General features: G+C 36.2%; 6 protein-coding genes and 3 long non-coding RNA genes across 17 annotated transcripts in view; 4 read left to right on the forward strand and 5 right to left on the reverse strand.

Annotated features, from left to right (window-relative positions):
• Positions 1-20,780, forward strand: part of LOC125660928 (ralA-binding protein 1-like) — a 44,816-nt gene extending 24,036 nt beyond the window's left edge. For all 3 annotated transcript variants that reach the window (XM_048892748.2, XM_048892749.2, XM_048892750.2), the window contains 8 exons: positions 4,574-4,692; positions 5,600-5,730; positions 7,229-7,430; positions 7,900-8,619; positions 10,765-11,134; positions 13,013-13,102; positions 15,342-15,544; positions 19,920-20,780. In XM_048892748.2, the coding sequence (XP_048748705.1) occupies positions 4,574-4,692; positions 5,600-5,730; positions 7,229-7,430; positions 7,900-8,619; positions 10,765-11,134; positions 13,013-13,102; positions 15,342-15,544; positions 19,920-20,051 (1,967 nt within the window). In that variant the 3' untranslated portion in view covers positions 20,052-20,780. The remainder of the gene's footprint in view (positions 1-4,573; positions 4,693-5,599; positions 5,731-7,228; positions 7,431-7,899; positions 8,620-10,764; positions 11,135-13,012; positions 13,103-15,341; positions 15,545-19,919) is intronic.
• Positions 20,781-22,186: 1,406 nt separating this feature from the next.
• On the reverse strand, positions 22,187-43,175 carry LOC125660939 (uncharacterized). Its single transcript, XM_056147959.1, has 7 exons — positions 42,767-43,175; positions 39,915-40,316; positions 39,654-39,787; positions 39,013-39,238; positions 25,156-25,289; positions 24,507-24,729; positions 22,187-22,732 (listed from the first exon to the last, which is right to left on the reverse strand). Exons 1-7 carry the CDS (start codon positions 42,855-42,857, stop codon positions 22,308-22,310), a joined length of 1,635 nt encoding a protein of 544 aa, XP_056003934.1. The 5' UTR covers positions 42,858-43,175; the 3' UTR covers positions 22,187-22,307.
• On the reverse strand, positions 25,679-29,566 carry LOC125660941 (uncharacterized). The gene is made up of 2 exons (XM_056147957.1): positions 29,479-29,566; positions 25,679-25,969 (listed from the first exon to the last, which is right to left on the reverse strand). Exons 1-2 carry the CDS (start codon positions 29,525-29,527, stop codon positions 25,683-25,685), a joined length of 336 nt encoding a protein of 111 aa, XP_056003932.1. The 5' UTR covers positions 29,528-29,566; the 3' UTR covers positions 25,679-25,682.
• On the forward strand, positions 29,681-34,219 carry LOC125660970 (uncharacterized). Of its 2 annotated transcripts, XR_008798165.1 has the most exons (4): positions 29,681-30,145; positions 32,121-32,321; positions 32,589-33,269; positions 33,443-34,219. It is a non-coding gene; the product is annotated as an uncharacterized LOC125660970 (long non-coding RNA). The 2 variants fall into 2 exon arrangements; XR_007364589.2 differs by lacking the exon at positions 33,443-34,219 and having other exon boundaries at positions 29,704-30,145; positions 32,121-32,326; positions 32,589-32,701.
• Positions 43,176-52,120: 8,945 nt separating the features above from the next.
• On the reverse strand, positions 52,121-69,123 carry LOC125660931 (uncharacterized). The gene is made up of 12 exons (XM_048892757.2): positions 68,978-69,123; positions 63,870-64,247; positions 61,804-62,013; positions 61,069-61,461; positions 60,264-60,296; positions 58,781-58,894; positions 58,495-58,647; positions 57,702-58,001; positions 54,825-55,052; positions 54,390-54,632; positions 53,786-53,872; positions 52,121-52,195 (listed from the first exon to the last, which is right to left on the reverse strand). The coding sequence occupies exons 1-11, from the start codon at positions 69,012-69,014 to the stop codon at positions 53,790-53,792; spliced, it is 2,172 nt and encodes a 723-aa protein (XP_048748714.2). The 5' UTR covers positions 69,015-69,123; the 3' UTR covers positions 52,121-52,195; positions 53,786-53,789.
• Positions 69,124-80,044: 10,921 nt separating this feature from the next.
• On the reverse strand, positions 80,045-92,788 carry LOC125660947 (uncharacterized). Of its 6 annotated transcripts, none has more exons than XR_008798153.1 (7): positions 92,580-92,783; positions 88,456-88,513; positions 88,254-88,302; positions 85,917-86,204; positions 83,155-83,224; positions 82,525-82,861; positions 80,045-80,166 (listed from the first exon to the last, which is right to left on the reverse strand). XR_008798153.1 is itself a non-coding variant. In XM_056147952.1 (7 exons), exons 2-7 carry the CDS (start codon positions 88,471-88,473, stop codon positions 80,125-80,127), a joined length of 534 nt encoding a protein of 177 aa, XP_056003927.1. In that variant the 5' UTR covers positions 88,474-88,513; positions 92,500-92,758; the 3' UTR covers positions 80,045-80,124. The 6 variants fall into 6 exon arrangements, 3 of the variants coding, with proteins under 3 accessions (XP_056003927.1, XP_048748754.2, XP_056003926.1); XM_056147952.1 differs by having other exon boundaries at positions 82,795-82,861; positions 92,500-92,758; XR_008798155.1 differs by lacking the exon at positions 88,254-88,302 and having other exon boundaries at positions 82,795-82,861; positions 92,580-92,754.
• Positions 91,197-96,987, forward strand: LOC130049827 (uncharacterized). The gene is made up of 3 exons (XR_008798173.1): positions 91,197-91,575; positions 95,393-95,537; positions 96,841-96,987. It is a non-coding gene; the product is annotated as an uncharacterized LOC130049827 (long non-coding RNA).
• Positions 96,988-117,237: 20,250 nt separating this feature from the next.
• LOC125660966 (uncharacterized) lies at positions 117,238-118,384 on the reverse strand. Its single transcript, XR_007364585.2, has 2 exons — positions 118,204-118,384; positions 117,238-117,366 (listed from the first exon to the last, which is right to left on the reverse strand). It is a non-coding gene; the product is annotated as an uncharacterized LOC125660966 (long non-coding RNA).
• A 167-nt stretch (positions 118,385-118,551) lies between these two features.
• LOC125660938 (uncharacterized) lies at positions 118,552-121,173 on the forward strand. Its single transcript, XM_048892773.2, has 2 exons — positions 118,552-118,743; positions 119,244-121,173. Exon 2 carries the CDS (start codon positions 119,273-119,275, stop codon positions 120,878-120,880), a length of 1,608 nt encoding a protein of 535 aa, XP_048748730.2. The 5' UTR covers positions 118,552-118,743; positions 119,244-119,272; the 3' UTR covers positions 120,881-121,173.
• The last annotated feature ends 723 nt before the right edge of the window (positions 121,174-121,896 follow it).

Here is a 121,896-nt window from a genome sequence, read left to right on the forward strand (position 1 = left end):
CAATGTCTCCCTGCAAAAATCCAGGGAATTTATTTTGGTTTGATGTTATTCCCTCGCAATTCATCGTGGAGGGGGTTGGGGGTATTGTATTGGGAGTGTTTGTGTGTGGGTGAGTATGTGTGTCTGTAACACTTGTAGACATTCTTAAACTACAGGCCACAGTTTTGTGTGATGGATTTGGTACTTCATTATGAGGGTATATGCCCCGCCTTGCGGGCCTCATGTTTTTAGAAGGGTCTCAGGGCCATCTGCAGTGTTTCTGTGGTCATAGTGTTTGTATAATGGTTGTATCGCTATGGCTAGATGACACACAGTCTACACCACCCCCTCTTTCTCTCTTTTACTCTCAGTCATTGGCTCAATGAATAATTTCTTTTATGAATATACAGTTATCATAAATTAATAATATAAATCATTTCAATAAGTTACAAGTTTTAGAAATTAATGGGCAAATTATTGTTTGATTTTTGATTGTGTAATTTATAATACATGCATAAAGAAGGGGAAATTACAATTATATCATAATTTAATCAAAATTGTGTTGTTCATGCAGGGGGCTTTTTAAAAACAATTGAATTACGAGAAAATACAGTCCCTGAAATGTTCTACTTTATCATTTTTCCGTTCGCTCACCGTGCGTTCACCAATCGTTCAGCGTGCGTTCACCGTTCATTCAGCGTGCGTTCACCGTGCGCTCTCCGTTCACAGTTTTGCGTTCAGTGTGCGCTCACTGTTCGTTCAGCGTTCACAAAGTGTTCAGTGTGCGCTCACCGTTCACAAAGCGTTCAGCGTGCGCTCACCGTTCGTTCATCGTTCAGTCTTTTCATTGTCATTCGGAACACCAAAGTGAAGGGACCAATCTTGATAGCAAGGCGAAAATGAAAATTGAAAGTGTGCGTAAGAGTGGAAGGAGACTTTCTTACTATATCAAAAATTTAATTTTGAAGTACAAAATGTCAGGATTATCCAAGATGAATGCCGAAAGGTTCATTTGAGCTTTTGTTAAAAATAATTCTAAATGAGACATGAATATAAGACCTTGTCATTATGAATTTAACCCAAGTACAAAAAATAAGGCAGTTTCAGGTAACGATAACCTCTTCTCCTGTGTTCACGATTTAGCATAAATTTACAAGTTCGGGCACACATTATTATAATTATTTTGCATTGCTTGACACGAGTTTTAAACAAGTCACCCCCCTCCCCCTACTTTGAAAAATAAAAACAAAGAAACGATGCTACATAATGTGCATTTTACCGTATGTACGTGTCAGAATGTCAAATTGATATAGCTATTTTTATGCCTATATTTATAAAAGACATTGTGAATGCAAGGTGAAGATATTGTGAATATATTAAACTGATACTTACCACTACTACTCTTGTCAAATTTGAAACTTTTGTAACATTTGTCTTTAATGGAAAGATATAATTGTTACAGGCTTTCAAGCGGGCCCTTATTTTCCTTATTTTTCTACAACAGCCCTTATTTTCCTTATTTGAGCTTTAGAATCCTAAAAAAGCCCTAATTTTTTGTTGAAATTCCTACATTTTCAAATTTTGAAAGTTTCAATAAATTTGACATAAAGTAAGTGTTGGAATTTATTAAATTCAGTCTTAGTATACTTTCAGAAAATAAATATGTTGATTAAATGTACATCTCAGAAGACATCTTGATGGTTATCAGCTATATTCAGCATTGATTGTGAGCCATGGGAGTCCACCTGAATTATATCATGGTTTGTGCTGAATGCCGAATATGGCTGTTGATGACCAGTGGTATGATCTTCTGAGTGGGTAATTAGTTTTTGTATTATTGTTCTTGCAAATGGTGAGTAAAACATTTTTTCTTTCCTATTGATTTGTAAATTTAACCCTTATTTTTGTCTAAAAAGCCCTTAAAAATCCTAAAAAAGACCCTTATTTTTGGATAATTTTGCCCTAAAAATGGCCTTTATTATTTGCAAAATATCACTTGAAAGCCTTTGTTTATCTGGTACATTTCTGCATTAGCCTTTAAACATTCTACGGGTAGTTCAGTATAATAAATAGTTTTATCTACATCAAATATATACAAATATTGCACGATCTAACAGCAATCTATGGTCACATCAATAATCAAAATAGAAAGTTTTGTACTGATTATTTCCTCGGGTCGATGTAGCTGCGACAAATGTAAGTAGGAATATTCAATACTGTTAGGAGTGTTGAGGTGTTGACACAGGGTATACCGTCCATTGTTTGTGTACTGCATCTATATTGACTCCTTTTGGAGGGGGGGGGGGGTGTTTGTTAATTACAGGTATCCCAAATGATCCAGCTCATAAAGTTTGAAGCCATACATGAACACCTGTAAATTCTGGATGTCACTACACATGTAGACTATAGTGTTTTCCTTTTCACATGCATTGTTTATATATTATACCCATGCATTAAATGTATCTATACATGTTATAGTATACACAATGTACATACGAAAATTGCTTTTGTTTGTGTATGACTGTTGCGTGTATTAATGTACAATTTGCGATAATTTCTTGAAATATATACATGTATACTTTAAGTTAGTACTTGTACAAAAATATATTACATTGAATATATCCAGAACTGTAAAATATGCTGTATCACGATTCCAGTTTATTAATTTTTTTATTAATTGATGAAATATACATGTACATGTATTTTATTACTTGATTATGAAATAAGTAAAATCACAGGAGAAAATCCGAAACATTCCGAGTAAATAGACCATTTTGCGTTCAGTGTGCGCTCAACGTTCGCTCACCGTTCACTGTTTGCTCTGCGTTCGTTCACCGCTCGCTCTGCGTTCGTTCACCGTTCGCTCACCGTGCGTTCACAGATCACTCACCCTACAAGTGGGAAAGAAGAACGTTTCAGGGACTGTAGCAGTTGTGAACAGGTCAATGCTATCAAAATTGTATAATACAGGGCTTCCTGAAGATCTAAATAATGCCTGTAGGTACTGGATGTTATTGTTATCAAAACACCTCTCTAGGGTAGCTCTAGACCACAGTGTCTGCAGATGTCACTCCACCTGAGATCTATTGTTAAATGTTTGATTGAGAGACGGCTAACAATTTGGGGGTGTTAACTTAAAGTTGGGTCTTTAATTGTGGGGCAAAGGTATATGCATTAAACTGCATGATTGTGGGGCATAAGTATGCGAGTTAAATTGTGTGATTGTGGGGCACAGGTATGTGAGTTAAAGTGTGTGATTGTGGGGCACAGGTATGTGAGTTAAAGTGTGTGATTGTGGGGCATAAGTATGCGAGTTAAATTGTGTGATTGTGGGGCACAGGTATGTGAGTTAAAGTGTGTGATTGTGGGGCATAAGTATGCGAGTTAAATTGTGTGATTGTGGGGCACAGGTATGTGAGTTAAAGTGTGTGATTGTGGGGCATAAGTATGCGAGTTAAATTGTGTGATTGTGGGGCACAGGTATGTGAGTTAAAGTGTGTGATTGTGAGACACAGATATGTGAGTTAAAGTGTGTGGTTGTGAGACACAGATATGTGAGTTAAAGTGTGTGATTGTGGGGCAAAAGTATATGAGTTAAAGTGTTTGATTGTGGGGCAAAAGTATGTGAGTTAAAGTGTGTGGTTGTGGGGCACAGGTATGTGAGTTAAAGTGTGTGGTTGTGGGGCACAGGTATGTGACTTAAAGTGTGTGGTTGTGGGGCACAGGTATGTGAGTTAAAGTGTGTGGTTGTGAGACACAGATATGTGAGTTAAAGTGTGTGGTTGTGGGGCACAGGTATGTGAGTTAAAGTGTGTGATTGTGAGACACAGATATGTGAGTTAAAGTGTGTGGTTGTGGGGCAAAAGTATATGAGTTAAAGTGTTTGATTGTGGGGCAAAAGTATATGAGTTAAAGTGTTTGATTGTGGGGCAAAAGTATGTGACTTAAAGTGTGTGGTTGTGGGGCATAGGTATGAGAGTTAAAGTGTGTGGTTGTGGGGCAAAAGTATATGAGTTAAAGTGTTTGATTGTGGGGCAAAAGTATGTGAGTTTAAGTGTGTGGTTGTGGGGCACAGGTATGTGAGTTAAAGTGTGTGGTTGTGGGGCACAGGTATGTGACTTAAAGTGTGTGGTTGTGGGGCACAGGTATGTGAGTTAAAGTGTGTGGTTGTGGGGCACAGGTATGAGAGTTAAAGTGTGTGATTGTGGGGCAAAAGTATATGAGTTAAAGTGTTTGATTGTGGGGCAAAAGTATGTGAGTTTAAGTGTGTGGTTGTGGGGCACAGGTATGTGAGTTAAAGTGTGTGATTGTGGGGCACAGGTATGTGAGTTAAAGTGTGTGATTGTGGGGCACAGGTATGTGAGTTAAAGTGTGTGGTTGTGGGGCACAGGTGTGTGAGTTAAAGTGTGTGGTTGTGAGGCACAGGTATGTGAGTTAAGGTGTGTGATTGTGAGGAAAGGGGTTAAGCATCCATGGGACCTGATTTTAGTACATTAACCACCCATGCAGTATCTAAACAATCTCTGATGCTGTATGCCAGGGAAATGTATGACAATTTTTCTGAGTATTTAGACACAGTAATTTTCTTTTTCAGTGGTGCGGGGAGAGATTGCCAGGTGTGAAGCTTTCCGTCGACTAATTAATGAACTTCCTAGCTGTAACAGACAGCTGTTGTCGTGGATGATTGTACACATGACCCACGTCATTCAGAGGGTACACAAGGGCTACAGTCCTCCAGAGACTGATTGTTTTGTTATGATTACATTGATGAAAAGTCCAAAGAATTGGACATTCAAAAGTTTACTCTTTTTCTGATAAACAAATGACAGTGCATTATCATAGTCCTATTTCTTTAATCCTTTTGTACTTCAGGAGTGAATCCAAAGTTGGAACCAAAATAAAAAAAACAACTATTTGCCTCTCAGTGGTAGAATGATTGACACTGTTTATTTTTGCCTACAGCACAACGTGTATCTAACATGTATTTCATAGTCATCAGCAAACAAAATCACCCACAATTCCCTAAATCAAAATCAGGAAGTTATCTACTCTCCATAACTCAGACACAGAAAGTTAAAAGCCCCACCATATTGTTAGAATTTGACCATAGTCAATATGGAGGAAGGTTATGTGAGATAAATTTGATGTGGATGAAAAGTGGAGGATATGTGCAACAATATTTTAAAATGGAAAAGTAACTTTCAAATTCTCTTTATTTAGTAAAAAACTGCAGTTTTAGTTGAAAGTAATATTTAAAAATTTGAAGCCCATGCTGGACTCGAACCCACGATCTACAGTTCAGCAGTCGACACGCTAACCTACATGTACTTGGCTATACAGGCAGGCATTTAATTCGAAAAGGAATAGACAAATATTGCTGATGATTTATATGTTCATCCAGGTTTTAGAAGGGAGTCAGCCATTACGACGATGTAATACATCTCCTTAAAATGAAACATTTGTGAAATTTTTTTTTCATTTCTATAAAATCCAGTGGCAAAGGGAGTAATTCGTAGTCAAAATCAGCGACCTAGTTCCAGTAATTAAATTATTTAACTAATCATTAATTCTAAAAGTGCGGTATTTTTTGAGTATATTCTTTTTTTTTTTAATTTCGCAGGAGAAGGAGAACAAAATGAGCCTGCAGAATGTGTCCATTGTGTTGAGTCCCACCATGCAGATCTCGCATCGAGTTCTCAACGTGTTGTTCCAGACCTCCAGCAAGCTATTCTCAGATGTAGAAATCAAAAAGTGAGTTCTTCATACCTCTAGCTAGTGATGAAACGATTGTCGACTAGCTAGTGATGAAACGATTGTCAATGAAAAAGTGAGTTCTTCATACCTCTAGCTAGTGAATGATGAAACGATTGTCGACGAAAAAGTGAGTTCTTCATACCTCTAGCTTGTAATGAAACGATTGTCGACTAGCTAGTGATGAAACGATTGTCAATGAAAAAGTGAGTTCTTCATACCTCTAGCTAGTGATGAAACGATTGTCGACAAAAAAGTGAGTTCTTCATACCTCTAGCTTGTAATGAAACGATTGTCGACTAGCTAGTGATGAAACGATTGTCAATGAAAAAGTGAGTTCTTCATACCTCTAGCTAGTGATGACACAATTGTCGACGAAAAAGTGAGTTCTTCATACCTCTAGCTAGTGATGAAACGATTGTCGACGAAAAAGTGAGTTCTTCATACCTCTAGCTTGTAATGAAACGATTGTCGACTAGCTAGTGATGAAACGATTGTCGATGAAAAAGTGAGTTCTTCATACCTCTAGCTAGTGATGAAACGATTGTCGATGAAAAAGTGAGTTTTTCATACCTCTAGCTAGTGATGAAACGATTGTCGACGAAAAAGTGAGTTCTTCATACCTCTAGCTAGTGATGAAACGATTGTCGACTAGCTAGTGATGAAACGATTGTCAATGAAAAAGTGAGTCCTTCATACCTCTAGCTAGTGAGGAAACGATTGTTGCTGACAATCAATTGTCGATCGTTTATGGCTCTTCGATTCCGATTATCGATTCTATTTTTCATAATCGGTTGTCGCTTGTACACTAATTAATATCTAATCCGAGATTCATCTGACTGTTAATCCCGCTTTTATATTGAGACATGTGCATGGGATCCGCATTGAAAAGTGGGAATTCAGTGACACCAGGTAGTGTGTATGCTGCACATATCCATAAAACTAAATAGAATAACCCCAAAAATATTAATCATTTATTAACTACATGTAAATACCGATTATATCGATCATTGATCGAAACAGTTCTTCCGATTATAACCGATTATCAATTATGAAAGTTTACCAATTTTTCAACACTACCTCTAGCAAATTATTCTCTGATGTAGAGAACTTAAAAGTGATTTCTTTCATACCTCTAGCAAATTATTTTCTAATGTAGAAATCAAAAATTGAGGTCTTTCACACCTACAGCAAATTATTCTCTGATGTTGCACTATCTTAAACTCACGATACCAATATGACATCTTACCATGACAATTTGTCTTTGAACACAAGTTGTCATGAAGATTTCTCTTTGAACACAAGTTGTCATGACGATTTCTCTTTGAACACAAGTTGTCATGACGATTTCTCTTTGAACACAAGTTGTCATGACGATTTCTCTTTGAACACAAGTTGTCATGACGATTTCTCTTTCACCTCTGGTTTTCATGGTCATTTTTCTTTGCCATCTCTTATCACCACTTCATAAGTTACTATGGAAACCTCTCTTTGACAGATACAAACCTCCCATTAAGCCCACCACCTCTCGCTGGTCACTAGAACTCCCAGAATCCCTTGCTCAGATGCAGGAAGAGCTACAGAAGCAGGAATCCTTGCTGAATGCACTCCACGCTGAGATCAATGCAGGCTCAACAGACCAAGACAAAGAAGAGCAGCTGTGGGAGGTGCAACGCATCGTTACTCAACTCAAACGAAAGGTACTGAAGCATGACTGTTGTAACTCAAACAGAAGGCACTGAAGCGTGACTGTTGTATCTCAAACAGAAGGTACTGAAGTGTGAATGTTGTAACTCAAACAGAAGGTACTGAAGTGTGACTGTTGTAACTCAAGCGGAAGTACTGAAGCGTGACTGTTGTAACTCAAACGGAAGGTACTGAAGCGTGACTGTTGCAACTGAAACAGAAGACATTGAAGTATGAATGATGTTTGCATGCTTGTACAAAATTATGACAAAACTCAAGTTGATGGTGAGGAAGTGAGAATGTCGTGTGTGTGTGTACATAATTCTATATTGAGGAAGTGTGAATGTCGTGTGTGTGTGTGCACGTATACAAAATTCTGTATTCAAGGAAATTTTCACCTTATGTTATTTTTTCATCTTGAAACAAATTAAAATCAATTTTTGTTAATCAAAACTTAACTAGCCTTAACATTCTGTATTTTAGATAAAACAAATTCAGAAAGGAACCGCGGAAAGAAAAATGAAAGAAGAATCGAGACCCCCTACTGTCACAGAAGATGAGGAACTCAAACTTGATCTACAGGTGCCAGTCAAACAACAAGCCCCACCTCCACCAGACCAAACTCTTTCCACACAGGAAGAAGCTCCACCCACAGAGCAACATGTTCCACCCACAGAGGAACAAGCTCCACCCACAGAGCAACATGTTCCGCCCACAAAAGAACAAGCTCCACCCACAGAACAACATGTTCCACCTACACAGGAACAAGCTTCAGATGTGGAACTGCTATCCACACAGGAACAAGCTCATCCTTCATCAAAGAAGGATATGTCTAGTTCTCGGCAACTTTCTCCCCACGATCTAGCCAATCAGGAGGAGGATAACAAACAGTCAGCTGATATTTATCCAGGAGCCAATCAGGAACAAGAAAAAGACTCAACTGAAACAGTCATGTCCAGTCAGAACGATACAACACTCTCCAGCTCACAACCAGAGGAGAAATTTGTTGAAGAGGTAAAAGAAGCAGGTGATGATCCAATGACTGAGACCACTAGAGTCTCAGAGGCTGATGTCAGAGATAAGACTGAAATCAAACACGATGTTGTTAATGATGAAGAATCCAAAGAGCAAACAGAGAAAGATAAAATGAAGAATGACGATGTCCTAGAGAGGAATGGGGAAATTGAGAATACAAAGGAAAAGGTGAGAGTAATGAGTGCTAACAGTCACAGAAATTCTCTCAGTCACAGAAATTCTCTCAGACAGTCCCAGGAATTCTCTCAAACAGTCACTGAAATTCTCTCAAACAGTCACACAAATTCTCTCAGTCACAAAAATTCTCTCAAACAGTCACACAAATTCTCTCAAACAGTCACAGAAATCTTCTCAGTCACAAAAATTCTCTTAAACAGTCACAGAAATTCTCTCAAACAGTCACAGAAATTCTCTCTCAATGAGTCACAGAAATTCTCTCAAACAGTCACAGAAATTCTCTCAAACAGTCATAGAAATTCTTGTCAGTCACAGAAATTCTCTCAAACAGTCACACAAATTATCTCAAACAGTCATAGGAATTCTCTCAGTCACAGAAATTCTCTCAAACAGTCACAGAAATTCTCTCAAACAGTCATAGAAATTCTGTCAGTCACAGAAATTCTCTCAAACAGTCACACAAATTATCTCAAACAGTCATAAGAATTCTCTCAGTCACAGAAATTCTCTCAAACAGTCACAGAAATTCTCTCAGTCACAGAAATTCTCTCAAACAGTCACATAAATTCTCCCAAACAGTCACAGAAATTCTCTCAAACAGTCACAGAAATTCTCTCAGTCACATAAATTCTCTCAAACAGTCACATAAATTCTCCCAAACAGTCACAGAAATTCTCTCAAACAGTCACAGAAATTCTCTCAGTCATAGAAATCTTCTCAGTCACAGATATTCTTTTAGGCACAGAAATTCTCTCAAACAGTCACAGAAATTCTCTCAGTCATAGAAACCTTCTCAGTCACAGAAATTCTCTCAAACAGTCACACAAATTCTCTCAAACAGTCACACAAATTCTCTCAGTCACACAAATTCTCTCAAACAGTCACAGAAATCTTCTCAGTCACAGAAATTCTCTCAAACAGTCACGCAAATTCTCTCAGTCACAGATATCATTTAAACAAGAAATGTGTCTTAAAAGTTCAACTGAGTTATGAATAGATTGATTGATTGTATTGTGTAAAACTTATACGGTACCAATTTTGATGCACCATATGCGCATTTCGACAAATAATGTCTCTTCAGTGATGCTCAACCGAAATGTTTGAAATCAGAAATAAATATGAAGTTTTAGATCTAAATATAGCCAAAAACAGCATGCCAAACAAGTGGAGCCAAATTCATCCAAGGATAAGAGCTATGCATGAGGGAGATAATCCTTAATTTTGAAATGAATTTCTAAATTTTATAACAGCAATTAAATATACATCCGTATTTTCAAGCTAGTATCAAAGTACTTAGCTACTGGGCTGTAGAGACCTTCGGGGACTAACAGTCCACCAGCAGAGGCCTCGACCCAGGGGTCATAATGTAAAACTTATACGGTACCAATTTTGATGCACCAGATGCGCATTTCGACAAATAATGTCTCTTCAGTGATGCTCAACCGAAATGTTTGAAATCCGAAATAACTATGAAGTTTTTAGATCTAAATATAGCCAAAAACAGCATGCCAAACAAGTGGAGCCAAATTTGTCCAAGGATGAGAGCTATGCATGAGGGAGATAATCCTTAATTTTGAAATGAATTTCTAAATTTTATAACAGCAATTAAATATAAATCCGTATTTTCAAGCTAGTAACGAAGTACTTAGCTACTGGGCTATAGAGACCCTCGGGGACTAACAGTCCACCAGCAGAGGCCTCGACCCAGGGGTCATATCTTGTTTAACGTCTCGCTTGAGAATTTTTCACTCATGGAGACATCACCAAGACTGGTGAAGGGCTTAAATTTAGACTTATCCTCGGCACTTACGGTCATTGAGCAGTGAGGGTTCTTTAGCGTGTCACACCTACTGTGACACGGGACATTCGTTTTTAAGGTTATATTTAAGGACCCGTGACATTCACACCTGATGCCGAGCGTTTGACGATGGAACTGTCACTGTCTGTTTTAACGACTTAGGTCTGTCGTTGCCAGGATTTGAACCCCGGCCTTCTGCATGCACCGGGGTGAATGCTCTAACATCTAGACCACCGGAGTTGTGAAGAGATGCTAGCAGACTGTTCATGAAAGGTATGTTCGAGTCCACATGGAGTCTTGTCCTCCACACAAGTAAACTTTTCCATTATTTTACACAGGTACAAGATGAGAAGGTCTGGAAAAAAAAGAATACCAGAGATCTAGGATCTGATCAACCGAATGAGGTGGACCCAGTAGTTTTATCGGTGAAGGAACAGGATGAGTCTTCTGATGACCAGTTTGAAAACACCGCAGAGGAAATTCTAGAGGCAGAAAGGGGCGTGACGCACACTTGGACAGATGAGAGTGAGACTTGTGTAACGGATCAGGAGGAAGGAAGGTCACAGGTAAAGAGAGGTCAACAGAGGTCAGGTGATGAGGGGTCGAAGGAGGATGACGATGAGGCGGCTGTGAAGAAAGACGAACAGACTCCAGATGAAACAGACGGAGAACACATACTGAGCCAAATGTCTGAACTGGAAGAAAGCGGTACAGTCAAAAGATTAGATAGGATTTGTTGAATTCTTGTGAGACCAGTGTATGAATATTCTGTTGTGTTGTTTAGCTGATATGGGCTGAAAACTCAAGTGAGCTTTTCTGATTTATTTTTGTCTGGTGTCCGTCTTTCTGTTCGTAAACTTTTGATAAATTAATGGAATTCATAAATGCATACAAATCGTTTTCAAGAAGAAAATCAGATTTGGCTTTTTCGACTTCTTAAGAACCCAAACTTGTTGCAAAGAATTCAAGTTTGCTCAATTGAAATGTCTCACCATCTTTAAATTAATTAGTAAAAATGATGTGGCATTGTTTAAAGATCTTCTCAAGAACCACTAAGCCAATTTCAAGCAAACTTGACACAAATTATCCTTGTGTGTGACCAAAGTATGGATATTCTGTTAGATGTTTACTCAGGAAATGCAAAGTTTAGATTGTTTCCCAGTGGAAATTTTTAGGATTTCAATTGTTTCTCATTGGACTGTTCGGAATTTTATTGTTTTCTTGTTTCGTTTTTTGCTCACCTGAGCTAAAAGTTCAAGTGAGCTTTCTGATCACCCATATTCCGGCGTCCGTCCGTCCGTCCGTCTGTCCGTCTGTAAACTTTTAACATTTTTGACTTCTTCTCAGAAACCACTGGGCCAATTTCAACCAAAGTTTGCACAAAGCATCCTTAGGTAAAGGGAATTCTAAATAGTTAAAATAAAGGGCCATACCGCCTTCCAAGGGGAGATAATCAAGAAAAGGTAAAAATAGAGTAGGGTCATTAAAAATCTTCTTCTCAAAAACCACTGGGCCAGAAAAGATGAAATTTATAGATAAGCTTTATTATGTAGTGCAGATTCTAAATTGTTAAAATCATGGCCCCCGGGAATTGGATGGGACCACAATAGGGGATCAAAGTTTTACATACAAATATATAGGAAAAATCTTTAAAAACCTTCTTCTCAAGAACCACTGAGCCAGAAAAGCTGAGATTTATATGAAAGCTTCCTGATATAGTGCAGATTCTAAATTGTTAAAATCATGGCCCCCGGGGGTCGAATGGGGCCACAATAGTGGATCAAAGTTTTACATACAAATATATAGGAAAAATCTTTAAAAATCTTCTCAAGAACCACTGAGCCAGAAAAGCTGAGATTTATATGAAAACTTTCTGATATAGTGCAGATTCTAAATTGTTAAAATCATGGCCCCCGGGGGTCAGATGGGGACACAATAGGGGATCAAAGTTTTACATACAAATATGTAGAGAAAATCTTTAAAAATCTTCTTCTCAAGAACCACTTAGCCAGAAAAGCTGATATTTACATGAAAGCTTTCTGACATAATGCAGATGCAAGTTTGTTGATATCCTAGCCCCCAGGGGTTGGATGAGGCCACAATAGGGGATCAAAGTTTTACATACAAATATATAGGGACAATCTTTAAAAATCTTCTTCTCAAGAACCACTTAGCCAGAAAAGCTGATATTTACATGAAAGCTTCCTGATATAGTGCAGATTCAAGTTTGTTAAAATCATGGTCCCTGGGGATTGGATGGGGCCACAGTAGGGGATCAAAGTTTTACATACAAATATATAGAGAAAATCTTTAAAAATCTTCTCAAGAACCATTGGGCCAAAGAAGTTCACATTTACATGAAAGCTTTCTGACATAGCTTCAAGTTTCAAGTTTGCAAAAACCATGGCCTCCAGGGGTAGGTTGGGGCCATAATAGGGACTACGGTTTTACGTGCAAATATATATGGAATGTCTTCTGATATGTACCAAAGTGACTCAGGTGAGCGATGTGGCCCATGGGCCTCTTGTCTTGTGTTCACGTTGGAAGATTTGGAATTTGAATTTTTTGAATTGTTTACCCTTGCAGACCAGGAGTTTGTGTACGATGATGAGATGATGCAGCTTTTGGATGAAGAACAGGCTCTTATACTAGAGGAGGAGGAGCTTTTAGCTATAGGTAATGATTATTCATAAATGTGAGGATGAGATTCTAGCTACAGGTAATGAATATTCACAAATGTGAGGGGAAGCTTTTAGCTGTAGGTATTGACTATTCATAAATGTTAGGGGCATGTAGCTATGAATGAATATTCCTAAATGTGAGAGGTTTCTAGCTCTAGGTAATGAATATTCATAAAATTTTGTGAGTAGGAGCTTCTAGCTATAAGTAATGAATATTCATAAATGTGTGGAGTTTCTAGCTATAGTCAATATGAATATTCATTTATGTATAAAAATGGAAAAGGAACAAAGGATGATATGTATTCTATCACAAAAATCAGAGGAATGCAATATTATTAGTTACACAGTTAGTTTGTGACCTGATATGGAAAAATACATGGTTGAGCCCGATATGGGTTTTCTTTTCACACTGGTCACTAACTAACTGTAATAAATTTATCACGCTGAAGACCTCTAACTGTATATGTGGAGGTCTATATCACAACTTATCGCTTCGCCAATTTTATCACGGCAGCAAGTCGAACCCGACAATAAATTACTCGCTCAATACAGATTGTTCTCGCATGATACGTTTTTTTTTTCATGGTGTCATGTGACCAATTAGATTTCAACAATTTTGCCTGAGGCGTGATAAGCCTTCATACGTAATATTAACTGCTCGTGAGGAAATTGATACACATCTCACTTACATGTCGTGTTTTGCTATTATTACAAACATAAAGTCAATAACTGATAGTTCAATACGCAACTTCCAAGTTGCCCAATAGTTCTTTCCCTTAGTGGAACTCTTACGCACTGTGAGACGCAAAACATACTCCCGTTCACACGCGGTGGGTACAAATGCTTATCGCTGCCTTCATATATTGCCTAAAGACCGACAATTAGACATCATGCAACCACCCAACCTGCAGGGATACACAATATTAGTAAGTTTATTAGTATATGATAATAGAATAGCTCAAGCAAAAATCGATTATCACCATTTTTCTTTGATTAAAATATCACTCGTGCAGAAGAGGAAATAGATAATTTCATATTTAATTTAATGGCCTAATTCAATCAAATATTATTCATGATATGGTCAGTTTAATGTATACCAATGGCTGATATAAACAAAATTGACACTTTCATTACTTTTATCCGTATTTTCATTGCTAGACTTTTGTATATGTATACATCTTGTACCCACCCAAGCGTTCAACAGAACACTGAACGTACCTCTATCACAGAAGAGCTGATATCTCGGAAGTTGCGTATTTCATGATCATAAGAATTAATCAAATAGATATTGCAAAAGAAATCTATAAATGACCGAAAATCATTTGTTATTCAATGTGAATCAATCGTCTGCATTCAGGGATCAATTCAAAGTATGTGTAACCATGTCGATACAGAGTCTGACAAGTTTTCTTGGACTCTGCATTCAAAGCAGCTGTTAAAATCCATTACATCAAACTAACTATTTGAATTATTCTAAGAAATAGATCTCGTATTCCCCAACCATCTCATTTATTTTTTGTCAGCAAAAAAACATGTAGGCCTAATTCGTTTCAGAAGCTGCCATGACATCATGGTAACCTAATCCATGGCTGTATGGGAAAACGATCAGCTGTATATGTCTGAGACATTGTAGAATAGAAATAAAGTCCCTGATGATGTAGGAAAATGATCGGCCGTATATGTCTGAGGCGTAGAATAGAATTAAAATCCCTGTTTTCATGGATGATGCAGGATAGCCTCCCCTGTCTCATTTCTTGACCCCGGAGGTTATCCTGCATCAGACATGATAACGTAATCGTTATTTCTTTACTGAAGAAGGAATTGCTTAAACGTATTAATACATATAGATATCTGAGATGTAAATCGGCGTTATTGGTCGTGACTAACAAACGAAGAGAGTGATGCCCTAGTCTGGCCTGGGGCTCCTCCTTCCTGTCTCATGTCTAAACTTCAATTTTCATTTTTATGCCCCCAGAATTGAAGATTCAGAAGCATATAGTGTTTGACCTGCCTGTCCTGTCTGTCTGTCTGTGGCAAAAGACTTTAACCTTGGTCATATTTTTTACGCCACTAAGAGGTAGAGCTTTCATATTTGGTATGTGTATTTGTGGCAAGACCTTCCCATTGACACCAACATTTTTGACCTTGTGACCTTAACATTGACCTTTGACCTAGTTATACTTTGTTGTAAACTGTGGGTGTCAGTGTTTTACAGCCTTTGTTGTTGGTTACAGAAAGAGAACTCAGAAAGAAGATTGAGACAGAGCGTCACGAGGCTGAGAGATTGAATCAAGAAATCGATGAGCTCAAATACCTCCGACAGGACTCAGATTTAGAGGAGTACAGCTCGGAGTCAGAGAGCAGCTACGAAAGTGAGGATGAGGGTGACCTTCAGGAAATCCTGAAGCAGCTTATAGCTCGTAATGAGGAAGAAGAGGTAAAAATTAGATAGCTTATATCTCATAACATGGAACAAGGGGTAAAAATTAGATAGCTTATAGCTCGTAATGAGGAACAAGAGGTAAAAATTAGATAGCTTATATCTCATAACATGGAACAAGGGGTAAAAATTAGATAGCTTATAGCTCGTAATGAGGAACAAGAGGTAAAAATTAGATAGCTTATATCTCATAACATGGAACAAGGGGTAAAAATTAGATAGCTTGTAACGAGGAACAAGACGTAATCATTAGATATCTTATAGCTCGTAATGAGGAACAAGAGGCAATAATTGAATAGCTCTATACTCATAACGAGGAACAACAGGTAAAAGATTAAAAAAACAAACAAACAGCAACAAATCAAAACAGTTATAGCTTTAGAAAGAAGAGGTTTGTGTGACTGGATTTTATGATATTGTTTAAGTGTTTGATTAGTTTGTGTGACTGGATTTTATGATATTGTTTAAGTGTTGGATTAGTGACTGGATTTTATGATATTGTTTAAGTGTTGGATTAGTGACTGGATTTTATGATATTGTTTAAGTATTTGATTAGTGACTGGATTTTATGATATTGTTTAAGTGTTGGATTAGTTTGTGTGACTGGATTTTATGATATTGTTTAAGTGTTGGATTAGTGACTGGATTTTATGATATTGTTTAAGTATTTGATTAGTGACTGGATTTTATGATATTGTTTAAGTGTTTAATTAGTGACTGGATTTTATGATATTGTTTAAGTATTTGATTAGTGACTAGATTTTATGATATTGTTTAAGTGTTGGATTAGTGACTGGATTTTATGATATTGTTTAAGTGTTGGATTAGTGACTGGATTTTATGATATTGTTTAAGTGTTTGATTAGTTTGTGTGACTGGATTTTATGATATTGTTTAAGTGTTTGATTAGTGACTAGATTTTATGATATTGTTTAAGTGTTGGATTAGTGACTGGATTTTATGATATTGTTTAAGTGTTGGATTAGTGACTGGATTTTATGATATTGTTTAAGTGTTTGATTAGTTTGTGTGACTGGATTTTATGATATTGTTTAAGTGTTTGATTAGTGACTAGATTTTATGATATTGTTTAAGTGTTGGATTAGTTTGTGTGACTGGATTTTATGATATTGTTTAAGTGTTGGATTAGTGACTGGATTTTATGATATTGTTTTAAGTGTTGGATTAGTGACTAGATTTTATGATATTGTTTAAGTGTTGGATTAGTGACTGGATTTTATGATATTGTTTAAGTGTCTAATTAGTGACCGGATTTTATGATATTGTTTAAGTGTTGGATTAGTGACTGGATTTTATGATATTGTTTAAGTATTTGATTAGTGACTGGATTTTATGATATTGTTTAAGTGTTGGATTAGTGACTGGATTTTATGATATTGTTTAAGTGTTTGATTAGTGACTAGATTTTATGATATTGTTTAAGTGTTGGATTAGTTTGTGTGACTGGATTTTATGATATTGTTTAAGTGTTGGATTAGTGACTGGATTTTATGATATTGTTTAAGTATTTGATTAGTGACTGGATTTTATGATATTGTTTAAGTGTTTAATTAGTGACTGGATTTTATGATATTGTTTAAGTGTTTAATTAGTGACCGGATTTTATGATATTGTTTAAGTGTTGGATTAGTGACTGGATTTTATGATATTGTTTAAGTGTTGGATTAGTGACTGGATTTTATGATATTGTTTAAGTGTTTGATTAGTTTGTGTGACTGGATTTTATGATATTGTTTAAGTGTTGGATTAGTGACTAGATTTTATGATATTGTTTAAGTGTTGGATTAGTTTGTGTGACTGGATTTTATGATATTGTTTAAGTGTTGGATTAGTGACTGGATTTTATGATATTGTTTTAAGTGTTTGATTAGTGACTAGATTTTATGATATTGTTTAAGTGTTGGATTAGTGACTGGATTTTATGATATTGTTTTAAGTGTTTGATTAGTGACTAGATTTTATGATATTGTTTAAGTATTTGATTAGTGACTGGATTTTATGATATTGTTTAAGTGTTTGATTAGTTTGTGTGACTGGATTTTATGATATTGTTTAAGTGTTGGATTAGTGACTGGATTTTATGATATTGTTTAAGTATTTGATTAGTGACTGGATTTTATGATATTGATTAAGTGTTTAATTAGTGACTGGATTTTATGATATTGTTTAAGTGTTTAATTAGTGACCGGATTTTATGATATTGTTTAAGTGTTTAATTAGTGACTGGATTTTATGATATTGTTTAAGTGTTTGATTAGTGACTGGATTTTATGATATTGTTTAAGTATTTGATTAGTGACTGGATTTTGTGACATTGTTTAAGTGTTTGATTTGTGACTGGATTTTATGATATTGTTTAAATGTTGGATTAGTGACTGGATTTTATGATATTGTTTAAGTGTTGTATTAGTGACTGGATTTTATGATATTGTTTAAGTGTTTGATTAGTGACTGGATTTTATGATATTGTTTAAGTGTTGGATTAGTGACTGGATTTTATGATATTGTTTAAGTATTTGATTAGTGACTGGATTTTATGATATTGTTTAAGTGTTGGATTAGTGACTGGATTTTATGACATTGTTTAAGTGTTTGATTAGTGACTAGATTTTATGATATTGTTTAAGTGTTGGATTAGTTTGTGTGACTGGATTTTATGATATTGTTTAAGTGTTGGATTAGTTTGTGTGACTGGATTTTATGATATTGTTTAAGGAAAGTCCGTGCTTTTACGTATCCGGTTTTAAATTTTAAACACTGACTAGAAAGTTCCAGTTGTAACTTCTTTGTCTGATGTTTGTAGTTTACGAGAACTGTACGAGTCAAATTTAGCATTCAAATGTGAATCTTAGATATATTTACCATGAATTATTCTAGTGTCAAGTCCTCACTAGCTCCAATGGTACAAAGCAATGTAATATCTACACTGATCTCTAAAAGGCTCATAGCTTGCAATCTAAGCCTGAACAAATTAAAAATCATACATAGGCGTGACCCTCACAGTGGAATTCAAACTGTTTTAGTGAGTTTGTGTTTGGTTCAAAGAAACCCAGAATTATAAATCCTCAGAAAATTATCAGTAAAGTTGTTGAATATTTGAACTCTTCTTCACAAGTATTTTCAAGAAACAAAATTATTTGTACATGAGCTGTAGTTGCTAGAATCTACACATATGTTACACTATATTTATTTTTTCTATAAGTATGAGATAGCATGTAGGTATTTTTATGTATGATATGATTGATAGCCAAAAAAAAAAAAAAAAAAGAATAACACACACACCAAAAAAAATTGTGAGAAAAAGGAAGGGGTGGGGGTGCCCCCCCCCCCCCCCCCCCCCCCTTGTGCTCTAATTGTCTGGTAGGACAAAATTTTCAGTATGTTTTACATATATATATATATATTGTCATATTCTGTTAATCTTGATTTTAAGACTGTATTTCCTGTTACAATTTACTATTTTCAAAGTGTGCAAAGAATAATTGTAAAACTTAAATTTAAAAATGGGGGTTTACGTATTCAAGAGACCATTTTGCAAAATATCTCTGGTCAACTATGGTAAAATATGTTTTTTTGTTAACCTTAGATATAATTCTAAATATTTTTAAAGAAAAACTGGCATGTAAACAATTTAGATTTTGAGAATTTTTCAAAACTGCGATATTCTGTGATATTTTTCTGAAGGATGTGAGCAGATTAAACAGCAATTGTGTATGTTTTCAATTGAATATCTTTAAACATTCTCTCGGTAAATGAATAGATATTGGTTTTTATATAGCATAGCTTAATATGATGTACTTTGGTGCATATTTATAATAAAACATGAGATCATGCATTCTTGTGTTAAAATTTGGCTTTTGCATTTGGGGATATATGTGCTCTGTAGCACATAGTATAAAAATAAACCCGCAAAGGTATGTCTAATATGGGTTTTTTAGTTAGTTTATGAGTTGTTAAAGTTATTTAAATGAAAAAAAAATTTGATTGACAGAAATTTCTAATAGTATTTACCTACCTTAAGTGTTGGATTAGTGACTGGATTTTATGATATTGTTTAAGTATTTGATTAGTGACTGGATTTTATGATATTGTTTAAGTGTTTGATTAGTTTGTGTGACTAGATTTTATGATATTGTTTAAGTGTTGGATTAGTGACTGGATTTTATGATATTGTCTAGCTGTTTGATTATTCTGTTTGACTGGGTTTTAGGAAGTTCATTGTTGGATAATCGGTGGACTAATACGATTTGTTTTCCATCGTATCCATATCCAACTTGTCGGGTATCCAGGAGTGGTATGTTTGACTTTCGTTATATTGCGATTTCTTACAAACCTTGACTCTTATTTTCAGAGAAAGAATGCGGAGCTCTGCAGTAAGATCCATGAAGAAAGAATGATTTGTCTGGATGTCAAAGTGCAGATCCGGATGATACAACAGAGACAACTGGAGAATTCCTTAAGCATACACGCTATACTAGGATAGACAACACAAAATAACAACATACCAGGATAGACAACACAAAATAACAACATACAGGTCATACCAGGATAAATACTGAAAATACCACGTTATAACAACATCACAACATTACAACAACACAACATTACAACAACACAACATTACAACATTACAACAACACAACATTACAACAACACAACATTACAATGTACCGGCCATATTAGGAGAAAAAATTCAAGATATCAGAGGATTCGAGATATTGAGGGTGAAATACTTAAAGAATAATTGGATGGGACTTCCGATTCAGTTCCATGGTATTTGAGATAACGAATTTCCACTGTATCAAATACAACAGACAATTCAAAGAGTAACAAGAACAACGTCTGATGTTATGTATCTCCTATTACACCAGTCCACAAGTTATCTAAATATGTATTTATCTCGTAGTAGACAGTATTTTTTCTTGATTTGTTTACTCCTAAGTGAATTTAAAATTTGTATCTATGAACTGATTACCAGTCGAAATGGTAGCGGCCAATTTCCTCTCTGTGCAGGAGAAAGTGTTAAACTTAAGGACAAAGCAGAGAAAGTGTTAAACTTAAGGACAAAGCAGAGAAAGTGTTAAACTTAAGGACAAAGCCTGTGCTCATGTTCCTGTCACTTCACCAACGGTTTTAAGACCGTGATTTAAACTTGTATCTATATATAGCGATACTCATGTTGTGCAATAAATCATTATTGTATTGAATCACATTGCAGTCTTCTCTGAAATGTTTTATATTTTCGTTCTTCCCTAAATTCAAAACCGGAATCAATGAAAACCATGTCCAGGTAAGAGAGAATGGTTTTTTTTTTTCTTACGTTCCCCCTTTGCAAGGAAATTTTCAATCATGTAGAGACATCACCTAGTTGAAGTACAAGGTCACAAATGTTGATCTGTTGATGGCACTGGAGACTATAGGAGTTCCAACAAACAAAGTAAACATTCATCTGTTGAGGTCAACATGCAAGTGAAAAAAAATCTTGCAGGGATACAAACATAGGGCGGGTGTGACCGGTCAACAGGAGATGCTTCTTCTTCTAGGCACCTCAGTCCACCTACAACAGGGGATGCTTCTTCTTCTAGGCACCTCAGCCTACCTACAACAGGGGATGCTTCTTCTTCTAGGCACCTCAGTCCACCTACAACAGGGGATGCTTCTTCTTCTAGGCACCTCAGCCCACCTGGTATGACGAGGGGTCCTTGTTGCCTTCTCTTCATTTTGTATCTTTATACAGTGTATTAGATTGATCAATGTTCATTATCTTCACTTGTTCATGAGATTGATCACTGTTCATTATCTTCACTTGTACATGAGATGATCACTGTTCATTATCTTCACGTGTACATGAGATGATCACTGTTCATTATCTTCACATGTAGATGAGATTGATCACTGTTCATTATCTACACTTGTACATGAGATTGATCACTGTTCATTATCTACATGTGTACATGAGATTGTTCAATGTTCATTATCTTCACTTGTACATGAGATTGATCACTGTTCATTATCTTCACGTGTATATGAGATTGATCACTGTCATATTCACGTGTACATGAGATTGATCACTGTTCATTATCTTCACGTGTACATGAGATTGATCACTGTTCATTATCTACACGTGTACATGAAATTGATCACTGTTCATTATCTTCACGTGTACATGAGATTGATCACTGTTCATTATCTTCACGTGTACATGAGATTGATCACTGTTCATTATCTTCACGTGTACATGAGATTGATCACTGTCATCTTCACTTGTTCATTCAACCAATTTACTACCGTTAAACCACGCCCAACATCACGTTTGTACTATTATAATAGTATATGTACTAAATCACGTTTGTACAATAGTATAAATAATGTGTCCTAATCTTAGCGGGATTCGAATTGTAGCAGCTTTGGTGATGACAAAAGCGCTAATCGATGGTTACACTAAAGTAGGAAAATCGCCCGCAAAGATTTGACTGAAACTCAACCGCCGGACAAAGTACAGGTGAATGTAGGTTTCCTAGCGATAATTCTTCTGTCGGACAAAACAAAAAGCAAAAATATACAGACAGCAGCAGGACAAAAGAATCAGATCGTTAGATAAGAAATTACAACAAGATGGTAATTGATTTGTATTTTATTCCATATGAAGTGGAAATAAAGACCTGACTAACAATGTGCACCGGTTATCGGATGACTAACAATGTGTACCGGTTATCGGATGACTAACAATGTGCACCGGTTATCGGATGATCCATCCCGAGAATGTGGATGCCCCGTGTTCATCACTGATTACCCTCCCGGTCACGTGACCAATAGTGGAGGCCCTGAGGAATACCATATCATCTTTATTGACATGCGCAATAACGTTTCCGCTTATTGACCCATCAGAATCGGCGGAAGAGCGACTTGATCCGATTTTATCGTTATTGACCATTAGGTGAAACTCTGCGGCATGCGATCGTGTCACCCATATGAAGCCGTACACGCCATCTAGCGGCGCCGTGAAGACACCATCACGTCCGTTGTCTCCGGAATTCGTGATCACTTTGCTGAAGATGAGAGTCTGGTGGTCATGTTGAAGGGGAGTAGTGGATGCCATCCTGGCGTAAAATGCGACGGGTTGATGCGGGGGCGGTGTGGAGGACGTGACTGCTGCAGGAGAAACTGAAAATAGCACAAACCGATAGAAAGGAAAATATCGTATTGACAAATCACAACTCCGTGTATAAAAAGGAAAATATCGTATTTAAATATCACGAACTGATGTATAAAAAAGAAAATATTTTATTGACATAGCATGAACCAATGTGTAAAACGGAAAATATCTTATTGACATAGCACAAACCGATGTGTAAAACGGAAAATATCTTATTGGCATAGCATGAACCGATGTATAAAACGGAAAATATCTTATTGACATAGCACAAACCCATGTATAAAAAGGAAAATATCTTATTTAATTATCACAAACCGATGTATAAAACGGAAAATATCGTATAACATAGCACAAACCCATGTATCTAGTGGAACATATCTAATTTACATAGTATCAACTAATGTACAAAAAGAAAAATAACTTATTTAAATATCTTATCAATCTTAAAAATAAATTATCATTAAGAATTCCTACCGTGTTAAGACACGGACGTGAAACTTATTACGTCACAGAATTTCTTAATTTGGAAAATAAATGGAAATCTTTTGGATTTGCTAAGCTGTCTCCCATGGAAAGAATGAACTGTTTCGATATGAAACTACTTTATAAATCAACTGAACTGAAGTAAGTTTACAAGGTAAATTTATGTCCACATTTTAATTTTGTGTACAGTTGGACGGATGAAAGGTGAAGTTAACGAACATAGATCAATCTGATAATCTCTATAAGCAATACAAAATAGAAAGGATGTGAGATAATTATATTTGTGGATTATCGTGTAAATGTAGGTAGTGAATGTGTCCATACTGAAATAAACAGACGACTTCATCAATGCAATCTGCCTCTGGAATCTTTCTGAGCTCGGGGGAAATATGAATATTCACCATCATTAACCCTTGACATATAACAGGGAAATATCTTATTCACACAATATCAAACAGTGAATAAATACCGCGGGGATACGGGCTACAAGAGACAGTATCCCCCAGAGGGACTTTACACAATTATCAACCAACCAACGATGAATAAGAGGTTGGTTGGTTGTATATTGTTTAACGAACCTCTCGAGAATGTTTCACTCTTATGGAGACGTTTCATTGTCGGCAAAAGGCTGCAACATTTAGGCCTATGTTCGACGCTTATGACCGTTGGGCGGGGGGGGGGGGTGTCTTTATTGTGCCACACCTAGTGTGACCCACGGGACGTCGGTTTTTGCGGTCTTGTCCGAAGGACCACTCCATTTTGTCGCCTCTTACGACAAGCAAGTGGTACAGAGGACCTATTCTTCTGCGTATAGTCAGTTTTTTAAATCGAGGCAAGCTACTAACAACCACATTGATTGTACAGGGGTTTCAACAGTCTCATTTGAAGTCAGCATTTCACAAATTCTATGGTCGTTATAACGATTTAGTTCGGCAATACAACATATCATTGGTTCAAATGATGTCTAACGTGTTTCATACCGATTGCTGCACCGTTCTTGGCACACTGATTTTGACTACGGATAACTTCGTTTACCTGATCACGATATAGGGCTCACGGCTGGTGTGATCGGTCGACAGGGGATGCTTACTTCTCCTAGACACCAGATCCCGCCTCTGGTGTGTCCAGGGGTCCATGTTTGCCCAACTATCTAATTGTATTACTGATAGGAGTTATGAAATTGATCACTGTTCGTTATCTTCACCTTTCATTCTAACCCGGAGATATCTTATTTACACAATATCAAACCGCGAATAAAAGGAAAAAATGCTTTTACAGATCAGAGAGCAATCACCCTACCTGTGATATTGAGGTACTGTTTGGCTGTTCCCGTCTCGCACAGACCGGAATTACCAGACTCGCACAGGAACTCTGTGTAGGTGTCGCTGTTAGTCAGAGTGTAGGTGATGGTACTGGAACGAGTGTATTGACATCCGGAGAGAGAAGCTTCGGAGTGGATAGGGGTCTGAGGTAGCCCCGTGAAGGTGAAAGCACTTGCCGTCTTGGCACACCATCGAATTGTCTGAAAATTAGGGATTTTTTTAAAGAAAATGTTCATGAGTAAATGTACCCTTTTCATGAAAATATTTGACATGGATGTTTGCAATACTTTAACCCAGAATGAAAAGGTGAGGATAACAGATAGTGATCAATCTCATAACTCCTATAAGGAATACAAAATTAGTTGGGCAAACACGGACCCCTGGATATACCAGAGGTGGGGTCAGGTGCCTGGAAGGAGTAAGCATCCCTTGTCAACCGGCTATCAATTTGAATTGAGTTGCCACATTCCAGTTCTGGTTTATCCAGGGTCCGTGTTTTCCATCCTTTTTTAATTTTGTATTCTTTATAGGACTCATTAGATTGATTACTGCTCGTTACCTTCAAATTTCATTCATTCACGAATAAAAACACAATTGGTCTGATAGTGGAATATTTGAACACCTACAGATCTTGGGTCGCTCCCGGTCTGTCCCGTACAGGTCAACTGAACAGCGGTTCCCACTGAAAACTGTCTCTGTGCAGTATCAGAAAACTCTCCGACTATTCGGACTCGGGGCGTCTCAATCAAAGAGGGCTGGGCTGAAATCAGTTAAATTACTGTAGATCAATTTCATTTCACGAGGTCTAATGTTCGCGTGGATACCATGGTGTGTTTATCCACGAGAAATAACTTTCGCGAATCATTTTACTTATTTCAGTCTTCTAGGTGTAAGTCTTTATTCGTGAGAACTAAATTTTCGCAAATGGCTAGTCTTGCGAATTTTTGCGTAATTATTTGTCTCGCGAATTAGATGTGGCATGCCACATACTTAGTCCTTCGTCTTTGTTAAGAGTATAGACAAGTTTTACATACCTCTGTAAGAAACAAAAGCTTGGTTTGTTTCTTGATTAACCACACCTGTTGCGCCAGTCCCAAAGCCAGTCATGGTGCATTTGTATCCTGTGAAGTCTGCTGGACACTGAACATTATCTTTAGGTATGGTAAACCTTAGTTGTGCTGTTTGAGGTGAACTGACGGAGCCTGTTGCTGTAGCCCTGTTCTGTAGTGTCCTGCCATGCTATGACATCTGTACCACCACTCCCTGGATGAACTGAAGCTACCCTAGCTAGTGTAGGACCGGAATTGTTTTTCAATAACTGTATTATATACACTGTATGAAGCTGTGATGGAGAAGCGACAGAACACAGGATACCCAAATCACCCTGTCTCAGATCTACAGTAGCGGGTTGTGCTTCAATCTGTATGTTTTGTGCTGAACCTGAAAGAACAAAATTTAACTTCAAAATAAGTTCGAAGAACTGGCATTAGCTGTGCTCTGGCTTCAGACGAGAGTTCTGGCGAGAGTTAAGGTAAATATATTGAAAAATGTTATATTAACGATTTGAGTAGGAATTATGTACAGAACAATTGATAAAAATCTGACGGCTGATTGATATATAAACACTGGGGAGGGACTCTTATTTATTTAGTAAATAATTATTTGCCATAAAAGTGGAAACCACTGTATGGTGTACCCTAGCACCAAAAATTAGGATTTCTATATATATCGATAGCTAAAGGATATAAAGTATCATTAGTTTTTCGACTTTGAAGCAAAACATTTTGACTGAGCTCAATATTTCGTGTAAGCTATTTCCTTAAAAAACAACAACAAGCGATAAAGCTAAAAAGTAGAGGAAATCAAGCTCATTTGAGTGTTTATTACCAAAGCAAATTCTTCTGGAAAACATTGACCAAGATTGACGCGCGGAAGCGTCGAATTCAACTACCCGCCGCAACATGGGACTGTAGCAGTGAGAAATCGCCTGTCGCGACACGGGACCAGACCCGCGACTCTCAATTCTAAATGTCGAGCGTTAGACGAAAGAGAAATGACTATCTATGTTTACGTCTTCTGTTTGTCGCAGTCAGATCACAAGCAGGGCTCGAACTCACGACCTCCCTGTCACAACCCGAGCACTAAACCGCAGAACCGATATCTGAACTCACGACCTCCCTGTCACAACCAGAGCACTAAACCGCAGAACCGATATCTGAACTCACGACCTCCCTGTCACAACCCGAGCACTAAACCACCGCTGAACCGATATCTGAACTCACGACCTCCCTGTCACAACCCGAGCACTAAACCGCAGAACCGATATCTGAACTCACGACCTCCCTGTCACAACTCGAGCACTAAACCGCAGAACCGATATCTGAACTCACGACCTCCCTGTCACAACCCGAGCACTAAACCACCGCTGAACCGATATCTGAACTCACGACCTCCCTGTCACAACCCGAGCACTAAACCGCTGAACCGATATCTGAACTCACGACCTCCCTGTCACAACCCGAGCACTAAACCGCAGAACCGATATCTGAACTCACGACCTCCCTGTCACAACCCGAGCACTAAACCGCAGAACCGATATCTGTTAAAGGCAACGTAGGGTATTAAAATAATTTTTTCACATTCCAAATACTAAATATTTAGTAATTAAGTCCACTGGTTATTTCCATTTGATTGTAATTGGCTTTAAATATAGCTACACATCATCTACTGGAGGCTGCCATTTTGCAAGATAAAGTTATCGCTCTTTAAGATATTTCCCACAATCCCATCTGCTTACGACGTATACCGGGCAATTGCCTCTCAGTAAAAGCAGCTGATCATGTCTGATATCAATTTGAGCCTGATTATAATGAAGAGGAATTATTAGCAGCTTCAAATGAAAACACTAGTGAATTGGGATGGATTGATGAAAACGACACTCTTAATTCTTAAACTTTTAATTTTGTATTCTTTATACAGTTCATTATCTTCACTTCTTTATTCTTCACTTGAACATTCCATAGCACATATGATGGAGAATGACTGGGCAATTATATCTGTATATGTTGCACAAAGTTGATTTGTTCTTCAATATGGATTGAGAGTGGGATATTTTTGCCACTATTCATGTCTTCATTGAGCTGAAAATATAAAAAATGAAATCAAACCATTACTTTATAACTTAAGTAATGAATTTTCATGAAAGTGCATGTACATGTATTTCACACAACAAAGAGTTTATTTTTCATAGTAGTCATCTGTTTACAAGAGAATATTGCAATGTGAACCTGTATACAGCACAAATCAGTTGATTATCACTACACCCCTGCAGTAATTGCCACGTAAATGTCAAGGCTTGAAAGATTAACTGCACAGGGGGAATTGAAATGACATTGGTTGTAAAACCTTGTTAATCGTTTAATAGAGAAAATAGTATGCGTCAAATTACCCGTTTCCATAGATGCTAATAGTCCAGGTTGGTCAATAGGTTCTGCATATGAGTTTTCATTGGTTTCCAAAAGAAAATGGATTAGCTGAAAAATGAAAAATACTCATAATGACTAATCAATTATACAGTATATATTATACTTCATATATACTAAACTTCAGTTGTTTACTTGTACATTTTCAATTTCTTTAAAAACAGTAGTATAATCCAAAATGTGCTAGTGCTGTGATGGTTTTTTTAAAGTATTAGATCTACATGTATCCTGCTTTTCCTTTTTTTCAACTTTTTGAGCTATTTTCTCTTATTTCTTAGGCTGGCTGCCATAAAATATTTTAGTTACTGCATCTTCTTTCTAATAGGTTTTGGTGTGTATCCCAATATGTTAACTTAGATAGATATTAATTTAACTTTGAATATTTAAGAAGCAGTGTTTACCCATCCCTTCATATTTAGCCTGTACAAAATGTTCACTGGATAAAGATTTTAAAATAAACTGAATTAGATTAAATTAGAAAATTATCATATAAGTAAAAGTTTGTTCTAAATAAACTCCGGTTATTTACACATTAAGAATTATTAGTATTTACCAAGTAAAAAGCAAATATAATTTATACTTACCCTGATATCCTCTTTAAAAGAATTTTTTTCAAAATGCCGTTCAAAAACAAAAGATTCATTTCCAAGGTTATGTATCCAATTATTGCACAATATTCATAGTTTTGGGGGGAGATCAGGGATGCTAAAAGGTAGATACATGTATTCCTTTTCCTTTGACCGCAGTGCAAATCCGACATTTAAATTATAGATACTCTGTAACCCATTTAGTGCTATAGGCACAGCAGTTGTAATGAATTGCCGCATACACGTCATCAGCCGCAATGATAAGAGATTCTCCCATTCAGCTCAGTTTTCAGTGTAAATGACAGATTAAATCTTGTTATCAGCAGCAATCATTTTTTTTATGCTAGATTTTGTTGTTTGCATGGTACCAGTTTTCACATATCAAAATTTGATTTTTGACCCTACGTTCCTTTTAATGCTGTAACTGGTAATTCTATAAGCAGTGGTAGAACCATAATTCTAGTTTGTGTTCTACTAAATGATTTTTGTTCGTCACAAAAAATGGTGGAGTGCCCCCTTCTAAATGCAATAGAAATGATTGTTATTAAGTTTCTAAATAGTGAATGCCATCACAATCTCAAACCTCGTCTTACAAGTAGTATCTAGGTTAAATCATGTATCACCACAATTTTCACTAATTATGTAAATTGAGATTAAGACAGAATCGTACAGACCGTGAATGTAAGACTAAGACAGAATCTACTGACCGTGTAATGTAAGATTAAGACAGAATCGTACAGACCGTGGAATGTAAGATTAAGACAGAATCTACTGACCGTGTAATGTAAGATTAAGACAGAATCGTACAGACCGTGTAATGTAAGATTAAGACAGAATCTACTGACCGTGTAATGTAAGATTAAGACAGAATCGTACAGACCGTGGAATGGGAAACTAAGGCAGAATAAACTCCAATACACGAGCGCCATGATAACGTCCTCCTAATGTTTGACTTACTCAAAAAAAAAAAAAAACCAAACAAAAAACAACAACCAATCACGTGCTACTTTGCAGGTGTATGAATTAAGCCTCAGGAAATAGCACTAACGATTTGTATTAGCGATATGTTCAGCTTGCTGTTTTTAAATAAGTAAATGAACACTCATCAGAAGAGAATATATTTAATGAGGAAAAGAATGGGAAGTGTTTAAAAACTTGGAACTACATTACGCTGTGCCTTGATACGAAGTTATGTGTCCCAGAGTCTACCCGGAAGTGTAATTTGTTTCTATCAGCTTTTTGATAAACAGTCAGCACTGTGATCCATCATGGCTTTGACTCTTAACAACAGAGGCAGGTCTGGAGACCACCGTGTGGTTTATTGTGACAGAAAGCATGAAGGGTTACTACAACGAGGAGGAAAAACAGTGTTCAAATGTTAAAGCATGAAGTGTTACTACAACGAGGAGGAAAAACAGTGTTCAAATGTTAAAGCATGAAGTGTTACTACAACGAGGAGGAAAAACAGTGTTCAAATGTTAAAGCATGAAGGGTTACTACAACGAGGAGGAAAAACAGTGTTCAAATGTTAACGGTCGTAGGCAATGGTAACCTGTATAACATTCATCGTTTACTGGGGGGAGTCAGTTTATGTACATACCAAATGAATTAAACAATTAATGTATTTTTATTTACAGAGAGGAGATATAACCGGATAGAATAATCACATTTACATCTTCCCGGCTTATCTCCCTCTGATGATGACGTCCATTACACACAAGTTAACATAGATCTGTCAAACTACCGTCATAATAAAAATAGTATATTACCACAGTTCTTTGTAATGGGAAGACACAGACAGAATTACCATTAATTGTAATCACTCAGTTCACACACCACAGGCAGCATTACCATTAATTGTAATCACTCAGTTCACACACTCCTGACACAGGATCTCCAGGATTCTCTTTGGCAAGCCCCTTTTACTATTTATTCGAAAAATAAGACATATCTTTAGATTAAAGAAATATATCTTTTTCTGAGAGAGATGTCTCTTTAAGTCAAGAATTTCTCAGGGTAAAAAGATGTATCTTCAAGTGAAAGAGATATCTCTCAAAGTGAAAGGGATATATGTATAATTGAAAAAAGATATCTCTCTAGGTGAACGATATCTCTCTAAGTGAAAGAGATATCTCTCTAAGTGAAAGAGATATCTTTTTATAGAGATATCTCTTAAAATTAAGAGATATCTCTCATTTTAAAGAAGTATATCTTTGAAATAGAGACCTCTCTTTCATTTAAAGGAAATTCTTAAAGACATCTCTTTTAGTGAAGGAGATATCTCTCAAAGTGAAAAAGATATTTCTCTAATTGAAGGAGTTATCTCTTAAAGTATAATTGATAATTTTCAAAGTGAAAGATATATATCTTAAAGTGAAAGCGATATCTCTCTAAGTGAGAGAGACATATATTTTCTTTATAGAGATATATCTTATCATAAAGATATCTCTCATTTCAAAGAGATATATCTTTAAAATAAGAAATATCTCTTAAGTCTAAATATCATAACGTGATTAAATGTAATCAATTGATAAATTTGTCTTAAAATTGAAATCAATAAGAAAGATTAAATCTGTGGGTTTTTTTACTGCTAGTTTTAGGGTGTACTTTACAATGTCATAATGTCTGAATTCCTTTTTAAACACGAATGAAATATAAATATCAGCAATATCTGTCTATTCATTTGAAAAACTCTCGCCTAGCTGAGTAGCTCAGTAGGTTAGCATGTCGACTGCTGAACTGTAGGTTGGAGGTTCAAGTCCAGCAGGGGTTTTAAATTTTTCTCATATTACTTTCTACTACAACTACATAAAGTAAATTTGAAAATTTTCAATTTCAAAATAATGTTGCACATTTCTATCAAATACCTTTGGTGTGGCATACCTCCTTAATCATATTTGTTTCATGTTTGCTTCAGGTAGAGATGACACAATGTTTCATTTATTCCATAGATGTACCTAAAGATGCCATGATGCTATATTAGATCTAGAAAGTTTTGCGTTCTACGTTTTGAAATTTACGTTTCGGCCACGAGAAGAACCATGTAATCTTAGGATGTTCGTGCTTAATTTAAGAAAAACAAAATGTCTTATAACATTTAGTTTAACCAATGTGATAAATACGTTAATGTCGCAATAAATATAAAAATAACTGTCTTGAGTAGTTTTGTGCATCTTTATCAGTAAATCTATGAAAAACACTAGATACCCAACAGTATCAATCCCACATTTCCACACCGAATATATACCCCACAAAGAACGTGGTAATCAAGGACCCCGCTATGTATAAGTAGCGAAATGAAAAATCAGGATTTCCAGAAGTTTCGTTTTATTATCATAGTCCCATTGTTAATCATTTATTGATATCTTTTAACGCGTTATTTATTAATACCCTGTATGTATTTAATGGAGAAGAAAGCAATCTGTTACTGTATATGGATAACTCACAGTGAACGGAGTTCCAAAACGAAAATACCTCGATCAATTTCCCGCTCTTCTAATTATAACCTATGTCATTTTTCAGTTTCAGAAATGACACCAGTCGGGCTGAATTCCGCATTAATAGCATGCGTCGTTGGATTTACTACTTTTACAATCTTCGCTATTGTGACAGGGAACATTCTAGAAATCGAATATTATCACGAGAAAGACGAACAGAAAAGTCGTTCAGGAATTAGAATCGGACGAGAGAAGAGAAATAGCTAGCTATAAGAATGGATATTAAGTAAGGTATGCATTCTTTCTTGACTATATTCTTCCTTGATTTATTAATTCTTGTTAAATATGTGAGCTTTCATGTTGTGTAAAATTTGATGTATAAGTGAGGGTTCTACTATCTTTATCAAAAAATACGGTTTGACATTAATCTTACAATATTCGTTCTGTTCGACGCAGGGCTACATTTTTGTCATGAATCTCGTCTATGCATGGCTACATTTTGAGTAGACACGGCTTGTTTTGAATCTTACAATATTCCTTCTCTTCCATGCAGGGCTACATTTTGAGCAGTCGGGGGAAACAGGCGCAAAGGTGCAGCTGTTTTAGAAAATTAACAATGATATGTCTGTATTATATGTGCACCTGAAGTCTTATAAAATCATTGAAGTCTAGTGTCTTTATAATAAACAAGCACTAAGTCAAAAATCTCCCGGTGAACGGAAACATAATACGGCTGTGTGTACTACTGATGGATAACTGATGTTACAGGGATTTTAACAGTCTCCATTAAAGTCCGTATATTGAAAAAAAAATGTTTGTAACACTGATCTTGTTTGCATGCTCAGCTTGTAGGAATAGGGGATCAATGTTTTGCACGAGGATGTTTAGGAATGCTCAAGTCTTTAGGAATAGGGGATCAATGTTTTGCACGAGGATGTTTAGGAAATAACTCTTTAAAAAGCTTCTCAAAAACAGCAGGCCCATACTAACTGCTATCAATATGCAAGCATCTCCAGGTTGTGCAAATTCAGATTGGTTTCAAATGTGGCCCCGGGTGAAGGTTGGACCACATTAAGGGATAGAATTTTCCTGAATCCAGTAAATGTTTTACCAAGCCCCTAACTCTGCTCCTCACTAAAGCATCAAAAGCTGTGGTGGATGATTCCAGTGGAAGCGCGGCAGTAGGAATACGAAATCCAGATGCAAACTCGGAAAAAATAAACAATGTTGAAATGTAGGAAGATACTTTATTTTAAGTTGATTCTTCTGGAAAACGGTCATTAATTCACAACCCTCTTTTTGAAATGGAAATCCACAAGAACAATAGATTAATTGCTTTCCCTTTTAAAAAATATTCCGGTTTATTTTGTGCTAAACTAAAAAGAACGTATTTTCACTCTGTTGCAGATAGAGATTACACCACTCAGAAAACAAAAAATCATCATGTTGCCTTTAATTGATGGAGTTGGCTGTTATTGGCAGATTACTTGACAAAAAGATGATGATATCAATTTTGAAACGTCTGTTTAATAAGTGTTTGATAAATTAATCATTGTTCATCATCTTCATTTGTTAAATATGAAAAGGAAAATGTTTCAGAACACTGTACACGAATACTCTCAGGAGCAGATCTATGTTTGTTGTTTTATTTCGCTGGTAGCGATTTCTGACCGATGCCAAGGCGAAGATAACGAATATTGAACAATCTCATAACTCCTAAAAGCAATACAAAATAGAGAGTTGGACAAACGTTGACCCCTGGATACACCAGAGGTGGGATCAGGTGCCTAAGAGGAGAATGCATTCCCTGTAACACCTGTCTGAGCCTTATATCTTCATCAGGTAAACGGAGTTATCCGTAGTCAAAATCAGGGTACCAAGAACGGCCTAACAATCGGTATGAAACACGTCAAACAATACAACCTATCAATGAGTCTAATGTTGTCTATGCACCTGATCCCATCTCTGGTATACCCAGGGATCCGTGTCCACCCAACTCCCTATTTTGTATTTGGAGTTTTGGGATTATTTGTTATCGTCTCCTTTCATGTTTCTGCCTCCTATTTGCAAGTAATGTTTTTATTGATCAAGTCAAAATGCAAGATGAATATGTCAACATGCAAGTAAAATATAATCAGAAAAGAATTTTGAAATTTTTCAAAAAATTATCAAATATCGCCCACATGTGACTTCCAACATGCTAGATGCAACTTACTTATGCTAACATGAAACTTATTTATTTCGGCATGTAACTTATTTTATATCAGCATGTAACTTATCTATGTCGACATGCAACTTATTTCATATCGACATGTAACTCATTTAGGTCGACATGTAATTTATTTATGTCGACATACGAGATAAATATGTCGACATGCATATATATCTCGCATGTCAACATAAATATATTGCATGCTGACATAGAAAAGTTGCATGTTAACATAAGTGTGTTACATGCGTACATAAATAAGTTGCATGCTGATATAAGTGAGTTGCATGTTAACATAAGTATGTTGCATGCTGACATAGAAAAGTTGCATACTGATATACATAAGTTGCAAGTCGACATGAATATGTTGCATGTCAACGTAATGAAGTTGCATATGAACATAAATAAGTTGCATCTAGTATGTTGTAAGTCACATGTTGGCGATATGATAACTTTAGAGTATTTTACAAATTCTTATTTGGTTACATTTTTCTTGCATGTCAACATACATGTGTAGTTATGTTGCATATTGACATCATTATCCTGAATGTCGACATATTTATCTAACATGTAGACATAAGTTTTAGTTTTTAGTTTGTATGAGACTGATCAGCATTCATTGTCTTCACTTGCTTATTTAAGGATGTTGCTAAAGCACAGAACGGAAAACGGAAAAAAGGAAATGAAAACATTTGTATGCAATAAACTTGGGGGAGGGTCAGTATTTTGTAAAATGTAAAGGCTTATTATGAACAAGTGAAGAAAACAAATATAGATAGAATAGAATACACCGTCGCATTCACTAATACATATGCATCTTAAAACCATTAACGTATTAAGGAATATTCAAGAAACATCTGTGGGTACCATCCTTTTCCCAAACTTTGTAATTTTCTGTCCCCCATACTATGAGAGTATAGGAGAATACTGAAAAGGACTTGAATTATGATGTAAAACTTATACGCTACCAATTGTGATGCACCAAATGCGCATTTCGACAAATAATGTCTCCTCAGTGATGTTTAATCCAATCCTTTCATTGTGTGATTGGCTCTCGCTGCTATTTTATGAGTTTATCCAATCAAGCTTTGTAAACATTGTAAAAGATGAAATATTTTTTAAAACATTTTTTTCCAAACAAAGCTTTATCAGATCGAACTTGCTTTCATTCGAACAAAATATTTTAAAAGATTGAAGTTGAATCGGTATTCAGTTTTACACCTGGTATAATGTACATGCATGCTATCAAATTTTAAAGCGAACGAGTCCGGTCTGTGTAAAAGATTCGTCTCATTTGGGATGAATTCCAGTGAAAGTTCATATATGTACCGATATCCCGGGGATTAATGTTGAATCCGAAGAGATGTAGTGGGGAAAAAGATTGAAACAGAACCAATGAATACTAATGTGGACTTCATGACCGTAGTAAGAGGAATTAACAGATTTAATTCACAATGTATGAAGTAGTTAAAAAACTTAACAGGGAATGTATGCGTGTATGGAATGAAACTGTAATTTCATTTTTTTCTTTAAATGTTAAGATACAAGTATTTAGTTAAGAAATAAATTGCCAGAAGTCCTCCTTTCGATTGGAGTACTGCGGTTACCAAGTCTCTGTTATCTAATAAATAATGAATGAAACAAAAATGTTTAACTTGTTGACTTAAACAGATCATTAATTATCGTTGATGTTACACATAACACACACCACATTGTTTGTAAATACACACATACACGGTATAATATACTCCTCCCAGGCACCTGACCCCCATTTCTGGTGTGTCCAGGGGTCCGTGTTTGCCCAACTATATATTTGTATTGCTTGTAGGAGTTATTAGATTGGTCTTTGTTCGTTATCTTCATCTTTCATGTAATTACATTTGCGTTAATGACATTATGCCACGGAAGTCGGGGGTGGGGTCAAACGTTTTGTAAAGCGCCTTGTAAATTCTTACACAGATGTTTAAGTCCGCTTATTCAAATAAAAATTGTTTTACCATCTGTTAACATATTCCTAAAATTTTGATTTATATCAATATAAAGCATTTCCCCCCGATGTGTTAGTGTTATATTAGTCACCCTATTTCTTCCGTTCCGTTTTCCATTTTGTTCCGTTTTCCGTTCTGTTCCGTTTTCCGTTCCGCGTTCTAGCAACGCTCCTCATCAAAGACTTATTTTTGCAATGTATAGAGTTACATTGTACATGTATATCTTTATCAGTAGACTGAAGCTTAAGAGCATTACGTCGTATAGAAATAGGGTTTCGTTTCATTAGAATTCTCATAAGGTGTTTCTATATATATCACTCGGTAACCATGATAACAAGAAGTATTGCTGTTGCACAAAGCGCTGCTACCGCAGAGTGTTTGAAATATATTTTTTGTGGTATCAGACATTTCAAGAATTTTCTCTGGTCAGTCTAAATAATGTAATACACGGTAAAATCACCGGTCTGGTAAACCGATTCTTATAGTTCAGTTGTTGACGATCCAGCATTAGTTAGGATGTTGACGATCCGGTAATAGATAGGTTGTTGATGATCCGCCACTAGTTAGGGTGTTTGGGACCCAGCACTAGTTAGTGTGCTGATGATCCAGCACTAGTTAGTGTGCTGATGATCCAGCACTAGTTAGTGTGCTGATGATCCAGCACTAGTTAGTGTGCTCATGATCCAGCACTAGTTAGTGTGCTGATGACCCGGCACTAGTTAGGGTGTTGATGATCCGGTACTAGATAGTTTGTTGATGATCCGCTACTAGTTAGGGTGTTGAGGATCCGGCACTACTAAGGTTGTTGATGATCCGCCACTAGTTAGGGTGTTGAGGATCCGCCACTAGTTAGGGTGTTGAGGATCCGGTAATAAATAGGTTGTTGATGATCCGCCACTAGCTAGGATGTTGAGGATCCGGCACTACTTAGGTTGTTGATGATCCGGTAACATATGGGTTGTTCATGATCTTGCACTAGTTAGGTTGTTGAAGACCCCGTACTAATGAAGTTGTTGAAAATCCGGCACTAGTTGGAGTGTTGACAATCCGCAATTTGGATGTCATGGTTTGATTCTTTATATCAGCGGAACGTCAGACCGAATGTTTGGGTAGTGACGTTTTCTTCCCCAATCGCGCGGTATTAGAAATGGAGTTTATTTTTGTAAAATATTACATGAGTGACGGGTTGCCATAACAACAGAGAACCGTCATTATTACGACTGTAAACGTCATTCATTGGTCGACATGTGTCTCTCTTCATCTACCGTTGTTAATGTCTTAACGTGAATAAATGAAAAAAAGTTAAATGAAATGCAAAACACAACATTAAATGGTACATGACAGTAATTTCAACGATTGTTAAACTTTGCTCACAGCATACATTTCGTAAGTGAAAAATGATAAAAATAACCCTCTTGGGTCAATATCTGTATTCATATTATCAACGATGTGATGTGATATGCGTAAACAAGCATTTAAATCAGTTAGATTATAACGAGAGAGAGAGAGAGAGAGAGAGAGAGAGAGAGAGAGAGAGAGAGAGAGAGAGATGATATCTATGTTTCTACTTTGACATAGAAATCATCAACAAATCATATTTACACATCAAAGTAATCATATTTACACATCAAAGTAATCATATTTACACATCAAAGTAATCATATTTACACATCAAAGTAATCATTCGGTATATCAATTATTTCGATTCAAAGTAACCGGTCCAATTCATTTCTTGTTTTCGTTTGTCTACATCGGTTTGGAAATATAGTAATTTTGCAATGTTACAAAGGAAGATAGTTTTCAAATGAATTCTCGAGGACGCACTCTGAATCTCGCAGGTATCATTGGAGTAGCCAGCCAGAGAAGGACGGTTTTCCGCTATCGTCGCTGACAATATTTCCTCTACCAGAACTTCCACTGGTTGGGAAATAAACGCGGATGAATACTCTATCTTCTTTGTTGACATGCGCAACAACGTTTCCGCTTACGGAATCATCAAGATGATTCATTGCCCGGATGTGCGCTGACCCATAGTTCGCGTTGTTGACCATCAGCTCAGTGTAGAGTTCGGTTCCAGATGATCGTATATGCCAAATGAATACGTACACGCCATCTTGTGGGACCGTGAAAACTCCGTCATTTCCGTTATATCCGTTTCCCATATTTGTGACCACGTCATCAAAAATTATGACGCGGCGGCTGTGTAATGATAGAGATGATGACATCCTGGCGTAAAAAGCGACGAGTTGCTGGGTGTGAGTGGGGAGAGTGGTCCGCACCAAGGGGAGATCTAGAAAAAAATATACGTGAATGTTAAAACATGTAGCTTTCCTTACAAGGAAATCTGATAAAAATGCATTAAAAAATTCTTAATTCAAGGTCAGAAATCTGATAGAAATGTATGAAAGGTGATGATAAGAAACCGTGACCAATCTCATAACTCCTATAAGCAATACAAAGCAGAGAGTTGGGCAAACATAGACCCCTGGACACACTGGCGGTGGGATTAGGTGCCTAGGAGGAGTAAGCATCCCCTGTCAACCGGTTAAACCCACCGTAAGCCCTATACCTTGATCATCTAAACGGATTAATCCGTAGTCAAAATCAATGTGTGAAGAACGGTCTAACAATTGATATGATACACGTTCGACAGCATTTGGTTGAATTGGCAAACTATATCATTATATATAGATCTGTCGTTACGGATGTAAATTATTTCTGGACAACAATAAAGTTGATAATAACGTGACAGAAATGTCACGAAACTGGGTACCGCATACCTGAGGTGATTTTAAGGTACTGTTTGGCTGTTCCAGTTTCACACAGGCCAGGAGTACCAGACTCACACAAGAACTGTGTGAAGATGTCGCTGTTAGTCATGTTGTATGTGACGGTACTGGAGCGAATGTATTGGCATCCCGAGGGTGAGGCATCAGAGAGGACCGGAACGTGAGGAAGCGGCGTGAAGATGAAAGCGTATGCAGTCTTAAAACACCATCTTATCGTCTGTAATTAAAACACCATCTTATCGTCTGTGATAAAAACTCCATCATATTGTCTGTAATTATAACATCTTATTGTCTGTAATTATAACATCTTATTGTGTGTAATTATAACATCTTATTGTGTGTAATTATAACACCATCTTATCATGTGTAATTATAACACCATGTTAGTGTCCGTAATAAAAACATCATCTTATCGTGTGTAATTAAAACACCATCTTATCGTGTGTAATTATAACATCATCTTATTGTCTGCAATTAAAACACTATATTACTGTATGCAATTAAAACACCATCTTATCGTGTGTAATTAAAACACGCAATTATCCTTCAAAATTGAGGAGAATTGTGTTTCAACATTTACATACGAGGTTTATGAGACTTGTCACTGTTCGTTGTCGTCTCCTTTCACTTACATTATTTGGTTCACTGCCCACCTCCCCTGTACAGGTCAGCTGGAGTGCAGTTCCTACTGCAAACTTTCTATTGGCTGTATCGGTAACTTCTCCCAGAATCCGAACACGCATCTTCTCCATAAATGTGGGTTCTACTAAAATAAGAAAACGAATCACTCAGAACATGAGCTAACATGTATGCCTTGTAAAGTTTCATTGAGTATAGTAAAATAAGATCAGAATATTGGGAAACGAGACCATTTTGGTAGTAAAATTACATACATTTATAGGAAACGGATATGTGATTGGTATCTTCATGATCCGAACCAGTGGAACTGTTCGTTCCGTTGAGAATCATATACATCTGACACCAGTACTCAGTGAAGTCGTCTGGACAGTGAATGTTAGCCTTGGGTATGGTGAACTTCAGGTAAGCCGCAGATGGAGGATTTGTGGAGCCTATGGCGGTAGCCCTGGTTTGTAAGACAGTGTCAAACCACACTGGTTCAACGGAAGAAACGGCAACTCCGTAACTTATTGTACCGGAAGTGTTCTTCTTTAACTGTATTGTGTACACTTCTTCAATATCCGATGCTGCCGTGGTAGAGCAGAGGATAACCAGATCATCCTGTGTTGGGTCTACGATAGTGGGTTTGGCTTGTATCTCCAGATACTGTGCTGAAACTGAAAGTATGAATCACGTGATAAAAAACGAGCAATGTGTGCTAAAACTGAAAGTTCGGAATAATCACGTGATAACAGGCGAGGAATATGGACTGAAACTGAATGTTCAGATTGAATCACGTGAAAACAGACGATCAATGTCTACATTTAACCTTAGATCGACCCACTACATGTATTGACTTATCTCTAACAATGCATTTTGAGATATAGTTTTCATCGGGCATTAAATAAATGAAACGTACGGATGAAATAGATACGTTCACACACCTGATCCCACCTGTGTTATGTCCCGTGTTTGACCACTTCTTTCTTTTGTATTCCTTACAGTATTTATGAAATGATCATTGTTCGTTATCTTCGCCTTTCACACTCTATATAGTATGGACCCTACATATTTATAAGCACCCTCCGATATCAGCTCTGCAATGATCTCGTATAGTTTTCATTTCTATGGCAACATACACGCGGCAGTAATCGATTGACTCATGTCCATTATGAATGAATTCCTCTCTTAATTCAGTACCGAACTTTGTTATAATTTTATCATATTATAATTCTTATTAGTACCAAATACTCATTATTATCATAATGTTATCATTTTGCATTGCTTATAGGAGTTATGAGATTGATCACCGTTCGTTATCTTCATCTTTATAGGAGTTACGAGATTGATCACTGTTCGTTATATTCACCTTTATAGGAGTTATGAGATTCATCACTGTTCGTTATCTTCACCTTTATAGGAGTTATGAGATTGATCACTGTTCGTTATCTTCACCTTTATAGGAGTTATGAGATTGATCACCGTTAGTTATTTTCACTTTTCAAAATGAAGAGACTCTTAACGCTAAGGTATTCTGTCGTGCAGGACAATTTGTATGCCGTTCATTCACACTGCTTTTGATTGTAGAACGTTTGATGTATTGTTCGATAATTTTTCACACATATCGAGATGTAACCATTGTCAATGAAAGGCTGCAAGATTTAGGTTTATGCTTGGCGTTTACAACGCTTGAGCAGGGGTCTTTATCGTGCCAGAGCTTATGTTGCACGGGATATCGGTTTTTTGTGGTCTCGGCCAAAGGTCCTTTCCATTTAATCGCCTATTATGACAAGCAAGTGGTACAGAGAACCTATTCTAACCCAAATGCCTTTTTACCTGATGGGGGTCAAGCTATAGGGTCAACGGGGAATGTGACCAGTTGACAGGGAGTACTTACTCCTACGCACTTTATGTCATACAAGGGTCGTTTTTTTTTCATTTTCTTAATTTCGATTTAATTTCATTTGATATTATTTAACGTCCAACTCAAGGATTCTTCACTCGTATGGAGACACCATATTTGCCGGTGAAGGGCTGCAAAATTTAGGCCTATGCTCGGCACTTACGGCCTTTGAGCAGGGAGGAATCTTTATCGTGCCACACCTGCTGTGATACGTGGTCTTGGTGTTTTTGATATGCTCCAAAGGACCAACCCATTTAGTCATCTCTTACGACAAGCAAGTGTACTGAGTACCTATTGTAACCCGAATCCCCACGATATTTTTTTTATTTTGAATTCTTTATAGGAAATATGAGATTGATCTATGTTCTTCAACATCACTGTCTCATCATGCAAACACTGATGATGTCGACCAGATGTGAGTGAAACACATATTGATTTTAGCTGGTCTTAGGTATACTCTGAACCATATCATATGACATTGGTATAATCCAATGATATTTTCCCGGTGTACAGAAACACACGATACCATCCAGGTCATTTGATGAAGTAAAAACACACATTATACCATGCAGGTACACATGGACTATTGCAAACACACAGGGCGTGATAAAAGATATATCATTTAGGTCATTACGATGTTATGGAGGTAAACATGATGATACACAGACAAACTGAAAGGCGACTGAGTGGTTAGTGGAATGTGTCAGACATCTGCCACTCAGTCACCTTCCCTGACCTTTAAATGTGTCGGAGATCTTCCACTTAGTCACCTTCCCTGACCTTTAAATGAGTCAGACATCTTCCACTCAGTCACCTTCCCTGACCTTTAAATGTGTCAGACATCTTCCACTCAGTCACCTTCCCTGGCCTTTAAATGTGTCAGACATCTTCCACTCAGTCACCTTCCCTGACCTTTAAATGTGTCAGACATCTTCCACTCAGTCACCTTCCCTGACCTTTAAATGTGTCAGCCATCTTCCACTCAGTCACATTCCCTGACCTTTAAATGTGTCAGACATCTTCCACTCAGTCACCTTCCCTGACCTTTAAATGTGTCAGACATCTTCCACTCAGTCACCTTCCCAGACCTTTAAATGTGTCAGACATTTGCCACTCAGTCACATTCCCTGACCTTTAAGTGAACTTTCAATTTCATCCTTTTGCAGTACAGTTGATTTCACAGAAGTGCTCATGAAGACGAAAGTAAAAAGAGTTTTTACTTACCTTCATAACGAAGACTCAGAAAGATAAAACTCCAGTAAACGATATCCATTGCATCCACATTGCTTATCAAACATTTCAGTATAGTCAACATTGTTAATTAAACACTGCTGATAGTCAATACAGGTAATTAAACACTGGTTGTCAATATTGTACATAAAGCACTTGCCGTTTTACAATAGCATGCTAGTTTTGATTTGTCCGTTCGTGACGTAAATCAAGTGATGCTTCAGACATACAATTTTCACAATAGTCCCTTCAAATAATACATATCCATATTTCAATGAAATCAAACCTTTTTTTTTCAAAAGAAAATACTCAACAAAATACAGCACCACAAGTCGTGGATCTGAACTTTCTTCTCGGGGACTAATATCCGACGATGGTGACTGGGTTATGGCGCCGATCTGTAGTTCGGTGTATTGTATCACTGATAAGCGGACATCATAAACAACATTAATCAGAATGCAACAACACTCTGAAAACATTTGTCAGACATAACAATATTTTAAAGTTGAATGGTTCTAACAAGATAACAAAGAATATCTCCAGCATGGTTGTTTGATAAGATGGTTCATAATTCATACCCTCAATCTTATGAAGAAAAAGTGAAGATAACGATGAATAATTGATCTCGTAAAACCTAATAAGAATACAGTATTAAGAGTAGACAGACCCCTGGACACACCAGATTTAGTACCAATACACCACGCTGACACATCAAACCTGCGCGATCGTATAAGACATCTTATCTTTGTCGAGTGAGTCATATATTTCACCTGAGCTGTTCGGTTACATTTTCCAATGCATACCCTTGCAATTCGGCATGTCTAAACCAAATGTTTCTTGACGAGTTTTTAAAGAAAATACACTAATCGTAATGATTTGTATTAGATTTTTCCAGAACATACGAGTTTTATTCACTTCTTCATACTTATATATTTTATTGAAAATAGATATCAACAACAAACTTACAACTCAACTTTATGACTCTAGTTTCTCCATCGTCAACTTCCCATATTCATTTACCAATATTACATTATCACCTGCATATGGTGTGTATATACCTCAACTTCTCATATTCATTTAGCAATATTACATTATCAACTGCATATGGTGTGTATATACCTCAACTTCCCATATTCATTTAGCAATATTACATTATCACCTGAATATGATGTGTATATACCTCAACGGATTTGATACGCACGAGGTTGTTCTGCGAGTGATCATATCTAAATCGATACAAGCTACTGACAAACACGTTGATGGTACAGGAATTTCAACATTCTCGTTAAAGTCATAATTTTGCAAATTCTATAGTCGTTACAAGGATCTACTTTGCCAAGACAACCTATCATTGTGTCAAATGTTGCCTTTTCGTGTTTCATAACGATTGTTAGGTCATTCTTGACACGTTGATTTTGACTACGGATAACTCTATGTACCTGATAAAGTTATAGGGCTTACGGCGAGTGACCGGTCGACAAGGGATGCTTACTCCTTCTAGGCACCTGATCCCACCTCTGGTATATCCACGGATCCGTGTTTGCCCAACTCTCTGGTTTGTTTTTGTTATTGGAGTTATGATCACTGTTCGTTACCCTCACCTTTCATCCAGGATACATCAGTTTTATGCAGAATAAACTAGTTTTATTTAGAATATTTATCTAGTAGTTTTATCACAAATACACGAGTTTTATCAAACATATGTTAATTTTATCCAGAATACACTGGTATTATCCAGAGTATATTAATGTTATGCAGAATATATTAATTTTATTTAGAAAACATGAACCTTATCCAGGGTTTATTAGTTTTATCTGCAATCCATAATTCGTTTATCCAGAATTTAATCTAGAATCCTCTATTTGTTATCCAGACAATGTTAGTTTTGTGTAGAATCCACTAGCTTTTTATCCAGAATACGTGTTACTCTTATCTAGAATCCATTAGCTTTTACACAGAATATGTTAGTTCTTTTCAAAACACTTGTCATTATATTCAGACAACCTATACAATATACTGGTATTTGTTATTGTTTCATATAATTGTCTTTATATTCAGACAACCTATACAATATACTGGTATTTGTTATTGGTTTATATAATTAAGGTCTTCCGTTTCCAACGGAAGACCTTATAGTGATTCTACTGTTTATTATTAGGGCTTTCCACCTTTCAGTGGAAAGTCCTATTGTTAGGGCTTTCCACCTTTCTGTGGAAAGTCCTATTGTTATTGTTCTGTTTATTATTTTCCTGCCGTCAAAAAAAATTTTCGTCTTAAGACTTATTGAAAAACTTTATAGTCCATCATATAGTACTTCTTGAGAAACGAATACAGTTCACCCTGCGTAATTCAACTTTGACCCCTTACGGAGTTATTGGACCTTTCGCAGAAATCATTGTTAGCGCTTCTACTTTGTAACCGTAAATGATAGGAGGATGAAACCTTTTCTAAAACATAGAGGGTAATTAGTAGAAGCGAAGAATTTAAAATGAAGGGATTCGGTGTCCCTTAAAGGGAGTTAATGCCTCTTTATGTTTTGCGATTTATTCGTAAAACATGTCGAGCTTGAGAACGGTTTGTCGTAGAGACATGGGACCAACTGGAATAGGATCGGTGACCTTTGACCTTGAAAATTAGGTCAAGGTCATCAGAAAAGAGGAAAAAATAGCACTTTTTATACTCTCTTTCCTGCTTAAGATAGCGTTGAAATATTATATGGGTAAGTATTGACTTCTTGATTGGTTTTGATAGTATGCATTACAACTTTGAACTTTGACCCTTCTGTGAATTTCGGAGACTCGCGTCGAAAACCTTGTTATCGCTACTCCTACTTAACGGAAAGTCATAGAGACACGAAACCTTCGCTAATGAATTCACAGTAAAACCCTCTTGCAAAGAAAAAATAATCAAAGGGATACGAAAACCCTTAAGCATAGTTATTGCCCCTGAAAGTCTCCAATATCATTATCTAAGCCTATAACTTTTATATTAATATAGATAGAGACATGGGGCCACTTGCTTTAAGATCGATGACCTTTGACCTTCAAAATGAGGTCAAGGTCAAAGTCATCATCATTTTTTTTCCATTTTAAAGGTCTTTCAAAGGATTTTTAGCATTGAGAAACTAACCGAAAGTAACCGAAAACCCCTAAACAAATTATTGCCCCTGAATGTCTTGATTAACGTTTTTAAGCTGATAGCTTTTACATTAATATAGATAGAGACATGGGATCATTTGCATTAAGAGCGATGACCTTTGACCTTCAAAATGAGGTCAAAGTCATCGTGAAAATTATTATTTAAATTTTCAAGGTCGTTTTGAGTTTCGTACATCATCTTAAATATTCTTAAATATCTTTTTTTAAATCATTGCAGGTGGAAAGCCCTCTAATTGTTCGCGAACAATTAGGATTACTAGTTATTATTATTATTTGTCTTCTTTTCTTTCCGCCGCGAGAAGCTCTTGACGTTTTAAGACTTATCGAAAAACAATGTAGACCATCATATTTGACATCTCGAAACATGCTCAGATCTCACCCTGCGTATTTGATCTTTGACCCCTAACGAACTTATGGGACTTTACACAAAAAACCCTTGTTATCGGATCACCTCGATAACCGCAAATGATAAGAGCATGAAACTTTCACTAAATTCTTTAGTCCATCAAGCTGAAGCGTTGTAGTGTTTACTTTTAAGTTTTCGGTGATCCCTAAAGGGAGTTAATGGCCCCGAAAGTTTACGATTTTTACGGAAAAATTCAAAACTCCTAAAATACAAGTCGTATAAAGACGGAACCAACTGGAATGGAATACTTGACCTTTGACCTTGAAAATCAGGTCAAGGTCAAAGGTCAAGGTCATCTGGAAACTTTAAAAATAAGCACTTTTCATACAGTCTAAAGCATAGAAAATACAGATAAAGTGTTGTATGCACAAGTAGTCACAAACCAACTTATTCCAACGCATTGCATTACGACTCTCAACTTTGACCTTTCTTCAATTTACAGCGACTTGCGTAAAAACCATTGTTATCACTACAGTATGGAAACCGTAAATGGGACGAACACGAATTCTTCACTAAACTTATTGCCTGATCAATTGTAAAAGATGACTTCCTGTTTTTGATCATTCGTTGATCCCTAACGGGAATTAATACCCTTAAATTTTTTTAAATTAGCGTAGAAATTTACAACTCCTAAAGTATTTGTTGTAGGAAGACAGGACCAACTGAAGTGACATCCCTGACTTTTGACCTTGAAAATTAGGTCAAGATCAAAGGTCAAGGTCATCTAGAAACTTTGAAAATAAGCAATTTTTATACCGTCTAAAGCATATAAAGTACACATTTTTTTGTATTCAGAGACATTGTTTGAATGTCTGAAAAGGTGGAAAGACCTCTAATTGTTCGCAAACAATTAGGATTACTAGTTGTTCTGTTTATTAGGTCTTTCCACCTTTCTGTGGAAAGACCTATTGATATTCTTCTGTTTATTATTAGGTCTTTCCACCTTTCTGTGGAAAGACCTATTGATATTCTTCTGTTTATTAGGTCTTTCCATCTTTCTGTGGAAAGACCTATTGATATTCTTCTGTTTATTATTATTATTATTATTATTATTATTATTATTTTTCCTCCCCGTGATTTTGAGTTTCAAGATTTATCGAAAAGATTTATAGTCCATAAGAATGTACTCGTTAAAAGATTTTGGCAGTTCACCCTGCGTATATGAACTTTGACCCCTCAAGGAGTTATTGCCCCTTTTGCAATAAAAGCTTGTTATCGCTACTCCTCCGAAACCGAACACCGTAAAGATACCAAACCTTCACTAATGTCTTCGACTAGTCAAGGAGACTCTTCAATCTATTCATTGCGAAATGATTCTTCGACCCCTTTTATGAGTTATTGCCCCTGAAAATTTTTGATTTTTACAAATAATTGAAAAAAATTAAAACCATTTATCCTAGAGACATGGGACTAACTGCATTAGAATCTTCATCCTTTGACCTTTTAATTTATGTCAAGGTCAAAGGTCAAGGTCATTCAAAATATGAGAAATTTAGCTCTTTTTATATCTCTTTTGTCTTTCAACATATACTACATATCATTGCATCTTTAATATGTCCTTTTAAATCTATTTCAAAGATTTAATTTCTGTACCTTAAGACTGACCTTTTTAAAAGTTATTGCCCCTTAGAGTATTAACCTTGTTATCGCTACTCCTCCGAAACCGTACACTGTAAAGATACCAAACCTTCACCAATGTCTTCGACTAGTGAAGGAGACTCTTCAATCTATTCATTGCAAAAAGATTCTTCGACCCCTTTTATGAGTTATTGCCCCTGAAAGTTTTTAATTTTTAGAAATAATTGAAAAAAATTAAAACCATTTATCCTAGAGACATGGGACCAACTGCATTAGAATCTTCAACCTTTGGCCTTTTAATTTATGTCAAGGTCAAAGGTCAAGGTCATTCAAAATATGAGAAAGTTAGCTCTTTTTATATCTCTTTTGTCTTTCAACATATACTACATATCATTGAATCTTTAGTATGTCCTTTTAAATCCATTTTAAAGATTTGATACCTGTACCCTAAGACTGACCCCTTTAAAAGCTATTGCCCCTTACATTATTAACCTTGTTATCGCTACCCCTTTGAAACCATAGACCATAGAGACACCAAACCTTCACCAATGTCTTCGGTTTCTCAAAGCACAACTTCAACATATTCAGTGTGAAAGGATCCGCTGACCCCTTATATGTGTTATTGCCCTTTTATGTGTTTGTGCTAATCGTTAACTTTTAAACGGATAATCATAGAAACATGGGACCAACTGCAATGTGATCATTGACCTTTGACCCTGAATATTAGGTAAAGGTCAAAGGTCAAAGTTACTTCAAATATTGAGAATTTAGCTCTTTTTATATCTCTTTTGTCTTTCAACATACATCATTTTTCATTGCATCATTAGTATGTTCTTTTAAAACCAATTAAAACATCTTTCTTGGCCCTTAAGCCGGGCTCCTTTAAAAATTATTGCCCATCTTACAAATAAAGCTTGTTATCACTAGTCCTTCGAAACCGTTAACCCTGGAGATACCAAACCTTAATCATTAATGTTTTGTACTGATTTAGTAGACTCTTCAATCTATTCAGTGCGAAAAGATTCACCAACCCCTTTAAATAGTTATGGCCCCTGAAAGTTTTCCAAGATTACATTGACTTGAAAGTTTTTTGGCCTCATTTGACCTACTGAAGAATGGATCAAGATTGAAGGTCAAGAAACAAATCCAGAAAAGGTGGAAAGACCTCTAATTGTTCTCGAACAATTAGGATTACTAGTTATTATTATTATTATTATTTTTCCTCCCCGTGATTTTGAGTTTCAAGATTTATCGAAAAGATTTATAGTCCATAAGAATGTACTCCTTAAAAGATTTTGGCAGTTCATCCTGCGTATATGAACTTTGACCCCTCAAGAAGTTATTGCCCCTTTTGCAATAAAAGCTTGTTATCGCTACTCCTCCGAAACCGTACACCGTAAAGATACCAAACCTTCACTAATGTCTTCGACTAGTCAAGGAGACTCTTCAATCTATTCATTGCGAAATGATTCTTTGACCCCTGTTATGATTTATTGCCCCTGAAATTTTTTGATTTTTACAAATAATTGAAGAAATTTAAAACCATTTATCCTAGAGACATGGGACTAACTGCATTAGAATCTTCATCCTTTGACCTTTTAATTTATGTCAAGGTCAAAGGTCAAGGTCATTCAAAATATGAGAAATTTAGCTCTTTTTATATCTCTTTTGTCTTTCAACATATACTATATATCATTGCGTCTTTAGTATGTCGTTTTAAATCTATTTTAAAGATTTAATTCCTGTACCCTAAGATTGACCCCTTTAAAAGTTATTGCCCTTTACAGTATTAACCTTGTTATCGCTACTCCTCTGAAACCATAGACCGTAGAGACACCAAACCTTCACCAATGTCTTCAACTATTCAAGGAGACTCTTCAATCTATTCATTGCGATAATATTCTTCGACCCCTTTTATGAGTTATTGCCCCTGAAAGTTTTTGATTTTTACAAATAATTAAAAAAAATTAAAACCATTTATCCTAGAGACATGGGACCAATTGCATTAGAATCTCCATTCTTTGACCTTTTAATTTATGTCAAGGTCAAAGGTCAAGGTCATTCAAAATATGAGAAATGTAGCTCTTTTTAGATCTCTTTTGTCTTTCAACATATACCATATATAATTGAATCTTTAGTATGTCCTTTTAAATCCATTTTAAAGATTTGATACCTGTACCCTAAGACTGAACCCTTTAAAAGTTATTGCCCCTTACAGTATTAACCTTGTTATCGCTACCCCTTTGAAACCATAGACCATAGAGACACCAAACCTTCACCAATGTCTTCGGTTTCTCAAAGCACAACTTCAACATATTCAGTGTGAAAGGATCCGCTGACCCCTTATATGAGTTATTGCCCTTTTATGTGTTTGTGCTAATCGTTAACTTTTAAACGGATAATCATAGAAACATGGGATCAACTGCAATGTGATCATTGACCTTTGACCCTGAATATTAGGTAAAGGTCAAAGGTCAAAGTTACTTCAAATATTGAGAATTTAGCTCTTTTTATATCTCTTTTGTCTTTCAACATACATCATTTTTCATTTCATCATTAGTATGTTCTTTTAAAACCAGTTAAACCATCTTTCTTGGCCCTTAAGCCGGGCTCCTTTAAAAATTATTGCCCATCTTACAAATAAAGCTTGTTATCACTAGTCCTTCGAAACCGTTAACCCTGGAGATACCAAACCTTAATCATTAATGTTTTGTAATGATTTAGTAGACTCTTCAATCTATTCAGTGCGAAAAGATTCACCAACCCCTTTAAATAGTTATGGCCCCTGAAAATTTTCCAAGTTTACATTGACTTGAAAGTTTGTTGGCCTCATTTGACCTACTGAAGAATGGATCAAGATTGAAGGTCAAGAAACAAATCCAGAAAAGGTGGAAAGACCTCTAATTGTTCGCGAACAATTAGGATTACTAGTTATTATTATTATTATTATTTTTCCTCCCCGTGATTTTGAGTTTCAAGATTTATCGAAAAGATTTATAGTCCATAAGAATGTACTCCTTAAAAGATTTTGGCAGTTCATCCTGCGTATATGAACTTTGACCCCTCAAGGAGTTATTGCCCCTTTTGCAATAAAAGCTTGTTATCGCTACTCCTCCGAAACCGAACACCGTAAAGATACCAAAGCTTCACCAATGTCTTCGACTAGTCAAGGAGACTCTTCAATCTATTCATTGCGAAATGATTCTTCGACCCCTTTTATGAGTTATTGCCCCTGAAAGTTTTTGATTTTTACAAATAATTGAAAAAATTTAAAACCATTTATCCTAGAGACATGGGACTAACTACATTAGAATCTTCATCCTTTGACCTTTTGATTTATATCAAGGTCAAAGGTCAAGGTCATTCAAAATATGAGAAATTTAGCTCTTTTGATATCTCGTTTGTCTTTCAACATATACTAAATATCATTGCATCTTTAGTATGACCTTTTAAATCTATTTTAAAGATTTAATTGCTGTACCTTAAGACTGACCCCTTTAAAAGTTATTGCCCCTTACAGTATTAACCTTGTTATCGCTACTCCTCCGAAACCGAACACCGTAAAGATACCAAAGCTTCACCAATGTCTTCGACTAGTCAAGGAGACTCTTCAATCTAACGGAAGACCTACTCATTACTAGTAATGAGTTTCTAGTTATCATTATATTCAGACAACCTATACAATATACTGGTATTTGTTAATGGTTTATATAATTGTCATTATATTCAGACAACCTATACAATATACTGGTATTTGTTATTGGTTGATATAATTGTCATTATATTCAGACAATCTATACAATATACTGGTATTTGTTATTGGTTCATATAATTTTCATTATATTCAGACAACCTATACAATATACTGGTATTTGTTATTGGTTTATATAATTGTCATTATATTCAGATAACCTATACAATATACTGGTATTGGTTATTGGTTTATATAATTGTCATTCAAACGAAGAAACACAAAAGAAGGAACATGTATTTCAAGCATTGGAACCGTTGAATTACAAGGTCGAAAATATTGCGATTTATTTCCTTGTCCTGTTGGATCCTCCTCTACGTCTCCTCTCGATCACAAACGTGGCTTCAAAATACAGTCCATCATACAATGATCAACAACTCTCTTGTAAGAATTCACACATTTCTAGTTTATTTCAAAACACATATATATATATATATATATATATATATATATATATCATATGGCGGTTTTATTGGTGTAAAGACTACAACCATACATAATGTTTGTTGTTCAAATATCTTGTCTTCTCCCTGCAAAGAGAAAAAAATGTCAAACTCTAATACTATCATTTACGTTAGTGAAATTGAATTGTGCTGACAGTTTTCTTAAACGTAACTGTCCTACAAAATTTATATCATTCAGAGATTGAATCTGTGTCCCAGTGGAATGCTGGATAACTCGAATTTAACTCAATAAATCACAGGGTGCTTCATATATAAAATAGATAGTTGATCAAGCACGGACCCCTGGACACACCAGAGGTGGGATCAGGTGCCTAGGAGGAGTAAGCATTCCCTGTCGACCGGTCACATCCGCCAAGAGCTCTATATCCTGATCAGGTAAACGGAGTTATCCGTAGTCAAAATCAGTGTGCCAAGAATGGTTTAAGAATCGGTATGAAACACGTCAGACAGCATTTGACCCAATGATAGGTTGTATTGACGAAGTAGATCGTTATAACGACCATAGAATTTGTGAAATGCTGACTTCAATCGAGACTGTTGTAAGCCCTGTACCATCAACTTGCTTTTCAGTAGCTTGCCTCGATTTAAAAACTGACTATACGCAGAACAATTTAACAGAACAATAATAAGAATATAATATTTATATATTCAAACAATCATGTAGTGTTTGTTTGTTATGGTTTGGGAGATTTGTAGTGCTATTTTTATTTATATAAATAGGCGAAGATGACGAAAACGGTCAATTTTATAACTGATAATCATTGGATAATTAAAAGTTATGAAATTGATCACTGTTTGTTATCTTCACCTTTCATGATACATACTATATCACACCTTACCGTTCATAGACTATGAGGTACGTATTCCTCAACATAGTTACTTGTCACAAAATACAATATATGCCAGTCATTATTACACATTCTGCGTGCATCATAAGCAGTACAAAAAGATACGGTCATTATAGGTTCCTGATCCCACCTCTGGTATTTTCAGGGATCCATGTTTTCCCGGTTTTTAGTTTGTTGTTTGTTTGTTTTTTGCGTATTTATTGACGTTGATCTTCACTTGTTTATGTCGTAAAACCATCCGATATCGTTAATCTTCACAGATTCTATGGTCGTTATCACGATCTAGTTTGCCGATACAACCTATCAATGGGTCAAATCCTTTTTGACGTGTTGTTATACAGTTCTTGGCACACTGATTTTCACTATGGATAACTTCGTTTAACTGATCCAGATACAGGGCTCACGGCGTGTCTGGTCGGTTGACAGAGGCTGTTTACTCCTCCTACGCACCTGATCCCACTTCTGGTGTATCCAGGGGTCCGTGTTTGCCCAACTATCTATTTTGTATTGCTTATAGGAGTTATGAAATTGACCACTGTTCGTTATCTTCACCTTTCATATACCTATCTAACTCAGAGAAAACGTACACATTATATTTTCTACGTTTAATCTCATAAGCGTTTACCTGTTTAACACAAACACCTTCTGAATTATATATAATAACATGAATTCCATTAACCGTTTACCTGTTTAACACAGAATACGTCTACTGTGTATCCAATAGCGTTAATCCCATTAACCGTTTACCTGTTTAACACAGAATACTTCTACTGTGTATCCAATAGCGTTAATCCCATTAATCGTTTACCTGTCTAACACAGGCACCTTCTACAGTGGGGGTCATCATATTTGATACATGCTGGATGACAATCGTGCCGCATAGGAGGACAATAAGCTGAAAAAATCACAGACATCTTCCAATAATATAATGATTAGCTTTCTTAAAAGCACATCGTGCAAATTAGTGTATGGTCTTTAAGGCATCTTTCTTACCTTTTTTTCGATTCAATTTAGAAAGAAAGTATTATAATATAATTTTTGATTCGTTCTGAAAATTCAATCACTCAATCGCTTTGATTAAACATTTTCCATAGGCGCATTTTCTCATAAACACCTAATCTATTGTGCTAACAAAACTCCTTATGTTTGACCAATCAAAACCTCTAACGTTAAACTATTGGGGTTTGAAAAGATTATACACGTCTCCATGTCAATAGATCATCTGTGTAAGTGACGTTTTAAACAAGCTAGCTTAAAACGTGGAACACAGGTTTAGTAGGATGAAATACTAGGTGATATCAAATTTTAGTAGAATGTCACCCACAGAAAGCGACGGTATCTTAAAAGAATTCCACGAAGAAAGAAGACACCAATAAGTTAAAAAAAATACCATATTTTTTTTGTATTCTTACCACTTCCGGTTCCACTAACTCCAATGACGCGTCCATTGGTGTACACGGCTGAACCTCCACTTATTCCATAAGGAGTGCCTCCACCCCTGCCTCCGACGTAAGAACTGGATCCACCACTGCCTGTCGCAGAATAGCTGGATCCACCACCACTAACAGCGCTATAACTAGATCCACCACTTGTATGACTAGATCCGCCTGTCAGTACATTCATAATAACTCCACCCGAGGAACCACTTGTAGAGCCTACAATAAGTGGTGAAAATGATCACGTCATGATGTTTACACACGAGGAGGATACATTCTTTTCGATATGCACAGATAAAATTACTATCATAATGATGGCCATTTGCCATATTCATAAAGCTTCTATTACATATTTTGAAGTTTTGAATAAAACACAAAATTGTGTTTTTATGAGATATTTTATGACGTCACCTGATACGTAATGACTTGATCCACATGTGTTGCTGTAGTGACACTCTGAGTGAGTTTGAGTTTGCGTGACGACAACTGTTTGCTTTTGTGGGTGTTGTCTATCAACATAGATAGGGACCGATTTCTCTACTTCCGGTACTAGTTTTTCAACATACACAGTTTCCGGTGCAGGCTTTTGGACATAGTAAGTTTGCGGTTTCTCACATCCATTGCATGCTGTCTGTGTTCCTAATAATTAATCAATTTAGTGTTGATTGATTCTACCCAAGCTGAGCTAAAAGCTGCAATTAATTTTGTCTTGATTGATCGTCCCATATTCGTCTGTCCTGTGCCCGTGTGTAATATTTTCACATTTTGTAATCATTTAGACCCTTTGCATAATTGAATCAACACCTTTCTGAGGTTACATGAAGTTTTGTTCACTGAATTGATGTAACCGTTTCCAAGTGGTACAACTCTGTATCAGATTGTATTGAAGCTGCGCGTACATTAACGACAAACTGATAACCCAAGTTTGGACAATTGGACTGACTTCAACTTCCAATATCTATGCATGTCGTTCTCATCTCCATAATCATTGTGCTTTATGTTAAACTTTTACGGTACCAATTTTGATGCACCATATACGCATTTAGATAAATAATGGCTCTTCAGTGATGCTCAACCGAAATGTTTGAAATCCGAAATATCAACTTGTAAGAGCTATTTTAGGGAAAAAACAGTGTGCTAAAAAGTGGAGTCAAATTCTTCTAAGGACAAGAGCTATGCATGAAGGAGATAATCCTTAATTTTAAAATGAATTTCTAAATTTTATCACAGCAATTAAATATACATCCGTATTTTCAAGCTTGTAACGAAGTAATGAGCTACTGTTTCTTACTTAGTTTATGTTTCTCAACTGATTCGATACGCGATAATGTTTTGCAAATGATCTTTTTTTTTAAAATCACGCCAAGCAACATACAAATAAGTCAATGTTTATAGGGGATTAACAGTCCCATTAAAAAAAGTTGTTATTATAATTATTTAATTTGCAGATTTCTTTCTTTACAAAGGGAGTTAACTATTGATTACTCCGTTTGATCCGGGTATAGGGCTCACCATGGGTATGACCAGTCAATAAGCAGCTGATTTTTTCTTGATTTTGTATTCTTTATTTATCACCGTTATCTACGTCACGTTTACTCATGCATAATTGATCCATACTCGGTTTTCCTTTTTGATTTCATCAGAAAAAGATATGGGAACATTTTCAAAAAGGTATTCTCCAAACCTTTTATTCTGACGATGTCACAGAAATGTGATTTGCTGTACTATATGCTATTGATGTCAGAGAAATGTGATTTGCTGTACTATATGCTATTGATGTCAGAGAAATGTGATTTGCTGTACTATATGATATTGATGTCAGAGAAATGTGATTGGCTGTACTATATGCTATTGATGTCAGAGAAATGTGATTGGCTGTACTATATGATATTGATGTCAGAGAAATGTAATTTGCTGTACTATATGCTATTGATGTCAGAGAAATGTGATTTGCTGTACTATATGCTATTGATGTCAGAGAAATGTGATTTGCTGTACTATATGCTATTGATGTCAGAGAAATGTGATTTGATGTACTATATGCTATTGATGTCAGAGAAATGTAATTTGCTGTATTATATGATATTGATGTCAGAGAAATGTGATTTGCTGTACTATATGCTATTGATGTCAGAGAAATGTGATTTGATGTACTATATGCTATTGATGTCAGAGAAATGTAATTTGCTGTATTATATGATATTGATGTCAGAGAAATGTGATTTGCTGTACTATATGCTATTTATGTCAGAGAAATGTAATTTGCTGTATTATATGATATTGATGTCAGAGAAATGTGATTTGCTGTACTATATGCTATTTATGTCAGAGAAATGTGATTTGATGTACTATATGCTATTGGTTTCAGAGAAATGTGATTTGCTGTACTATATGCTATTTATGTCAGAGAAATGTGACTTGATGTACTATATGCTATTGATGTCAGGGAAATGTGATTTGCTGCACAGTATGCTGTTGATGTCAGAGAAATGTGATTTGCTGTACTATATGCTGTTGCTGAATGGTCTCCAGTTTGTTTTTCCTGCGGTATCTTCCCTCCAGGTCACATGAAATCTATTTTTCTTCGTACATCTATTTGTAAAATCCAAGCAAATGCTTCTCTCAATTTGAATGAGGGGAATCGGATCGACATCTAACGTGAACATGAAAGGTGAGGATAATGAAAAGTGATCAATCTCATAACTCCTATAAGCAATATAAAATAGGTAGTTGGGCAAACACGGACCCCTGCACACACCAGAGGTGGAATCATATGCCCAGGAGGAGGAAGCACTTCCCCTTGACCGGTCACACCTGCCGTAAGCCCTAGATCTTGATCAGGTAAACAGAGTTATGCGTAGTCATATCTTATGCAGTAATTTAGTAAACATTCAACTGCTTTTATCCTTCGGATGCAATGGAATTTGTATTTGACAACAATAATTTAGACTGCAAATATCTAGTTTGGACTCTTATATTTCTTTATAACACACTCTTAAAGATTGTCACCGTGGTCTAAACACCCCTTCTTTGTCGTAAGAGGCGACTAAATGAGCGGTCTTTCGGATGTGACCACAAAGGCCATAAGCGCCGATCATCTGTCTACGTTTCCCAGTCATTCATTGGAAATGGTAACTTCTCCATACGAGTGAAAAGTTCTCGAGTAGGACATTTAACAACATAAAACCAATCCTACTTGATTCTACCTAATGATACTGAAGTACGATGCTTTATATTGCTAATGTAATGTAAGATATACAAAGAAATATACATAAGTTAAATTTGTACCTGTGACGTATACAGTCTGCGTTTGGGGGCGTGGTTTGGGACGAGGTCTTACGTATGACACCATCTGAGGTTTAACGGGCTCACAATCATGACATTCATTTGTGTTTGTAACATACACAGTTTGCGTCTGCGGTCTTGGTCGAACGTAGGAAACCATCTGCGGTTTAACGTCACAATCATGACATTCGTTTCCTCCTGTGACGTAAACAGTTTCTGTTTGTTTGGGAACAGTTTGTACATAGGTGACACTTTCTGGTGTAGGAGTAAGGAAATCGATATATTCACAATCTATGCATTCATCTGGAACAAACAAACATTTTGTTATTAAATGACAAATTTAAAAACACGTAATACCCCATGCTCATAAAACAACAAAGCAAGTGTTAGTTAAAGTCAAACGTGGATGTTGAAGCATGAACTAGTGGGGGATTGTGAGGAGATTTTGTTTGTTTTCCTTCCATCTATGACAATTAGAGAGAAATAAGATATATTTTTTAACATGTACCTACATACATAACACTCACTGATGAAAGGTGAAGATATCGAACAGTGATCAATCTCATAACTCCTATAAGTAATACAAAATAGATAGTAGGGAAAACACGGATCCCTGGACACACCAGAGCTGGGATCAGGTGCCTAGGAGGCGTAAGCATCCCCTGTAGACCGGTAACACTCACCGTGAGCACTATATCCTGATCAGGTAAACGGAGTTATCCGTAGTCAAAATCAGTGTGCTAAGAACGTCCTAACAATCGGTATAAAACCTCTACATATATACACAAACACTTACTTGTAGTTTGTGTCTGCACATATCCTTTTAAACATTCACATGTAGGACAGCCGTCTGTACCACAGGTATACCCGATTTCACATGACGTAGGACAGTTGAATGTGGTCACACAATTCACTCTGTGCTGGATAACCACCTCGTGTGTAGCGTAACCTACATACCATGAAATGACACGATAATTAACACTAATAGTCATAATGAATAGACACAATCATTAAAAAGCAAGTCCAGTGATACAAAAATATGTATTTTGAAATTTTGGCTCTGAAATATTTGTCTTACATACCGGAAGGCAATGCACAGTCGCACGTAGGACACCCATCCTCCCCGCACTTATAACCAACACTGCATCCGTAATTACAGGTCAGGCTTGGACAGGTCAAGGTCACGACTTGTTGAACTGCAAAATATTAACCGACATGGAGCTAGGTTAAGTGATAACCTGCTGATCTTACAAAACGTACTCCCATCTTACAAACACCCGGTGCTGATATTTGCCATCGTCACGCTCTGTTGAACAGCGAAAAGCCAAAAGAAAGTATATTGTCTTAAAGAGATCTACAACTCAACATCAGCAAAAATCATAAAATCACAATTTTCCAAGAGCTTTTTTAAATTTTGTTGCGCATTTTAGTGCATGAACGGTGAATATAACGAGCAGTGATCGATTTCATAAATCTCATAAGCAATACAAAATAGATAGTTGGAACCCCTGGATACACGAGGGGTGGGATAAGGTGCCTAGGAGGAGTAAGGATCCCCTGTTGACCGATCACACCCGCCGTGATCATATATCTTGATCAGGTAAACGGAGTTATCCGTAGTCGAAATCAGTGTGCCACGAACGGTCTAACGATCGGTATGAAACACGTCAGACAACATTTGAGCTTTGCTGTTCTAGATCTTGTGTATGGACTTTACAAAGATAACACGTTTCGAAAGTTGAAAAATCTCGTTTTAACGCACAAAATTAATACTTGTTGTATTAAGTAAAAACATGGATTCTCCTCATTTTGGTCTTCTGGCGCATGCGCATAAATAGTAACGATTACACCATGTTGTGCAGTGAGAGAAAGCGTACAATGCGTAGACGAGAAAAGGGATACAAATAAAAGGAAATAAAACACACACGGGAATACGAATTTACAATGACGTCAGTAGGAGTGAAACACACGGGGATTTAAAAGTAAGTGCTAGCTTTATCTGTACACGTCACATGCCAGTTTGAAAACATTGGTCAACAGAGACATGGGCGGGTCTCCGTTAAGAATGATTTATAACTACTTAATTATAAGTAACACCGAGTATTCCAAGACTTGAAAGGCACGTGAGAACCCCTTAAGAGGTTTTCACACCACATATATGTCATATTAAATCACGTGATGTAACAATACATTTAAAAGTCCGAGTCAGCATGCACGTCTAAATTGTGATTTGCATATATTACAGTTTGAATTATAAATAATCACGACTTTAATTGAAGGGTACTAAAGTTTAAAATGTAAATTATGAACGTTTAAACCGTTAATCACCAAAGCTTAAACTGTAAGCTATTAAAGTTTGAATACATTGATTATGTTAAGTTCATGAAGTGTCGATTTCATTGTAACATCAATCGAAAGTAATGGGGAACGAAAGCGGATACAATATGGAAGCCAAGGTTGTTTCAGAATAGTTTCAAAGATGAAGCTGTCGTCTGATGGCTGCTGGAATAGTCCCCAAAACAAATTTGCAAGCAGAGGGGCGGTTTTCTTGGATGGTTTACATACCTTCCGGTTGAACGACTTGTGTAATCCCTTGAGCTACAATTTAAACATATGTTGTGTCCTACATAGGGATGATCCATTTCATTTTAGAAAGTAGCTACATGTATACATTATACGCAATTTTAGAGATTGTATCAGTTACAGAATACATCCGTTTTGTAGCATAAGAAAAACCGTACGGTTATTTTCTATTCTTTGACTAAAGTATTTAATGTCAATCATCTTTTATTTCGGTGCGAGAGATTTTCGCAAAGTTCGTAAATAGTGTTGCCGCGAGCAAGCCCTATCAGGTTTTTCGAATTTGTATAAGATTTTCGCAAACATTACTTTCCGTGAACAAGCTTACTATTGGACGATCGCGAAATAAAGTTGTCTTACAGCATTATCAACGGACCCCAACCCCGAATAAAAAAAACCTGGTACCAAAGTACATGTAATATCAGATTATATGATGTAGAACAATGATAAAAGTGATGATAATGATAAAAGTTTGATATCAATATGGAAAACCGAGTCAGAGGCGCCGAATGAAGTTAAATTACATTACTGCCTTTCCGTGGAAACACATTTCTATGCAATACAATATATATAATCGAACCGAAATCTTTTTTTAAACAAAATCTCAAACTTAATTTTATTCTTATCAACGGTCATAGTTCAATTTACCTAGACATCTATCGTAATAACACATTTTTACAACATAATGTATTCAGAGTGTTGGGAGTTTCACTGCTTTACTGTGTAGTAACACAACATAATGTATTCAGAGTGTTGGGAGTCTCACAGCTTTACTGTGTACACTTCTTACTATATGTCACGGAAGGTTTTAGACAGATACACGTCCCACATCCATCATTTCCTGTCCCGCCAATCTGGAAGTTAGATCCACACGTCTCTTTACAAATCGCCTCCGTTCGGCACTCTTTAACAGGGGCCACGACGTATGTGGTTTGAGTGCTTGTTCCGGTGGTCCCAGCGACAGAAGGACGGCTTCCGGTGACCATGCCTCCTCCCCCTCCTCCACTCCCCGTAAATTTAAAGGGTGTAAATCCTCCACTACCTCCACTAGATCCACCTGCAGCACCAGATCCTCCACCGAATCCTACACTTGATCCGCTCCCCGCACCACCAATTGATCCACCACTCATACCATTGTTTGATCCGCCAGCCACGTAGCCAGATCCACCATTCGATGCCCCCACTGGAAGTGCATTCTCTGTTGCTTACATTGTTCATCATTACAATTTTCAATGAAATCATCGGATAAAAAATCCCAATTAAGATAACACAATAAATGAATTAACATGTATAGCGTCTATATTTGATAAAATTGATTAATTTTCTGTGGACTTCATCTGGTGGTTATAACAAAATTTTGGTTGAGAAAATCTTAATAAATGGTTTACCTGCACGGATAATGTATTACTATGGCGTCATACTTGCAGACAACAATTATCAGCACAAAATGGAATTTTAACATCAGTTGCAGTTTAAACTATAGTTTTACGAAGATGAAACACTTATAAAAAGATAAGATAAACACCTGCCACCGAGTTGCATTGACACGAGGGGCAGCCATCTGCTCCCACAGGACCTAAGGTGTGGTGTCCTTGGCAGGTGGATTTGCACAGCTCCACTCCGATGCAGTCAGTTTTAGGTTTAGTTCCTTGACTGACGTGAGAAAATGCTGCCCCGCCCATTGACGGCATTCCTGACATGAAGGACCCTCCCGGTACCGCCATCATACCGCCCCCTGGTGAGCATGAAATGAAGCGTTTAATACAGCTTTTACTTTGTGATAAAGCAGTATCGTGTGTTACTTATCTAAAGCTAAATTTGAAAACTCTAACTTAAGTTTGATAAGCTGCCGGACATTAATTAATTTCCATAACACATCACGTGCTATGTAAATCATTGCAACTTCGATAAAGCATGACGTTACAAAATATTTAAAAAAAAACACGTGTTGTTTCCATTGAATTCGATTTTAAGGAGGAATAACACAGTCGAGTAATTTGATTTGGTGGAAAGTGGATGCTAAGTGTTATAGTATATTTGTGTTTGAAAATATTATTAGTGAAAAAAGCAATTTTAGTTAGAGCAATCTTCAAAAGATGAATAGTCCTGTTAGACTCAAACGTGCGAATTACAGATCAGCGGTCGACACTGAGCGATGTAGTTAGGCACATAGATTCAAAAGGAATATGAAAGTATCGCTGATATGCATATTTGTATTCAAGTTTGAAAACGAAGCAAGTCATTATGATGATGGGTCATTCCACCTTAAATCAAGTACGTGGTAATTGTAATTCATCATCCTCCTTAAATGTTACCACGTGAAAATGGTAATTCATCATCCTCCTTAAATGTTACCACGTGAAAATGGTAATTCATCATCCTCCTTAAATGTTACCACGTGAAAATGGTAATTCATCATCCTCCTTAAATGTTACCACGTGGTAATGTTAATTTATCAACCGCGCTTCAATTTTTCCATGTAGTAATTTTAATGTATTATTCATCCTAACATTTTCCCACGTGGTGAATGTAATTTATCATTCCTCCTTAAAAAGCAATACAGACTGTAACTGACGGTACATATATTGAAAAATAAAAGAACAAACATTGAACATATTTCTGATTCGAAACATACAATTTAATAGAATCAGAGTGAATATGAAGCAATAAACCCGTCAAATCAGCAGAAAATGTCGATTCATGAATCACTGTCATCCTGGCACTAATTCATGCTCGTAATCTCCGATGTACATTGACTTAGGAGGTCACTAGTTCGGAAAAAAGCGAAAAAGAGGCACTGAGCACGTGTTATATTTGTAAACATTTTAACATGCCAATTTTATAGAAAATTCACCATCAAAATTTCATTTGAGCTGCACATATGCGTAATCATTACTTTCTTACACTTATAGTACTTCTTGCCATTCATGAAACTATGTAATATTTTAAACAAACGGAACGTGTAGTTACTCGCGTCAGTTTCCATATTTGTATATGACGTCCGTCTCAGTAACCATATTATGTTCGGCAATCATCGTTCCCATTTCCGTGTATACGACACAATGGCGGTTTATACGAAAAGCTCATTGTAGGTATGCTTTCAAACAATATTCCCTTGTTTATTTTGCTGATTTTTTCTTTAGATCTTGGGGATTATATTAGTTAAAACGATAAAAGTTAATTGATGCATAATTGGATATACATTTCTAAATGGGAATGTTTGAACGGGGGCATTGTAATGGACTGGGGATCTGGTGTCTGTTTTGAAGTTCCCCAGTTGGTCCATGACGAAACCCTGATGTGACAGCAAGAGAAAAAAACCCACCAAGGTCTGAAAATAAGGTGTATTATATTGCTCAGTATTTCTTGACACATTCTGGCGAATTGGCTCTTGGACCGCCACTGACGATTGTAAAAGAAAACCAACTGTATGATCTTAATGCAGAATTTATCAAAGTTATTTTTGCATCGCTTCTCAATGTTCTGCATCTACAAGGTCCTATCTTTATGAACATTTATGTATACTGCATTGTCAATCATTCTTATCAACAATGCTTTTATGTAGATTGTATTGTCAATGATTCGTTTTACCTGGACCACACGGACATGAATGACATCCGTATGAGTCAACCATCAAACACCACTGAGGACACCTGACCTGTCGTAAACACTTAGCGGGGTTAAAAGTAGAGGCGTGGCCCGGGGATTGGGGTCCGCCCATTGCCATTCCCATACCACCTCCTGGTGGATGTGGTCCTTGTATACCCGATCCCGCGGACATGGAGGGGGCACTCATTGGTCCGTGAGATAAAGATCCGCCCATCGGTCCCATACTTGATCCACCTCCATGAAATGGACCGCCTCCACCCATCATTGATGACGAACCCCCGGGGAAATTAAATCTTTTCTGTTTGTGGTGTGTTCTTGATAGTTCTTTCTCGGTTTCCGTTGATGGTGGTGATGAGAGAACTGTAAAAACAAGCACACAGATGATGGGCGACTCCTAAACGAACAACGAATACGACAACTGAGAGTAAGGTAAACACCGATCCCGAGGAATAAAAGGTGCGCTTCCGGAAGCAAGCATCTTCTGTTGACCTGTCACATTCGCTGTTATTTTACACTGATCGGGTAGTCAGAACAATGTTTTGTAAACACGAATGCTTAAAGAATGATCGATTGGGAACGATTAGTTTGAAACACTGTTACAGTGACTAATGTAGTTGACATGTCGTGTAAGAAGCATCACTGAATCTCACTGCATTGTGAATTTTCAGGCGTTTTATATGTACCGATTATCAGGTTATATTTTCAGAGTTTGTTCAGAAACCAGTCGTAAAAAGCAACCAAAAAAAAAGATAATTGTTCACAAAATCTCAAATATAGTCACAAAGATTTAGAAATATGATTAAAATGGGTTTCTGTACTTAAATGATCCCAAATGAAAGGCGGAAATAAGGAACAGTGTTCAATCTCATAACTCCTATAAGCAATACAAAATAGAGAGTTGGGCCAACACGGACCCCTGGATATACCAGAGGTGGGACCAGGTGCCTATGAGGAGTAAGCATCCTCTGTCGACCGGTCACACCCGCCGTGAGCCCTATATCTTGATTAGGTAAACGGAATGATTCATAGGCACACAGTGTGACAAGAACGGATTAACAATCGGCATGAAACACGTCAGACAGCATTTGACCAAATTATAGGTTGTATTCGCAAACTAGATCGTTATAACGACCACAAAATTTGCGACAATGCTGACAATGACACTAATTCGCACCCATACTTTTACAATCAAAATGTATCCATACAGGTGCAGAGGTGGCTATACGCAAGTTTGCAACTGCGTACACATTGTGTGTGTGTGTGTGTGTGTGTGTGTGTGTGTGTGTGTGTGTGTGTGTGTGTGTGTGTGTGTGTGTGTGTGTGTGAGAGAGAGAGAGAGAGAGAGAGAGAGAGAGAGAGAGAGAGAGAGAGAGAGAGAGAGATATTTGCAGTTAAACTATTTAAAATATTTGTGTCTCAAAAATAACTGCATTTTATAGTCGAAGTCTATAATTCTACCAACATTATTATGCCCGTTCAACCTGTTTTGATTTTCAAATCATTAACACCATGTCGACAATTTAGATGATATGCTATGTACATGTGTTGGAGGATTCGTTCTTTGTTATTAGTAACATTATACACCGGACAAAACAATTCGTAGAGTGAGTGTAAATCAGTCCGAATACATAAGGTGAGTTGGCGTAATAAAACAATTTAAAACATAATTTTGTGAATTCGAATTAACAAGAAACCCTGTTTCTATGCTCAAAAATATAGATTATTTCATTGGTAGCCGCAAGACCCCTTACAACACTTCATTTTCTTTCTGGCTGCACACCTGTCATCCTTTGAAAAATACAATCATAATGATGCATGATTACATTTAACAGTATAGGTAACTTAATTTTCTTTCTGGCTGCACACTTGTCATCCTTTGAAGAATACATTCATAATGATGCATGATTACATTTAACAGTATAGGTACACTTAACCTTGATGCACAGAGAAATACATGTACCAAATCAATACTTTCAATTGATGACTAGGCAATTCAGGTGCTGTAATCACGTGCATCTGAATAAGTAGGTAACGTGGACCATTGAAGGGAATATGTAAATTAACACGTACTTGTGAACACTGTGATACCACAACGTCAATTGTATTGCCTAGTTCAGTAGTTCAGTGTATTAGCACAGCTGCTGAGCTATAGATCACGGGTTCGAGTCCAGCGGGGTTTAAACTTTCACATTGCTTTCCACTAAAACCGCATTTTTTTGACCAAATAAAGTAAATATGGAAGTTCTCAATTTCAAAATATTTTAGACATATCCTCCACTTCCTCCATATCAACTATCTCAGGTGTAGCATACCTCCTTAAATCACTTGCACGTGCCAATGGTCGCCGGCGCTCTATTCTAGGAATTTTCATGAAATACTTTGATATTCTCTCCAAATTAAAATGTTCTACACTTCTCATAATTTCTGGCGAGCAAAACTTCTCATAACATGATTCAGTGGGTAACTAAGATTTACCCTTCGCGAATTTTCACTTTAACTGTGACGTCACCAAATGTAGGGGAATTACCGCAAATTTAAACCCCAGGACCGTAGAAGTGAGTAGTCGCGGAAATAAGGAGGTGCCCCCTCAACATTTTTAATTTAAGGTAAATTGTGGTGTCTTGTTTAGAAAAAAAAATGTAAATGATAAAAGTAGCGAAAATTTCTTCCCCTCTCGAAGAAATGAATGACAAAACCTTTTTCATTGATCGAATTACTTGTATTCGGAGAACTTACATTTTTTTCCAAAAACCCTTACTATTTGCGTCATTTTATTAATTTTACCTTATTAGAAATGACATAAAATAGTAAAACTGACTACATAAGAGATATATTTTCCCCACCAGGGCTTCATCCTGGACCCACTGGGGCCTCCAGGCGCCCCTCATTACCCCCTGCCTCACAAAGCTGCGTCCCCCTAGCCGCAATTCCTGAATCCACTCCTGGTGAGGGTTCTTTAACGTGTCATCGCCTGTCGCGACACGGGACCTCCGCTGTTAATGAAGGTCATATTCGAAAGACCCGTGATTCCCACTATTACCCGTGATTTCCACTATTACCCGTGATTCCCACTATTACCCGTGATTCCCACTATTACCCGTGATTCCCACTATTACCCATGATTCCCACTGTTACCCGTGATTCCCACTGTTACTCGTGATTCCCACTATTACCCGTGATTCCCACTATTACCCATGATTCCCACTATTACCCGTGATTCCCACTGTTACTCGTGATTCCGACTATTACCCGTGATTCCCACTGTTGCCCATAATTCCCACTATTACCTGTGATTCCCACTGTTACCCATGATTCCCACTATTACCCGTGATTCCCACTATTACCCGTGATTCCCACTCTTACTCGTGATTCCCACTATTACCCGTGATTCCCACTGTTGCCCATAATTCCCACTATTACCCGTGATTCCCACTACTACCTCTGATTCCCACTATTACCCGTGATTCCCACTATTACCCGTGATTCCCACTATTACCCGTGATTCCCATTATTACCCGTGATTCCCACTATTACCCATGATTCCCACTATTACCCGTGATTCCCACTGTTACTCGTGATTCCCACTATTACCCGTGATTCCCACTGTTGCCCATAATTCCCACTATTACCCGTGATTCCCACTATTACCCGTGATTCCCACTGTTACTCGTGATTCCCACTATTACCCGTGATTCCCACTGTTGCCCATAATTCCCACTATTACCCGTGATTCCCACTGTTACCCATGATTCCCACTATTACCCGTGATTCCCACTATTACCCATGATTCCCACTATTCCCCGTGATTCCCACTGTTACCCATGATTCCCACTATTACCCGTGATTCCCACTATTACCCATGATTCCCACTATTACCCGTGATTCCCACTATTACCCGTGCTTCCCACTATTACCCGTGATTCCCACTATTACCCGTGATTCCCACTGTTACCCATGATTCCCACTATTACCCATGATTCCCACTATTACCCATGATTCCCACTATTACCCGTGATTCCCACTATTTAATTCCGAGCGTTAGGCGTAGGAGCAATCACTCCTTAACTTTTCAACTACTGAACTTTACAAAATGGCGAAAGTTTCGGGATCCAATCCCCCAACTGATACTAGCCCATGCACTGCTATATTATTTTATTTTAGATACGACATTTTTTTTATAATGCGGAGCAATAGATGAACATTGCACTTCTTTCTCCATTGCAATAATCAATTTAACGTAACAAATTTATCGTTGCCTAGTTAGCTTTGATTCTTATCACAGAAGAGGAACATATTTCTGTTACAAAATTAAGGATGTAAATACACTACGTCATCTTCTCAGTAGCCGTATCAAGAACAGTTCTTCCCATTTCTTTTATTGGCATACTAAAAAGGATGTAAACAGTCTTAATTTCTTCGATTAAAGCAAACCAGTTCTATTCATTACATCCGCTTCCTGAGTGCACCCCCCACTCCCCATGGGATCCGGGTTTAAACAGGTCCTCAGTTGTAAGAGGCGACTAAATGGGGCGGTCCTTCGGACGATACCGCAAAAACCGAGATCCCGTGTCTCAGCAGGTGTGGCACGATAAAGACCCCTCCCCCTGCTCAAAGGTCGTAAGCGCCAAGTAAGGGCCTAAATTATGCAGTCCTTCACCGGCAATAGTGCCATTTCCATATGAATGAAATGTGAAGGACTTTAAACAATACACAATCAATCAATCGTTAAATTCGCTTTTCATTCAAATTCAAGTTTCTCAACTTTCAATATCTATATTTTTGTTATGTTCTACTTTTCTTGGCATTGTTTTAGCTTTATGTTACTGAAGCAATAAAGAATAAGTATATTTCATTAATATTATATAGAATTACTTTAAAATTCGAACAAACATTTGTTTTCTACATTTGTCGTAAATAGCCCTAACATTACCCTGCGCAGTCGTTATACAGAAAGAAATAATTCACATAGATCCACACCACAGAGTACTCTTTATATAGTAAATTCGACCCCAAGCGATGCAATTGCCTGTGATCCACACCAGTTTAAAATATGACAACTTACAAACACGAATAAAACCTGATAAACTTACCTGACGTGAAGAGAATGCTGATTAATATCCGGATCATGTTTATTCTGGCGGGAAATAATAGTTTATATGTCTATGTTTTAATTAGTTGTAAACAACTTTATGTCTAGTAAGGATATACGTTAGCGAAACGTGGCTAGTAAAACCGCTAAGATTAGTTCTCTATCTTGTTCAAAATATCGATACTACACATGCGCAGATAGACCGGAATGACTTCCGCATTATCTCGCGCAGTGATAAGAGGCAGGTGAGAGGGAACATCATTACTTTATCGTGACAAGAAATTCGTATGTAGTCCTGCGTACCACGAATCATGTTCTTCTTTTTAACAGTTTGCCTGTATATTATTTTACATGTTTTTATTTTGTTCTACTATTATTGCTACTCTCTAGTTGTGTTGTTTTGCATCACTCTTACAGCTTACTTTATTTAGACTAATTGGACTCCACTTTTTGGTACTCTGTTTTCCCCTAAAATAGCTCTTATAAGTTTATCGCTATTTCGGATGTCAAATATTTCGGTTGAGCATCACTGAAGAGAAATTATTTATTGAAATGTGCATCTGGTGCATCAAAATTGGTACCGTATCAGTTTACAGTAAGAATTTATTTCTTCTATTCGATATACCACCAGCGGTAGACCCTGCATCTTAACACCTATGTTTATCACTCAGGGCGGAGGGAAAGAGAACTCTACAATGTCTACTGCGACCTTATACGGCTTCATTTCGAACATCTTATATCTTACTCTCAAGTGTTAAGTTGTGGACAAAGATATAATTAGGACTCGAACTTACGACCGAAGTCTGAAAAGGAACACGCTAATTTCTGATCTACTGCAACCACTGATTTCAATGTTTTATGTATTATATTGAAGGGGTGGAGCCAGCGATTTCAATGTTTTATGTATTATATTGATGGTGTGGATCCAGCGATTTCAATGTTTTATGTAATATATTGAAGGTGTGGATCCAGCGATTTCAATGTTTTATGTATTATATTGAAGGGGTGGATCCAGCGATTTCAATGTTTTATGTATTATGTTGAAGGTGTGGATCCAGCGAAGGATCTTGTATTGAGTTGTTTTTTTTTTTGTTTTTTTTTTTTTTTGTGTTTTTTCTTTTTGTTACTGACAAAGTTGTAAAACGACAAAAAACACAATGATTTGACACAACGAAGAGGCGAACAAAATGAACATTGATAATATTCATATTTCTTATTAGATTAAAGTAGGTCAAACACGGACCCCCTGATATACCAGAGGTGGGGGTCAGGCGCCTAGAAGAAGTAACTATCCCCTGTCGACTGGTCACACCCACCATGCGTCTTATATCCTGATCAGGTAAACGGAGTTATCCGTAGTCAAAATCAGTGTGCCGAGAACGGCCTAACAATCGGTATGAAAAAAAAAAATCATCGAATCAAACTCGTTTAAAATCAACATTTCACAAACTTCATGGTCGTTATAACGATCTAGTTTGTCAATACTACCTCTGTATCAACACTAATGTAGTAGGGGGCACTAATGGCAGGTTGTATTGTTCTTTACGTACAAAACAGGTGTTGCACGTCTCATGTTCATTTCCCTACAGGTGTTGCATGTCTCATGTTCATTTCCCTACAGGTGTTGCACGTCTCATGTTCATTTCCCTACAGGTGTTGCACGTCTCATGTTCATTTCCCTACAGGTGTTGCATGTCTCATGTTCATTTCCCTACAGGTGTTGCACGTCTCATGTTCATTTTCCTACAGGTGTTGCATGTCTCATGTTCATTTCCCTACAGGTGTTGCACGTCTCATGTTCATTTCCCTACAGGTGTTGCATGTCTCATGGTCATTTCCCTACAGGTGTTGCACGTCTCATGTTCATTTCCCTACAGGTGTTGCACGTCTCATGTTCATTTCCCTACAGGTGTTGCATGTCTCATGTTCATTTCCCTACAGGTGTTGCACGTCTCATGTTCATTTTCCTACAGGTGTTGCATGTCTCATGTTCATTTCCCTACAGGTGTTGCACGTCTCATGTTCATTTCCCTACAGGTGTTGCACGTCTCATGTTCATTTCCCTACAGGTGTTGCATGAAAGATCGAAAAAATTTAGTTATTCAAATACATGATAAAATCAATAGGAACGCATGTCTTGATTCAATATTTTTTTAAAATAAGTTTAAAAGACGTGTATTGACAAAATTAGCCAACATATTTCGAGTTTAAGTCAAGCAATAAGACTTGTGGGAGTTGTGGGATTCGTCGTTGTTCGTTGTTCGTTATCTTCACCTTGCATATGATTGTTAGCGTTAAAATGGAGGGGTATCCCCGTATTTCAGGAAAAAAAACTGCCTCCGTGAAACAAATAAATGTAGCCTGAACATGTTCTTTGAGTTTTCCTCTAAAAAAACTGTCGCTTTGAAATTTTGTTTCACGGGGGCTTTTTTTGTAAATAAAAAAAAATCGAAACGAACTCAATGGTATTGTTTTCAGCTTCACCTGTACGTTAATTTCCTTTAGTAATGTATGGTCTACTGTGTGGTTCAGTGGGAAAGGTGTAAAGATGTTTTCTATTTTTAAAATGACCGGGTTCGACTCCCTCACGAACACATTCTTTTTTTCATATTATGTTTTCCATCTAGATTTTTTTCTTAATTGAAACACTTCTAGTTCCATGTCGAATCTCTGTTTATTATAATGTGCCGAGTTTAAAATTAAGTTCCAACCTTGTCACTGTTTAGTTTGTGAATATGACTCTCAACAAACACGCCGAATACAGCATGCAATACCTATGTTTTAATAGTCAATGCTGCTTACGGAATTCATTTCTTTACGTTTTACATTGCATCATTTTTCGTTATTTTCCGTAAATACATTTCGCGGGTTTTTCAGCTCATGCACAAACGCTTTTGCACTTAGTATATATACTACTACTGGTCAGTGTTCGGGCAGTGCGAAGTTCGTTACAAGCAACACGGGTCGCTTTTGTATTTCTGTGCCGTAGCCTTCCCTCCCGCCCAGCCCATTTCCAGTTTTGAATTCATATGCTTACATTAGTGCTTTTTTCAGCTTTCTCGATTTGATCTTTGCTTATTAAAAGCGATCTTGTAACGACCGCAACCAACCTATTCACTTTTTCTGTTTTGTTTTATCATCAAATAGTCAAGAAAATATTTATTTTCGGACGAGGGCACTGGGGAGAAAATAACTTGTATGTATTTCTGAATGAAAACTGTTGACAAAGGCATGATGCCTTTTACGAAAAACCGTTTTGAACTTTCCAAAGCTTTAGAAAAACACTTTAAGGCCAAACAAGGTAAATAATCGTTAAACAGTTTGAGTTTATATGTATTCTAGTAGCAAATTCCTATGTACATGTGCATGTACTTCGAATCATGTTGAACTTTATTAATGCGTATTAAACTTCCCACATTTTGTTTTGTGGTCAGAATCATGTACAGTTGCCAATTGTTGGTTGTAGAAAATAATGCATACGGGTATAAGAGCTTTTGGACTGTAGTAGTATAAAATATTAAATATTTGATACATCCGTAACATTTAACCTTTAACATTGTATATAATACTCAGAAAAAAAGAAGACAATTTAATTTTCACGATTTCAAAAATTATCTTTAGACTGCATGTATAATGTATTGACACATACAATGTATTAGGTTTGTCTCTAGTACTGGGGAATCCTTCAGGTATTTAAATGAAAATACACAATGAGTATAAATATTAATGAAGGTCAGTACTACGTCACGAGTGCTGGCACGGAGCTCCGATTAGGGAAAATTCCCGCTTTGGTGCAACACCCTCTTTTGACTGCGGATTACTCCGTTTTCCTGATGAAATGATGGGCTTCACTGTGGGTGTGACCGGTCGATATCTGTAAACTTATACTGATCTCAGCTTTCATGTGTCCAGGGATTGGTGTTTCTTTATTATCTTTATCTTTTCGTCATAAATAGTTGTTTCTTCAATGAAAATGGAACAAGGAAATGTCCCTAACTTGTACCAATTTTTGTCATGGACAATAATTACGTAGTCATTGGTTATCAGGTCTTCTGACTGTCTGCTGTGATTCCCATGGGTACATATTTTGTTCTGATATAACCCGACTTTCCAACGGTCTGCTATAGTTCCCATGGGTATCCTGGTCTGTATTCATATTCTTAAGGTGCAATATCAATTCGAAATATCTTGCTGTGACTTTCAACGCGACATTTAGATATATCAACAACATTTTATCGAATAGCAAACTCATTTTCATTCATATGTCAGCTATCTCGTGGGGATCCGGGTTAGAATAGGTCCTCAGTACCCCCTTGCTTGTCGTAAAAGGCGATTAAATTGGGCGGTCCTTCGGATAAGACCGCAAAAACCGAGGTCCAGTCTCGCAGCAGGTGTGGCACGATAAAGATCCCTCCCTGCTTAAAGGCCGTATGTAAGCGATGAACATAGGCCTAAATTTTGCAGCCCTTCACCAGCAATGGTGACGTCTCCATATGAGTGAAATATTCTCGAGATGGACGTTAGACAATATAAGAATCATATGTTAGCTAAATAAACTCCGTTTACCTGATCAGGATATCGGGCTCACAGCGGGTGTGACCGGTCGACAGGGGGATGCTTACTCCTCCTAGGCACCTGATCCCACCTCTGGTGTGTCCAGGGGTCAATGTTTGCCCAACTATCTATTTTGTATTGCTTGTAGTAGTTATGAGATTGACCACTGTTCGTTATCTTCACCTTGCATCTATCGTTGTGTTGTTCATGTACACGTATATACTATTAAGCAGCTCCTAGGGGTTTACTAATTATTACTAAGATTGGAAATCAGTGAATTATTTCTATTTATTTTTTTCGGATTTACCATACGCGCCCGTTTTCATGATTATATATAATTTGTGAAAGTTGTGGAACTTTGTATACATGGCGTCATCGCATGAACTGGAATGTTTAAAGATATGATGCTGCAATTTCTTTGCTTGGGGAATGTTACTTTATACTGAAGTAAGTTGTTGGTTTTTTTTTACCGTTTCTCATCTGTTTAGCATCTATAAGTCGTTGAAATACGTCGAAAGATATTGATTGTGTTTATCTCGTTTTATTGCCAAGTCCTCGGGATTTTAGATTTCATAAATCGTTTTAAAGCAGTTTTCTACATCAAGATTGCCGTAAATTGATATTTTGATCTCCATTAGGACCGGGAATGTCTGACAATGCCTCAGTATCACCCTCCATACTGTTTTCTATCGCCTAGAACGTTGATTGTGTTTAAATGAAGTTAAACGTGTCATTGTTCTAAATAAACAATTGTTACTTGGGTTACCCCTCTTTGCTTAGATACTCACTACAATTTAGCGCTGTTTTTTAAAACGTTTTTATCTAATTTTTCTGCTTAAATCAAATGTTGTCGTGGAAGAAAATGTTATATTTGGAAAAAGAATTGTGTCTAACATAAGTGTTTCATGTAGTTATGTTAGATTTCAAAAGATTAAAGAAAAAATAGCCATTTCAAATTTGAGGGTGTGACAGCCCCTTGACAACGGGCCGAAAAAGAGATGTCTAGGCCCTTAGGGCGAGGCAGTCCTACCTACTTGCAGCTGTCTCACCTTAGCCAAGATAGGTGTATCAGGGCTGATACACTACTACGTATATGATATACATGTAGCACAAAGTACACATCCGAAGTTAATTACATATCACGTGCAATTAGTTTCGGATTTATGAATTTCAGAACGGAGGGTTACAGTCTCAGAGGTCTGGGGAAACACACTTTACCAGGGGTGGGGTCGCCGGTTTTGGATCCGCCTTTGGGTATAGATACATTGTTTGAAGAAAGCTGGTGTCTGAGAAACTTGAAAGCAGGAAGAGCTCTTAACCTCTTATTTTATCTCTAACGGCTGAGGTGCTAGTACTTTCAATAATGAACAAGAAATAAATAGTATACCATATTATATGAATGCAATTCGGTAAGATATATACACATGTATCATTAAAACTTATTGATATATAGTGAGTCTAAAGATAACTCTATACATGTGGGGTGTTGCTAAGACGGGGAATCGAACACGGTTCGGAAAACGTATATTCTTTTATTCAATGTGTAAAGCCTTTTTCGTTATGAACCCTTTACTTTATTGTCATATGTACTAATATGAAATCCACATGTAGTAAGAAACTGCAAAAAATAAACAAACAATTTCTGAATACAATGTCAATGAAAAAATCATACACCTTGTCATGAATTCTATAAACCCAGTTTGAAGGTACAAGAGAGAAAATTATTGAACATCAATAAGTCTAAGTTTAGAGTTCACATCTAGACTGATGTACTGGTATTTGAGCAGGAAAATGTAACATAATGTACTACACATTGACAATGTTAAATAAAATGTGGCTTATGCTGCCGAAATGACTAAATATGGAAAATTAGATACTGATATCATGACATAGCACATAAGTATAACAAGTGCAACAGACATAAACATGTGATAACCTAACCATGACACTTGTGAGTTACCATACATATATCAGATCAACGAACATGTAAACATCATGATTCCTATTTTGTGAAAGCAATAAAAGAGCAACATGAAAATTGTTTAAACCTAAGATAAACAAAAAAGCACGAGAAACTTACTCTATGCGGGGCTAAGTTGTGCAAAAATGGTGAAAAGGCACCTCTATTTACTAAAACCGCCATGCGGTGATTCTTCAGTTGGGCGGAAACAGTTACTAAAAGTCAAAATAGGCAACGAACTCAGTCCGGAAAATACATGCCTTGACTATAACGTACAAAGAAAGACAACTCAATGTTGTGACATTACACAATGATATCAGGAGGTGAACATTTTGTAAACTCAAATGGCTTATGAACAGAGAACCGAGAACGGAAAGACACACTAAGAATCCACCGTTTGATATACTGCATACAGATACACAATATCCACATGTATGCAAGATGAAGATAACGAACAGTGATCAATCTCATAACTCCTACAAGCAATACAAAATAGATAGTTGGGCAAACACGGACCCCTGGACACACCAGAGGTGGGATCAGGTGCCTAGGAGGAGTAAGAATCCCCTGTTGACCGGTCACACCCGCCGTGAGCCCCATATCCTGATCAGGTAAACGGAGGTATCCGCAGTCAAAATCAGTGTGCCAAGAACGGCCTAACAATCGGTATGAAACACGTCAGACAGCATTTGACGCAATGCGAGGTTGTGTTGACGAACTAGATCGTTATAACGACCATATAATTTGCGAAATGCTGACTTCAATCGAGACTGTTGAAATCCCTGTACAATCAACTTGTTTGTCAGTAGCTTACCTCGATTTAAAAACTGACTATACCCAGAACAAGCTCTTGCATATCGAATCAGTTGGTGGAACAAAATTGGTACCGTATAAGTTTTACATATATAAACACCATATGCAGGTGATAATGGAATATTGCTACATAAATGTGGGAAGTTAACAATGGAGAAACTGCAATCATCCCGTTTGTCATACAGTTGAGTTGTTAGTTTGACGTTAATGTCTACTTTCAATAAAATATCTAAGCATGAAGCAGAAGTGGACGACTCTGTGGTGTCCTTTATTTTGAGCTCACATGGATATATCAAATCGACATATGAATGAAAGCTATCATTGTTAATAGACAAAACGTCATCGATATATCTAAAAGTCGAATTGAAGGTCACAGCGAGAGATTTTTTCTTCTCACGTAGAAGTTTTTGAATAAATTCTGCTTCATATGAATATAAAAACAGGTCAGCTAACAAAGGAGCACAATTCGTGTCCATGGGGATTCCAAACAGACTGTTGGAAGACCTGATCACCAAAGACCACGAAGATATTGTCAATGAGGAACTCTAGCATATTTTTTATTTCAACTTCAGAGTACTTGTGCGTGGAATCAGAGTGGTGTTTAACAAAGTCAGTTTTTGAATGACTGATCACTAGATATGAATATTTCCGTTTTTGTTGAAGAAGCAAGTGCCTATGATGTCAAAAAGTCTAGTATTTAATTTATTGGGAGGAATGGTCGTGTATAGTGTTGAAAAGTCATAGGTTTTAATGCTATTGATTTGGGAAAAATTCTGTGATTTCAAGTTTACTAAAAGTTTTTTAGAATTTTTTAGAATCCACATTTAATTAACACCACTTCTGGCATATGTAGTCGCACAGTAAGTTTGAAGTTTCTCCTTCACAGCTGTTAACATTTTCGAGAGGAGCAAAGATAGGGGCTTGGTAGAGCACTTACTGGATCCAGCAATGTATCGTTGTTTGTAAGGGTTTTTATGTAGTTTAGGAATCCAGTATAGGTACGGTAACTCATATTCATTCGACCCATTGACTGGAATATTAAATGTGTCTAAAACTGAAGCATGGTTTTGAAGAATTTCGTCTTTTGAAAGGGCAGTTGGAGTATAAGTATGATTATCAAAAGTGGAATTAATGCCAAGTTCGTTTAAAATACAGTAATGAGCCTTACAAACAAATACAATGTTGTTACTAGCTTTGTCAGCTGGAACCAAAATATATTCCTCATGTAACCTATCTAATTCTTTTATCACTTCTGGTTTACTAAACAGAGAAGGATAGCTGGTACGTACTTTTGTTTTCATGTGTCTAATGCGGGATTTTAATATCCCTCTTATGCTTTTAACCCATTCTGACAATGTATCAAGTTCTTCTTTTTCATATTTAGCCCATCGTCTGGCATAATCTTCGACAGAACTCATAATAGAGATGAAGTTCTGTCGCCAATTAAAAGACCGAGGTTCCCTGTATTTAGAACCTTTAAGAATATAGGTCCTATATAGATTGTATACATAGATTTGTCTTTAGAGCAAAAAATACTGAAACATGAATTTATGCCCAAAGATGGATCCAACGACGACAACCCCACCCCTCGTTTGGTGTGTTTCTCCAAAGCTCTGACCTGTGAGACTGCAACCCTCCGTTCTGAAATTTATGGATCCGAAACTAATTCCACATGGTATTCAATCAACCTAGGATATAAACTTTGTGCTTACTCACCCCCCTCCCCTTTCCAACTTTTAAAACTTTGTATCAGTCAAGCCGAAAACCGACATCAAAGGGGAGGCGAATCTTATTTATATGTGGTAACTTTTACAGGGGCCCAAGATACCATTTTTAATCATTATAATTAAAATAGTTCGGTTATACAATGTTTCGCTTCGTTAGGTTTCAATTCGTGGGTTTCGTTTCGTTTCAGTAGATTTCGTTTCGATTTTGTTTCGCACTTTACAGGTACTCCAACGGAAGCGTAGTATTGACATATTTCATATGTTGAAAAGTAATGTCGGATATAAACAATACCAGATGTGGAATTAAAGTCCAGGTTGTTTAAAAACAATTGTAATAGCAAAACTTGCACACATAGACAAGATTGTTACAAGCCTTGTCAGCTAGCTCTAAAAGATATTATTTTATTATTGATGGTTTACTAAACACAGGAGGATATACGGTACGTACATCTGTGTGATGATACTAATACGGAGTTTTAATAAAACTCTAATACACATATTTACACAGTGACTTTAACTATGGATTACTCCGTTTGCCTAATCAAGATATAGGCCTCACGGTGGGTGTGGCCAGTCGACAGTGGATGTTTACTCCCCCATGTACCTGTCCAGGGGTCAGTGTTTGCCCTACTCTTAATTTTGTATTCTTTATGTGAATTTTGAGATTGGTCGCTGTTCGTTGTCTTCACCTCTCATAATTTTATCTACTTTGACAGTGTATCAAATTCCTATTTATTATTATTTTACCCCTATCGTCTGGCATGGTCTTCAACAGAAATTCCGATTTATTATTATTTTACCCCTATCCTCTGGCATGGTTTTCAACAGAAATTCCTATTTATTATCATTTTACCCCTATCGTCTAGCATGGTCTTCAACAGAAGTTTTGTTGCCAAAGGGAAGATCGGGTACTCTGAATTTCTAAAAAGTGATATCGGGTCTTTATTTTCAGATACTTTGATATCATCAGTAATGGCGTATCCAGCTGAGTTATAACTACAAGAAGAATAGCGCGGGGGTGGATTATGTATAAAATGGCCTACAGTTAAGAAATATAATGTATGTTTGTAATGCTAAGTTTAAGGAACTGACAGCATGGTTTTCAAGAATTCTCATCCATAACCCGGGCTGATGTAAAACTTGTACGGTACCAATTTTGATGCACCATATGCGCATTTCGACAAATAATGTCTCTTCAGTGATGCTAAACCGAAATGTTTGAAATCCGAAATAACTATTAAGTTTTAGAGCTAAATATAGCCAAAACCAACGTGCCATAAAAGTGGAGCCAAATTCGTCCATAGAAAAGAGCTATGCATGAGGGAGATAATACTTAATTTTGAAATGAAGTTCTAAATTTTATAACAGCAATTAAATATACATCCGTATTTTCAAGCTAGTAACGAAGTACTTAGCTACTGGGCTGTAGAGACCCTCGGGGACTAACAGTCCACCAGCAGAGGCCTCGACCCAGGGGTCATAATGTAAAACTTATACGGTACCAATCTTGATGCACCATATGCGCATTTCGACAAATAATGTCTCTTCAATGATGCTCAACCGAAATGTTTGAAATCCGAAATAACTATGAAGTTTTAGAGCTAAATATAGCCAAAACCAGCGTGCCAAAAAAGTGGATATGAAGTACCTGTAACACGTTAAGCTATGATATCATTGTCCAATTACAATTAATATAGTAAACTGAACACCATTATCCAACCGATTCTGATAACAAGCCGGTCTCTACGTTCACCCATTTTACAGCATTCACCAAAAGAAAGGTGAAGCTAACGAACAATGATCGATGTCATAACTCCTACAAGCAATACAAAATACCCCTGGACACACCAGAGAGGTGGGATCAGGTGCCTAGGAGTAGTAAACATCCCCTGTCTATCCTACCTCTAGAGACTCCCTCTCTATCATGTATAAGTACATCAGTCCTCAGTCACACTACCTTAACTTTTGTCCTTGACAACCCATAACCGATATAAAACAAAATTCTAGAAATTCTGTTTGATAATTATATATGTCTACTGCCCAAACATTCATGCAAACTAAAAACAAATTTCAGATAATAAAATGAAACTTTTCCTATCTTCTCTTTCGTTTTCTTCTTCTCCTCGATGGTCCGTTCTGCAAGAATATTCATAAAACTATTCAGACATGGTTTAACTTTGGAGAAGAAAACATTGTTTCACATACAGCTTTAAAGGCTAGCACTAACAATAAACGGTGTCTATTAGTGTCTATAATACACTAACAATACACAGTGTCTATAAGTGTCTATAATGAACTAACAATACACATTGTCTATAATGAACTAACAATGCACAGTGTCTATAAGTGTCTATAATACACTAACAATAAACAGTGTCTATAAGTGTCTATAATACACTAACAATAAACAGTGTCTATAAGTGTCTATAATACACTAACAATAAACAGTGTCTATAAGTGTCTATAATACACTAACAATAAACAGTGTCTATAAGTGTCTATAATACACTAACAATAAAGAGTGTCTATAAGTGTCTATAATACACTAACAATAAACAGTGTCTATAAGTGTCTATAATACACTAACAATAAAGAGTGTCTATAAGTGTCTATAATACACTAACAATAAACAGTGTCTATAAGTGTATATAATGAACTAACAATAAACAGTGTCTATAAGTGTCTATAATACACTAATAATTAACAGTGTCTAAAAGTGTCTATAATACACTAACAATAAACAGTGTCTATAAGTGTCTATAATACACTAACAATAAACAGTGTCTATAAGTGTCTATAATGAACTAACAATAAACAGTGTCTATAAGTGTCTATCAAACACTAACAATAAACAGAGTCTATAAGTTTCTATAATACACTAACAATAAACAGTGTCTATAAGTGTCTATAATACACTAAAAATAAACAGTGTCTATAAGTGTCTATAATGAACTAACAATAAACAGTGTCTATAAGTGTCTATAATACACTAAAAATAAACAGTGTCTATAAGTGTCTATAATACACTAACAATAAACAGTGTCTATAAGTGTATATAATACACTAACAATAAACAGTGTCTATAAGTGTCTATAATGAACTAACAATACACATTGTTTATAATGAACTAACAATGCACAGTGTCTATAAGTGTCTATAATGAACTAACAATAAACAGTATCTATAAGAGTCTATAATACACTAACAATAAACAGTGTCTATAAGTGTCTATAATACACTAACAACAAACAGTGTTTATAAGTGTCTATAATACACTAACAATAAACAGTGTCTATAAGTGTCTATAATGAACTAACAATACACATTGTCTATAATGAACTAACAATGCACAGTGTCTATAAGTGTCTATAATACACTAACAATAAACAGTGTCTATAAGTGTCTATAATACACTAACAATAAACAGTGTCTATAAGTGTCTATAATACACTAACAATAAACAGTGTCTATAAGTGTCTATAATGAACTAACAATACACATTGTCTATAATGAACTAACAATGCACAGTGTCTATAAGTGTCTATAATACACTAACAATAAACAGTGTCTATAAGTGTCTATAATACACTAACAATAAACAGTGTCTATAAGTGTATATAATACACTAACAATAAACAGTATCTATAAGTGTCTATAATACACTAACAATAAACAGTGTCTATAAGTGTCTATAATACACTAACAATAAACAGTGTCAATAAGTGTATATAATGAACTAACAATAAACAGTGTCTATAATACACTAACAATAAACAGTATCTATAAGTGTCTATAATACACTAACAATAAACAGTATCTATAAGTGTCTATAATACACTAACAATAAACAGTGTCTATAAGTGTCTATAATACACTAACAATAAACAGTGTCTATAAGTGTCTATAATGAACTAACATTAAACAGTGTCAATAATTGTCTATAATACACTAACAATAAACAATGTGTATAAGTGTATATAAGTGTATATAAGCGTTTATAAGCACCTATAAGCGTCTATGAGTGTCTATGAACGTCTATAAGTGTCTATAAATGTCTGTAAGTGTCTATAAGCATCTATAAGTGTGTGTAAGTGTCTGTAAGCGTCTGAAAGCATCTGTAAGCGTCTGTAAGTGTCTGTAAGCGTCTATAAGCGTGTATAAGTGTCTATAAGGGTCTATAATGGTATGTGTAATGCTTCACCTCCTATAGTATTGGTACTTGTAAAAACTATCTACTACCTAATTCCAGAACTCATTCCAAAATAATCAAATGCCAGAATTGCAGATTAAAAACACAAAGTAATTGCTAAGATCATAATCTTTTTCAGGGAGTAATTACAATACACTGAATGAAATCATTGAATGAAAAAGTGAAGATGACGATCCGATCTCATAATCCTGTGAGGAGGACAAATGTACTGTTAAGCTAACTTGGCACACACGATTTGGAAATCAAGAGACTAAGATGAGTAAAAACCTCTTTTATCTATGTACCTTAAAGGACATGCACGTGAATTCCTTCATCATTTATGTTTTTGCCTCGTATATATCTTTGTAATATTTCTATTTGTAATTTCGTTCTTTGTAATTTTCATCACTTTGACTGTTGGGATAGCTGGAGAAGGTTTATTATGGCACGGTCACTACTACTTCACACATGTATCCTGTGTAAAGACGAACAGACTTAGAATTGCGTTGGTCTAGTGAGTTGGAACAAAGCAATCTTGCAAGTGTGACTTGACGAACTGAATTTAGTTGACGTACCTCGCGGACTATAGGTGTTCGGATCAGAGTTTTGTCCATGTATGTTGGATCGTCAAATATTCGTTTCCTATAAAAACATTTTATGTTTTAGACATACAATTTATTAAGAAGGGTTTTGAAAGAACTAAACTTGGTTTATCTTAAATTAGTGAACAAAACATGACAGAGAGCTTAATTTGTTCAGGTCGCCTTTTTTCTATTGTTATGGAGGAGTATCAACAATGTTTATCTGTTCTTATCGTTCTGTCGTATTTCCATTCCTAAATCTATGCTGACATGTTTCGTATGTTCTTATCGTTTTGTCTGTCTCCATTCCTAAAGATATGCTAATGCACAGTTAGCTCACCAGTCCATACTTACGGTGGTAGTGGAATGGAACAGGAGTCAATTTCAAAGAAGATATTCATTCCAGGAGGTAAACAATTCAAATCTTTAAATAGAAAAGAGAAAAGTAATTTTTTCTATGAAAAAGAAAAACTATTGTAGAAATTGTGAAAATATACTGAAATTATATCTCGGTAATAAGGTCTACGTTGGACAAATTATTCTCTTTGGCATTGAAACATTAAAGGATACAACGCATGTTTCTAAACTTTTTCATTTTTTCAGCAAAATTAACTCTTTTTATGCCTAAAACTACTTTAAATATGTTTTAAATGAAATATTTTGCATAGTTTTCGAGTTTGAGAGCGATGAAATTCAAATCTTGCGATATGCATATTTTCTTTCGCTAGTTTACGCGCCATTTTGTGTGACGTCATATGCGCCCTCGGGTTTGAAAACATCTATTAGCCATTTCATAAACAGATTAGATTTAATCGACAAAAAACCAATTGTCACGTTAACGGCTTGTAAATAATAATGCATTAAGATGTTTTGTGCCGTGCTCGGGTGTACTAGTTGTCGGTAGAAAGGATTTAGACTGAGTATTTTTCAATTTTTCGAAGGAAAGTACGAGAAAAAAGACGTGGATAATTTTTTTGTTGGAGTAAGAACTTTACCTTAAAAAACACACCCAGTCACCTTTTCAAACATCGCTTGGACAGAGACCCTGATAAACTGCGAGAAAATGGATATATCGAAGCTATAAGCACTGGTAGGCCTATAGCATACATTCTGTTTTGCTCTTCAAATTCAATACACACTCGGATCAACTGACCTTCACCTTGTAACAACATATATCGACGATACAATGTAACTTCTACCAACTGGTAGATTTACAACGACAAAAAATAAAGATACAAAATAATTGAACTTTTAATTATACAAATAATAGAATATTGTATTTCCTAACTTTAAATTGAATTATAAAATTATTTCTTTATTGAACTCGTAGCATCTTGAGTGCGTCAGTAGGCTATAACGCCGTGCTCCCACTTCGTACTTCCTAAAGACGTGCAGATCACAATTCAAAAATAGTAATAAGATTGCTTTATCAAAATAAAATAATGTGATTACCACTTTAAATTTGAATATTTTTATTGATTTGTGTGTGTGTTGTCTTTTTCTTTCTTTCCGAAATGCACGCGTGACAATAGCTTGGCATATGGCCTAGTTGTCAACAATTTAACGTATCATAATTTGTCTAATCCAAAAATAAATAATGATTGCACTGTTTATTTTAGAAAAACAGCGCCAATTACAGATGTATAAAGGAATAACATCCCCAAACAGTTTGTAGACAGCGGCCCATATAAACATTATTTACTCACAATTTTGCCGATTTCATACACGCTTTACTCGCTATATTTGGGTATTTACATCGTTATATGTGTGCACTGGTGGCGAACACATATAAAACTCGGACAATTTATCAACATCGATATAAATGTTGCCCATGGTAAATTAATTAGGCCCCTAAAAGTTGAGTTTTTAATAATATCTCGCAGTACTTTCACAATCCGAAGGGCGCATGTGACGTCACTGTACCACGTGACTACCTACCTAATTAACTTGACTTTTTGAAATCGGGGCTTAGATTTAAGTCTGTATTGTGGTTAAATATCGCAGAATTTCGGCGAACGAACTATTAGAATTAATTACTATAAGCATAAAGAAGACAAAATGCATGTAATATTGTATACTTTGAAAATATGAGATGTGTCCTTTAAGTGTATATTAAGTATTATTTCGGATTTCAAACATTTCGGTTGAGCATCACTGAAGAGGCATTATTTGTCGAAATGTGCATCTGGTGGATCAAAATTGGTACCGTATAAGATTTACATTATGACCCCTGGGTCGAGGCCTCTGATGGTGGACTGTTAGTCCCCAAGGGTCTCTACAGCCCAGTAGCTAAGTACTTAGTTACTAGCTTGAAAATACGGATGAATATTTATTGTCGTGATAAAATTTAAAAATTCATTTCAAAATTAAGGATTATCTCCATCATGCATAGCTCTTATTCTTAGACGAATTTGACTCCACATTGTGGCACTCTGTTTTTCCCTAAAATAGTTCTAGCAAATTTATCGTTATTTCGGATTTCAAACACTTCGGTTGAGCACCACTGGAGAGACATTATTTTTCGAAATGCGCATCTGGTGCATCAAAATTGGTATGTATAAGTTTTACATACAACGATATCAAGGTATGTTTCGGTATTGTACTTCCCTGGTCATATTCAAATCGCTACGTACTAGATATTCATTGGAAATTAAAAACTGATGATTTAATTTCGGAAAGTATTTTCTATTCCACAACATGTTCTTAATGTTTGTCGATTGTCGAGTACCCCTTGCTTGTCGTAAGAGGTGAATAAATGGGACGGTCTTTCGGATGAGACCATAAAAAATCGAGGCCCCCTGTCACAGTAAGTGTGGCACGATCAAGATAGATCCCTCCTCGAAGGCCTTAAGCCTTAAGCTTCGAGCAAAGGCCTAATTTTTGTAAGGTATTCTCGAGCAGAACGTTAAACAGCAAGGCAACCGAGTCTGTGGAACGAATAAGCATTCCCATTTGACCGGTCACACCTTATATCTTGATGAGATAAACTATGTGATCCGTGTTCAAAATCAGTGTGTGAAGAACGGCTTAACACACTTCAGACAACATTCAATCATATAGCAGGGTATGTTTGTCGTGTGACGTCATCATGAAATGGATTACATAATTATAAATACCTTGCAGCAGGTTAATATGGATCGGTTCCGTTGACGATATCCCAAAAGCATTACCCACCTCTATCCTGTACATAACATGGGAATCCAAGTAACAGCAGAAATCCACGATGCATATCTTCCTCTTCCTTGGAACAACGTATGCCATTACAGAATACTGTCCTTGATCTACAGACTTAACAAGTTGTATCGACGTTATTGGAAAGTTGGAATCAATAGTCACATCCAAAATGATGAGAATACCACCTCTGTCTGTGAAACACGTCGATTTTACATCTTTGAAAGCTATTGCTGCAGAAGAAGTAGTATATTCAATGATATAGGATTACATATAATCCTTGTATTTAAGTGAGAAAGCTATTGCTGCAGAAGAAGTAGTATATTCAATGATATAGGATTACATCTAATCATTGTATTTAAGTGAGAAAGCTATTTGGTTCAACATTCACCTCAGTTGGATAGTCATGTTTACTTATTGGGAATAGTAGAAATACGATGTTGTTTGTAAGATTATTGACTGTTATATTTGTTCAGGTTTCCTGGTTGTGTAAGATTATTGACTGTCATGTCTGTTCAGGTTTCCTGGTTGTGTAAGATTATTGACTGTCATGTCTGTTCAGGTTTAGTAGGCGGGGAAGTGTTTACACTATCCGGACTATTTAGGTTTAATAGACATATAACTACATGTACCGCGGGGTATATTTAAGTTTAGTAGACTTCTTCATTAATGCAGTGCTCTGTCTATTTGAGGTAGGTTGGCTTGCAAGAGTATGGAGCGCACTGTCTATTTCGATTTAGTAGATTACTATGTGTCATGCTGTATATGTAGGTTTATTAGGAGTCTAAGTGTATTGGCTGCCCCGCCTTTTTAAGTTTAGTAGGTGTGTAAGTGTATTGACTGTCCCGCCTTTTTAGGTTTAGTGGTTGTGTAAGCGTATTGACTCTTCCGTCTTTTTAGGTTTAGTAGCTGTGTAAGCGTATTGACTGTCTCGCCTGTATACGATTAGTAGGAGTGTAAGTGTATTGGCTGCCCCGCCTTTTTAGGTTTAGTAGGAGTGTAAGTGTATTGACTGTCCCGCCTTTTTGGGTTTAGTAGGAGTGGAAGTGTATTGACTGTCCCGCCTTTTTAGGTTTAGTAGGTGTGTAAGTGCATTGGATGTCCCGCCTTTTTAGGTTTAGTAGGTGTGTAAGTGTATTGACTGTCCCGCCTTTTTAGGTTTAGTAGGTGTGTAAGTGTATTGACTGTCCCGCCTTTTTACGTTTAGTAGGAGTGTAAGTGTATTGGATGTCCCGCCTTTCTAGATTAAGTAAACTTGTAACTGAATGGACAGACCTCCCTATTGAGGTTTAGTACACTTGTAAATTGTATACCCTCTCTATTTAGGTTCAGTGAACGTGTATACATCGTTATGTCTAGTTATATTCAATTAACTTGAACGTGTATACATCGCTATGCCTAGTTATATTCAATTAACTTGAACGTGTATACATCGCTAAGCCTGGTTATATTCAGTGAACGTGGACGCGTATATCTTGCCCTGCCTAGTTATATTCCGTAGACTTGTAAGTGTGTGGACAACCCTGCCTGTTTATATTTAGTGAACCTGTAGTGTATGTGTAAAGAATGCCATGCCTATTTATATTCAGTGAACCTGTAGTGTATGTGTAAAGAATGTCATGCCTATTTATATTCAGTGAACCTGTAGTGTATGCGTAAAGAATGCCATGCATATCTATATTCAGTTAAATTGTAAGTGTGTGGACAACCCTGCCTGTTTATATTTAGTGAAACTGTAGTGTATGTGTAAAGAATGCCCTGCCTATTTATATTCAGTTAACTTGTAAGTGTGTGGACAACCCTGCCTGTTTATATTTAGTGAACCTGTAGTGTATGTGTAAAGAATGTCATGCCTATTTATATTCAGTGAACCTCTAGTGTATGTGTGAAGAATGCCATGTATATTTATATTCAGTTAACTTGTACGTGTATGGACCGTTCTGCCTATCCATATTTAGTTAACTTGTACGCGTATGGACCGTCCTCCCTATTTATATCTAGTGAACGTGTACATGCATGGACCGCTCTGCGTATTTATATGTAGTACATTTATATACTGTCCTGTCTATATTTAGTTAACTTGTATATTTATGGACCGTCCTCTCTATATATAGTGAACCTGAACAAGAATGAACCGTCCAGACAATTTATATTTAGTTAACTTGTACGTGTATGAACCACTCTGATTATTCATATTCAATAAAACAGTAAACATATGGACCGCTCAGTCTTTCTGCATTCAACGGACTTTAACTCTTAGGACCATCCTACCGAACGTTTACATGTACACCAATACCACAATAATATTATTACGATCACAAACACCGCCATCTACAAATAGAAATAAAACATACTCAAACCATAATGAGCATATTTCAATTGCACGTGTAATGAACACTCAGCATTTGTCTAGAAGTCTGCACTGTACGATACCGTGATCATCAGTCATTAAAAAACTATATGATGATACATTACAAAGACTACCATATAAATGACAGCCATGTTCCTCCCCAATCCTCCAGATTCATTCAATCACTGCTCACTGAAAATAACAATTCATTTCATTTAAGAATTAAATTAAAAAGATTAAATAAAAAAGAGTAAACATTAATTTGAGCAGCTAGTAAACGATTCGAATATTCTTGATTCTTGTTCATTAATGATATGACACTAAGAAATCATGATGAAATGGATATATTTCTAAAAAAAAATATAATTCAGAGTGGTATCATATGATATGTCTGTATAAAGTTCGATTGTTAAATATCCTCACTTCATTTTCAAATCACCCTATGAAAGGTGAAGATAACGAACAGTGATCAATGAAAGGTAAAGATAACGAACAATGATCAATGAAAGGTGAAGATAACGAACAGCGATCAATTAAAGGTGAAGATAACGAACAGTGATCAATGAAAGGTGAAGATAACGAACAGTGATCATTGAAAGGTGAAGATAACGAACAGTGATCAATGAAAGGTGAAGATAACGAACAGAGATCAATGAAAGGTGAAGATAACGAACGGTGATCGATGACATAGCTTCCATAAGGAATACACTAGAGAGTTGGGTAAACACATACCCCCGTGTACATCCGATGTACATTCATGCAGTTCGTATAAATACTTTATATTATTGATCCCATTATATTCCTTTTATTATCATGTCGTTATCACTGTCGCGGTGGCCGATAGGTTAGAGCGCTCGCCCCACATGCGGAAGGCCGGGGTTCGAATCCCGACCGCGACAGACCTACATGTGTAAGTCGTTAAAACAGGTAGTGATAGTTCCATCGCCAAACGCTCCGCATCAGGTGTGAATGTCACGGGTCCTCGGTCCTCGGAGATGACCTTAAAAACGGATGAGCCGTGTCACAGTAGGTGTGACACGCTAAAGAACCCTCACTGTTCAATGGCCGTAAGCGCCGAGCATAGGCCTAAAATTGAAGTCCTTCACCGGTCTTGGTGACGTCTCCATATGAGTGAAAAATTCTCGTGCGAGACGTTAAGCAAGATACAATTAATTAATTAATCATATTGTTATCACACTGTGGTCGTTATAACAATCTAGTTTGTCAATCCTATCACTGGATTAAATGCTGTCTGACTTGTTTCATACCGACTGTTAAGCCGTTCTTGAAACACTGATTTTGATTACGGATAACTCCGTTTACCTGATAACTATATAGGGCTCACGGTGGGTGTGGCCGGTCGACAGGGGGTGCTTACTCCTCCTATGCACCCGATGCCGCCTCTTGTATATTCAGGGGTCCGTGTTTCCTTATAGATGTAATGAGATTGATTACTGTTCGATATATTCACCTTTCACTAAGACATGGATGAGGTTTAAGGTGTCATCCGAATAAAAAAGAACGCGATCTTTAATATAAAAACGCTGAGCGAAGGAACAATCACAATTTATAGTCACTACTTCTGCTTTAGGTGTGATACAAGCGGTATTCCATATTTACTTGTGCACAAGAAATGCGACATCTGCCTGACCACGTGGCAATAGTAGTGGGTAGTGCTCTTTTGGATATCATTTGTTTCTAATTTGTGTAACTAATTGAAATATGTATGAGGATAGAGTAAGAGATAGATTATTTCCGTTTAACTTTGTTAAATCTGTATGATCTGACATTTGATTCTAACTTCTGACTAATTAACAAGTGCATGGAGACAACATAACAGATTCGTGATTTGCAATTTCTTTTACTTGTTGTACACGTTTCGGGTAACATTAACAATGTTCGTTATCTTCACCTTTCAGTTATGCGAACTCTTCCAAAATTGAAAATATGTCTTATTTTGTTTCCATCACTGCAAATCCGGATAAGTTTTACAATCTTTAAAATAAATGGTTCTGTTCACTTCTATCACTACTACCGTAGTAGAACGTGCAATTTTGATATATTGTATCCAAGTATCACCTAGAACATTGCAGATCTAACAAATATCCAGGTATCACCTAGAAAATTGCAGGTCTAACAAATATCCAGGTATCACCTAGAACATTGCAGGTCTAACAAATATTTTATCATGTGAAAACTTAATGCTATGAGTATCATTAAAACGTTTACTTCATACTTTGATCGATTGATTCATTTTATGTCCCGTCTAGAATTTGTAGGTGAAGTATCCAAAATTTCGACCAATGCTTAGAGCTCAGGACCGTGGCTATGGCAATTCTTTATTGTGTCAACGCCTGCCACCACAAGGGACCTCTGTTTCTAAGGCCATATCTAAAAGACCCGTGATTTTCTTTTCTAGACGTCAAGCGTTTGGCGAAAAAGCTATCAATACCTATTTTAACGTCTTGTTTGTCGCGGCCATGGTACGAGCGGGACTCAAACTCACAACCTATCGGTTACAAAGAGAACGCACTACCTCTGAGCTACCTCGATCGGTCCAATATATATTCTGATTGATTGATTGATGTTTTCCACCACACTCAACAATATTTCAGTTATATGGTGGCGCCCAGTTTTTATCGGTTGAAGAGAGAACCCATATACAATGTACATGGGAAGAGACCACCGACCTTCCGAAATTAAACTGGGAACACTTCTCACTTATCGGCGCGACCGGGATTTCGAATCCGCGTCGACAGAGGTGAGAGGCCGTGTGATTTTGAGGGCGATGCTCTAACCACTCGGGACGGAGTCCCCTTATATTCTGAATAACAGATAAATTAAAAAGACTTTAACAAAAGTTATACGTGGTCAGTGCAATCTCCCTATCTCCGTCGATAGCTGCTAGATATTTTCACCTTTTCATCTTGTAGAAGATACAATCACAATGTGTACAGAACTACGGGTTATCTTCCTTGGCTCAATCTTCTCGAGAGTTTTATCACGTGTTGACGAGAGATAAACCGGGCGTTTAAGATATGCATTCTCATGAAGAGTGATAACGAATACAAACAAAACAATTTTAGCGATTGTACCGTATCTTATACAAAACATCATATCCCTAAACATTTTATTCAACTCCCGATGTGTTCAGAGGTTCCTCTTATATGATATACGGTGTCTTATACTTTATTCCACTTCCGGTGTAGCCAGGAGTCCGGTGTAGTCAGGAGTCCGTGTTTATCCTGTTCTTGGTGGGTTTTTTAATGAGTTTTATGAAAGTGAGTTATTTTTGTTATCTTCACCCTCATTATGACACTAATATCATCACAATGATCATTGGAAAGAAAATGTGTAAACTGGTTTTTTTCTCTTCTGATCTATTTCAAAATAATGTAGAAATAATATACCCGAGTTATATTTACAAACGTTTTGTTTGTATGATCATTTTCTCACCTTCCATGCATGACGATTAATTATAACTTATTATGAGGTCATCAATGCTATATACGCCTGTGCAGTACGGCCATGATCTGTGTCATTCCTTATCGACTTTTGAATCTACCTTTGAAACTACCTCACGTACTTCATTGTTTGAACTTACGGTCAGCTATTGGTATACGTGTAACCAAAACCAGTTTATTTTGCACCGTTGAAATTTCAGAATTCATATCCTTTTGTTTTTTGGCCACGACGATGTAAATATTATCGGTTAACAATATATGTATCATCAACACACAAATGAGAAATAACGAACAGTGATCATTCTCCTAAAATCAATACAATTTAGATAGTTAGGCAAACACGGATCCCTGGACACAAAAGAGGTGGGATGAGGTGCCTAGGAGGAGTAAGCATCCCCTGTCACACCCGCCGTGAGCCCTATATCCACATCAGGTAAACGGAGTTATTCCTAGTCAGAATAAGTGTGTCAAGAACGGCCAAATAATCGGTATGAAACACGCCAGACAGCATTTCACCCAATGATAGGTTGTAATGACGAACTAGATCATTATAACGACCATAGAATTTACGAAATGCTGACTTCAATATCATCTACTCACAATGTAGATATGACCTCTGAACAATTCTTTCTGATCAAGGTAGAAAAATGTTTTGTTAATTAGATGAGATTTTATATAGCCACACTATATAATCCTAAGTACTTAACCAGTTACCTTTATAAAACGGTTGTCCCATTCAGAATATGACGTCACTAAAATGTAGAAGTTGAACTCCAGACAAGGACGTTACTTACGTTCTTTAACAATGATGATGGTTGCAAAGAGAATTCATTTTGTGGTTCTCCATTCAGAAACGCCTGTTGCTGATATTTATCAATACACACCTCAGAGGTTATCTCATCAAATGGTCTACTTAAGTAGTGTGATATGCTCCATTTTCATTTTCTCCTACTGGGAAATCAACTTTCGTTTTGTTTATAAATACATTCTACACACTACAAGTAATCTGTTTTGTTGTTGATATTTTGGTTTAGATGATTTTAAAAACACATCGTGCACACTACAAGCAATCTGAAATTTACATAACCAGGAAACTGTAGACGTCTCGTGAGTTGGTTGAGTAAAACCTAAGACGTAAAGTACGTAGTTGAAAGGTTACCTGATCACCGTTTCCGATTCTAAATTTTACTTTGTTGCTATGGGGTATGCGAAATACGCTTGATTACATCTTGCATGTATTTCAGAAGGGTTGTCTTCACTTCTCGTTGAGTCTGTCATCTTCAATAGTTAAATATTGTTGTGTACCTGGTTGTGTGCGATTGAACGAACACCGATTTCCATAAGAGGCCTTATTACATATTCGAGGCATGTAACTATAAACAAAATGATTCCAAAACGTAGCAGCTATCATGTCCCGGGAAAGACGACATGATTGGTCATTATCATTTCAAGACGTGCAACTAACTCACGTAATACGTAAAAACGTAAGAGGTATAAATGGTAGTGGTTTCTCCTTCGCCAAACGCTAGGTATTTAGGAATGATTCATAATCACGGATCTGTTGGTTGAGACAGAGATTTTTTATTTATTGATAATGCAGTTTGATTATTGTACTTCACTCATTTCTAGTGCCAAACGCTCGGAATATAAAAGTTGGAAAGACGGATCTTTCCGATAAGACTTAAAAGCTGAGGTTCCTTGTCACGGCAGGAGGTAGGGACCTGGGCACTAACCAATGTCTAATTTTGTGGTACTTTATCTGAAGCTGATGACATCTCAATATGAGTGATACAAACTCCATGGGGCGCTAATTCCAATCCTTTTCAAAACTTCTGTATAACGATACATATTTAGATATATGATCTGTTTCATACCAATTGTTAGACCGTTCTTGGCACATTTATTCTGACTAAGGAATTCTCCGTTTACATGATCAAGATATAGGGCTCACGGTCGTGTGGCCGGTCAACAAGGGATGCTTACTCCTCCTGGGAACCTGATCCCACCTCTGGTGTGTCCAGAAGTCCGTGTTTGCCCAATTATCTACTTTGTATTGCTTATAGGAGTTATGAGAGTGATTACTGTTCGTTGTATTCAGCTTTCATGATCGTGATTTCTATATCTCGATCAGATAGATTGATCAATTCACAGTCACATTCAGTGCACAAGAAAGAGAAAGGAAAAACAAATAAGCAAATTTATCTGTGGATAACAGGTGTCCTTACATCAATAGGAAGTGTTTATCACAGGGTCCTTATATCAATAGTAATCTGTGGTTAGAAGATTTAATGGGATTAGGACAAAGAGTCTGAAAAGGAGTGTTATCCTTTATCGGAAACTATCACTACACAGCGCTATGTAAGTATTTATAGGAAGGAAGCAATACCATTTCATTAACTTAATCATTCAGACATGATTATGCTTATCTAAATAGGATAATCTTAATGTGAAATCTAACTCACAATGTTACTTTACCAAAGCATCATTGTTCAGTATTTTCAATTTACAATAAGTATATCTGATAGTGAAAGACGAAAAATATTTAATTTGATTCGATTAATTACAAAAAACGTTTTAAGTTATGACATGTATTAGTAACTTTTTTATTTAGAATAAATGCTGCACAACCGTCACTCATTCATTTCACAAAAAAATAACCAAAAAAGAAATGACTAACTTAGGGATCAATAAAAAAAAAATCAGTAATAGTGTAAAACATTGAATAAATGTTAAGTAATAATTAATTACATGGGATTATCAAATGAATTTAGGAAACTGACAACAAAGTAAAACTTTTCAAGAGTGTAAACACTTTCATTTATACGCAAGATCATATAATGACACGCAAAAAAAAAAAAACCCACCAGAATCCAGTCCTTTAAATCAATGATCTATTATTAGCAGCTTTGAATAGTTTCTTTCCGGTCTCACATTCCAATTAGAGTTATCGCCCGTGAAACTATACTAATATGGTAGTGTTAGACATATGCTAAAGATCTGCTAAATAGACAATGCTTTAAATCAACCAGTGGTCTCTCTTGTTAAAGGTATTGTGTTCGATCCTCGTCAAAGACAAGTGTTTCTGGGTTTTTTTGTTTTTTGTTTTTGTTTTTTTTATTCATGAGAAAACCAATTAGTCAATTTGATACGAATCATCAATTAGATTATTATAAAGCGTTTATCATCTTCAGTCTTATGTATGGAGGGTTATGATAACGAACAGTTTTCATCCTCATAATTCAAATGATCTTAAACTTGTACAGTACCAATTTCGATGCACCAGATGCGCAAAATAAGGAATACAAACTACCAAATAGGCAAACATATGCCCCTGGATATACATTAAGTGTATAATTAAAAACAAAATAAATCAAGATCATTGAATTGGGTTAAAATGGTGATATCTTAATTGTGAACTGTTTTATATCATGAACTTAGCCGTTTTATCTAGCAGGATATTCAAGTAGATCGAACTAATCAAAGGCGATTGCCATTGACATTTCAAAAAAATTTCAAAATAGAAAGGTCACCTGAGATTAGGGTCGAATTGAGGGTGTAATGGCATACATTTTTGATTCATTTGATGTTTCTCTTGCGGCGCAAGTAGGTGGCACATTTACCGACGGGGTCCTAGCTCAGACATCTTGGAACTAGGACTGTCAAACTTGGAACACACACTCCTCAAGGCAAGAACAGGATAGCTTTTACCATTAGACCCAAATGTAACTTCCTAAAATCCAACTTTTACGCAGGTATATACGGTGCTGTTTGAGTATCAATGTGCAAAACTTGCTTTCGAAGACCATACCGCAATTTCAAATTTTATAGGCCTAACTGATTATTATAGACCAGCATAAAAACAACACATTCTAATTGTACTTATCATTTGTATTCGCTTTCTCTTATAACTTTAAACAGATTTATCCCTCAATATTGAATATGCATAGATCATTTACAAAACGTTTTATTTCTTGGTGATAATATCTAGAGTCTAATTTAAACAAGTTGTAGATGGAAATGAAATTGAACTACAGAATGTCCAAAATGTGTACATGTCTTAAACTGCATTAATTCTTTCTATAAACATATTTGCTCAAGATACTCGTCTCGGGAGGAAGGGGGGATCAAGTAGATTCTGTCTACCGTTGATTTCGCACACTGAAAAAAAGTTTTTCTACTGGTATTATACTGTTACATAACATGTTCACACTTTGGTGTGTGGGTTCGATTCCCAACCAGAAATTATTATTGCAAACTACATCAACTTACCTGAACAATTTCATAACATGAAGAAACACTATTTGTCGAAAAATGTCGGTTGAGCATCACTGAAGAGACATTATTTGTCGAAATGCGCATCTGGTGCATCAAAATTGGAACCGTTTAAGTTTTACATTATGACACGAGCGTCGATACCTCTGCTGGTGGACTGTTAGTCCCCGAGGGTTTCTACAGCACAGTAGCTAAATACTTCGTTACTATCTTGAAAATACGGGTGTGTATTTAATTCCTCAGATAAAATTTAGAAATTCATTTCAAAATTAAGGATTATCTTCTTCATGCATAGCTCTTAGCCTTAGACGAATTTGACTCCACTTTTTTGGCACTCTGTTTCCCCCTAAAATAGCTCTAGCAAGTTTATCGTTATTTCGGATATCAAACATTTCGGTTGAGCATCACTGAAGATACATTATTTGTCGAAATGTGCATTTGATGCATCAAAAGTGGTACCATATAAGTTTTACATGTATTACATATAAAACAATGAATATTCAAGTTTGAACCTCACCACCTCAAATGTTCACAAGTTGCATAATTAAATTGTGTAGTTTGCTTCTGCTAGTACTAGAAGAGGATATGTTGCCCTGTGCCTCCACTAAAGTGTTCCATCATCAATAAAATTCATCCAATTCAAGCTGTAATCTTCATTTTTATTGTAGATTTAGATATTATAAAGTAAACTATGATCAAGAACAATACTATAAACAATATCAATTAAATGTACATTTAATGCTAAAACTTCCGAATTTGTTAGTATTTCCATCCATATAATAGGTCCTTCACCAAGGAAGAAACAGCTAAAAGACCATGCTGTCCCAAGTAGCTTTCCATGGCGAGAATGCGAGCAGTCATTCAAAGAATCTGAAGATGGCACATTGAATTATGGAAGCTGATTTGATATTATTAAAAATTGTAAGAGATTTTGCCAATTTAGTTTCATATGTTCTATTTGTAGGTTTGCGAGTTTGACCAGATTTTGAGGAATGTAATCTTTTGCATCTTTCCGATTGTTTGATTGACCCAGAGGTTTTTTTTTTTTAAGGAACGAATTTCTGCACTGCTTGTATTTGTAAATATCTTTTTCTCGAGACCAGAGTTTTTCAAATGAATAATCATGGTCAAGGTCAACTTCAGATGGGTTTGCTGGAGTAAATAACTTAGAAATAGGAAGGCGGTTGATTGGGGCATAATTAACGCAAGTATTTCTAAAATAATCATCGCAACTGCTGCTTTTTCTGAATTTAGTAGGCCTGGGTTCAGAATTAAAAGCATTGATGTCTTGTCTAGCAAGTGGCAAATCTTTAGCTTTGATGAGGGTTCCAAAAAATGGTTTACATTCATGAAAAGATTAAATTTCAAATTAAAACCCTACAATTGGTCATTATCACGTGACCGTGGTGTATAAACGTTAAATATAATCGGTCGCTCTGGTACATCCCGAAAAGTCCGTATTCGATATGTTTATTGCTTTTAGAGTTACGACATTAATCATTGTTCGTTATATTTACCTTCCATGGGATTAATAAGATTGACAATTGATCATCGTCTTCACTTTTCACCGAATTTTCCAATCCTGACAATTGTTTTATATCAAGGACTCATTGTTTCATCTATGTATAGTTTTATAATTTTGACACAATATGTAAACTCATGTGATTCAAATTCGTGTACCACTTCATCAAACAATGACTTTATAAATTGTACATCGATTAAAACGTTAACATTTCAACAAGTTTGCAGAAAAGGTTCCCCTCTAGTCATGAGTAGCGTTAAGGTGTTCAATCAACAACGTACGGCAATACTATCACATTCATTGTATCATTGGGTCAAATGCTGTCTGACGTGTTTCATACCGATTATTAAGCCGTTCTTGGCACACTGATTTTGACTGCAGATAAATCGTTTACCTGATCAGGATATAGGGCTCACGGTGGGTGTGACCGGTCAACAGGGGATGTTTACTCCTCCTAGGCACCTGATCCCACCTCTGGTGTGTTCAGGGGTCCGTGTTTTTCCAACTATCTATTTTGTATTGCTTATAGGAGTTATGAGATTGATCACTGTTCGTTATCTTCACCTTGCATTCAAGTTGTGGAAGTGTGGTGAAAGAACATCACAGACATAATGAACTAAATTTAGTGAACATTGAAGTTGTCCAAGTATTGTTACATAACGAAAACACAAGTATCATAATCAGATAATATCATTGTCTAAGTTGTATGAATGCTCGATCATCATTAGAATATAATTTCTGTAAATCGTTAAACGTGAACAAGTGAAATTCTACTCAGGAATAACTTTACTTTGAACATGTTTCATTGTATATATAATACACAATGGGTTTGTACATCAGTTAAGAGGTTCTCACCTAATGAAATATTTAGATATCTTATATGTTCTTTGTGAAATAGGAATGAGATATGAGATAATAAACAGGTTGGATCATGGATTTTAATGCATTTGACCATAGAGCAAAAGTTCAATACATGTTTTTGTATAGCATCAATGATCTAGATGTATATCTAATGAATATCTTAACATGAAGCAAAGACATAGGATAAATGAAAAGAAATGAATATCCATTTGAAAATCATGATTTACAACCTAGAGTTATTCCCCTTATCACAGTGCTTTCTAATATTACTGGATTTCCGTATTTGCCTAACTATCTATTTTTTATTGTTAGTAGGAGTTATGAAATAGATCACTGTTCGTTATTTCCATCTTTCTTGTTCATTATATGTAAGGTTTATTTCACATGTATATACATTCTATAAACATTCTACTAAACAACCATGAATTATAATATTTCGCAACGCATCAAATTATACAATATAGTACACAATATGCAGTTTTGTAATCATTACTCATTAGATTGTTTTAAAATAATTACAGTACAAGATTTGTTAAACCAAACAGTATAATTGTAAAAAAAAAAAAAAATCCAATTACTTTCTTGATAAAGAAGCCATACATTTACTATTAAATAGTGGAAAACGTTTCAATCTTGTGTACATTATTTCAAAATGGCATCAAATGCAAAAAGATAAAACCTGAATTTGGGTATTATTGTAATTTGAATAGGATGCAGCTGTTATAATAAAAACATTCCCCTGTATAAAATTTATCGGTTTCCGTTTCTATTCATAGAACGCACTAAACACCGTCCAATCAAATGTGGAATCTTGTGTTAAAATTCATTTCATACAATTATTTTGCTAACATATTGAATTCATATTTTGAGTTGAATATAAGCATATCTTCTTTTTTTGGGAAATATTTGACGTCAATGATCAGTTTGTTTAACAAATACATCAATGAATACGTTATACCCGTTGCTATATCTGTACATGTAAATTCATGTGAATTACAGTATACCTAGTTTATTTTTATGAAGAGTTGCAACTGATATCGTTACTACATTTACTTACACTTGTTGTCAGTATACCTTCTATAGTTGATGTATTTTACTACATTTACTTTCACTTGTTGTCAGTATACCTTCTATAATTGATGTATTTTACTACATTTACTTACACTTGTTGCCAGTATACCTTCTATAATTGATGTATTTTACTACATTTACTTTCACTTGTTGTCAGTATACCTTCTATAATTGATGTATTTTACTACATTTACTTACACTTGTTGTCAGTATACCTTCTATAATTGATGTATTTTACTACATTTACTTACACTTGTTGTCAGTGTACCTTCTATAATTGATGTATTTTACTACGCTAATGAAGAGTTACAACTGATATCGTTACTACATTTACTTACACTTGTTGCCAGTATACCTTCTATAATTGATGTATTTTACTACATTTACTTACACTTGTTGTCAGTGTACCTTCTATAATTGATGTATTTTACTACGCTAATGAAGAGTTACAACTGATATCGTTACTACATTTACTTACACTTGTTGGCAGTATACCTTCTATAATTGATGTATTTTACTACGCTAATTAGAGTTACAACTGATATCGTTACTACATTTACTTACACTTGTTGCCAGTATACCTTCTATAATTGATGTATTTTACTACGCAAATTAGAGTTAGTTAGTGCAACGCAAATAATCTAAAATTTCAAAGTGTACAATACACTATATTTTGACGTGGATATTCTAAAACTTGTACATTGTTTGACTTTTTGAAGTGTTTAAAAACAGCCTTATTCCCATACTCAGACATGCTAGACGTACTGCATTATGTCAATCAACATTCAAACACGTCTATTGTCTTATACTATCAAATATTGTTTTCCATTCATTCATGTTTTGATATCCATTCAAGTTTATTCAGTTTCAATGTTACGCTTCAGACATATTTTAACCCCTCTCCCTTCCGTCCTTGTTTTGGGGCTAATGACACATTTCCGAGACTATTTATAACACCCATTGAGTGCCCAACATAAGATGAATTCAGATGTTTCTCCTAAAACACGTGATCCCTACCACTTAATCACACAGCAAAGCATATCAACTATAAATACATGCAATGGAAGTTACGGAGATTTTAAGTAAATTTCATTCTTTCGGGATTTCAATGGGCTTATATATATATATATATATATATATATATATATATATATATATATATATATGTGTGTGTGTGTGTGTGTGTGTGTGTGTGTGTGTGTGTGTGTGTGTGCGTGCGTGTTTTTTTTTTAGGGTTAATCAAGGTATTCCAAATATGGAGGCATCTTTTAATCAATGCAAATGGCAGCTTACTTCTCGATTTATGACTGCCTGCCTTCTGTTAAGAAATTTCAGGAAGTGAATCATTCATGAAAATGCTTAATAACTGTGTATAGTGTTTGGGTAATTTTACATAGACTGTCAACTAAACTTGTAATTAAAAGTACATAACAGACGGCAGTGCTTTCTTCCTGTAGTCCCATCATGTATAACAGTTTAAGGTTCCACATCAATATTAAGTGACATTTTCTTTTGAATTTATTAAGAGGAGATTGGATTCAGCAAAACGGTCATCTGGAATATAAATGTACATATACAGGTTTTAATAGACACTGTATTTACAGTCATCTGGAATATAAATGTACATATACAGGTTTTACTAGACACTGTATTTACAGTCATCTGGAATATAAATGTGCATATACAGGTTTTAATAGACACTGTATTTACAGTCATCTGGATTATAAATGTACATATACAGGTTTTAATAGACACTGTATTTACAGTCATCTGGAATATAAATGTACATATAAAGGTTTTACTAGACACTGTATTTACAGTCATCTGGAATATAAATGTACATATACAGGTTTTACTAGACACTGTATTTACAGTCATCTGGAATATAAATGTACATATACAGGTTTTAATAGACACTGTATTTACAGTCATCTTGAATATAAATGTACATATACAGGTTTTAATAGACACTGTATTTACAGTCATGAATTTTCATTTTTATGAAGAACACCGTTGATAATTGATCGGATATCGATTATAGCAGGCTACATACGATAGATACACCAGGAATATATCAACACGAGGAAGTTCCTGTATCACGTGTTCCGATGATGTGTCGTGTCAATCCATAGTGATTTCCCCGGCTATCGGTCGCTCTTAAGCTGACTCAAGCTACAAGTAATATACTTAGAGTCACCTTTTCAAAATATTGTACAGCATCATATAAAAAGATTATCTATCTAATACATTGAATCCATATAATTAACCCAACGATATTGAATAGTACATTGCTGATAAAGACTGCAATAGGTTAATGAATTATAATTAAGAATATTGACCTACATTTAACGGACACTTGTTTTAGAATACAACGCAATATAAACTTCGTAAAATGAAACAATGATCAGCATTTATTGAACTGTACCCTTTTAATAATATTAAATCACTAAGGTAAAAAACTAGAATCACTCGGGGGAGGGTATATCTACATTTTTTTCGCTCCTCCAACACCCGAAATATCTACATGTATACTTAGCCAAACGGACTAAACACGTTTTATCTGTTCTAGAGTTAAATATAGAACTAAAATCAACTCCAATACCGGTAAAGCATTATGGTACAAAACTAGTTGATAACCTCATCCTGTAAATAACAAATAACGACAACTCCTGGAAAGTCCACCGATAAATTCATAATACAAAGATATTTAACATTGATATAATATTGCGATATTGCTTCAACAATCTCAAATCTCTAAAGATGTGCACACAACCACAGAACAAGTATTTCTGATGCATGTGAATCTGGCATTGAACTAGATCTATACAATTGTTTGTTCGTTTGAACTTCATGAGAATATTTATAGAATCCTAAATATCCATATGAATCGTTATACTACAATGATCTGCAATGTATGCCTAGAATGATCTTTTCATTTCTTCCTAAAAATGAAGATTAAACATTTAAAAGATTCCTAATTATGGATATCGAACCTCTATGATATCCCTAAATATGGAGACTGAAATTCTACAAGACCGTCTTCATGCAATAATGCATGAAAAGTGAAGATAACAAAGAGTGATCAATCTCATGACTCCTATAAACAAACATCTGGTGTGACGACTAGGAAGGGTTTGGGTTTGCAAAAAAAAAATCAAAAGTAAGTAGTCTTCTTTCACAACCATAATTTGACTCAGAAAAGCTGAAAATAACGAAGATTCATCAATCTCATAACTCCTATCAGCAATACAAAATAGATGGTTGGACAAACACGGACCCCTGGATACAGATGTCTAGGAGGAGTAAGCCCCCCTTACTCATCTGACTTAAATACTTTAGACTCGTGGTTTTCTACATTCTGACCATGATACACATTGACCATGTAATATTTGCGTTATTTCTCTTCAAATGTCTTGTTTACAGTTTTTAGGTCAGCATAAATACCATGTAGGTAGAACAGTAATGTACAAATCGAATATTTCAGTAGATTAATGCATACATAAAAGAAGCTGACCAGGAAGTTTTTATATTCCAATAATTGAAGAAAAATCCGTGAATCTGATTGGCTCTGTGAAAGTCGATTACTATCAAGGATGTTTTCCTATAAAATCGTATCTCGCACTGACAAGAGAAAAACACCCTCGATTCTGAGTGGTTTTCCATAAAAGCTGATAAGTATCAAGGAAGTTTTTGTCAAGAGAGGGAAATGTTTTCTGCACTCAAATGCTAGGAATAGATATCTAGATACAGACACGAACCCTTGATTTCTAGTGTTTTCTAAGGACGCTGACAAGAATCAAGGAAGTTTTTTTTAAGAGAGGGGGATATTTCCTTCAGTTAAACGCTGTAAATAGATATTTTGCCTGTATACAGACAAGAACCCTTGATTTCTAGTGTTTTCTAAGGACGCTGACAAGTATCAAGGAAGTTTTTTTTGTTTCTTAGCGAGGACAATATGTCCTTGACTCAACTATTTGTAAAACAAGTTTGGTATGCATTCAAAGTTTTAAAACAGCTTCTTATTAATTATGACAAAAGGGTAAAAATTTATAACTGATATATTGATATTGTTTTCTTGCAAGAAACCCATTATTGGGAACAACATGTTTTCAAATTTAATTCAAGATGGCAAGGCAAATCCTTGCATTGTTTTTCAGATCCAGCTCATAGTAGGGGCGTGCCAATTCTGATTAAGAAAACCTTTGAATGTGAAATCTTTAATGTACATAGATCAATTGACGGCAGAAAAATTCTTACAAACATAAAACATAATGACAATACTTACTGTCTGGTAAATGTATATGCCCCAAACAATGAAAATGCTCGAACATACTTCTTTAAAAGACTTAAAACCTGGATTATCAAAAATACTCTTGATAGGGACAATATCGTTTTAGTGGGAGATTTTAAATGTGGTCTTTCTTCAGACGACAGACAAAATAGAGACAAAAAATGAAGATAAGAGTTCAAAGTTTTCAATTGATATTTTAAAAGAAATATATCTCAAAGATCTATGGAAAGAACAAAATAATGGAAAAAATGGATATATGTGGTCGACGGGAATGGTAATGCTAAAAGCAGGATAGATTATCTATTTATTTCGAAAAATTTCAATTTGGAAACCCAACAACTCTTCTTTAAAAAGTTGCCGAATTCAAATGGCAATAGGTCAACTGATCATTTAACAATACGTTTTGACTTATCACTGAATATTAACTATCGTGGTCCGGGTTACTGGAAGTTAAACACATCCTTGTTACTGAATACAGATTATATCAAAGGATTTAAAGATTTACTCGCTAGTAATGAAAATGAGTTAAATGTTATTCGTAATGATCAAATGAAATGGGAAAAAAATAAATATTGATAAAAGGTTGTTCTATATCTTTCGCAAAACACAATAGCAATTCACGACGTAATAAAATACACAAACTAGAACAGGAACTAGAAGAAATAGAAAATACAGACTCGCGTCTCATTGATATGAATAGAAAAAGAAAACTAGAATTTGGATTAGGAAATCATTATGAAGAAAAAACAAAAGAGAAAGAATAAAAAGAAAAACCCTTACAGGACAAGCAGAAGATGAGGGACTAGAAGTAGCAGATATCGAAAGCAAATTTTAAGCCATAAAAGTAATGTGGATCAAACGTCTATTTAATTGAAATGCATCACAAAACGACTTGTTTCATTCTTTCCTAAGAAAATACAACATTAACCCAAGTTATATTCTAAGTCTAAGCACAAAAAATAAACAAGAAATTAATTAAGACACTGTTGACAAATATTCCTACATTGTATTGCGAAGTGATCAACTATATCTTAATAAATGAAAGGCTTTACAGAATATCACATTTGTATCGTCCTATGAAATTTTGTCAACCAATTTGATTAAATACAGTCTTTAGGTACAAAAATGACGCTATGTTTCAAAAATTAGATTCAAAGTAAAATAATACATGTAAAAGATCTTTCTGATGAAAACGGAAAATTACTGCGGTTAATTATAACACACACAATGAGAATTAACATAATATACCACGCTTAATTATAACATACACAATGAGAATTAACATAATACACCGCGCTTAATTATAACACACACAATGAGAATTAACATAATATACCACGCTTAATTATAACATACATGCTGTCTGACGTGTTTCATACCGATTGTTAAGGCGTTCTTGGCACACTGATTTTGACTGCGGATAACTCCGTTTACCTGATCAGGATATGGGGCTCACGGCGGGTGTGACCGGTCAACAGGGGATGCTTACTCCTCCTAGGCACCTGATCCCGCCTCTGGTGTGTCCAGGGGTCCGTGTTTGCCCAACTATCTATTTTGTATTGCCTGTAGGAGTTACAAGATTAATCACTGTTCGTTATCTTCACCTTGCATACACAATGAGAATTAACATACTTTATTGTGCTTAATTATAACATACACAATGAGAATTAACATAATTTATTGTGCTTAATTACAACATACACAATGAGAATTAACATAATTGATTGTGCTTAATTACAACATACACAATGAGAATTAACATGATTTACCGCGCTTTATTATAACATACACAATGAAAATTAACATAATTTATTCTGCATAATTATAATATACACAATGAGAATTGATATAATTTATTGTGCTTAATTATAACACACACAATGAGAATTAACATGAATTACCGCGCTTAATTATAACATACACAATGAGAATTAACATAATTTGTCGTGCTTAATTATAACATACACAATGAGAATTAACATAATTTACCGCGCTTTCTTATAACATTCACAATGAGAATTAACATAATTTGGCGTGCTTAATCATAACATACACAATGAGAATTAACATAATTTACCTTGGTTTATTATAACATACACCATGATAATTAACATAATTTAAAAAATGGTGCGGTTTATCGCGATGATATATTACATTGCTGCTATAGATCACTTAAGACGAAATGCTGCGTCTCTTGGAATACTTGTTTCGGAACTGTTTCCTTTGGGACGTGATCGTCCTATTGCTCCAAACTCCCCCAGGCCCCTCGTGTCAAACAGTTGAACTCGACTTAGTCTGGCTTTGTAATTTACTCTTCCTAATATAATGTTTGAAGCGTGAAGCTATTTTCCCTAAGGTTATAACCCCCACCCCCGGTAAAAGAGAATACGAAAGTGCTTAAGTATTGATACTTCTCATGATAGAGAGTTAACAAATTGTCATCATTGTTACACTCAAAGTTTTGTGTCATAAGCCCTAAACTTAGCATCGAACAAACCCCTCTCCAGTGGAGGATCCAGAATTTGTTGTAGTTGTGAGGCCTTCACCCACCACCAGAATAAACTTGGGTTTTACTGGAATAAAATTTCTTGACATCCAAATAAAATAACTGTTCCCAATCTTGAAATCCCTAAATAATGTGCATCATGGGTAAGTGTGCTTTTCCTTTTTCACCACAAAATCTTCTCCCAGTTTCTTAAATCATTAAGGGGCTGTACAATAAAAAAAAGACCTTGTTCTGTTTATCCAAGCTAAAATCTAATATTCAGAAACGGTATAAAACAAGACGTGTTCTTAAGTTATATACTCCACCATTAATGCGAATTATCAAATGTATTAGTTTGGTCATTCTTTTATTGACGTAACTATCGCATGTAGACAAGTAACGATAGTGCCACACAGACATTGCTATAATGTTGTTAACTTTCTTAAAACTCATAGGACAAACGTGAAGATTTGCAGAATAATTCAGATTATTGTCAGATTAGTGTGCTAATAGCATATGTCACCTGTATGATCCGATGCTCGGGTATTATTTTTGTACCTAATTACTTTAAAGCAGATTAATTGGTTTTTAATGTCATTAACTTTCCCTTACGTTTATGCTTGAAAACATTTGCATGTAAAAGAAAACAGTGAAACGTTTATTTGAAATAGTAAATGATAGTATGAACGCATAGATTTGCGTCAATAAATAGTCTTAACTGGTCATGGGACTGTGACTTGAAATAGCCCCGTGAATGTTGTTTGTAAACACTGATTTGAAATCAAATAATTTTGGTTAAAGCATGTAAAGTAACGTATGACATGCCACACAACCTCATAGATACTTATGTGCGAGGATTTAACAAGCGTTTATACAAGGCGAAAAAAATGGTCGCAATTCGGACCATATGACTTTAGACAAAAAAACTAAAATGAAATATGGAAATGGAATAGCTCTGCATTAAATAGAAAATACAACAAAAGTAATTCTTACCCAATACAGAAATACTCTGTTGTAGCGAATTTCTACGGACACTCTGTAAAAATTCGCTATAAGCGAATGTTACTAAGATATTGAGTACGCGTAAGAGAGAGAGAGAGAGAGAGAGAGAGAGAGAGAGAGAGAGAGAGAGAGAGAGAGAGATGACACTAGTCCTGTACATGCATGTTACTAAGAAAGTAAAAACAAAAGATGCATACACTTAAAGCACTAGATAGTGGTCTGTTAAAATAATGATATTTTCATATTAAAGATATTTTAAATTGAAATTTATCAATCTATCTAAGGCGACGACAACGAACAGTGATCAACCCCACAACTCCCACAAGCAATACAAAATAGATAGTTGGGCAAACACGGACCCCCGGACACACCAGAGGTGGGATCAGGTGCCTAGGAGGAGTAACCATACCCATTTAAACTTATATTTCTTATGCAGAATATATGTTTTTCTGCAATAATTGCTACATTCACCATTTAATATCAATATCTTTGCCTATATCCCTAAAAATATAATTATCTTGCTGATTAGCTCAGTAGGTTGGCATGTCAACTGCTGAACTGTAGATAACGGATTTGTCATGTCAACTGCTGAACTGTAGATAACGGATTTGTCATGTCAACTGCTGAACTGTAGATAACGGATTTGTCATGTCAACTGCTGAACTGTAGATAACGGATTTGTCATGTCAACTGCTGAACTGTAGATAACGGATTTGTCATGTCAACTGCTGAACTGTAGATAACGAATTTGTCATGTCAACTGCTGAACTGTAGATAACGGATTTGTCATGTCAACTGCTGAACTGTAGATAACGGATTTGTCATGTCAACTGCTGAACTGTAGATAGCGGGTTTGTCATGTCAACTGCTGAACTGTAGATAACGGATTTGTCATGTCAACTGCTGAACTGTAGATAACGGATTTGTCATGTCAACTGCTGAACTGTAGATAACGGATTTGTCATGTCAACTGCTGAACTGTAGATAACGGATTTGAGCAATTGACATGTTAACCAACTCAGCCAACAAGGTAGATAATTGAATTTTCGAAAAAAAAAATTCGCAACCGAGAATCCCGTGAATATCTGGGTTAAAATAGGTCCTCAGCATCCCCTTGCTTGTCGTAAGAAGCGACTAAATGAGGCGGTCATTCGGACGAAACCGCAAAAAAACCGAGGCCTCGTGTCGCAGCAGGTGTGACATTATAAAAATCCTTCACTGTTCTTAGGCCCTAACCGCTGAGTATAGACCTACATTGTGCAGCCTTACACTGGCAATGGTGACGTCTCCAGCCTTACACTGGCAATGGTGACGTCTCCATGAGAAAAATCAATATAGAATCAATCAATTGATCAAGACCATTTCTTTAAAAATCACATTACTATATATACTAAAACTGTATTTTGGACCAAATCAAATAAATGTGTAAGCTTTCAATTTCAAAATATGCTACATTTATATCACATTGCATTACAATCATTTGTGATGTGCCATTCCTTCTTTAAATCATCCCATTCAGTAAGGAACAACGTTACATTAGGAACTTCAGAGAGAGAGAGAGAGAGAGAGAGAGAGAGAGAGAGAGAGAGAGAGAGAGAGAGAAAGAGAGAGAGAGAGGCGGTAAATTAAAATAATATTAGGCATTGGGGTGTTATATAGTAGCTTTTCCCCCGAGCTATCTTTCCCCCGGTAAAAATGGCTATATAGTACCCCCCCTCACCCACGGAAAATGACTATATAGTAGATCTCCCCCGACGGAAATTTAGTTACACAAATAAGAATTTATCGTACGAGTAATCGAAATTAACACAAATTAAAGCTTTTCATACAGATAGTGGAGTAAAACTTAAATTATACAGCTCTATTCTCTGTCTAGCCCTGATTCTAAAACACCGCTACTTAAAACACGTATTGATAAAATGATAAAAAAAAAAACAAACGATACTGGCAATTTTGAACAATTTGGATGCATCAATTTGCTCTCAACTGCGCTTTGAAGATCATCCGGAATTCAAAGGTGTCTTCATGCTGAATTTTCAATGCTTATTTAGATCACGTGATTTTGAAAGGCATCAAAGGTGTTGTTTAGAAAGAAAAATCATTAGTTTAACAGAAACCCTTCCTTGTTCCTACTGACCAATGTTTATACAACTGATATGAATATAGCACTTACTTTTAGTGTCTTCGCGGCTAGTCCCAACGTTAGATTTTTTTAGTAGGGGTAGGACCTCTCCCCCCTTTTCCAACAAATTGTGAGTAAAACTCCACATTTGGCTTCCCCAATCTATATATAAATACGAAGCATCCAGAGGAATCCTTAACATTCCAACAGAATGCAGATCCGACCTTTTATTCATTTATTTATTTTTGTTGGATAAGATATTCCAATAACTTTTCAACCAATAAAAAAAACGTGTAACATATAAAATTAAATGATATATATATTTGCACCCCCCCCCCCCAATGTTGAACGCCCTGCGAAAATTGGGTCTATACTTAAAATATTTGGACCCCTGAAAATATTACCTGGATCCACCCCTAACTTTGGTTGGTTTCGTTATGTTCCTACGTAGGCCTAGGCTCGTTTCGATTTTGTTTGGTGGTATTGCAGATGCCCTAATGATCAATATATACAACCGGAAAAAATGACCAAAGTGTCAAAAGAACGGCCTCAAACCATTTGTTTCATCTAAAAATTCGAAGTAAACATGTTTGAGATTGATTGATTTTATCTTGCTTAACGTCGCATATGGAGACATCACCAAGACCGGTGAAGGGCTTCAAATTCAGACCTTTGCTCGGCGCTTACGGTTATTGGGCATTGAGGGTTGCGTGCCACACCTACTGAGACACGGGTCATCCGTTTTTGAGGTCATCTCCGAGGACCCGAGACATTCACAACTGATGCCGAGCTTTTAGGGATGGAACTGTCATTACCTGTTTTAACGACTTAAGACTGTCGCGGCTGGGATTCTCTCTCTCTCTCTCTCTCTCTCTCTCTCTCTCTCTCTCTCTCTCTCTCTCTCTCTCTCTTTCTTTATATCTATCTATCTATATATATATATATGCGTGTGTCTGTGTTTTGGGGGTTTAGGGGTGGATGTGAGTGTGTTCAGGGGTGGATTCAGGGATTGCGGTTACGTGGGCGCCACTTTATGAGGCAGTGCGTTCAGTACAAAGCCCTGGTGGAGTTTAGGGGGCGAAGCCCTCGGAAGCTCCTGGATTTTACAGATTTATAGGTCTTGAAATATGTCTCCTATTTAGTCATTTGTACTATTTTCTATCATTTTTGATAAGGTGAAATTAAAAAAAAAGAAATGACGCAAATTTTAAGGGTTTTTAAAAAAAATTCAGTTCTCCCATTAAAATATTTCAAGAAATCAAAAGAATTTATCATTTATCATTTATTTCTCCGGGTGTGGAAGAAATTATTACTTCTTTTATCGTTTAGTACATTTCTCTAAACAAGATGCCACGATTTACCTTAAATTTGAATTTGATTTTTTTTTTGGGGGGGGGGGGGCTGCGCCCCTGGTGTTTTCTTTTACATGTGTACTATGGGATTAATTTAATTGTTTTTATTATGATTTCGTATGTTTTATACTTTCTCAGTAATACTGCAAAGCATATCGCTAAATTTTGTCTCTATGAAAATACATGGATCTGTATTCAAACTATCGGTAACATACATTTTTCGATACTCAAATCTATGCAATATCAATATTTATTCTTCAAAGCCCCATTGGCTTTCCATAGTCTGTTTTCTAAAATCAAAACCAAAAACATGAGTGGGTAGCCCTGTTATGGGAAAGATTTACTATATAGTAGTGTTTCACCCTTAATTGGGGAACGGCTACTATATATCCTTTTTTCCGGGGGGGGGGGGGGTGGTGGTAATCTACTATTGTAGAGAGGCTACTATGGGGAAAGGCTATCATTTAGCAATTTTTCAGGGGGGATCTACTATGGAAGAAAGCTACTATATAGTCATTCTCTGTGTGTGTGGGGGGGGGGGGTTACTATGGGAGAAAGGCTACTATGGGGTAGAGGTTACTATATCGCGATTTTTCAGGGCGGGGTCTACTATGGGTGAAAGGCTATTAAACAACAGAGGTAGAGCGCATTGGCGGTGGTTTTGGTATCGGGTGTGGCCAAAATGGTCAGTGATGAAATGTGTAAACAATCGAACATTTTTGACTTCTTGGTCATTATAATTTCATTCCTTTTCAAGTTTGGTACTAAGCACCCTTGGGACGGGGATGGGGGCAGATATTGTAAATTTTTAAAGTATCTGCAATCTCCTCCTTCAAGGCGGAATTAAAGTTTTCATAATTTGACTTTTTTTTTCAAAATTCTTCTTTATTATTTACAACCACTTATGTAAATAAAATAATACATAGTCATGTAGAGCAAAAAGATTTACCAACTCTACCACACTTGTATGTTTAATTATCTACAAAGCGGAGTCAAACTTGATAAATGTGGTGTTTATGTGTGAAATCGGTTTGCCTGACCCGATCCCGTGATTTACAGTTCACCAGATGACATGCAAACCTAGCTGGACAATTCAATTTTCAAAAGGAACAGAACAAATATTGCCGATATTTATGTTTGCATCCATGTTGTGAAAGGCAGTCAGCGGAGTAGTATACATTCTTCAGCCCAGTCCCAGCCACTGTATCACAGAAAAAGACGAGAGTCAGCCCGCGGTCAGACTGACCCCAGCATACCCCTGTCCCGGGGAAACCATGCGTGACGTCGAGTGCCTGTAAACAGGAAGCGGGTATCGAGACTCCCACACCCCCATGACATAGGATAGAGATGTGTTAAGATATTTTTATCTACATGTATCGAGCCACCTTGATTACACTACAGTGTGTCGCTAATGTCGCTCTTTTTTTTTACTCGACTATGTTAAATACACATATACAGTACACGACGCGAGTTTTATACGCCCCGCCCTGCACTATCTGATTAAAATCAGATCCTATGATCCGCTCCTTAGTGCAGCGATCTACGTGAGCGGATCATAGGGTCTAATTTTAATCAGATTACACCGTGGATACCATTCCGTGCCCCACGGTGTATATTATCTACCAATACATACAGCATCCTGGGACCTTTTTGTGGCTATCAGCGCCTTGCAGGGGGCGTGAAAATTTACAGCAGGCTAAATAATCATATCATAATCAAGGTGGAATCAAAAAAATATATCAATTGTTTCAGGATATAAATATGGTTTTTCCAGACTTTTTTGAGACAATTCCAACGATACAAAAAAAAAAAAAAAAAACTGTATACGTATGTTTGTGGGGAAAAAAACCTGGTTTTTAAAATTTTATTTTCAAACCCTAATCCCGTTCATTATTGCTTAAATTCACTGTTTAACAATAATAGTAATACTTATGAGTAATGCGGCAATCTCTGTTTTGAATGCAAATTAGTATTCAGTAAAGGAAAAACATGCTACATGTAATATGGATATTGAATAATTATGGATGTGGTCTCTCTCTCTCTGACAAGTGTTTAGGTACATTTGATTCAAAATAGAAATTACAGCAATGTCGATGATTAACAAACTGGAATGAATTTATAACAGAAGCATCAAAACTTGTCCATCAGAAGGGCCTGGTTAATACAATGATTTAAGTATAACTAGTATATGTTCATACACATTCTGGGGACTTTTGTCACAATAGAACTAAATTACGGGTAGCAAGTCCCGGTATTTCAAATTAACAAAAGTGCTCGACTTCTTGTAGAAAGTGTGAAATTGGGTCGGTACAAGATACACGTTATGCAATGTACACGTATTACACACATTTCGTTAGAAGTCATATACTTGTGTTGATTTCAAATACATCTTTCACACATTTCGCTAGAAGTCAAACACATGTGTCGATTTCAAATACCCGAATTTGCTGACCACCAATAGTTTTATTGTGGCGAAAGTTCTTTGAATTTGCATGGAACATACAAGTTATACACAAGTCATTGTAATAGGCATAGATAATATCATTACTTAATTTTCAATGTATCGGGGGGGGGGGCGGGGGGGGGGTTGTAGCTTAGCTGTACAACTGTAGCTATCCGAAAAAAAATATCTTGACAGACCGGCTACCTCAACAAACGAAATCATTTCAAAGCTGTGAGTTTTCGGGTCGTATGGGGCTTTAATCAATATTTGAAGGTATGTTTGGACACAAATATAGTGGGAAAATATGTTAAGAACTTTTTATATTAAATTTTTGAGACAGGAACACAAGAATACAACGATAACGATATCAGGCCTCAACCGTGCGCAGCTTTTAATTCTATGCGCCGTAGATCGAAGGTTTTTATAGGGGGTGGATCTGTAGCTTTCTGTTCCGTCAAACTATTTTACAGAGAGCTACAGTTACGCAGCCAATACCAAAACTGCAAGAAAGTGTTATTCTGTTTGAATTAGTTTTCCTGGACCACACACCAGAATTATCTGGCTACCAAAGTTGTCTATGTGACTCGTCTATAACGCATGGCCTACAAAAACAGTCAAGACATTTGGATTTTCCCAACAGTTCGTTTAAAAGGTAGTACTCTACATCGTCATAATGGCTGATTTCCTTAAAAAACATGGATGAAAAAATCGATATCAGCAATATTTGTGTTTTCCTTTTCCATTAAAATACCTAGCCGAGTAGCTCAGTAGGTTTGAATACCGACTGCTGAACTGTAGGTCGCAGGTTCGAGTCCAGCAGGGGTTTTAATTTTTTTTTCAGATTACCTTCTACTAAAACTGTATTTTTTGACAAAATAAAGTAAATTTGAAAATTTTCAACTTCAAAATATTGTTGTACATATCCTCCACTTTTCATCTACATCAAATTTCTCTGGTGTAGCGAACCTCCTAACAAAATAATCGGTCCAGACGAAGAATTCTTTCTTCCGAATCTGGATCCCAATTTCAACCATTATACGCAAGAAAGAGCCCTTATAACGGCTAATTTCTCTTCCGATAAGTTGACAGCCACATGTACTTTTGTCGACATGTGTCGAGGGAAAATTACGCGTAGAAATTTTCAACCGAGTGTTAACAAAATTTCATAAACATACAGTGTATTAACAATCCATAATAATTATCATCAATCGTACCCGTTCCTAAGCATAACCTACTATATACTCTAAAATAATTCGTGTGATTGTGTAAACTTCACTACTATTATTGTGTGATCAAAACCGGTTCCCTTTCGAGGTGGTTTACGCAGTAAGCATCAAAATATAGCACGGACGCCTCGATCACCAGGTAAGATTAATAAGGCATACACAAAGACTAGTAACTAAATGTTCATCTATTTCTAGCATCAAATCTGAAGTTAAATTCCTCCTGAAAAAAAAAAAGTTGTTGTTTAAATTATCTGATCTTCAAGACCCTAGATCGTGTACATTTATATGTTTGTGACTAGATCGTGTACATTTATATGTTTGTGACGGAGGGGGTGGAGTGCTAGTCGTCGTCCACTCAAACTGCTTACCCCCCCCCCCCCTCCCAACTTCAATTTCTTAAATGGGGCTGTGGTCGCTGCATGAATTGAATTCTTAACTTTAAAGCTTATATATTACATGTCCATTCGTCTCACATTCATTCACTGCTAAAATCAAAATTAAGCGAGACACTCAATATAATGATCGTCATTAAAATTGTGGCACCCCCCTTCCCCTCAATTGTTGTGGTCTGCATTCACTATGGAAAGGTGTGTAACATCGGTCAAATACTAGTTCATGAAAATCATTTAATAGACAAAAATAATTCAACAACTTTCATTTAAGTCTCCTCTGTTCATCTGCTATCGTTTATCAACATTCCTAATTTCGATCTTAAGTCATTTTTAATTTCTGTAGTAAATTCATTTTTAGTTTAAATATATGAAAATAATAAAAGTTCTACTGAATCTATAATATCGAGAGAGAGAGAGAGAGAGAGAGAGAGAGAGAGAGAGAGAGAGAGAGAGAGAGAGAGAGAGAGAGAACACCGGTAATCATTGGTTATAATACTAGATAAAACCCCGCGGGAAATCACAAATATTGCATAGGGAAGGACTTTTTTGATGCGTGTTTGCGCACATGTATTGAATGAAAAATATCTTTAATTGAAATGAATTTAAAAACAATTGATGAATAATTGCGTGCATTAGTTCTGTTATATTTATTGATATCATATACAATAAATAAAACTTCATTATTGGGAAGTCACTTGAAGCTCCAAATCAAATGTTCCTTATATAACAAAAATGATTTGTCTCCGTGTTGGGTATTTGTTAATGATTTTACTAGTCTAAGGCTATTGCAATCCGCAGTGTCGGATTCAAGAGGCTAAAATCTTCAAATTAAAGGAACGTTGTGATCTTTCATTGAGCAAAAATAAACAATAAAATAAGTACCAATTTCTTCTACGCCAGGAGAAATAAATAAATCTTCTGATTTATTGAATAACTTTTATTGGGGGACCTTTTTTGTTTACAAAAACTATTAAAATAAGTGTCATTTTATTAATTTGCGTCATTTTATTAATTTTACCTTGTCAAAATGACAGAACACAGTAAAAATCACAACATAGGAGACATATTTCTAGCTCTGTAAAAATCAGGAGCTCCCGGGGTTCCCCCACCCCCGGGCTTCATCTTGTGCCCACTGGAGGTCTCAAGGCGGCCCCAGACCCCCTGCCTCACAAAGTTACATCTCCCCCTAATCGTAATTCCTGGATTCGCCCTGATCCTTCATGACGAATAGTTGACAAAAGACAACATGAACGGTCATTCATAATTTCGAAATTTTGTATTGTACTGCTGTACTGTAAACAGTGGCCTGATTCCTTGGACACTGTCTGGTAGTGTAGATGTACAACCTTATTTCCGTAAAATGTTTTAACTTTAAAGTTATAAGGCGCAGACTTTCCAGAAAGTCCCAAACCTTTCTATATACGACATGTTAGACAGTTTTCGACTTATTACTTAATTTCATGTTCTTTGTCATCACAAAATATTATCAACCAGAAAAAAGTACTTTTGTGATTTTCCATGTGTTTGTACATACTGGTAACTGTTGATAAAGCATTACAAAAAGTCGTAATAGGGACTTCTATAATTAAGGGGGAAATTTAAGAACATCGAAAAATATCAGATGACTATCGTAATAAAATAATTAATCGACGTGTCACAGATCGTTGGTCTCGGAGAGGGTGGGGGGTGTCGTTCGTAGAAGTTCTCATCAAATGATAAATATGTGGCTAGTCAGAAGTATTGTGAGCATAACTAACACTGAACACCTACACAATTGTATGCTGATCATGCATCACTTCTTGACTTGCCGGAAAGGTCCGCCTCCGAGAATATACGATTGCTTGTTGACTTAAGCGTCTATTGTGATGCTTCATTCTGAAATTTTCCATTTGGCTGATTCAAGACTAAAATCACGAATTAAAAAAAACAACAACAAATAAACGAAGAGGCATATGTTATTGATTCAAAAACTATGGAAACTTATTTATTCTGCAAGATCAAAACCAAGCATCGATAAAACTGAATTTACTCCATAATGTAAAAAAAAAAAAAACTGGTTTAGATACGCCAAAGCGTCTTCGCCACTGTAGTCATATTTCTCCTATTTCGGGGTAGTTTTGTAAATGTCAAGCGTTTGAGGAGGGGCCAAACACTAACTACTAACAAAGTTAATGTCGTGCGTTTGACGCCACCACAGCACCAGCGGGACTCGAACTAGCGACGGGGCCTCCGTGGCGTAGTGGTTAGAGCATCACGCTCAAAATCACACGACCTCTCACCTCTGGTCGGCGAGGGTTCGAAACTGAAAAATTGTCGAGTGCAGAGGAAAATATCATCGAACTCGCGACTTCCTTGTCATGAATCAACTCTGACCACTGAGGTCACGTGATCAGCTAGATAATAACACATCTAGTCTGGAAATGATTCTTTATTTCAATGATTCTATAATGTTTGAGGTGTCTTCAATTCTTTGTGCACTGGTATGTAGGGCGGGGCTTTTTCATGGACCCCTCAGAAGACATTCCTCCAGAAATCAAGCTTCCTGAAAAAGAAGAAGAGAATTATCAATAATTACTGTATTAATGATCATTTCCTGTAGCGCTAGACAGGATGTGATATGAATACGTAAACCATTTTACAAGCCCCATCCCCCTTTCTAAATCTGTCCAGGACTCCTAAATGGAACCGCCGCTGTGACCTAGAAGCTCTGCTTTCGCCCTGCATGCGAAAGGTCGGGGTTCGAATCTCGGTAGCGACATACCTAAATCGTTAAAGAACCCTCACTGCTCAATGACCGTAAGCGCAGAGTATCGGCCTGGATTTAAAGCCCTTCACGAGTCTTGGTGATGTCTTCATATTAGTGAAAAATTATCGAGAGAGACGTTAAGCAATATACAATCAATCAATCGATCCTAAATGGAAGTAATCTAAATTTGTTTAGGACTCCTAAATCGAAATAATCTGTTACTCGTCTTAATAAAAGAAGAAACCAAGCAGAGGGGCGTGGTCAGACTTCCCGATGTCCTGTATCTGCTGACTCCACACCTGGCATTAATTTATAAAGTTTCTCTTGACCTACATCTTTCCGAAAATAAAGCGATAATTATTTCTCCTAGAAATATACTACCTGATCGTATACGGCAAAACTTTAGATATCAAACCACACCAAACTCAAGTGTCAGGATTTGTAGATTGAAAATGTTTAAAATAACAATAATTCCCCCACCGCTTCTAGAATGTGAAAGTTAGCCGTCACGTGATGGAGAAACCTTTCCTATCTATCAGTTGACTAAACACGTTTACATTTCAATACATTTATTTACAAATGCAAAACATTGCTAATTTACAAACAACAACTGTTGTAGTTATATATACGCACATTTACATAGAAGTTTTTTTTCCCTCGGTCAATTCATTGTTACCGCTAAACAACGACCCGAGTGGGACACAAACTGGTGTAAATATTCTCATATCTGAACATTATAGTTTTACAGCTGTTCGCCCTTTCAAGTCGAAAATGAAATTCACAGAGTATTAATTATGAAAAGGTCAAATAAACAGCTGTGGCGGATCTAATGGGAAAAGCTGGGTAGCTGCTACCACCACCTAAACTATTTTTGATCCGCCCCTAAACAGGTTACTGATTTGTTTGTTTAAAGACAACTTAATTTTGTATGTGTATTTCATAAATACCCTCTCCGTTATAAATGTATTGTTTACATTAGAAAGTTTGAGTGGCTATGCAAATGAAGTTTGGTTTATTTGGATAAATGATCGCATTTCCCGTTTAAATCACATGACAGGGCGGAAGGTCTACATATATAATGTAGCTGGGCCCGCACATTAAATTCACTCATCATCATCAGGTCGACATACCAGGAAGAGGCGGCTGTACAGAGGACATTTTGGATATTTACAGGTTAGACACCATTATTTTACAATACGCATTGTACAGCAACTAAAATGTTAGAAATGTATTGGAAAATTATTTTGAATAAAAATATGCTTACTATTGAGCATCTAAATTCCATGTATTTCAGAGCACAGGGGAGGGGGTATCGATCTATATTATACATTTCATGATCTTAATATATTAAACATTTCATCTATGATAAATAAATAAATAAAAAGAAATCAGGCTTTATATCATATTTTAATTTATCAAAATTAAAATGATGTCTCGCCAATTCTGTAGAAATTAACTCATTCTTCCGTTGTGTATATTTCCTGTGTGCTACAAACAAAACTTCTGACACCTAGACATCTATTTCTTATGTTGTGTAATACGAATATGACGTTTTGAAGTCAAATTGGAAGATGTGTTCTTAAATCGAGATAAAACCTCGATACATTGTTTATTAACAACAAAACAGCACTTACTCTAAATATTTTGTTTTAACAATTTTTTTTCATTGACAGCTAACTACTCGTGATCCCTGACCCTAGAGATGGACCCGCGTGCTCAGGACGTCCTACTGTGTGACCTCTGTGAAACTGACCCCCTACAGTATCTCTGTGAACATTGCGATATCAATCTTTGTACTAACTGTGTCAGTAAACATCTCTCAGATTCCTCTAAAAAACACAAAATCGCACCCTATCATTTACACAGAAAGTTTACTCCTAAATTCTCAAAATGTCTGAAACACGCCGACAAAGATTGCGAACTGTACTGTGAGAGCTGTCACATTCCTGTCTGCTCTACCTGCATCTCCTCAGGTAAACACAAAGGTCACGATATATCAGATATTCTGGAAAAACTCGGCTCTAAAAAACAACGCATAGAAAAAGATTTAGAAGAACTCGAGAAGAAAATTTACCCCCGATATACGGAAATTTCCTCCGCTGTCCAAACTGAGAAAGCCGAAGCACAAACGAATTACGGAAAACTGGCCACAACTGCTGACCAACAAGGAGAAGTCTGGCATCGCGAGGTCACCGACATTGTCAACAAACGGAAAGCAGACATTGTAGAGACAAAAACTAAACATCTCTCTCTATTAGATAAACAAGCAGATGAAATCACGCACAGAATGACTGAAATCAACCAGGCCATTCTAGAAATGAAAAACATCCTGGACACCAACGACATCTCCTTAACATCAACTTACAAATCTAGAAATAATGAATTCAATAAACTGCCTCCTACAATCAAAGTTACATTACCAAGCTTATCTACTCCAACAATTAACACAGAAAAACTTAACGAGATGTTTGGTTTATTAACTTCACTCTCCGTTACAACAGTCAAACCACTGCTAGCTGAACCGCGACTTACCGCCGCCATAGACACTGGGTATGAATATCTACACAGTGTTAGCTGTCTGAGTGAAGATCAAGTCTGGACATGCGGGGATAACAAAACCATGAAGCTCCTCAACCTCCAGAGTAAACTACTGACATCAATAAAAACCAAGTCAGGGAACACACCAATAGACATAGCAGTGACACAGGACGGATATCTTGTTTATACTGACTCTTGGAATAACACTGTGAACTTAATTAAGAATAAAAAGATACAGACCGTGATCAGACTACAGGGGTGGAGACCTCGCAATGTCTGCTGTACCACGGGTAACGACCTTCTGGTTACCATGACCAGTGATGATCTCAAACAATCCAAAGTCGTGCGTTACTCCGGCTCCACAGAGACACAAAGCATTCAGTTTGATGATCAGGGTCGTCCTCTCTACTCATCTGGTGGCATTAAATACCTCAGTGAGAATAGGAACCTGGATATCTGTGTGGCTGACTGGGACGCTAGTGCAGTAGTGGTGGTCAATCAGTCAGGAAAACTCCGATTTAGATACACTGGTCATCCCTCTAATACCGAGCAATCATTTTATCCATACGGCATCACTACAGACAGCCAGAGTCACATCCTGACAGCAGACCGCTACAATCACCGTATCCACATCCTAGATCAGGACGGACAGTTCCTCCGCTACATTCACTGTGATTTAGAACGTCCAGTAGGTTTATGTGTGGACATTAAAGACAACCTCTTTGTGGCTGAGTGGGGCACAGTTAAAGTTAAGAAAATCCAATATCTATAAACACAGTGTTAATTACACAGCTCTACAGTGTTAATTACATCTATCAAAATGGTGTTAATTTCACATCTCCAGTGTTAATTATACATGTACAAGGTTCTGTGTTGATTACCGATGTTAATTACAGTCCTGTGTTGATCACAGCTGTGTTAATTGCACCAGTGTTTGGGATTTGTATTTAACGCCTGCATTGACATTAAATGTGTGTTTGTTTATGAGTGTTTGATTGAACTTTATTTTGTTTGTTATCTGTGTTATGTTTCAATGTATATATTATAGATAAACATGATTTAGTGTACAGTATTACATTATTACTGTCAGTATAGATAGATAAACATGATTTAGTGTACAGTCTTACATTATTACTGTCAGTACAGATAGATAAACATGATTTAGTGTACAGTCTTACATTATTACTGTCAGTACAGATATATAAACATGATTTAGTGTACAGTCTTACATTATTACTGTCAGTACAGATAGATAAACATGATTTAGTGTACAGTCTTACATTATTACTGTCAGTATAGATAGATAAACATGATTTAGTGTATAGTCTTACATTATTACTGTCAGTACAGATAGATAAACATGATTTAGTGTACAGTCTTACATTATTACTGTCAGTACAGATAGATACACATGATTTAGTGTACAGTCTTACATTATTACTGTCAGTACAGATAGATACACATGATTTAGTGTACAGTCTTACATTATTACTGTCAGTACAGATAGATAAACATGATTTAGTGTACATTCTTACATTATTACTGCCAGTACAGATAGATAAACATGATTTAGTGTAGTCTTACATTATTACTGCCAGTACAGATAGATAAACATGATTTAGTGTACAGTCTTACATTATTACTGAGTACTTACTTAGATATGTAGTACTGTAACAGAGAGTGACCACAAACGTCCGGCCTCCTTCAAAGATCTTCAGATACAAGGTCACAGTCTTCTGTTTATCACGTCAATAAACAATACGTATCTCAATCTCCACAATTCTACAA

The sequence above is a fragment of the Ostrea edulis genome, chromosome 8 (genome assembly GCF_947568905.1).
Source record: "Ostrea edulis chromosome 8, xbOstEdul1.1, whole genome shotgun sequence".
NCBI lineage: Eukaryota > Metazoa > Mollusca > Bivalvia > Ostreida > Ostreidae > Ostrea > Ostrea edulis.

What these genes read in the sequence shown, in the direction of transcription:
- LOC125660939 (XM_056147959.1), bottom strand. Translation starts at nt 42,857, where the DNA reads ATGTTGACTATACTGAAATGTTTGATAAGCAATGTGGATGCAATGGAT. An exon ending in CCGGGAGCGACCCAAGATCT is followed by an intron (nt 24,730 to 25,155) that starts GTAGGTGTTCAA and finishes CCTAATTTTCAG; the next exon opens with ACAATTCGATGGTGTGCCAA. An exon ending in ACAGTACCTCAATATCACAG is followed by an intron (nt 22,733 to 24,506) that starts GTAGGGTGATTG and finishes TGCTATTTTCAG; the next exon opens with TTTCTCCTGCAGCAGTCACG.
- LOC125660947 (XM_056147951.1), bottom strand. An exon ending in CCATATTAACCTGCTGCAAG is followed by an intron (nt 83,225 to 85,916) that starts GTATTTATAATT and finishes TTCTATTTAAAG; the next exon opens with ATTTGAATTGTTTACCTCCT. An exon ending in TGTTCCATTCCACTACCACC is followed by an intron (nt 82,862 to 83,154) that starts GTAAGTATGGAC and finishes ATGTTTTTATAG; the next exon opens with GAAACGAATATTTGACGATC.
- LOC125660941 (XM_056147957.1), bottom strand. Translation starts at nt 29,527, where the DNA reads ATGGCGCTCGTGTATTGGAGTTTATTCTGCCTTAGTTTCCCATTCCAC. An exon ending in CCTTAGTTTCCCATTCCACG is followed by an intron (nt 25,970 to 29,478) that starts GTCTGTACGATT and finishes TTGTTCTTTCAG; the next exon opens with GTTCAGCACAAAACATACAG.
- LOC125660938 (XM_048892773.2), top strand. Translation starts at nt 119,273, where the DNA reads ATGGACCCGCGTGCTCAGGACGTCCTACTGTGTGACCTCTGTGAAACT.
- LOC125660931 (XM_048892757.2), bottom strand. Translation starts at nt 69,014, where the DNA reads ATGATCCGGATATTAATCAGCATTCTCTTCACGTCAG. An exon ending in AAAACCTTCCGTGACATATA is followed by an intron (nt 60,297 to 61,068) that starts GTAAGAAGTGTA and finishes TTTAAATTGTAG; the next exon opens with CTCAAGGGATTACACAAGTC. An exon ending in TGTGCAGACACAAACTACAA is followed by an intron (nt 58,002 to 58,494) that starts GTAAGTGTTTGT and finishes TGTTTGTTCCAG; the next exon opens with ATGAATGCATAGATTGTGAA.